Source organism: Neolamprologus brichardi, chromosome 14, assembly GCF_056152115.1.
Source record: "Neolamprologus brichardi isolate AB-2024 chromosome 14, ASM5615211v1, whole genome shotgun sequence".
Classification (NCBI taxonomy): Eukaryota; Metazoa; Chordata; class Actinopteri; order Cichliformes; family Cichlidae; genus Neolamprologus; species Neolamprologus brichardi.
The window spans coordinates 14,487,814-14,631,992 of NC_142117.1; the positions used below are offsets into that span (position 1 = coordinate 14,487,814).

The following is a 144,179-nucleotide window of genomic DNA, read 5'->3' on the forward strand; positions in this document are numbered from 1 at the left end:
TCCCTATTCTGGTATTTTAAAGAGTACTTAGCAGAAATATTAAGCAACCTAACTAATAGGGCTCTAAAACTCCCAGCAAAAAAAATAAAATAAAATAGGGAACCACCCCCCACCCTCCACCTTGTGATGCTTAATCGACGTAATCAACTTTAATTTGATGCAGTGTGAAAAAAATGCACAGAAATCAATTATTTTTCAAGAAAAATTAAATAGATTCAACATCTTTCCTCAACAGACTTGCAGACTGCACAGATGGTACCTTCCCAAAGGAAAAAGTACCATAGCTTACTAGGGTATATTAGACTTAACAGTTACTATATACAGTAATGAACTTCTATGCATTTTACATCAGATTAAAACTTTGGGTGTAAGATTCAGATAATCATTTATTAAAAGCTAGACATTTTAAATGAGAATAAGAAAGAAAAGTATGTCTTTGTGCCCCCTTTTCCTTGTTCATGCCCTATCGGCCCCCCTGGCTAAACTTTGCTAGATCCGCCCCTGCACAGTTACCAGCCGTCAGCTACGTAGAAAAGGATCCTGGTGTAGAAAGTAATATTAAATAAATTCTAACAACAGCTTATCAAGCTTAAACGTGCTGCTGTTGTTTACCCGCTGGTTTCCTTTTTCTGGCGCGAAGTGGGCCAAAGACAAAAAAGAGACATGGACTCGCGACAGAAAAGCTGATCAGCTGATCATTAATCAGTTTCACGATTGAAGTAGCAGCAGAAGAGGGAGGGAGAGAGAATAAGAGGCAGTCGCTCCATATATCGGTTGTTAAGCTTAACGCGGGAATGCTTTACAAACATTCAGAGATGAACTTACACACTTGCTTTACTTCTCTCTGGGATAACTTCCTCAGAGATGAAATGCTGGTTTGGTAGCGAGGCTACAAATACACACAGCCGCTCTATCACGCTCTATCACGTGACCACACTGCTCCGACGTGCTATGGTTATGAGCCGAGTTACGCCGTGTCGTATGTTTTGTGAGGTGGTTTTTTTGATATTTAATGGATCGGATTACATTTTTTATTTCTCTCCGATATCCGATCCAGTAATTTACGTCAGTATCGGACCGATACTGATACGGATCGGTCCATCTCTGGTCACAACAGCATTTGTTTTCATTCAAAGGCTTTACGGCTTTAATACCTGGTGGGCTGGTCTCAAAATGCCTGGGCCAGTCCCAGTCCAGTCCTGGGCACGACATGCAGTGAATTAATCTGAGAAGGTGCATTAAAAAATAAATGGCCGGGCCAGCGGTGCACATCGCAAATTAGCTTGCATAGACACATTTGTTTTTCCGCTCCTTAATGATGGTTCAACTTGTAATTGGCTAAAAATCACTGAGAGGGACATTGCTAGCTGGCAGTTATTTCAAGCAATGTTGAAATTTCCACATTCCAACATTTCAAATGCTTCAGGAGCTGTCCGCTCAGCGCAGCATCAGCACCACGGAAATACACGGATACATCCGTAGACTCGAGACAGAATTCACTATGCGTTTTCGGGACCTTCAGGTGTATGGACCAATGTTTTCTTTTCTGATCAAACGAGAAAGCTTTAATGAGCAGCTGGATTTGTCTCGCATTAACTGGCTGGACACAGATGACATCGAAATGCAGCTGATTGAACTGAAAAGCTCGACTCTGTGGGGGTCAAAGTTTGCAGAACTACGAACGCAGCTGGAATCCACAGCTGTGCGTGTTCATGGAGCTTGCATTTTCACCTGCTGGACATCACTACCTGACAAGTTTAACTGTTTTCAGAACATTGCAGAGGCCTTATTGACAGTTAGCTCTACATATCTGTGTGAGCAGATTTTCTCTTACACGAGTGTCCTCAGGTAGCCGTCTGAATGCTGGACACTCGGAGACCTGTGTCTCTGAGTGGGAGACCAGAGATCACATTAACGTGTATCTCTGTATTAACAAACATGCCATATTGGCCCAGTTTATTTTTCTTATCATTGCTGTGAGGAGACAATAAATAGCATTTGGATTTTCTGTTGTACAGTACATTTGCTGTTATGGAGTTCTTGTTATGAATAAAAAAATGTCTTTTTTTGTTTCAAAATAGCTGAAAACTATTCGCTGATAGCTGCCAACATCTGCGAACAAATATAATTATATAAAGTCTATATAGTTCTATATAGTGTGTAACTGTTAATATAGAGCGTTATTAAATTTATTGCTAATGCAATCATATGGCACATTGACTTCTGATGAAATTTTAGATGGCACTTATCATCAGAAAGGTTGCCTACCCCTGGACTAGAGCAATGACATCATCATTGAGTTTGTCAGTGTTGTAAGGAGTAAGCAGTGTAAAGAATACACTAATAGGTAATTAAGTAGAGTCACCTCCAAATGTGGTGCCCTGATAGCTAATAAAAATCCACAATAAGACACAATAAAATAAAGAGGTGGTTAAAAAAAATAAAACTATGCCACAGAGTCCACAGAGTCAGTTAAATGTAGTTGTAGTGGTAAGCTGTTCCACAGCTTTGGTGCCACAGACCAACAGAGGTTCTGTCCCTCTTAGTCTTTAGTCGTGTACAAGGAACAACTAACAAAAACAGCTTTCTTGGTGTATAAGAAAGTAAATACAAGAATTTAAAATTGAATCCTAAATCTGTTGGGAGTACCTGTTAAGAGTACAAAATTGAACTGATGAGAACTCACTTGCTAGCAGGCAAACAGCCTGGAAAACAGGCAGATGAGTGATCTGCCTCTGTGCTCTGGAATCTATTGGAAAAGTGACGATTGGATAATGAACAATGGGTATGGAAAGTGTTTCTGGCCTTACGGCTCAAAAAACAACAACAAAAACAAAAACACATAAATGACAAGTTTGGACACAGATTATAGGTTTCCATTCAGAGATATTGAAGAGGAAGAATTTGATTATGAAAAGGACTGTCAAGGTGGTTATTTTGCCACACACGCTGAGAAAACGAACTTCAAAACGTTTAACTATGCAGAGCACAACATGCATGACCCTGAAAGTAACATTGACCCAGATACCCACTTCTACAATAACACCAATAATACTTGTGAGTACTATACAGATGACCAATTCAATATGAATATTAAAATGGCAAATGCATTGTCGGTCATACATTTCAATAGTAGAAGCCTGTATAAAAAATTTTCTAAAATTACAGAATGTTTAAGTAAGTTAAAAAAGTTTAATATAATTGCAATATCAGAAACATGGCTCGATAATGAGAAAGTTAGTGAAATGGGACTGGAAGGATACAAATTATTTACAATGAACAGGGTGAATAAAAAAGGAGGCGGTGTTGCCTTATATGTAGATAAAGTTTTGAAATGTAGTCTGATTGAATGTATGTCAAGCACCATAGATAACGTATTGGAATGTGTCACTATTGAAATCCATGTTGAAAAAGCTAACAATATAATTATAAGTTGCATCTATAGGACACCAGGTTCATGCCTTGAGACATTCAATGAAAAACTTGCTGCTATGTTTAGCAACCTAAATGATAAAAAAGTGCAAATAATTTGTGGTGATTTTAATATAGATTTGCTAAACCCAAATGGACATCAGAACAAACAACAGATTTCATAAATACAATGTATAGTAACTCCCTTTTCCCTGTAATTATAAAACCAAGTAGAATAACAATTGATACAGCTACATTGATAGATAATATATTCACAAATAAAATTGACCATGAAATAGTAGGTGGACTTCTTATAACTGATATAAGCGATCATCTTCCTGTTTTTGCAATTTTTCAAAATTATTTTGGGATTAAAACTAAACAAAAGAATCAAATATTTGATATGATACGACTTAGAACAACAAGAGCCATTGCTGCCCTCCAGGTGGACTTAAAGGAACACAATTGGAATGAGGTTTTTGCAAATGAAGATTCAAATAGTGCATATGATGCATTCTTATCAACTGTAATTTCACTATATGAAAAACATTGTCCTTTAATGAAAATCACTAGAAAGCATCACAGATCAAATAAGCCATGGATCACAAAGGGGATAGAAGATGCATGTAAAAAGAAAAATAATCTATATAAGAGATTCATAAAACAGAGGACAAAAGATGCTGAAATAAAGTACAAGTTATATAAAAATAGATTAGTAAATATTATAAGAACAAGTAAGAAAGAATATTACCACAAATTATTGGAGCAAAGTAGAAGTAACACACAAGAAACATGGAGGATATTAAATAGTATAATCAAAAAGGGCTCAAAAAATAAGAATTATCCAGATTATTTTAAAAAAGATAAAGATATTGTGCTTGATAAAACTAAAGACATTGCAAATGAATTTAATGATTTCTTTGTAAATGTTGGCTTTAATTTAGCAAAAGAAATTCCAGAGTCAAGAAATAATAACGACCTAAATAAACATATTACTCAGAATGTGTCCTCCATGTTTATTGGTGCTGTAACTCATAGAGAAATAATTAACATTGTGAAGACATTTAAAAATAAAAAGTCCACTGACTGTTTTGGTATTGACATGATATTAGTTAAAAGTATTATAGAATATATAGTGCAACCTTTCGCATACATTTGTAATCTGTCCTTTCAAACTGGTATATTTCCCTCACAAATGAAAATAGCAAAAGTTATTCCAATCCATAAAAACGGAGAGAGAAGTCAGTTTACCAATTATAGGCCAATATCACTGCTCCCACAGTTCTCAAAAATTTTAGAAAAGTTATTTGTTAATAGACTTGATAAATATATTGAGAAGCATAATCTCCTAAGTGATAACCAATATGGCTTTAGAGTGAAAAGGTCCACTTCGATGGCAGTGATGGAACTTGTAGAAGGGATATCTAATGCTATAGATAATAAGGAATATACTGTTGGTGCTTTTATAGACTTAAAAAAGGCGTTTGATACGATTGATCATTCTATATTAATGAATAAACTAGAGAGATATGGCATAAGAGGGTTAGCATACAAGTGGATGAAAAGTTACCTGGATGACAGATATCAATATGTCGAATTCAATAATGTAAAATCTAAGCAGTTGAAGGTAACTTGTGGTGTTCCTCAGGGCTCTGTGCTGGGCCCTAAATTATTTATATTATACATAAATGACATATGTAGCATTTCCAAACTGTTAAAATGTGTATTGTTTGCTGATGATACCACTCTGTATTGCTCAGGTAAAAACCTAGAACAGCTTCTGACTACAGCGGAAAAGGAGTTAAATATATTAAAAAACTGGTTTGATGTAAATAAGTTATCATTAAATTTAAAGAAAACAAAATTGATTATTTTTGGCACTAGACAAATGAAAAATGTATCTAAAATCAGGGTTAATGGAATTGAAATTGAAAGAGTGTACGAAAATAAATTTCTTGGAGTGATAATTGATGATAAGCTGAGTTGGAAGTCTCATATAAACCATGTGAAAACAAAAATGTCAAAAACCATTGCTATTCTCTATAAAACAAAGCATGTCCTGAACAAAAAATCATTATACACACTCTATTGTACTCTGTTGCTTCCATATATGACTTACTGTCTGGAGATATGGGGTAATGCATATAAAACGAACACTCTTCCTATTTTCAAGTTGCAAAAAAGAGCTATAAGAATTATAAACCAATCAAACTATATAGAACCAACTAACATTTTGTTTATTAATCTGAATACCCTGAAATTTTATGATTTAGTTGAATATAAAATGGCACAGATAATGTATAAAGCACAAAATAACTTGCTTTGCCCCAGTACTCAGAAGCTGTTCAAAGTCAGAGAGAGTCAATATGACTTAAGGGGAACAGATTTCTTTAAAAAAAAACAAGATAAGGACAAATATAAAGCAGAGATGTGTTTCTGTTAGAGGAGTTAACCTGTGGAATAGTTATGACAGTGATTTAAAAAGGTGTAGTTCATTTTCCTTGTTTAAAAATAGGTTTAAAAATAGAGTATTAGAAAAATATATATATCAAGAATGAAAAGAGCAAAGAAAAACAAAAAACAAAAAAACCTCTTGATTCTTTTGCTTTGATGTAGTTACTTACTAAGGTGGAAAGTTTTTTGTTTTTTTGTTTTTTCTTGTTTGTTTGTTTGTTTGTTTTGTTTTGTTTTATTATTTGCTTCGAGCCCTGTGTACAGGAGCTGCATGCTAAAAGATCTTTTGTTAAAAGGGTTGGCGTAATAAGCAAATGCTTCAGCCAATACCTTTTGATTAGCCTTGTCTCATGCTTTCTTGCTTTGTGGTAGATCTTTGTTCTGTCTTCACTGAGATATTTGAATGCTAATCAATAAAAAACATATCATATCATATATCATAAAAACATTAAAGATCTTGCTTGATGAACTTACGCCTAAATTTCACGTGTGAATTTGCTGAACTTGTGCGATCAGTGCATGAAAACTCCATACGGTTCCTCGTCTGCCATTGTTTCACTGCATAACACAGCACCATGTGAACACCTAGCAGCCATGGTTAGCAAGTACAATACAAAAGAAAACATCGAAGGAATACTGAAATAAAAATGTATAAATAAGCTAGATAAGAAATGGCACATTGTGCACATGAAAAAATACAAAAATTTATCCTCATGAAAAAGTAAATAAAAAAAAAAGATGTAACACACCAGTTACAGGAGTTTTTACATTTCAGCAACAGTCCATATGGTGTCATGTAATATATGTAACAGACAGTTTTTGGTATATGAAAGTGTTCCAGTTCTTCTGTTGATTATTATGCTCCTGGGAATGAGTTGAGTCATTGTATTAGAACAGCAAAATCAAATCAAATGAAGACTATAACAGCACACATTAAACAGAGAAAACATATTAGTCTGAGTGGTATATTATTTCGGTCAATTAATTTTAACTGGAATTTATTGTTGGTGAGAATACCTAATTATGCCATATCTGAAACTTTATTACTGTGTTTATAATATTGAGACCTTGAGTGTTTTATTGTGTCCTGAGAAAACAGGTTGGTTGCGAAATATCAACAGCAAAATGTACAAGCACACACGTTCATATCTACACACGCACACAAGGTCTTGGTCGTCAGATATGCTGTACAGGTTTCCTTTCTAGACCCACAAGCAAACAAAAAGAAACACAGGTATACATGAACCCCATATATAACTTGGTTGGTTGGCAGCTCTCAATGTTGAGTGCCTAGTTTTAAAGTGACTGGATCGATACAGGGGAGTGAATTGCCAATTTCAGTTTGTTCTATTGAAATTGGCTGGCAGTGCATTCTTGAGGGAGAGCACCAGATATTGGCAGTGACAGAGTGGAATTGGATTTGTAAGGAGAGAAAGACCAAGAGGGAGCATAATGATCAACAGAAGAACTTTCATCCCCCAGCATGTACTACATGCAAGCTAAATATGCTCTTATGTATTTGCTGGACAGTTAAATTATGGCGACAGGGATAGAAGCCTCTCCTGCTTGAATGATTACACACAGAATGGCTCATTGCATTGTTTATTACCATCGAGCTCTATGTTGGAAGACTACTGTGCCACTACGTGATAAATACCTCATGTTCTTCCTCACTATTCTGCTTTGCAGTGGTATAGAATAAATGTATTACTAAAGTATAACATGAAATGGCATAGATTATGTCTTGGATGTCACGATTGGGATGAGCTAAATCAACCAGCACTCGATCATGGAATAACTTTTCTGGGTCTCATGAATACGAGACCAGGGAAACTTCATAGTCATGAAATTATGTGGAAAGGAAGCCCCCTGTCAAAATTGGGACTGCATCTTAACAAGGAAAATCATGAAACTCATCAACAAGGAGTGCATCATACAACTCCTTAGGATAATACTTAGGAAGTCCTTTTATAATGCCAAGATAAAAATGAGCAATGCTGGCAACATGTAGCTCTCTTATTTCAAGTAGAGCTCTGTAGTATGTTGACATACTTCACTAATTCTCATCCTCGAATGTAAATATCCACTTGCAGCCAGCTGTGGGGGGTTCTCCAAATTGAGTTATTGGATTTGTTGACCCTTTATTTGCTAAACTGATATAACCTGAGAGTAATGTCCTCACATTTACACAAACAATTATTTACCAATAAATTAAAAAACTTTACACTTTACAACATGTTCTAAAAGTTCCTAAAAAGTTTCTTCTTCCTGGTATAAAAATTCAGTTTTCTACTACGAACTGAGTGAATTTGAATCTGTACATGTGTTGACATCTTACGTAAACCATTGAAAATTCACAGTAATCTTTAGTTAAACTATAACCATACAAGCATAAACATGCAGACACACCCATACAGACTCCGTGACTGTGCTAAATGAATGATTTTAACACCCAGATGAGGGGATTTTGGGTTTCACTTCTTCTCTCAAACAGTAGATGGTTTTCAGGCACACGTACACAGCAGAGACAGAGCCCTGCACACACACAACCATTCATGGAACAGTAAAGGGGGCTGAGCCTCCTTGTCCATGTGCAACACTTCCACATCCTGTGGATTGAAAAGCTGTTATCTCTCTTGAACGGGGCGCACTTTGCCCCAACCTCCAAAGAGAGCCAAGGTAAGATTACAGAGGCAGACAGTTTCAGTCAAAAACTAATAACAATACCTTACAGTGTATATTACAGTCTTTTGATTGTACTGCATGAATTATGATTTTGCTGAATAATGATATATAAACAGAAAAAACAATTTTACATTCAAAGATCTTTCTTGTTATGACTGCATACCTACAAGAAGCTGATGTTCAGTGGGAATTTTCTTCATTTTTTAACATTTTGTAGATTGTAGGCGCTTAAATTATATAATTATACTCACATTAATGTGGACAAAGAAAGACTGCATTAATGATTATGTTGGTTATATGAAGCTCTTTGCCAGTGGCATAAAAGCATAGTGTAAACTATACTGTGGTTCCATTGAACAGATGTCTTATGAGGTTTCTTTGATGCTGATTCTTTTTTTGTTGTTGTTACGATGCACATCACATACACAATTTTTATGCTAGTCTTAAACTTAATTACAGGTAGCTAACTGCCTCCTGGTCTGTCATTGAGTTTAATAAAAGTTCTATTTAAATATAATATTTTAAAGTGGCTGTACTCAGGGAACCTCAAAAGTGCAGCTGTAAAACAGTGTTAGTGTCAGGATTTCTGTGTGTTGGAATATTTAGTGAAACCTACTTTTAGGTATTCAGTGGAAGCCAAAAGTAGGAGTAGAGAGCCTAAAGAATTTGTACTTTAAACATACACTATGTTTGTGTATTTTTTTTCTCTGTGCCTTACATTGCATGTTTGCAGGTGCTTTTCAGTGTTTCTCTATGATGTGCAGCTGATTGCTAACACACAGGGGCATGCAGACATTTGGCTCTCTGTCTCTCTCTACGCCCTCACCTGCTCTTCACAGCACATTAAACAGGATAGCTATAAGCTTCTCACACACCCAAACAGACACATAGCCACACACACACACATCCAGATATTCACCTTGTTTTTGTCTACAAGAGTAGACTATACTGGAGTGAAGCCTAATTGCTTGAGCTGTATGTTGGGTGCCTTTGCAAAGAGTAGGCTAAGCCTGTTGGACATCTTTCCTTTCCAGATTCTCTTTTTCAGTCTCACTCCACTCTCCTTCTCGCTTATGGTTTTATTTTACTGAATTTAATACCTATCCGACCTTTGTTAGACTTTTTGCCAAAAATCCAAGGTTAATGGAAGGAAAATGCATGTGTGTGTTAAATATGTTTTTATTTATTTTTATTTTTTGCACGTCTGTGAGTGTGCCTCCTGCCAATGGGCATCATTAAGCAGCTAAAGGTTTTTGTACCTCTGAGACCTTGCCTGTAGTAAACTTGCTATCATTAACGAGTGTTAATGATGCTGCCCTTTGTAATCACTGTGTACGTATGAATATTTTGTTTTTGTGCATTTTTTTCTCTGTTAGATGGCGAAAAAACACTTCTCTAAGTTGGAGGTGATGTTAATGGTGATGTTTATGATTATGACTGTGATATCAATCGCATTCATAGTTCTGTTTGCCACGGGACAATCTGGTGTGAAAGAAGGTAGGTGGACCACAGAGAAATACACATCTAAGTTTTAAGCAACATAAAATCACTTCCTCCTTTACTTTTCTTTTGCTCACATGATTATCATTTCTAAACCAGAGAATAATCTGCACACTAATGTCAGTTTGTAAAATTACAAGGTTTACCCTTTATAATTGTGACTTAGTTGCATTGTTCTTTTCTCAGAAATTACAGATACATTTGTGCCAACATGTCCCAGCATGCCTCTGGGTGAGAGAGTAGATTGCTTCCCTGATTCTGGAGCATCACAGGTAAACTAATTTCCTAAAGTGTAAAGTGTGTGTATGGGGATTTTGTTTATTTATTAATTTATGAATAATTAAAAAAATAAATATTATTTACACAATTTGCTATTGTGACAAAAAGCACTTCTAATAGCAACAGTAATGACACTACAAATAATTATATTGGCAACAATACTCTTAACAGGAGAAATGTCAGGAACGTGGCTGTTGTTGGAGTCCACGGGATGAGAGTAATGTTCCCTGGTGTTTCTTCCCAACCAACTATGGATATACTGTGGAATCACAGGAGACACCAAATTCCTATGGTAAAACCTTAAACCCCCTCTGTATTCTTTAATTCAGAGTCATGTGCTCACTAACTGATAAAAATATGCACATAAATAGAAAGAAGTCTGTATGTGCTTGGACTCAGTAGAATATTCAAAAACAATCATGTTATGCCCAGCCTAAGATTTGTATGCGTTGGGAATTGAACCAACACATAAAAATGAAAGCATTCCTTTTTTTTCCGGCACTGATCTGCACTAGTGATGGGATTTCCGGCTCTTTTTAGAGATCCGGCTCTTTCGGTTCGGCTCACTAAAAAGAGCCGGCTCTTTTGGCTCCGAACCGGCTCTTCAGGTTGTTTTGTTGCTTTAATTAATTTATTATCAACAATAATATTAAATTATGCACAAAAGGAATTACTAACGTAAAAAAGTGTTTTTATTTATATATGTTTATATATAAATATATGCTGTGGCCCCTAGAGACAAAACACGTACAAACTCCAAAACACATTTCTAGCATGAACTGAACTTACAAAGCAGAGCTACTAGATCACTTAAATTACACAATTGAAAGCATGTGTGTATTGTTTGTGTATTTATACACAGGCACTCATATATATTCAAATAATTTAAAAACAATGTTCATTTACCTGTTACTACCACACGCCAAATCCGGTCGTTGGTACTTGCTGGCTTGTGTAGCCACTAGGTAACAAAAGCTCAACACTGCGCCTGCATTCTGGAGCACTTCTGTTGACTTTTGTACGTGTTTTGAGTTTTTATGTGCTTCTGAGTTTTTACGTGCTTCGGAGTTTGTACGTGTTTTTACATGTTTTGGAGTTTTTACGTGTTTTTACGTGTTTTGGAGTTTGTACGTGCTTCAGGGTTTGTACGTGCTTCAGAGTTCGTATGTGATTTGAAGTTTGTATGTGCTTTGTCTGTAGGGGCCACCGTAAATATACTTTTATTTATTCACTCCACAAAAAATGTAATAAATAAATCATATAATTCAAAAATCAACTATTCACATTTCAACTTTTAACTATTTAAATTTTCAGCTTTTTCCTTTTACAAATTTAAAGTGAAACAACACAAAACACTGCAAACCACAACACAATTAAATATAAATTAAAATATGAAAACAAAAATAACATGCATATTCTCTGTCATATGGGACCGCATGAATAAACTTTCTGAATCCTTTATCATCTGCAACTGAAAATAGTTGTGGATGATTACTATACCTTTCTAATGTGACATTGTTGTCCCTGGCTTTCTTTTTCTCCCTCCTGCTCTGTTCCTGTGCTACTGAGTGTAACTACCGCCCCTCCCCCCTCTGCCCAGCGTAAAGCACAAGGCTCGCATGCTGAGTGAAGCAGAAAAAAAGTGCGAGAGAGAGCTTGAGACAAAGAAAAAAAAACAAAAAAAACCCCACGTGACGGCTCGCGATAAGGAGCCGGCTCGCGTCGTTCACATCAAAGAGCCGGCTCTAAGAGCCATTTTGTTCGCGAACGACCCATCACTAATCTGCACTCTTGGTGGCGCTGTCACTTGGTGTTCGCTTGCTCTGCGGTAGAGTATCACTTCCTGTTCCTGCTCAAACACAGTGGTGTTTCTGAGTAGCTTATTTGCTTAGCAATTTAATTAACAACTTTTAAATACATTCTTTTTTCAGAGTATAATCTTCACGTGCTTCATCCGAAGCACACTTTCTGTGTACTCACTACCTAATTTATAGCCAGAGTATTCACTCACTGTCTCTGTACTGTTTCGCTAGCTTAGCTTAGCTCGTAGCCGACTCGTTAGCACCATGGCTACTTCACCTGTCCCTCCTGCACTTTCTTGCTCATTGTGTCAGATGTTTAGTTACTCCTCAGCCTCCTTTAGCAGTAATGATATCTGTAACAAATGTAGCTTATTTGCAGCTCTGGAGGCCAGGATTACTGAATTGGAGACTCGGCTTCGCACCCTTCATTCACCCGTAGCTAGCCAGGCCCCTGTAGCTGGTGCAGCCGAAGATAGCGTAGGCCCCGCTAGCTGTTCCCTGGCAGACCCCAAGCAGCTGGGGAAAGAAGGCGGCTGGGTGACGGTGAGGAGGAAGCATAGTCCTAAACAGAAGCCCCAGGTACACCACCAACCTGTTCATGTGTCTAACCGTTTTTCCCCACTCGTCGACACACCCACCGAGGATCAAACTCTGGTAATTGGTGATTCTGTTCTCAGACATGTGAAGTTAGAGACACCGGCAATCATAGTCAATTGTCTTCCAGGGGCCAGAGCAGGCGACATTGAAGGAAATTTAAAACTGCTGGCTAAGGGTTACGCCAATCGGAGGTCACTAAAATCAATATTGAATCAGTGTGCAACTTTGCCAAAAAATGTCGGACTCTGTAGTTTTCTCTGGTCCCCTCCCCAATCAGACCAGGGGTGACATGTTTAGCCGCATGTTCTCCTTAAATTGCTGGCTGTCTGAGTGGTGTCCCAGAAATGATGTGGGCTTCATAGATAATTGGCAAACCTTCTGGAGGAAACCTGGTCTTGTTAGGAGAGACGGCATCCATCCCACTTTGGATGGAGCAGCTCTCATTTCTAGAAATATGGACAAATTTATTAAACCCCCCAAAATATGACTATCCAGAGTTGGGACCTGGAAGCAGAGTTGCAGTCTTACACGCCTCTCTGCAGCTTCTCTCCTCCTGCTACCCCCCCCGCCCCAAAAAAAGAAAAAAAACCCATCTCCATAGAGACTGTGTCAGCTTCCAAAAAGACAAAAAACAAACTAAAAACCAGCAACAAACAACTTAAACATAAACAATTATAAAGAAAGAACAATACAGTATCCACATCTGAACCAAAGAGTAAAACAGTGAAATGTGGATTATTAAATATTAGGACTCTCTCCTCCAAGTCTCTGTTAGTACATGACTTAATAATTGATCAACAAATTGATTTACTCTGCCTTACAGAAACCTGGTTGCAGCAGGATGATTATGTTAGTTTAAATGAATCAACACCCCCGAGTCATTCTAACTACCAGAAGTCTCGAAGCACAGGTCGAGGGGGCGGTGTGGCAGCAATTTTTCACACCAGTCTATTAATTAATGAAAGACTAAGACAGACTTTTAATTCATTTGAAAGCCTGATGCTTAACATTGTCCACCCCAGCTGTGAAACTCAGAAACCAGTCTTACTTGTTATCATCTATCGTCCACCTGGGCCTTACACAGAGTTTCTGTCTGATTTCTCAGACTTTATATCTAATTTAGTTCTGAGCTCAGATAAAATAATTATTGTGGGTGATTTTAACATCCATGTTGATGCTAAAAATGACAGCCTCAACATGGCATTTAATATGTTGTTAGACTCAATTGGTTTCTCTCAAAATGTAAAAGAACCCACCCACCACTTTAATCACACTCTAGATCTTGTTTTAACATATGGCATAGAAACTGAACATTTAACAGTGTTTCCTGAAAACCCTCTCCTGTCTGATCATTTTCTGATAACATTTACATTTACAATAATTGATTACACAGCAGTGGAGAGTAGACTTTATCAAAGTAGATGTCTTTCTGAAAGCGCTGTAACTAAGTTTAAGAATATAATCCACCCACTGTTATCATCTTCAATGCCCTGTACCAACACAGAGCAGAGCAGCTATCTGAATGCTACCCCAACAGAGGTCGATTATCTTGTTAATAATTCCACTTCCTCACTACGTACGACTCTGGATACTTTAGCTCCAGTGAAAACTAAGGTCTCTAATCAGAAGTACCTGACTCCGTGGTATAATTCTCAAACACGTACCCTAAAGCAGATGACTCGTAATCTGGAGAGGAAATGGCGTGTCACAAAATTAGAGGATCATCATTTAGCCTGGAGAAATAGTTTGTTGCTTTATAAGAATGCCCTCCGCAAAGCCAGAACATCTTACTATTCATCACTGATTGAAGAAAATAAGAACAACCCCAGGTTTCTCTTCAGCACTGTAGCCAGGCTGACAAAAAGTCAGAGCTCTTTTGAGCCAACCATCCCTCTAAAGTTAACTAGTAATGACTTCATGAACTTCTTAACAAATAAAATTGTAATCATTAGAGAAAAAATTACCAATAATCATCCCACAGATGTAATATTATCTACAGCTACTCTTAGTACCATTGATGTTAAGTTAGACTCTTTTTCTCCAATTGATCTTTCTGAGTTAACTTCAATAATTACTTCCTCCAAACCATCAACGTGTCTTTTAGACCCCATTCCTACAAAACTGCTCAAAGAAGTCCTGCCATTAATTAATTCTTCGATCTTAAATATGATCAACCTATCTCTAATAATCGGCTATGTACCACAGGCCTTCAAGGTGGCTGCAGTTAAACCTTTACTCAAAAAGCCATCTCTAGACCCAGCAGTCTTAGCTAATTATAGGCCAATCTCCAACCTTCCTTTCATATCAAAAATCCTTGAAAGAGTAGTTGTCAAACAGCTAACAGATCATCTGCAGAGGAATGGTTTATTTGAAGAGTTTCAGTCAGGTTTCAGAGTTCATCACAGCACAGAAACAGCTTTAGTGACAAATGATCTTCTTATGGCCTCTTATGGCCTCTGACAGTGGACTCATCTCTGTGCTTGTCCTGCTAGACCTTAGTGCAGCATTCAATACTGTTGACCATAATATCCTATTAGAGCGATTAGAACATGCTGTAGGTATTACAGGTACTGCACTGCAGTGGTTTGTATCATATCTATCTAATAGACTCCAATTTGTGCATGTAAATGGAGAGTCCTCTTCACACATTGAGGTTAATTATGGAGTTCCACACGGTTCAGTGCTAGGACCAATTCTGTTTACATTATACATGCTTCCCTTAGGCAGCATCATTAGAAGACATAGCATACATTTTCACTGCTATGCAGATGACACCCAGCTCTATCTGTCCATGAAGCCAGATAACACACACCAATTAGTTAAACTGCAGGAATGTCTTAAAGACATAAAGACCTGGATGGCCGCTAACTTTCTGCTTCTTAATTCAGATAAAACTGAGGTTATTGTACTCGGCGCTGAAAAGCTTAGAAATATGGTATCTAACCAGATTCTTACTCTGGATGGCATTGCCTTGGCCTCCAGTAACACTGTGAGGAACCTTGGAGTCATTTTTGACCAGGATATGTCCTTCAACTCACATATTAAACAAATATGTAAGACTGCGTTCTTCCATTTGCGCAACATCTCTAAAATTAGAAATATCCTGTCTCAGAGTGAAGCTGAAAATCTAGTTCATGCATTTATTACTTCCAGGCTGGACTACTGCAATTCATTATTATCAGGATGTCCAAAAAACTCACTGAAAAGCCTTCAGCTAATCCAAAATGCTGCAGCAAGAGTACTGACAGGGACTAGAAAGAGAGAGCATATTTCTCCTGTTTTGGCTTCCCTTCATTGGCTTCCTGTTAAATCCAGAATTGAATTCAAAATCCTGCTCCTCACATACAAGGTCTTAAATAATCAGGCCCCATCTTATCTTAATGACCTTGTAGTACCATATCACCCTATTAGAGCACTTCGCTCTCGCTCTGCAGGCCTACTTGTTGTTCCTAGAGTATTTAAAAGTAGAATGGGAGGGAGAGCCTTCAGTTTTCAGGCCCCTCTTCTGTGGAACCAGCTTCCAGTTTGGATTCGGGAGACAGACACTATCTCTACTTTTAAGATTAGGCTTAAAACTTTCCTTTTTGCTAAAGCATATAGTTAGGGCTGGACCAGGTGACCCTGAATCCTCCCTTAGTTATGCTGCAATAGACGTAGGCTGCTGGGGGATTCCCATGATGCATTGAGTTTTTCCTTTCCAGACACCTTTCTCACTCACTATGCATTAATAGACTTCTCTGCATTGAATCATATCTGTTATCAACCTCTGTCTCTCTTCCACAACATGTCTTTTATCCTGTCTTCCTTCTCTCACCCCAACCGGTCGCAGCAGATGGCCGCCCCTCCCTGAGCCTGGTTCTGCCGGAGGTTTCTTCCTGTTAAAAGGGAGTTTTTCCTTCCCACTGTCGCCAAAGTGCTTGCTCATAGGGGGTCATATGATTGTTGGGTTTTTCTCTGTATCTATGAAGCGCCTTGAGGCGACTTTTGTTGTGATTTGGCGCTATATAAATAAAATTGAATTGAATTGAATTTTTATCCATATCTAATTTAAAATGTCATCAAACATTTTGACATCCATTTGGCAAAGGTATTGCTTAAGGATACTATGCAAATTAGTACAACAGAGCCAACTAAGTACTCTGTAACCTTTTATCATGGAGGTAAAAGAAGTTGGCAATACATATTGTTTAAATAAAGTCCAGTCTAAGTTCACTTGAGGATTTTAATGTGGTGCTACACCTGAATTGAACGACTGACCCTGACAAATGTTTGCTCACACAGTTTCTCTTTATAATAAAATATAACAAAACTGAATTGTTGTTTGTTTTCATTTTTAAACTTATGTTTCTTATGTAACTGATTTCTACATTATGTAAATATTTTGTATTATGTGGATGACATATTAAACTTCTTGCCATCTTACTGTCATCTGTTTATTTTTGCAGCTATAAAGGCAAAACTGACAAGAATGGAATCTCCATCTCTATTTGGTCAACACATAAAAGAACTGGCAATTGACGCAGAAATGCAGACAAAGAATCGACTCAGATTTAAGGTGAACATTGACACCATTCTGGCTTTATATTCTTGTACATGTTTGCAGAGCCAGATTTTACAGCAAAGTAAGAAATTATGAGATACACTATTCATTTCAGAAGCAGTTTAATCAAAGTATCTTTAATATAAAAGATCGTGGCTCAAGAGTTGGCAGTTCATCTTGTAATCGGAAGGTTGCCGGTTCGAGCCCCGGCTTGGACAGTCTCGGTTGTTGTGTCCTTGGGCAAGACACTTCACCCGTTGCCTACTGGTGGTGGTCAGAGGGCCCGGTGGCGCCAGTGTCCGGCAGCCTCACCTCTGTCAGTGCGCCCCAGGGCAGCTGTGGCTACAATGAAGTTTGCCATCACCAGTGTGTGAATGTGTGTGTGAATGGGTGGATGACTGAATGTAGTGTAAAGTGCTTTGGGGTCCTTAGGGACTAAGTAAAGTGCTATACAAATACAGGCCATTTACCATTTACCATAAAAGCTGTTGAGAAAGAAGAATAGAAATATACACATCTGAGTATAACTGAGACAGCGAGAGTTCTGTCTCACTGCCTAAAATGACTGTTTCCTTTCCCTCAGATTTATGATCCCAACAATAAGAGGTTTGAAGTCCCCCATGAGCACATCTTCAACCCTACACCATCCAGTCCCATCAACAACACACTGCAGATCACACAGAAACCCTTTGGCCTTACTGTACGCAGAGAGGAGAACCAAAATGTTGTGTAAGTACTCATTGTGTGTATATACCATGTATATTTGCTGTTTCAGATTGGATATACAAAAGATATCAGACTATGCAAACTGTGTGTATTCATTAAAAAACACGATTTACATAGAGGTAATTGTTATTATAATTTCTTATGTACTTTATACATTTTTATATACTATGGTTGCGCTAGTAAAGAGGGATAAGGGCATTTCTGAGTTAAAGCATGTATAGTAGCAGGGGATTGCGTAGTGTGGAGGAGATTTTTCATAATAATGCTAAGATGCCATGGTACTGAAATTTTAATATAAGATAAATTGAGTTATTAAATATTTATTTAGAATTACAATTATTACTTATCAGAACTGTCCCCTTAGAGATTTGACACTGGAAATTCGGAACCACAGGTTATGTGTATCACTTGAAGCAGATGTGTAAGAAAGCCACAAAGTTGGTCTCAGCAGCACACCAACTCACTGTCATGCAAAACTGGCAGGTGACACCATTCTATGTTACAAGACAGTTTCTCAAACAATAAGTCATTATTTTCGTGTTGATTCAGTGCATGCTTTGTTGGCCCTGTGTGACATTGCAGTGACAAACTCCTCCACAGAACACACAAACACAGATAAATAGAGCAAAACAACAATTGCATACATTAGTGCTAATGGTGTTTTGTACATCATTATTGGCTTTTATGGTGCATGACAAATTTCCCTACTAGGTAAATGTGGATTTATTTACAGGAAAAGTGAAAGCCAAAGCAACATTTGAAAATGTTTAATTTATAGTAGGGGTGCAAATTGTGTGGATGTCATCGATATAGGTATCACTGCGGCTTATCAGTCTTCCTGGATGTAACGATAAGGAAATTTACAACCAGGCGCCAGTCAATGCGCTCTTTGTGCAGTTGTTTGATAAAAAACTAATTATTATTATCATTGGTGGGGAAAGGTTAAAAGGAGGTTTTTATCATTTCATTCAATGTAGGAAAATATATTTATTTTTGATGAATTCCATTGGTATAAAAAATAGCTTGTAGACAGAGGTCCACAGTTATTTCATGAAAAAAATAGGAGGTCCATTTTTTTCTGATTCAAACTCTTTACAGTGTACGGGGATTTCTTTGGTTGATTGCAAATGTTCAATACTTAGAATAATCTCCGTTCTCTAAAATACTGATAATGATAGTTTACACTCCTGTAGTTGATCTTTGCTCTTGGCAGAAAGTGGTGAAACAAAAGTTACACTGCCAATAGAGAATTCATATTGCTCAGACATGCCAACACATTTCAAAATGACAAAACATGTACAACAGTCATTTTATCTAATCCTTTGCTTTTAGTGTTTTGTCTTTTATTGGCTTTCTTTCATTGTTGAGTTATGGTTCTATAAGAAAAAAAAGAGTCAGTTAATTATTTTCTTCAACACTCTTTACTTACAAAAAAGAAATAATGAAAGACAATTAAAGTTAAAGTCACAGTTACATAAAATGAAAGCTGTTGGTTTGACCTGCTTATAAAAATTGCATTTATCTTTCTCAACACTGCACACAACTTTTAGTCACAAGCCTTTAAAAGGATTTTCAAGATAAATTTTAAAATAAGCAGATGAAGATTATTTGTGATTTAGCAACCAAACTGATCCTTTTTGGCACTGTGGGTGAAGCATAGCTACAGAGACTACCATTGTGGGATTTTTAAGCACATGGAATGTTTACCAAGATCTAAATTGTTATAATGTAATTATAGTTTGATAAGAACATGAGAATAAGCAGGCCATGAACTGTAAAAAGTCCATAAAATACAGTGATAACAATATTTACATATTTACTTTTAAATCATAAAAATTGCAGCAGGTTACCACAGGTATTTATTATGGCATTAAATTCCACCCAGATCTGTTATTTATTTACTATATAGATAAATGGACAATGTTGCTCATAATCATTCTATTAAGCCTGTGTGCCTGTCATGTGAAAATGATCTTTTTGAACAGAATTAGGGTTAAGATGTTAAATGAAGATGTTAAAGGAAAATACTATCATATATTTACTGCATTTAAAACCTTTACTTGTAATATCTGACAGCTGCAGGCTCGGTCTTTCAGTAACCAGTGTATGTCTTGTTTTGAAGACTACAGAAATGCTACCCAAAGGGCTTATTAGAGCTCAATGGGATGGCCTGTCTACTCGCTGTTTTTTTTTTTCTGCAACTCAATTTGTCAAAATGTCTCTGCTCCAGAAGCTCCAGAAGCTAGACGAGGCTAGACTCTGTGTGGGCAGGACTGGGGAGAGGGTTGGTAAAATTTTAGTTAATGGTTGTCTTGATACAACACATTTTATTTCGCCTGTTTTTGGTTGTGTAGTGAAGGTGTTGTGTGGCCCTTGAGTGGTTAGCTTGTGTTTTGCGGGCCGTTTTGAGTTTCATGGCCACTTTTGATATTGCTGGATTTATGGCAAAGCCGTCGCTTGCCCTGCTGGATGTTTGTAGGAAGAGGGATCTGCATGAGGTGGCAGCATATTACGGGATCAGTGTCTCCACTGGTCTACGCAAAGCGGAGCTGAAGGCCGCTCTGGTGTCTGGGCTGTTGGAGAAGGGGGTGGTTGTAATGCAAGAACCCCCGAGCACACCCAGTCCGGCTGGACCAAGTACAGCGCCTCATGTTCCAAGCCAGGTCATAGAACCGCCAGTGTCTGCACCTGTGGGCCAATGACACTCCCCCATTTTGATCCGCACTCCACCCAGTCATCGGAGGGTTCTAAGCAGGATGCTAGGCTCAAAGTCCGTCTGGCTCGTCTCCAACTGGAAAAGGAGGAGCGTGAGAGAGAGTTCCAGCTGAAAAAGGAGTTAGAGCTTAGGCGTTTGGAGGCGGAGCTGGCTAGTGCTAGGGAGGTCGAGCTGAAGAAGGTGGAGGTGGAGACTAAAGTCAAGCTGCGACAGCTGGAACTCCAGCAGGCCTCCTCCCCATCTGTGGCAGCCTCGCTGTCACAGACAGAGGTACAGTTTGATGTAGGCAGGAATAGTCATCTGGTCCCTGTGTTTCGTGACACTGAGGTGGAGGTTTACTTTGAATCATTTGAACGGATAGTGACAGCCTTGCTTTGGCCGCGGGATGTGTGGGCCATCCTGCTGCAGTGAAAGCTGGTGGGCAAGGCACAGGAAGTTTGTTCCTCGTTGTCCGCTGAGTGCAGTTTGGATTATGACAAACTGAAAAGTGCTATCCTGTTAGCCTACGAACTAGTCCCCGAGGCTTATAGGCAGCGATTTCGGGGGTTGAAAAAGGTGCAGCGTCAATCCTTCCTGGATTTTGCGAGGGAAAAGAGTGTCCTCTTTGACCGATGGTGACCTAGTTTCGGTACGGGAGTTAATTCTCATTAAGGAATTTAAAAACTGCATCTCCGAGCGGATGGCAGTACATCTGAGCGAACAGAAGGTCTCCACGTTGCAGCAGGCCGCGACACTGGCTGACGAGTTTGCACTCGTCCATAAAGCCAGTGTCGCTAAGCATGAGCGACGCGACACCCTAGCGAAGGCTAGCGGTGCTAGTGGTGAGCAAGACACAAGGGGAGAGGTACCTGTGCCTCGTCCCAGGTCAGACCAGAAATGTTTTTACTGTTTTAAATCTGGCCATTTAATAGCGGACTGCGAGGCCTACAGGCGAAGACAGCCAGCCTCAACACCAAGTAAGCCAATAGGGATGGGGCTGGTTAAAATCACTTCTCCTGTTAACAGACCCCTTAGCACTGAGACTCCTAATGAATGTTTTAAACCCTTCATTTTTAAAGGAGCGGTGTCGCTCTCTGGTGAGCCTGAAGATGAGCGTACTGTGACCATCTTACATGACACAGGTGGCTCACAGTCCCTCATACTGGCCAGTGCACTTGCCTTTGATGAAAAGACTGCCAGTGGCACTGACGTTATTGTGAAGTGGTAAGTGGTTGACTAGTCAGAGTCAGTGGTTGGCTCTATTTTGGAAAAGGATGTGATGCCCTCCGAGGAGGAGGCGGGTCCTGATGCCAAGGAACTGGCTCAAGAGGTAGCTGAGCCTGCTCCTGAACCTGCAGCTCCCCCTCTCCTCATGCAGGAGGCCCTTATGATTGCTCAGAAAGAGGACCCGTCATTAGCCAAATGTTTTGCCACCGTAGATGAGAGTGATAGTCCGACAGGAGACAGGAAGCAGACGTTTTTGGTTTGTGATGGATTGTTAATCCGCAGGTGGACCTCAAAGCCAGGGGAGGACTGGAGTGTAGTCCAACAGATAGTGGTCCCGGCTAGTTTGTGTCAGCATGTGCTACAATTAGCCCATGGTCATTCATGGTCAGGACATTTGGGGATAAATAAAACGTATGACCATATTCTGCAGCCCTTCTTCTGGCCGGCAATGAAGGCAGATGTTGCAAGGTATTGTAATACCTGTCACTGGGTTTCGGGCAGGTTTGCCCGGTAGAGGCAAAAGTCGAGGCTGTCCTCAGCTACCCGGCCCCAGCAACTAGGCAGGAGCTAAAGCGGTTCCTGGGCATGAGTGGATACTATTGCTGTTTTTGTAAGAACTTTGCGGTAGTTGTGGCCCCTTTGACAAAGCTATGTAGCCCCAAAATCCCTTATGAGTGGTCAGGGGAATGCCAGCATGCATTTGAGTCTGCAAAATCTCTCCTTTGCAGCGCCCCGGTTCTGGCAGCCCCCAACTTCTCTCAGCTTTTCAAACTGGAAGTTGACGCCAGTGCCACCGGAGCTGGTGTGGTGCTGTTACAGGATGACACAGAGGGTGTGTGTCACCCAGTCTGCTACTATTCTGTAAAGTTCAAGCGCCATCAGCTAAACTATTCCACCATAGAAAAAGACGCTCTAGCGCTGCTGATGGCCTTGCAGCACTTCACTGTGTATGTGGGCTCTAGCCCCTTTCCAGTAACGGTGTATACAGATCACAATCCCCTTACATTCCTCCAACGTATGTACAACCACAACCAGCGACTAATGCGCTGGGCATTGCTGGTGCAGGATTATGATTTGGTTATCCAACACAAGAAAAGGACTGAGAATCTGGTGGCTGATGCACTCTCGCGCAGCGCATAGTGATGCGTTTGCTCTGTGTTTTGTATAGTGTGAATGTAATGGGGGGGGGGGGGGGGGGGGGCATGGTGTTGTCCTCTCCTCCTCCTTCTTTCTTGCCCCTCCCCTTATCTCTCTCTGCCCCTGCCTTCTCCTTTAGAGCACACCTGCTGCTCATCTGCCCTCGTTTACCACCAATTACCCTCCAGAGGTGATATAGGCTGGAGGAGAGCAGTGAGTCTGGTCCAGGTGTGGAAAAGGCCTGCTGTGTGTGTGTGTGTGTGTGTGTGTGTGTGTGTGTGTGTGTGTGTGTGTGAGTGTGTGTGTGTGAGAGAGAGAGTGTGAGTGAGAGAGAGAGAGAGAGAGAGAGAGAGAGAGAGAGAGAGTGTGTGAGAGAGTGTGTGAGAGAGTGTGTGAGAGAGTGTGTGTGACCAGCCCCACCGTGCGTGGCTTTTTGTGAGTAACTCAACTGGGCAGTGGTTTTGCTTAAATGACGGCCTCCATTTCTTGGTTTGGCCTGTCTGGTTATTGGTAAAAGCAGCGTTGCTGTCTTTTTCTATTGAAGCCTTATAGTTGTTTTCTTAGTTGAAGCGGTCACCATCTCTTTGGGTTGGCCTGTCTGATTTGTCATTAAAGCAGCATTGCTGTCTCTTTCTGTTGTTACTGCTTATATGATTATTGGGTTAATTAATTATAATAAAGATTTATTTTGTGTTAAACACCTCTGCCTGGCATCCTTCCTCATTTCAACCCGGATCCAACTGTTACTGTCCCCCTCCCTCTTCGCCTAGCTTTCATGTGGGGACGTAACAGTCTCTGTCTCATTCCCACTCTCTTCTTGCTCCATCTCATGCTCATTTTCTTTATTTTTGTGTCTCACACATATTCGCTCTTATCTGCTCTCAGTGTGTCTCTTCACTTCCTACTTAACTTCACTTTTTTTCTGGTTTGACATTCAGGTTTGACACTAGAATGGCTCCAATTGTGTTTGAAGACCAGTACATACAGCTGTCTGCTAAGCTCCCATCGCATAATATTTATGGCCTGGGGGAGCATGTCCATAGGCAATATCGCCATGACACAAACTGGAGAACCTGGCCAATTTTCACAAGAGATGCTTTTCCTAATGGGGTAAAGACACCGAGCACACACACACACACACACACACACGCACACACACACACACACACACACACACACACACACACACACGCACACACACACACACACACACAAACACACACACAAACACAAAGAGACATATGTGCTTAAAATAAGGCCTGCTCAAATCAGGCCTGCTTAGTTGTGCGTGTGTGGCATGTTTACATGTGTGTCTTACATGTGCATTTGCCTTTGCAAAAGGCTTATAATTGAATGCCTTGTAAGCTGATTATGCCGTGTAGGCACCCCCTCAGTTTCAGTAAGTCTCCCACATGGTGGTCTCACAAGACACCAATGCCCTATATTCATTTGTCTCCTCCTTTCTTCTCTACAGGGAACACATAACCTCTATGGACACTATCCCTTTTTCCTCTGTCTGGAAGATAATAGTGGGAAGTCATTTGGGGTCTTTCTCCTGAACAGCAATGCTATGGGTAAAGTTACGCTAACACAAATGCAAGAACACTTGTTGGTACTTGGATAAAAGCAAATACACATGGGTTTGAGCATGCAAACAAATGCACGCATACACATAAAAAAACATTTGAGCAGCACTGTGTTTAAAAACTACAGAATGTATGTGCACAAGCACTCTCATACATACTGCCAAAAAAGTACAAACATACCGTATGTTTACACTGATACATGTAACATCGGGACAAGAAAATCATCTCTAAATGGTTCAAGGGCATATGAACCACCAGTTAATCCTCATCCCCCAACACAAAAGGAGCTACTGTTGCATCAATCAAAGAATTGTGCTGACAAATCAAAGAGAATATTTCATGACTGTTTTATTCTGAGAAGGAGATGACTGAAAGCATTAGTGATTCCCACTGACATGTTTCTGTCGCTTATGCTTACAGTTGCTTCATGTAAGTTTTTTTTTTTAATATATTGATTTCCATAGGAATTGACTGATACGTCTTCCTTATACAATTGTGTTTAGGTCTAAAGTAATAATTCTCTGAAGAATTAAAACAACAAAAAAGTTGTTTTATCAAAACAGAGGACCGGTCGTACACAATGGTTTACAATCAATTTGGGGTTGTAATTTATTTTTAAACATAATACTGATACGTTTTGTCTCTTTGTTTTCACCAGATGTGACACTGCAGCCCGCCCCAGCTGTGACCTACAGGACAATTGGAGGGGTGCTTGACTTCTACATTTTCTTTGGTGACACACCAGAACAAGTGGTGCATGAATTCCTCAAGGTGACTTTCTAAATTCAGAAATATGTCTGGCAGGTTTTCTGGTTAATACTGTTGGGTGAGGTGGGTTTTGTGTTGCCTTGACGTGGTAATTGCATTAAAAGTATTTCCAATCGTGCTATTCAGCTCATTGGCAAGCCTGTCATTCCTGCCTACTGGTCACTGGGATTCCAGCTTTCTCGGTGGAACTATGGCAACCTCAGTATAGTCAAGGAAACAGTGGAGAGGAACCGTGCTGTGGATCTTCCATATGTAAGATTCTGTCTGCTTGGTTTTTATTCCTTATTTGTCTTTCATAACATGCATATTTTAGAAAAAACATTTTCTTCAGACTATCTAAAATTGCTGTCAGAGCTACTGCCGCCCCCATAAACATCTGTGATTTTGTCCTTATAATATTTTGATAAAATGTTGACTTTGCTTACATATTTTACCTCCATTATATCACAATATCATGCATTGTATGTAATAAATGTAGGGTCCATTTACATACCACTGTTACTGACCATGTGGTCATGATGAACATTCTAGAAATGGAAAACATGTGACTTGGTGTCACTAACATCACCTGGCCTTTTACTTCTTCCTAGTTCTTTGTTTCTTCTTAGAAAACATGCATTTTAAAACTCAAGAGTGTGAAATGTAGTGGCAATGCGTGGTTTTTATAGAGAGGGATTCCTTTGACTACTACCACAATTGTAAAGCTTTCAGAGGTCGGGGAATGTGGGGAATCAATACTTCACCTTGTGCACCCCTTGTTAAATTTGAAGCACTCATGCACCACTGTGTGGTTCCGGAGGCAAGAGCCTTAACCACTACACTATCTGTGGAGACGTGATACGAAGGTGGAAACAGGAATTCGGCAGACAGACAGAATGATAGGGATGGCCTTTAGCTTACACAGGGTAATCCAGCTTTCTGTCAAATAATGGCGAGTCTGCTGGGCTATATAGGTTCAATCCGGGGATCACTATTTTTCATACGTCACTGAATGTTAGTGGTGATCAAAGATCAATCGATCAACTTCCTTTCATTATCTCATTCACGCTGAACTGAATGCTAAAACGACTCCAGTGCCTATTCCTTTCTGAGACATTTGGTAAATATCAATTCTAGTTGACATTTTCTTTGGAATGAGCCCTACTGCTTATCTTTGTCGAGCCATGAGAGGTAACTGCTAAGAGTCTTTTCGATACCGAGTCTTTTGCAATGCTGTACATTTTTGTCTTTAATTACTAAGGTAGACTCCTATCCATGTTCTTTATGTGTCCCAATAAAACATTTTAACTCTATCACAACTCAGCAGTGATGGCAACAGTCGAGGATGTCATTTGAACTCTGTTTTATCTGACGTTCAAATGCAAACAAATTTCCAACCCATCTCAATATTTCACTCTTATAATCTCCAATCTCTTTTTTCATATCCAAAGACATTAGGATGCAGCTGCTTTCTCTCCGGCTGTACTCAGGGACATGTTTGATAACCATTAGATAGACCACAGAGGGTATTATCACATTCTCCCTAATATGTCTGGAGCTGATTACCATTAGAGGAAGGATCTGGCAGAGCCTTCCAAACCATCTGCTCCATCGATATGAAGTAGATTTTGGCAGGCAACAGACAGAGAGCAAGCATAAAGTCACACCCTGGCAAAAAAGGACGACTGTGTTAACATTGCTATTGTCGTCCCAAGGTTTAGCAGCACATTACCAAAGTTGTTTGCACTCACATTAGGTCTCCAAAAGTCCATCGGAGGTCTTTCTGTTAGTAAGACTCTATGCAAATGTTCAATATTTCTTTTGCTAGCTATGTTAAGATGAAAATATACAGTGTGAAAGACACATTTAAGTAATGCTGAAAATGATGATTCTTTTTAGCAGATGTGCCAAAATTAAGCACAAAAAGAAATGAGTGGGTACATTTAGGAGGCATTATGAGAAATTGGAATCTATTACACTGCAATCCAAGATGCAAATTTAATTTTAATAAATAGAAGCCATGCCAAAAGTTTTGTATTTCAAAAGAAGCTTTGAATATCTAATGCCCATTTCTAAAACTCATTTGAAATTAACTCACAAGGGTTAATGCATATAGAAAAGCTTTTTTTGAAACACAAAGATTTTGGCTATGCTAGCCTATATAATTTCTGAAGTAAAAAATGCATGCACATCACATACCAATGCAGCATTTTTCTTTACCCTATGCAGGACATTCAATATACTGACATAGATTACATGGAAGATAAAAAGGATTTCACCTATGACAAGGTGAGGTTTGCAGAACTTCCACAGTTTGCTGAATACCTCCATGAGAAGGGGCAGAAATATATCCTCATCCTGGTAAGAAATACTTTGCTGTTCACAAAATAATTTGTGTAATGGACATGTTAACAAATATTACTACATGAACTTATTCTTGTATTACAAGCAATTTTGTGATGTGAGTTCTGTATATAATGTGTGATGATACAATAATACAGTACACAATCTTTGTAACATCAGATACAACAAATAACAATTCAAACTCATGCCAATGGTGCTGTGTAATTTTTATGTATTTACTGATTTGTTTTCAACTTATATTATTATGACAGGATCCAGCAATAGCCACCAGTAAGAGGGTTGGGGATGCTCCGTACGAGTCCTATGACCGTGGAACTGCAAAAAATGCTTGGGTCACTGAATCAGATGGAGTGACTCCTCTAATAGGAGAGGTGAGCCACATTTGTGCACAAACCTAATTTAAATAATTACATGCACACAACAAACAAGAGGAAACTCACTTAAAAAGAAAATTACTTAATTAACTTTGAAACTTCAACTGTGCTTTCAATCAAAATTAAACACAGGAATGAATGGGAACTATTTTCAAACAGTTTAGAGTCCGCTACTTTTAAGGCTTATGAAATTAGAGGTTATTAGCATATTCTTTCAGTTATCAAATTTGGCTTTTTAAGCTAAAGCCTTTCAAACCTTTCAGCTGCTTAACCCAAAACATAAAAAAGCACAACAGATTTTGATTAAATCAGACAGTCAAACAGTTTGGCTGGCATCCAAATGACTCATCATAGTCTGTTATTTATTTAACCTTGGGGGACTCATAAAGGGTTAACTAACAATAAAGTTAACAAAACTATGTGAACTATAACTATATAAACTTTTATTTTACTATATAAACTTTTATGAACAATTTAAAACAGTTGTAAAAATTAAAGGACTTTATGCAGCCATGTGAAAAACTAAATATAAGCACCGGTAGATATACCAGTAGGATTGTGTGTGGTATGGTTCCCACTATATAGATTCAGTCTGGTTTAATTCCTGTAAGGCACGCAATGATGCAAAATAATCGATACCTCCCCAAGAGGTTATGAATCTTTTTTGAAAATGTAAGCAGTACAAATATCTTTACTTCATCTATAGTTTGTAGCTCTGTTGACTAGTAGCTCCTTCCTGCTACTTATCCTCTTAATTTCTATTGAAGCAATAATAGCACGCATAGCTCTTTACAGGACTGCATATATTACTGACACAATCTGATATTTGATGCAAGGTCACAGCTTTGTTCTCGTGGAAAATAATTTTCCATAGAACAATCATAGAACATAAATATATTCATTGAGAGATCCTTTTCCCCCGCTGAGAACATTTTTTAAAAACGAGAGTGGAAGTGCGGAGTAAAATGTCTTGCTCAGTACTTTCTTTAGTGTTGCTTTTGATTATGCACATAGCGAGACCCTGCCCCACTGTTAATAGTTTTTTCATCCTGTTTATAACAGGTCAAACATATGCATTGATTCTGCATTAGTGCTTAATCTTAAAAAGTTCTGCATCACCACATCACACATTAGCCATGGGTCTGTGCGTGTGTGTGTGTAGGCCTGTGTGTGAATGTGTAATGGCGAGAAAGACAGAGAAAGGTAGAAAGAAAAGACCCATAGTCCCTGCGTTCATTTATGTGCATCCAGCTGTGTGGGTTAAAAAAACTTTTTTGTAATTTGTGGTTTGTTTCTGCACACAAGTGTGGCCATACTTGTGCAGTTTATTTACATATGCAGTTCTATGTATTCTCATTGTGAACATTCAAGTGTCTCTGCCAACAACCTCTGCTGTTGCTGCCTCTGTAATCAGGTAGGCACTGAAACAGACCTGCTATATATTCTGCTTTTAAAATAGATAATAATTGCTGAGAAATATGTAGATAAAAGCTTTTCCTGGTGGCACCAATGTTGGAGTGCCTGTGTAAAATCATAGCAGGACCTCATTCAAACAATTGGACATTTCTGTTCATACCACAAAAGTAAAGATAGATGAGAGTTAAAATAAAGGGCAGTGGGGAGAGCTAAAAGAAACCTATGTGGATTTAAAGGAAGGTTTAACTGTTGACAGAAACATGCACAGAGAAAGGGGTATGTGCAGACAGACAGAGAAACACAAATAATGGATTAGATGAAAATGTAAAGGGAAACAGACTGGCTGTCTTACTGTGGCATGGTGACAGAGACATGCACAGGAAGCAAAGAGACAGAAGAGACAAAATAGATAGGTTATCAGATACAGACAAAAAAGGAGGGGGTAGATGATATGCGAGGTAGAAAGAGACTTTGGAAAGAAGGTAGGCAGAGGGACTGAAAGGGGTAGAAGAGAAGAGAGACAGGTGGATAACAACTTCGAGAGACAGACTGACAGACAAAAGACCATAAAAACTGTGAAAGAAACAGTGAGATATGCAGCTACAAATGACAGCACTTTACTTATCCTGTTGTCAGTATTAGTACGCAGCTGGAGATGACAAAATCTGGTCTTGAAGGAAGGAAGGGCTCAAAAAAAGATGCAAGGGAAAGCATCTGCAAGGGACTATCAATAAGCTTTGACCTTGGATTTCTGACCATCTGCCAAAAACATCTGCCTATAAATCTTTGTGTTTGTGTGTGTGTGTGTGTGTGTGTGTGTGTGTGTGTGTGTGTGTGTGTGTGTGTGTGTGTGTGTGTGTGTGTGTGTGTGTGTGTGTGGGTGTGTCTGTGTGCGTGTCTGCAAGCACATGAGCGTACATAAGTATGATTCATGTCTTTGCTGAAAACTAGGTTGTAAAGTTATTGCCCATGGAAGTAAAGGTAAAAGATAGCTAGAGTGGAGCAACCTTGAGATTTAATATCTAGTGTGCTCTTCAAGAGTGTTCACATACAGAAATAAAGCCACATACACATACACAAACATACACACACAAACGCACAAAAACTCTGCCTTTCTCAGTGGATTAATCATTTTTCTCAATACATGTCATTAAGGACGACTTCTAACACACAGTCACGTCTGGAGATTTCTATTGCATTATCGATTTCTCCTCTCCTTTCTACTCTTCCTTAACTCATTTGTCTCTTTATCTCTTTTCTCCTTAGCCATCTCTCTCTTTCATCAATCCCTCTTCTCCTGTATTTCGTCTGTCCTCTATTTTCTGGCATTGCCACTTCCCTAAACTGGTCCTGCAACATCTACATAGGAACATTTATATTTTTCTTGCAGAGCTCATAATTTTGACTGATCGTGCCCTGTTATGTTGATTGGTGATGTTGTGTTATGTTGATATAGATTATTTTGCAGACTAAATTGCTGCTTTGTTTCAGCCATGTTTCACATCCATATATGTTAAGTGCATAAAAAATGAGCACATAAATAAAAAAAAATTGTACTTACACCTACACAGAACTGACACAAAACTGTGAGTGATACTAATGTAGACTAGTCAAGGGTTTTTTTTTCTCACATTCTCTCCCTCAAAGGTGTGGCCAGGAGAGGCTGTATTTCCAGATTACACCAGCCAAGCCTGCATAGATTGGTGGGTGGATGAGTATGAGCGATTCTACAGGGAGGTCAAACATGATGCACTGTGGATTGTAAGTCAGTTTTGAATACAGAAAACAGAGGTATGAATAGTTGTGTCCTGACCGAAAATTGTCAAAATGGCCAAGGGCCAAGAAAGAGCATTAATAACAAGAATTTTGTTAGCTTAACAAACATGGAAAAAAATTACTTCATAACCGTCTTTAAACGAAACAAAAGTCCTCTCACTGAAATCTACTGTATGTCCTTGCAGGACATGAATGAGGTCTCTAATTTCAAGCAAGGATCAGCAAAGGGCTGTGCTTCAAACAACCTCAACTACCCTCCATTCATTCCAAGTAAGAGATGTTGTTTTTTATCTTCTGAGCCATGATCATACTAATCATTTGACGCACTTAGCTGTTCTTATAGCTGTAAATTGTGGCTTTTAGTAAAAAAAAAAAAGAAATCCAGAAAAAGCTGGGCAGTCATTTAAAATATAACTCAAGAAAATGCAAACGGAATATTATCCTACTAAAATACCAAAGAAGAGGCCCTGAACTATAGAAATTATATTTCAAGAAAGAGTAGAAAATAATTTACTATGGCAACTAAACTCTGCAGTTATAATTAATTATAATATTTTTTAATTAGTAATCTATTATTAGTATTATTATTATTAATTAAGTTAATTATTTATTTATGTTGTGGCTACCTAATTGAAAATGGGCACATGTCAGTAAAAGATGCAGGTTTTAATGATTTTCATTTTTTCCCCATTTTCTGCCTTTTCTGTGAAAACTAGTCATACTGGTATACATTTAATACAAAGAAACAAAGGATACCATAGAAATGCAGGTCATCGCCCAAATATTGTACACAACTTGATAAATTAGCTACACTAGCACACATAATAATAGAAAAGCCCTTTATTGTCATCGTACATGCACAGTGTATCCTAGATGGTTTTCTAGAAAACTCATCTAGAATCGTAGATCCCTTAAAAAGAATTTTGAAAATGACTCTTCTGCCATGTCTTTTATTCTGACTGTGTCCCAGATAGGATGATCATAACTGGAAAAGGCACGCTCCCCTGATGCCATCCTTGTTATTGCCCTCCTCCTTAGTCATCTTCCTGCATTGCTCTCTTTTCTGTCATTTCCTCATTGCTCTGACATCCTATAGGAGTATACATCAATGTCTATCTCAATCTTTCTGTCCTTTTACTTCATCGCAACACCATCACTGTTTTTTCGTATTCTCTTCATGCCTCCTCACCCCTTGTTCCAGCTCTTCACTCCTTTATCTTTTCTCTCCCTCAGACATTCTCGACAACTTGATGTACAGTAAGACTCTGTGTATGGATGCCAAGCAGTCTTGGGGAAACCATTATGATGTCCACAGTCTGTACGGCTACTCTATGGTGCTGGCTAGTGAAAAGTGAGTACATCAATAATCAATGACAGGAAGAGTTCAGGTTGTGCTACGAAGGCCAACTTTCTGCCACCCATTCAGTATATTGAGACTCTGGGAAACTCAAAATACACTGTGAAAATAATGTAATATACATAATTTTCTAAATCAAGAGTTGTAGAATCAGATGTTACTGACCCATTGTGCTAAAGTCCAGAGCAGTTGACTTGACTTCAATGTGTTAAATCCGAAAACTTGTTTTAATGAGTCTAGCTTCCAGTGTGTTTGAATGAATTTCTCATTGGAGTCTGGCGCTGAAACAGTTTAATGGCCCATTATGTGCACAAACTTAGAAAGGAGTATTAAATATATTGTCGGTGCTGGCAATCTGTTGAGGAGGGATAAAGAAGTGCTTCACCATACGCAGGTTTATTATTATTAATGTTTTATACTTGCTAACCAGTTAGCATTGGTCCATCTTATTTCCTTATCTGAATGCTGTTGAAGAGCTCCAATTCCATTGTCTTGAACTACAGTAGTCCTTGTTCTCAGCATGAGCCATTTTTTGGCCTACTGCAATTTCTTATTACAGTGGCCTCTGAGCCCATTGCTGATCCTCCAGAGAGCAGAACAAGGCCTACCATCACTACCTGCAGTCCAACGCAATGCAGTGGGAGTTCTTCTTAGAGACAAGATACTCAGCAGACAGAAAAACACTGGGGAAAATAAAATAAAGTTCCCTAGCCAGCCAGCATTTAAAGAACCAAGAGACTAGGAATGGGTACCGGTTCTGACATAAACTGTAGTAACCAGAGCGAAAAGCAGCGCACATTTCGGTGCTTTATTTCGGTGCTTTTTTTTCCTGAGATGTCATACACTTTGGATACCAGCCAATCATTTTACCTTTGCGAGCGTAGTAGGCGGGCCCAGGTGCGTACGTTCTTTTAGAGCAGAGCTACAGATTAAAAATGCCCGAGGTGAAGCGGTCGAAAGTCTGGCTGTACTTCACAAGGATGCAAACTCAGCAGCCTGCAACAAGTGCTTTAAGGTGATACTGTTCAAAGGAGGTAACACCTCGAATCTGATGAAACACCTGGCGACATATAGCGTTTTTTTTTAAAAGCCGAGAACTGCACCTTATTTGATAGCTTGCTGCGAGACCTCACATCGAGCACATCTACTGCGGGTATGGTGCCTGTTATTGGTCCCGGAGATAGCAACATCCCCCAAAAACCCGAAGAGTAGAGTCTTGGCCCCTAGCCCTGCCAGTGTAGCAGAAATGATGACGGATGATGATGGCAGCAGCGTTCTTCTCTGCGCGAGTAGCTTAATGTTGTTCGTGTGTAATTTAAGTTGAGTAGGCTAACCACGTTATTACATTAATGCACGTAAGGTGAACTAGCAAACACCAAGCACTTCTTCCAGCCAAGAGTGATACCATAAATCCCCTATAGCTGCAGAAAAGGCTAACATTGTTATCTTTGTACAAAAAAACAGCTGAACATAAGAGGTTTTTGGACAAAGTTTGTGTTCTTCATTCTTTAATCACCGGTTCAGCACAGTTTAAGCACCGGCACTGTTTCAAAAGTACCGGTTTGGTACTGGTATCGGACAAAACCTAAACGATACCCATCCCTACAAGAGACATGATTCAAAGTTACAGTTTGACAGGTTGGTTTAATACAATTTGTAGACCTAAGACAGCACTGTGGATCCAGAATATTGGTGAAGGAAACTGTTGCTGCTGATCTGTATCAGAAACCTAGATGTCAAATTTTCCTAACAATGCAGCCAGTAATATAAAGTAATATAAAACTGTAATATTCTTCTGCTAGTGTATCCTGACTCATCAGTGCATAAGCTTTAAGAGCTAATTTGAATGCCAATAAAAATCATTAACAAAAAATCTCATAAAACCATTTTGCAGCCTTGCACGTGATGCATTTTCCTCAGTGTGGCAAATGTTTTATAACTTTTATTTAATGTTTAAACTCTGCTCATGTCAATTCTCCGAAGTTACATCACTACCCCCGTAACAACATTTACACTCGAAAGAAACAATCTGCCTATATATGGTAACACACACATACACAGACACAGCCCACTCAAGACCATGAAATACAAGCTCCCTGAAGTAAGCTTGCTGACTCACTGTTTTGGTATTAAAGCTAGCTCATCATTCTTTTGTCAGCTTTCCTACTCATTTATTTTCTTCTTTCTTAGTCTACTAATTAAAATGTATTACTGGCAGGAGACACATTTTGTAAACATCATCAGGGCTTTATATTGTTGTGGAGATTGATAATGCTTCGATTTTGTTTGAATAAAATATTAATGTGTAGTGGTAAATCAATTCTGGCTACACTTCCTTGCGTTATCTATCTTTCTCTCTGATCATTTGTGTTTGTGCATATGCATGTGATATCTGTTTCTCCCTTGTGCTCTCTCTGACTCTCTTTTTTGTCCCATTGTCCTTTTATCTTAATGACCCTGTATCATCTGCTTGTCTTCTTGTTGAATTCTCTGCCACAGAGCTCTGCAGCGTGTTTTTGGAGCAAACCGTACCCTGTTGCTGACCCGCTCCTCCTTTCCAGGTGTGGGAAAATATTCAGGTCACTGGCTGGGAGACAATGGTGCCAACTGGAATGACATAAAATGGGCTATCCCTGGCATGCTAGAGTTTGGCCTCTTTGGAATACCCTATGTGAGTAGCAAACATTCAGAGAAGGTCATGTAATGGTCATATCATTTTTAAAATAGCTAAAATCATTTGATAAGACAAATAAATATGACCATTCAAGTTTTTATTTTCACTTCAGCAAAGCATTGAAGAATGAAAACATATTGTGTATATGTATACATATACATATATATATATCATTTGTACTCTACAGAAAGCTCCAGAACCAGTCTTAGAACTTAATCTGTTTGTTAGCATGTGTTTCTGGCATTTGGATGGTTCTCTCTTTTGAGAGAAGATTTAGTTGTCATTGGGATGTATGCTCTGACATAATTTCAAACAGCAGACAAGAAGAAGTGTGTCTTGAATAAGATCCATTAAAATGTCTGCACCAACAGCAGTTTTCTTTCCTGGAACAACACCACGTTCAGAAAACACACTCCTAGCCAGTAACCGAGTGGACCTTGTACTTGCTTGTGTGTATCGCTAGTGTGCAGGTTTCAAACAGCAGTAAGAAAACGACAGGGAGTCCAGTGCACATGCAAACACACACATGCACACGCCTCCAGCTGTGCACAGCAGGTAGTCATATATACATGCCAACTCCTCCTGCTGGGACTGTGTCAAGCAGATTTTGGGTTCCTCAGTAGACACACGCTCACACGAACGCAGAGAGAAAGACGGAGAGAAAGCAGGAGAAATAGGATTTGGATCGATTCCCTCCCATTGAGGCTGTTGTAAAATGTGGCCGGTAGTAAACAATAGAAAGCAAACAGTCTCTGCAGACTGGCCTTTGACTGAAGTCTCTTTCTTGGACTCCATGAAAGCAATTAATGTAAATAAAGATTACAACCCACATCTACTGTTTGCCAGTAAATCCTCACTAAATGGAGCCAACATGAAGAGAGGCATTTTAGAAGATAAATATAACGGCAGTTATCACACTGGTGCTACAAAAGATTTGTTAACCTTACAGTTGGACCATTTTTTAACCAGGCCATAATGAAACATTAGTAATCTAGAGATCTTTTGTTTTCAAGTTCAAGTTTTCTCAGAGTTTGTCAAATGCTATTCCAGTTAGATTTTTGAGATATAATAATATTAGGATGTTGTTAGAATTGAACCTGTAGGTTCTGGCTAAGTGTCATTGTAAATGTTTTTCAGATTGGAGCTGACATCTGTGGTTTCTTTGATGACTCCACTGAGGAGTTGTGTCGTCGCTGGATGCAGGTCGGGGCTTTCTACCCCTTCAGTCGGAACCACAACGCTGAGGGGTACAAGGTACTCCCAGATTTATTAGATTAGATTGTCAATCTATATATTACAACTTTGCTGTTTGGTGTAAAGTACTGCAGGGTATACACATCATCCCATAACATTGTATAGGTGCTATGAAATCCGAGCAGTTAAAAACTTTTTGTAGCCGTGGAGATTATCACCTCACTGGTGCAAGTACAGCTGAATCTGTGTTTAACACTGAGGATGCAAGCTGCTGAAAAACACAACATTTGAGTCTGAAATAAAATATTACTCACAATCTCAATGGTGCAATGAAATTTAAAGGAATTGATATTGATATACATAAAGTTATTGTAATATGGTGGATTCTCCACATCAGACTGGCTTTCTTAACTTTCTGACTGGAGAATCGCTCTTCAAGAAGAGAGTCAGTATTCATTTTCAGTGACAATGATTTTCAACAGGTGGTAATATTAAAAGAGTAAAAATTATGTTTATATTTAACAAGCAGGCTAAAACGTTAAATGTCACAGGTCAGATCAGTGGCTTAATGTCACTGAGAAACACAGGGAAGGCGCCTGCTGAGCCTAGAAGAGTGCTTATATTGCCACTGAGCTATTTATATAGATGAACACAAATGGCTTATGGGAAAAATCATTCTACACTATTGAATCGCGTGAAAACTGATGCTCCCACAACATTTTCCGTTTGGGGTAGGGGTTGGTGATAGTACTTGCTTGAAGACAGGGACACGATGATGATGAATCTGATGTACAATTTCCACTAAACAAGACAGCTAAAGTGTGACCTTTGCTTTGCCCTAATCATGGCGCTCATCACATCCCATACAGATAGTCCAAACACACACACAGACACAAATGAGTTTTCATCAGACTGTCAGAGTTGCTGGAGGCATAAATGATTAGCCAGATGAGAGGACCACGGCCTGTAAGCAGCTAATCACCCTCACACTTACCACACTTACCACTGTCATCAAATTAACATCATACCTCTATTTCTTTCTCTCACTTTTTCATTTATTTTTTTCTTTTGCTCTTTGTCTTTATAAACTGTACTTTTAGATTGCTCCAATGTAAAGGTAATTTTGTGGTTATTCATTATGAATAAGGTTAATGTGTATTTGCTCATGGTAATTTTCCACTTTCTCATCCCTCCATATTACTGCTTTATCGTCACTCACTTCCTCTAATTTCAGTGATTTTCTTTCCATCTCTTGCTCAAACATATTCACAAATGGACAAATATGTGTTTTATTTTCTCTATTATTTCTTGTTCATTAACCCCATCCCTTTACTCCATCTTTCTATCCCCAGCCTCAGGATCCAGCTGTATATGGTGCTGACTCAGCACTGGTCCGGAGTTCCAAACATTACCTGAACATACGTTATACACTTCTGCCTTACCTCTACACGCTATTCTACAAAGCCCACACTGCAGGAGAGACTGTTGTACGTCCTGTTCTGCATGAGTAAGTCCCATCTACTATTGAGTTAAGTCATTATGCTACCAATTCAAACAGAGACACAAACAAACTGCAGTTGCTTCAACTCACTTGTGGACATACCTCACAAATTCCTATTCCTAACCACCAAAACCTTAAATCTTCCAAAAGTATTTCTCATGTACTTCATACTGTGTATTGCTGGAGACCTCAGTAAGTGCAGTGCTAAATCGGGGCGTCCTGAGGAGTGGTTGTCTTTTCATCTCAGCTAGGTCACTTTGGCATCATCTGACAGATCACAGATGATGTTACACTGCTGTGACCTCCTAATGACCAGATAACACAACATAGTTGATAAATCAACCTCCAACGATGGTGACATCTACAATTGTTGATGTCCCTGTGATTCCTGTGACGGTGGGCACTGTGCTAGTTGCATACAAGCAAAGTAATTTAATCAACAATAGGGCATTTGTCTTGGTCACTACCATCATTCTGATGCCACAGAGGAGTGTGACATTATCATCTGCAAGGTTGATGTCACAGTACCTCTGAAGGTGTTATCTAGGAGCAAAGAGAAGACTAGCATCATGTTGTTTGGATAACTCCCTGGTTATCCAAACAACCTGATGCTACTATACCGTAACTCTGTCCACAAATACAAATACTTGATTTCCTTTTTTTTCTAAAGAAAGAAAATGAGCAATTTTACATAGTGAAAAGCTCTGTTCCAAGTGCCTGAAAGCTGGTAGCTGAAACCTGGCAACCCTGGCCTATAAACTAAAAAGTGATGTCACTGGCAATGAATGAAAGGACAACATGCCAACAGAAACTAAGACCTTGGCAAGACAGCAATTCCAAATCGAGTGAATACACTCCTGTTTGAGTGGTTTTATTTTTAAAAGCACAAGAAAAATTAAATGTTTTGGCAATCAGACAACTAGCAAACCACATGATAAACAGATCGCGAGAAGCACGAGGACCGTGTTGCAGTACAACTGTTTATCGCTTTCACCATTCAAAAAGACACCAAGGGCATTAACAAAACATAATGGTATCCAAGTGACAAGTTGCAAAGTATATGCACGACTCTACGAGCTACTTGTAGAGTTCAACAGCAAGAAACCGACTGGAGATTAGCAGCCACACAGCTTAAATGAGCCAGCCAGGGTAAAACATGGAAAATGTGATCTAGTAAGACATGAACTAATAAATTAGAAAACTCAAAGGGTGAACATTAATTTAATGTTAATATAAAGTTTAGAATTGTAACAAAGCATAGACATCCTAAAACTTTTCTAAAAAAAAAATACTGGAAAATAAAATGTACAGACTGTAGTTTAATTACATTTTGGCTGGACACAGCATAATGACGATGCCTAATTTAATATATATTCTTCCTTGCCCAAGGTTCTATTCTGACAGTGAAACCTGGACAGTAGATCGCCAGTTCCTCTGGGGAAAATACCTGCTCATCACACCTGTATTGGATCCAGTAAGTTAAAACACAGAGAGAGAGACATATCAGAAACAGAATAGATATACATATGAAGATACTTTGGTCAAAATGACATCATACACATTACTTAAAGAAATGTACATAGAAAATGGAGAAACATGTCTTGCAGCTGAACAGCTACTCACTCACACAGTCACACACACGCACACAGCGTGACCTCCACTGGGAAAACATGACATGGGATTTTCTTTGTTGCCCTCCCCTACTCTCATCCCTCTTTCTTCTCTCTTCCATATCCTCCCTCTTTTCTCTGAGCTCTAATGAGAGCACTGACCTCATTACGAGCAGATTAGAAGTGTAGATAGAGTGTGTACTCTTGTGTTTGTTTCAGTGTGTGTGTGTGTCTGTGCGCTTGGGTTTTGGTGTGTGTGTGTGTGTGCATGCGTGCAGCTGCCTGCATATGTAAATGTGTGTGCCTGTAGGCACATATGTATGTGTGCATATGCAGTGATTGCGGTCATGTCAAAGTGGCCTGAATAATAAGCAATTTAGTGCGGCCTCTCGTGAATTACAGAATAGTGGAAAGCGAATTGGATTCATTGTCGGGCTGAGGATGAAGTAACTTCAATCAGTGTAATTGTGAAAAAGTTTCTAATACAAGAAGTGTGTGTGTGTGTGTGTGTGTGTGTGGGGGGGGGTGCTTTGTGATGCTTTAGAGTTTACGTCTTACAGAGTATAGGGAAAGGAAAGGAAGAAGCATGAGGCAACTGTGCAGGATGTTATTTTTGTGAACCAAGACAAATGCACCTATTTGGGATGCCTTCACAGCCAGAGACACAATTCAACTGCTGTTGTGCAGTTGGAAACAGGATAGGATAAAAAGACATCCATTATCAGTGGGTGTGTTGGGGCATCAATTATGACTCACTGCTCATTTCCCTTCTCTTTAAAAGCAATGTGCTTTCCATCAAAGTGCCCTGATAATTGAACAGAGAGAAATGTTTAGAAGTCCTCCAAGGAGGGGAAAATATGACCTTGCTTGTGATGGTGAAGACATGCCCTTGAATAAATTTACAGTAGGTAAAGTTATTCAGGAGTTGGATTAAACATTTGCTTTACAATGTTGTCTTTGTCTGTAGGTGGCATTGGGAAGAACTGCAGGCTTACTTTGGGTAAATAGGGTCATCTTCCAGAGCCTGACCTATAGAGGTCACGCGTTTAAACGTGCACTCTATACACAAACGTATTTGCTTATCTGGCTTCACACGTATATGAATTTGAGTGATGTCGCATCTTAATCCATAGGGTTTAATATGATGTCGGCCCACCCTTTGCAGCTATAACAGCTTCAACTCTTCTGGGGTGGCTTTCCACAAGGTTTGAGAGCTTACCATTATTCCAGAAGAGCATTTGGGAGGTCGCACACTGATTTTGGAGGCCTGGTTCACAGTCTGTGCTCTAATTCATCCTATTAGGTTGAGGTCAGGACTCTGTGGAGACCAGTCAAGATCTTCAACACGAAACCTGCTCATCTATGTCTTTATGGACCTTGCTTTGTGCAATGGTGAGCAGTCATGTTGGCACAACGCAGTTAGACAAGTATTGGTCTCTGACAACCACCAAATCCAGACTCAGAAGTGTGACTCGTTACTCCAGAGAACACTTCTCAATGCGCCCTAGTCCAGTGGCAGCATGCTTTACACCACAGCATCTGATATGTTGCATGGCGCTTGGTGATATAAGGCTTGGCTGTAGCTGCTCAGCCATGGAAATCCATTCCATGAAGCTCTCTACACACTGTTCTATAACAGATAATCTGAAGGCCACATGAAGTCTGGAGGTCAGTAGCGATTTACTCTACAGAAAGTTGGCAACCTCTGCACACTGTGCACCTCAGCATCTGTGATTCTACATGGCCTACCGCTTCATGGTTGAATTGCTGTAGTTCCCATTTGGTTCCACTTTGTTTTAAATCCATTAACAGTTGACTGTGTAATATTTCATAGTGAGTGAAATTTCACTACAGGACTTGCTGTACAAGTGGCATCCTTTTACAGTACACTGGATTTTACTTCTTAGAGCAACCCATCGTTTCACAAATATTTGTAGAGTTAGTCAGCATGCATAGGTGGCCACTTGTGGCCATGGAGGGGATTGGAGCACCTGAATTCAGTCATTTGGATGTGTAAGTGAAAACATTTGGCAATATAGTGTATGATCCTGACCAGTCTGCATAGTTATTTATGCATACGTGGACGTTAAAACTTTTGTACTATCATTTATGTAAGGTTATGACTTTTACTTAACAAAAGGGTCTAAATTCTCGTTTCACCATTTTGGAAAACAATGCCATGCAAATAATGTTCAGGTACAGAGCCCAGCACCTAACGGATGTCCCTGTTTCTGTCTGTTTAGACAAAAACAGTAAATTTTCTTTTACCGTGAAAATTGTTTTCATGTGATTAATCAGCTTAAGAAGGGTCATATTGCAGTGTCGTCGAAGTGTTTTTGTCCTCTTGTATGCAATTTCAAAAGGATTTGGGTGGCAAGATGCTCACTATATGTGACGGCTGTGTCATGCTCTGAAGGACAATATAAAGAGATATCATCAAGGGTCAAACGATGATCTTTAACAACCCTTGATATTCTACACTCACCTTTTTAACTATTCTCTACTATACTCTATCTGTTCTTTATTTATTCCTTTGTCTACTTGCCTATCCATTTCTCTAATGATGCTTTCTCCATCATGCAGATCAATCAATGCTTTAACCTTGATCTCTGTGATAAACTGAAGAGATCTCCTGCACTCTATCTCTGTCATCCCCTCTGGTCTTCATCCATACTTCTACTCTCATTTCTCCCTTTTTCTTTTCAGCTCATCCTTTCATCAAACGTTGGCTCCCTCGTCTCATCTGCATTCTCTTAATCAGCTGCTGTCTACTCACCCTTGTGATCCCATTTCATTTCATCCCACTTCTCTTTCACTCTGTGTCTCATACTCTCCCTCTCTTTCTCTCTCTCTCTCTGCCGCTCTCATTTAATTCAGCTGCCATCTGATCATTCTGCCAGTATGAATCTTTGGCTCACCTGATCAAATCTTACCTTATAGCTAGCTGAGATTCAGTGCTCCAAATAAGGATACAGGCTTCGTGCTGTTTCCCTATCAAACGCAGTTAGCAGCCATGCTAAGTCCTGCAGTCCCTTCCCGTTAGTCAGTGGTGTGAGTGATAGGAGCCGCGAGCAAATCCGACACCAGAAAACGAGGTATAGGGGGAGCATCCATTTCCCCAGGCTGTCATCCCACAGGCTGTGCAGCAGTTGTGACTGGTGATTTACGTCAAAGTGTGAATCTGTGGCCCTTAAGGGGGTGTTAAGTCATTTAATTTGGTTAGCAGGCCATTATTTTTATATATTTGATCATATTTTAGTCTTTCTTCTTTTACCATGTCCTGTTTTTTTCTTTTACTTCTCAAATTTAATAATTTGGTGTTATTTGTCATTGTTTAAATATGCCTCGCCACTCCTCCTGAATCCCCTATTTCATGTTCCTAATGCAGACCTTAACAGTCCACAAAAAGGACAGTGTGAGAGAGACAGAGAGAGAGAGAGGAGGTGAGAGAGTAATTGGAAGGGAGATGCGTTTGCCATCAGTGCCCATGACAGGCCTTGGCCTGTGCAGTTGTCACACTGTATTTCACAATATAGAATTTTTTTGCGAAGGACCTGTAGTTTGCGCTTTCTTTAGCTGTGCCCCCTGTGAATGTCTCTCTCTCTCTCCCTCTGTTCTGCACTGTCACAAAGAACAGGGAAGTGACAATGCTATCAAAGGCTTGGTGCTCGTCTATTGATTGCCCCCGTCTGTCCACCACCTTAAGCCATCAAAGGCTGTCACCTATCAGTTGTTGCTTGATGCCGTCTTTCCCATCGTCTCTTACATCATAGTATTGTAGACTGAAATGTCACAAGGCCAGTGTGGAAACTTTGTATTGGATGATAGGCAATTTAAGAACATGTTTCCTTGATGGGGACATTTTATCTTCATTTTTACAATTAAGTTACAGTTATATATAGCAGAAAGGGCTATCCTCACTTTCTTCGAGGCGCTTTCTCTGGATATATATGCAAATAGATAGTCATGCAAGTGTTGTGTTCTTGTGTTTTTGTAGGGTGTGGATAAGGTGTCGGCATATCTACCTGATGCTCGGTGGTACGACTATGAGACGGTAAGGATATTTTTTCCTCACTGGAAGTGTTTCCTCTAAAGTAGCACAACTATCTGTTAGATGTATGGGTCTGTAACTGTATTTGTAAAGTAGCACAACTAGTGCCTTTAATGGAGTTGTATACATTAATTTACACACTTGCAGAAACCACAATTCTTTAAATTCTTGCTGAAATGTTCACTTTACTTAATAGCAAAGGTAACTACGAGGTTGTCCAAGTTAAGTGCACATTCATAAATTGCACTCTTTTTATGGTTTGATGGTCATAAAACTGTGTTTAACCCACAATGCAGGAAAGCTGGGTTTTAACTTCAGACATCACAGTACAGGCAGTTTTTAAATCCCATTTAGGGAAGCAAAATAATAAAATATCTTCAATATAATACACTCTCAATCAAAAACAGCTTCCTTAAAAATCTCATTGAGCTGAGTTAACATAATAAGCCTTGTAATAAAAATAAATCAGATAGATTGGGGGGGGGCTTATCACTATCATGCTACATTTGTCACAAAAACATGTAAAACACAACCTGTCACATGAAAGTTGATGCCTCAAGTTGTTGTTTGAGACTGAGAGACTAAAGCGATAAGACAGAGTAGGAATGAGGACAAAGAGCGAGAGAGGGGAGAAGGAAGAAAAGAGAGAGACTATCTCCCTGACAGAGAGATAAAAGAGGTGTTAAGTTCCTTTGGGACCTTATTTAGCCGTCACAGTGGCGATGTAAAGCGCCCACTGATCAGATGAACGATTAGATTGGCTGTCTTACTGCCGGCCCCTTGTCCTGGTTGGTCCCCTGTGATTATCTGGGTAGGAGGATAGAAGGGTGGGGGAGCAATGATGTAGTGAAAATGACCATGAAAAACAAGTTACAGAGCAAAGAAATACTGGAGAAACACTCGAATGAGAACAAAACAGATGGGATGGGAGTTGAATGAAAAGAAAGGGGAAAGGATGGGTAGCGCAATTACACAGAGACAGAGGAAAGCATAAACAATAGAGAGGATGAGAAAGAGGCAACAGAAATGAAAATTACAGTATGCAGAAAAGAGGAAGATTGCAAGACTAAGAGGAGGAAGAGAAGAGAGGGCTAGAGAAGACCTCCTTAAGGCAGACAGTGAGGGGGAGAAAAGATCTGAAATTGCTTATAGATGCTCCACTAACTCTAGCCCACACACACGCCCATATTGTACTGCGTAAAATGACACACACGCACACACAAAAACAGACACATGCACACCCGGACACACCCTCACATAGAGCTCAGTGGGAATGGAGGAAACAGGATAAAAAAAAAAGAATTAGAGCATCACAAGAGAGAAAACAGGACACGGTGAAGGAAGTAAGTAAAAAGGAGAAAAGGAAGAGATGGGGATTTTTTTTGTTAAATAGTTTTAGGCTGCTCTGAGGATTTAGTCCTCGGGGGATCAAACAGCTGAGCTCTAACTGGACCAGAGATGAAGGGAGGGACACGTTTAAAGAGAAAGAGACAGAGAGAAATGTGAAGTTTATCATTATAATATTTTGAAAGCCAGTTTAACATCCAGATTTCATAAAGCCTGTTGTCAAGGGTGAGACAGGAGAACACCCTCACAAAAGGCCCAGTGTTAGTTTGTTTCCAAATCAGATGTCTTTTGCAAATTACAGGGTGGTCACTTCACAATTGTTGCATGTGTTTACATACTCATTTGTGAGTACACCCCCCCCCCCCCCCCCCCCCCCCCCCCGCTTATGAGACTAGAGTTTGATTAACAATTACTGATGATTACTAACTGATTTAAAAGATCAGTGAACTCTGATTAAATACGATGAAGTAAAAAGCAATTAAAATTACATACCCTACATATGTATGGTATAAAAATAATTATATTTTTCAATAAAAAGGAAAAACAGTCTGCATCGCATAGATTCTTTTGCCCACAAGAGGGAATTCAGTTAAATTAATATTTTATTCTGCTATCCTTCTGATCAGATGGAACAAGTGGCAGACCGCAAAAGGCATGTTGAAATGTACCTACCAGCAGAGAAGCTTGGATTACACATCAGGGGTGGAGCAATCCTCCCAACACAGAAGCCTAATGTCACCACAACATACAGGTACACACACAGACACACACACACACACAGATTATCACAAACATGGACATAATGGCAAACGTTGTATTCTTACATTTGGTGCATTTGTTTTATTCATGTGAACGCTATTTGTAATTTTATGTGTGTTTATGTATATTTAACTAGTCGGCGTAATCCCATGGGTTTGATCATTGCTCTTGATGACCATGACAGCGCAGCTGGAGAGCTATTTTGGGATGACGGGGATTCCCGAGGTATTGTCTCCTTTTTTTTTTTTGTCTGTTTGCTAGTATGTTGTGTAATGCTATTACCACTGACTGGATTCTGGATACATTTTTTTTCATCAAATGAAAGTTCTTATCTTTTTGAGAACAAAAAAGGATATTAGCCAGTGTGACTCTTAAATCACTTTCAGTTAGCTCACACGTATTAACAAGCTGAAGCTGTTACACTTTGCTGTGTAACTATGCATCATTTGTGTTCAAGTGCTGTGACAAAGATAAAGCTCTGCGTGTGCTTCTCTTTACAGACACAGTTAAGAATAGCAACTACATCCACTACAAGTTCACTGTTACCCAGGTAACTTTCCCTCACAAGTTCATACATCTTTTTTTTTTCAAATTGAGCCAACATATTTCTTTCAATCTGATCTTAAGTCCAAAGTTCAAAACCACCCAAGAATGTTGACTTTTTCATTCCACTTTACCACTCATGGTTGACCAATGTTGGGATGCTAAAGTATTGCTGGATCAAACTCTTATGCTTTAAACAGGACTAAATTGCATGTTTAATGTATACATGACGCTACATTACATTACTCTGGGGTGGATGGCACTAAACTTATTGTGTGTTTGCAATTTGCAAATCTGGGATAATTTTTAGAAGGTCAAATTATGTGATTGTGTCATAGTCATAGTCTGCTGTCTTGTAGGGAACACTGACGATGCAGGTGACCAACAATGGTTACAATGACCCAAACAACCTTAAGTTTGACAACATTATTATCCTTGGGGTACCTACTGTTCCTGTCTCTGTGACTCATGTTGATGCTACAAACACTACTACAATATTAGATAACAACAATATAGACTACGATGGAGCCAAGAAGGTAAATACAAGCATGTTTCTAGACATAATTATGCAAAAAAAAGAAGCAACCTTTATTGTTTTTTTCTTGTTTGTGTTTGTCACACAGTCTTTATTTATAACACACATGAATGTAGATTTTGTCAGACTATAGGTGATCTGCAGCAGCAGAAGCCATTTTTTGAGTAAAAAAATCAAATATATGAATAGTAAAAAGAAAATCTCTAATCTAATGTCCACGAACAAGCAAGATATATGACAGATATATTTAGTGAGTAGTTAATGGAAACAATCAATATCAATATTATCAATCAATGAATTAATATAATAATGAGAAAGCACAGACTCTAGTATTGCATGACTGATGCAGAACGGAGGACTTCTACAGCAGCCACACTTCTGTCATTTGTTTCAGTTTGACCAGGAATGAAACCATTATTGTTCACTTCAAGGTTAGCCTCTAAGTGTAACAAATGATAACAATTTACATTGGGTGAAAATCATAAAAAAAAAAAGAGTGAAAATGAACAACTAAGAGCAATGATTCTACAATAAGTGCCCAGGGTTAGGAGCAAAAGGCAAGAGTCTGTAAAGTGTCGAGAGACTCTTTAAGCAGTACTTTTTAGATTTGTTGTGTGTGTGTGTGTGTGTGTGTGTGTGTGTGTGTGTGTGTGTGTGTGTGTGTGTGTAAGTAACTGCATGTACATACACTATCAAGTATATGTGGCTGTGGCAGTGTTTGTGTAAATCCTTGAGGTCTCCTTGGTCATGGGCACAACCTTACATTTATCACAAGACACTGAGTTGTAATAATTTCCTGCGGGTTAAAGGCATCTGTGTTGTTAAACCTAAATTCTGGTTTGTCATGTTCATCAGTCTCCTTTTGCCTAGTCTGACCAATGAACATAGCTCACAGCTGCTAAAGATCATTAGTTTCATACACACTAAAATATAAATCAATATTAAACAAGTCAGCCTGGAAGCTAAAATGTGTTTTATTTGATTACTTTATTTGATTTTTAAACATTTCATTCTTACTGTATGTTAGGGATGTTCTTGGTGACTAACTTGTTAGTGATGTAAAGAAGAGAAAAAAATAGACATAATAGACAAAAAATAGAAAAAAAAAGTGTGGACACTTTGGCTAACCTTAGCAGTGCTAGCAGCAGTGATGCTGTCCACATCCCGATGTGTCATAAAGATGATACAGTCACATCGCCAGGCAGATCTGGGCTTTGTTCTCAATGGCTTCTGTAATCCCTGCACAAACACTTAAAATGTATCCAATCCACAGGTGCTCACCCTGCAGAACCTTGACTTGATCTTGGGGGAGACCTATGTGGTAGAGTGGAAAGTACTACGTATTAACTGTCATCCAGAGGACAATGCAGATCAGGCTAAGTGCGAGGCCAGAGGCTGTATCTGGGATGTAAGTAGCCTACTGAATTTCTCATGTTGTAGGCTAACATACACATATCATTTTATTTTTCTGCCAAATAGTTGGAATTCTGTGTTAAAGGTAAATGATGAAAAGTGCAAATGCTTTCATTATATGACAAATACTACTATGCAGACCAGCCAAAATCCAAATCAAGCATATTTGGATAAACATTTTGCTTTCAAAACTGCAGTAAATGAGCATCATCAGTGCCCAAACACTTACACTTACCCAGCTTCTTTGAAACCAGTTGCTGGCATCAAATTCAAAGTTGGCACATATTAGAAATGCAATGACAATATCTCAGTTTGAACATTTGATTTGTTGCCTTCCTAACAATTGACACTTAAATATAGCCTTTTGGTGATTTGATGGTGTCAGTCTTGAAACTTTATTTCATAGTGCTCCGTTATGTTTTCTTTTTTCCCTACATAGCCAATTGCCATTGAAGGTGCCCCAAATTGCATCTATCCAGAAGACTATGGTTACAATGTCACATCATTAAGGGAAAGTAATGAGGGGATGACAATTGATATCATTCGGAACACAAAGTACAGGAGCAGTGGTCGTCCACAGTCCCGTGATATTGACACACTCCGTGTTGACATTAAATATCACAGCAGTGACATGCTGCAATTCAAGGTGTGTGCCTATTTATTTATTTTGTTCATGTAGTGGGGCAATAATTGATTCATGAGTGATGTGCATAAATTGATGCAATAACAATTCCTCCACATGCAGATCTATGACCCAAATGATGATCGCTATGAGGTACCAGTGGAGTTGTCGGTTCCTACAACTCCTGAGACTGAAGAGAGCAATAGGCTTTACAGGGTCGCTATTGTCCAGTACCCATTCGGCATCCAGATTATTAGGAATAGCACTGGGACTATAATGTGAGTATCCAAAAGTTTTAGGTATGTTGAGGCTTTTCTTTAATGGAATTTTTTTTTCATGTGTTAAAATGTGTTTTCAACACTTGTATTTATTTGTTAAATAAAGCATAAATAGATAAAGCATAGATAGATAGATCGATATTCTCAGTTTTTCTTAAATAATACTAAATTGTCCCACCAAGTAATAAAGTCAAAAATAGGTTAAAATTTCCATTTCAACTATTTCAACTAGAAACTCTTTTATCCTAAAAGATGAAAGTAACAATGCTGAGTCAAACCCTCTGGTGCAGTTACGCAGTCACATGAGATATGCTCAGGAAAGTTTCTCAGTCCATCAGTGCCTGAAGTTGTTTCCGCTTGTTCAGCATTCATGATGATGTCACATGAAGCAGCACAGGTTTGGAGTCTATTCAAAGAATATCTCAAAGCAAGGGTGACATTATTTTGTAGTTAAACCTCCAATGTTTTTTTTGGAACTGTCAGCTGAAATTTTACTAAATAAAATTTATGTTGAGGGGGTGCCTGCAGTTCCCCATGGGTCTTTATGCCTATTTATTTAAACATAATGTGAATTACTACCTTTGACTACTCCTTACCACAACCACCACACGCCTTCTCTTTTCTTTCTCTTGTCTCTCATTGGTTTAATTCCCTGTCTTTTCTTCTAGTTGGGATTCATCTGTGCCAGGTTTTACCTTCTCAGACATGTTCATCCAAGTGACAACTAGACTGCCATCTCAGTATGTTTATGGTTTTGGGGAAACAGAGCATAAAACTTATAAGCACGATCTAAACTATCATACCTGGGGTATGTTCTCCAAGGACCAGCCTCCTGGTGTAAGTATACCATAAACACATAATGTTTGTTTTATTGTTTCATTGAAACCATTTTTATGCTTGCTATGACATATGTAAAAGTTATGCAGTGAGTATCTTTAACCTCCTAAGACCCCAACTCTTCCACGTCATGCATTTTTAATTTCTCTTTGATATTTGGGCATATTGGGGAGCGATGAATGTAAAAACAAAGAATTACCAGATTTATTTTTACCTTATTTTTGTTTTTAAGAAAAATAAGAGCCACATATGAGGATATTCGATCAAAATTTTGATAGAACAATAGCAGTATAATGTCCTCGTAAGTGGATATCAGGCCCTTGTAGAGCAAAATTGAGTATTTTGGTCTAAATAACCCAAAATGTGATGTCCACATATGTGGATGCCAGGTCCTAGGAGGTTATATGACTTGTAGAAATTGTGAAGAGTAAACCACTTTCTAGACTATGTAAAGTTCTCTCTTTTTCTTATTAATGATATTTGTGTTTCCATTGACATGACCTTTTGTCATCAGGTTTGTCATCACAATTTCAAGTTCAGATAGGATATAGTTCACATCACCATTATCAAGGGTAATTGCTGAGCTTTTAAGATTACACCACAGGGTTCAGATAACTGTTATGGGGCTTCTTGGAGAGGAAGAAAATTAAAGTTGGGGAGGAGGCCAAATAATTTAAAGATGGATAATGAAACACTTAAAATAATAGCTGAATCCTTGGTATATCAGAGTTAAAATATACTGTGGAGAGGGCATCTCCAGTCATTAAGCATGTAGAAATCCAGAACATTTGAAAGAAATGTTTTGTAAGGCACCTGAAAAACTGGTTAACCCAAATGTTGCTTTATTTTGAAGAGTGTCCATGATTGAACTATTAGAGTCCATGTAAATGTTTCCAAAATGAAAATCCGTGTCTGCACATTTGTTATGACAGAGTAGTCGAGAGAGACCACAAGGCTTAGGTCATTAGATAATTCACTATCTTTCTCCTTCTTAAGCCACAGCCATCACACTATGTACCAGGGCCATAAGGACACACTCACACTTATCAAGAAGAGGCACACATCTAAACACAAGTGACACAAAGGCAGAGCAGGTCCTCAGTGACACTGTATTACAATTCAACAACTTCTTATGTACCAGAAGTGTAAGAGGCTGATAGAGTGTAACGTGCCCATGAGTCTCAGGATAGTGACATCTGAAAGTGGCAGATTCCCTGTCCCCCACCACCTTTCTGTCTGTCTTTGCCATGTCTGACTAGTTCTATTCTAATCTAATCACTGAAGACAAGAGAACCTCTTGGATTTTTACTAAAGGAACACTAACTTGGCATTGAATAGTATGGTAGCAAACAAGCTACAGTCTTCTCATAATTAACTGGCTCCTTTACTTAGCATGCAAACTTTATATTTAAAACTTTTATTAGGTGCACGTTAATTTACATAGAAGATAGCTGTAGGAATATGTTTCTCTTACTCTCTCTGGGGAAAACTTCAGAATACAGAGAGTGCTGGGAGCAAGCCCATTATAGCTGGGTTGCTGTCATATCCATAAATAAAATTAGAAATGTACTGTCAGGTGAAAAGAAATGTGCTAAAAAAAACAAAGTTGTGCACAACTCAGCATTAGCACAAACCACACAGGGAAATTCCTTAACCAGCATTCACCCATTTCACACTGTGAACTTGATACTTACTTTTTTTGTCTCTCTCCTACAGTACAAGATGAATTGCTATGGAGTCCATCCCTTCTATATGGGTCTTGAGAATACAGCTGATGCTCACGGTGTGCTGCTGCTAAACAGCAATGCTATGGGTGAGAGAAGCACACACACACGCACAGAGTCCCACAGAACTTACGCACGAACACTATTGCCAGGTCATGCGTATACACCAGATTTAAGTGCATCCATTCACTTTCACATGTACACACAATCATGCTCAATTATGTATGCAAGTAAGCATTTAATAATTAATGATTTATTGCATCTTATAAGTTTTGAGAACAATTGCTTTGATATTTGCATAATGTAGTAAGCGCATCGCTGCCTCTGTTTATTGTATTCATCCCATGAAACACAAATGGACATGCATCACACAAACTGTCCTCACATTTCTCATGAGGATAGTTATGCCTTCTGTGACATCGTGCTTGTAACCTATTGGATTATTAGACTAAATATTGTAGTCTAAATGTCTTCACTAAAAGTTTTTGTCGGCATTACGGTACACTGCTATTTATGCTAGTACACACTGTACCAAAATGAAATAAAATGTTTCGTTTGTTACTTTTGCATCTTCTCCCTCCTTTCTTGAAAGCATGCTTTAAACACTAAAATATATAGTGGAAACACACACACACATACACACACCTAGGCTTCATGTAAATTTCTAAGTAACAAAAATCTCTTTTGTGCTTTGTTTGTAGATGTGACTTTACTGCCTGGTCCAGCTTTAACCTACCGAACTCTGGGAGGCATCCTGGATTTCTACGTGGTCATGGGTCCGACGCCTGAGATGGTGGTGCAGGAGTACACTCAAGTAAGTCTTCTTGGACTTGTGGTTTGTTTGTGCCTGTGTGCGCCTGTGTGTTTTGTGTCTGGCCCTGGGCCGCTGTTGATGGACTGCAGCAGCTGTGACTTCTTCGCTTCATTGCGCTCTCTCATTTAGCCAATCTAAACACACATATGCACACACACACACACACAGTGATACACACACACAGACACAAATAGTCAAACAAACACTTTATGGACACTGTCCCGTTTTCTTGCAAAACAACTTTTGCCTGTGCTTAACTGTTTTGGTTTCCTTGTTTGCTTTCTTCTGAACAGTTGATTGGACGACCTGTTCTACCTGCCTATTGGTCCCTTGGGTTCCAGCTCTGTCGCTATGGTTACAGAAATGACAAGGAAATAGAAACGCTATACACAGAAATGAAGACAGCTGGTATCCCCTATGTAAGTTCCTGGTGAAAGATTTTTTTTGAGATGTCTGAAATCACCATAAGAACAGCACCAAACCAGCAAACTAAATGCAGTTCAGAAAATATCATTCAAAGAAAGTTCGCATGAGTATAGTCGTATATTTGTTTATATTAAACACAAGACTTTTTTTGACTTTTTAAAAATTTTTTATTTAACATAACATGTGAGAAACAGAAAAAGTATGTTCGTAAGATCCTTCCAAAGGAAGCAAGATAGGTTGACACGTAGAATCTTCCTCAGGAAATAAATTATGAAAATAATCTTATTATACACCAAAAAACATACAAAATAATAACAAAAAAGCGGAAGAAGGAGAATAAATTAAGAAAGATATTTAAAAAACTGATCTGTTCCAGATGTCAACTAAACAGTAGGCAAAATACCTACATCACTTGAATACTGGTAGCACTGTGGGTTTGCTACACCATAGTATCATTTTACCTCATTTTGGTCCCCTTACATACACTGATGTGGTTCTGTAATTTGGATTTATTGGTAAATAGAACTTCTTTCCAATTATCCACAGTGCAATTTCAGTATGATTTAGTCCATCTTGGGTGTTTGACCTTTTTTCTCTCTTGAGAAATGGTTGGAGATTGCTACTTATCCTCTGAGACCATTACTAGACCGCGTTCGTTTGACAGTAGCGCTGCTGATTGAATTTATCTAGCAAATCCTTTATCTGTGGTGAAGATGCTTTTTTTGTTTCTTATAGAAAAAACCTGCCTAATGCTTTGGATCCAAGTGATCCTGTTTCTTCAAAGAGTGCTTTGCCCCTTTCTCTACAGTCAAACTATTATGTTCTGACAATATTTGACAATATATTTTGAAATCTAAGACAATCCCATATTTATTTATTTAGATTGGTAAACAATAATTGTACGTTTCTTAACTTCTTTCTCTGATAAATTAAAAAATTCACCTGCCAACCAAACACCTCTTTCTGAGCAAGTGAAACAACTTAAGGAACCTTTCTGCAGGACACAATGCTTATACTCCCTATAAAACATGTGGCTCAATTACATAGCAGTATATTTGTCTGCTTTTGTCTGATTTCATTCAGTCAGTGCAACTGCACAAGGAATTATTTCATTGGTTTCATCTGGACAAATGCAACCTGAAAGCTTATCCATTGTAGGTTGTATAGTGCAGAGCCATACACTCAGTGGAATAGACAGAACTAAACCCAACACAGTATCTAGCTATGTTTTTGCAGTATAATGATTGTATATGACCTGTAACTGAATTACATGAAATTGGGTTTTCGGGAGAAGAAAAATGGAGACGTGGACTTTGTGGATTACACTGGGTACATCCAGTTTAACCTAATCAAATGTGACCTATAATTTTATTTGAAATTCAATCAATTGTATGTTTCACAGCCTCTAGACATTTCCAGTTTGTACTACACATTTCCTCACAGTGAAAACTGAAGTGCATATTAGGGTAACATTTTGGCCAAAGATGTCCTATGAGGAAACAGGCCAGAACCGAATCCTCTTCATTATGCAGAACAGAACACAAGACTTTCCATCAATAATCAAGTGATCCCCAGAATATGCTTTCACAAAGCCCTAACCTGCAAGAAGCTGACACCAACCAAAAAGATTCCTGCATCATTAGGTGGAATGAAGGATTGCAGAAAATTCAGATACTTAAAAATGCTACACATCAGCTAGCTTTATACACGAGCCAGCTTTAATCTTCCACAGACATTTTAGGCAACCAAAGCAGATCAAGTGTTATTTTCATTGTAAGAAATGAGACCCAGAAACAAATAAAACTCTCACGTCCCCTACATCCCATGTGTAGCATGCATTATAAGATTAGCACAGCCGATTTGACATATTTATCCGCTACAGCCCAGCATATGACACCTGTGTATGAAAAGTTATCAGTTGTTATTATCATTATTTATTCATTATAATTATTATCATTTGTTTCCAAAGTGTTTTAGCTGTTTAGAGGTTTAGTAAGAAATGTGTTTTTAAAAACAGCTTTAATTTAAACGTAATTGCATCTACTAACTCTGTACACAAAAATGAACATGCAACAAAATGTTAGTCTAAAATTTAATTTAAGCTTCAATTGGCATCTTTTGCAGGATGTGCAGTATGCAGACATTGACTACATGGAGCGTCAGCTTAACTTTGTCCTGGACAAAGACTTTCAAGGACTGCCTGCCCTGGTTGATAGCATGAGAGACGAGGGCATGAGATTCATCTTCATTCTGGTAATGAGATATTGAGATCTTTACATTGAAGTAATGCTTAATCATTAGCAACCACAAGGCAGATGTAAATACAATAAAAAAAATTGATTGACTCTAATGTCAAATGTAGTGTAATTTCCATTTTATAAAGGATACATGTTACTGAAAATCTGCATTCTCTCATGTACTGAATACACAAGACTTGTGCATTTCCAATTCCAGGATCCCGCCATCTCAGGTAATGAGACCCAGCCCTATCCAGCTTTTGAGAGAGGGATAGCAGCAGATGTTTTCATCAAATGGCCCCAAACCATCAGTGATGACATTGTGTGGGGGAAGGTAAGAAGGAATGACTGTTCACAAAAGGTTAAACAATATATACTTCAGTATTTGCTGTGTTGAAAAAGAGAGATTTTGCATGTTGTGTAGCAATCATTTGTGCTATCATTATTATTATTATATTTATATTATAACTGTTACAGGTGTGGCCTGATTATCCCAATGTCACTGTAGATGAAAGTCTGGACTGGGATACTCAAGTAGAGGTACAATATTTTCCGTACTCCATATATATGTGTGTGTATATATATATGTATGTGTATGTGTGTATATATACATATATGTATGTGTATGTGTGTATATGTGTATATATATATATATATATATATATATATATATATATATATATATGTATATATGTATATGTATATATGTGAGTGTGTATATATGTAAGCGGCATGTAAGGGGTTAATCACAGGCCCTGAGTGCCCGCCCCCAGGCCCCCAGGCCCCGGCTGCAGCTCAGAGCTGAGAGAAGGGCAGGCGAGACAAGTCAGCCGTGTGGAACTATTTCAAAGTGAACGAAGACGCAAAAACAAAGGCGGACTGCAAATTGTGCTCAGCGAAATTGTCCAGAGGAGGCTCAAAAGGTAGCGCATTTAACACAAGTAATTTAATCAAGCACCAAAATCCCAACACGACAACGAGTACAAAGAGTTTACCCACGCTTCTTTACCCATGCTTATTAGCACAGAGGAGCATAGCTGATGCTATAGCAGTGGGACAGAAAATAGTTGGGCATTTTAAACATTCCGCCTTAGCCTACTCCCGCCTCGAGGACATTCAGGGACAGCTCAACCAGCCAATAAAGAGACTGCAGCAGGAAGTACAGACGCGCTGGAACAGCACGTATTACATGCTCCAGTCCCTCATTGAGCAAAAACGAGTGCTGGGCGTGTATGTGTCCGAGCATGAACTCCCTGACTATCTCACCGCTCACCAATGGGCTCTTATGGAGACGACTGTTGCCATCCTCGCCCCCTTTGAGGAACTAACTAAAAAAGTGAGCAGCTACGACGCACTAGCCTCTGATGTCATCCCAGCTGTGACTGTGCTAGTGAGACTTCTAAACAGAGAAACAGACGAACAAATTAAAAATTTAATTTTGTTTTTTATAATTATTTATTCTGTAATATGTTGCATACAACATGCTTTTTTTGTTAAATTATAGGACTAAAGCTGTAACCTGTAAATTTAAATCATGTTTTTATTAAGTACTCGGTATCGGTATCGGCGAGTACTGAAATGCAAGTACTCGTACTTGTACTCGCTTCCAAAAAAGTGGTATCAGTGCATCCCTAATATGTGTGTGTCTATATATATGTGTGTGTGTATATATATGTGTGTGTGTATGTGTGTATATATATATGTGTGTGTATATGTGTGTATATATATATATATATGTGTGTGTGTGTATATATATGTATGTGTATGTGTGTATATATATGTGTGTGTGTATATGTGTGTGTATATGTGTGTATATATATATATATGTGTGTGTATATGTGTGTATATATATGTATATGTATGTGTAGAGAGACAGAGAGAGAGACATTAATCATTAGTGGGCTCTTTCAGTTTTCATAATTTCATTTTCTTCTAATCTCCAGCTCTATAGGTCATTCACCGCATTTCCAGACTTTTTCCGGAACCAAACGGCAGATTGGTGGCACACAGAAATTAAAGATTTCTATGAGAATACCATGAAGTTTGATGGTATTTGGATCGTGAGTGTCCTGAAATAGAAAATCCAATAAAGGCACCTTGTTTCTGTTTACCACTGATTCTACCTGATTTTCTTTTCAGTTCCATCATCTATACTTTATGTTTTTTTGAAGGACATGAATGAGCCTGCAAGTTTTGTCCATGGCACAGTTGGAGGAAAGTGTCTTGGTGATCCAGTTCTGGAAAATCCACCATATATGCCACGTAAGACAGACTACTGTATTTGTTTACCATGAGAAATAATTAGGTTATTTAACAATATCAACATAAGCAGAATAAATAAAAAAATATATTCTTACTTAAATATATTCACACGTGTGTGTGTGTGTGTGTACGCACGTGTGTGTGTGTATGCGCGTGTGTGCGTGTGTGTGTGTGCATTTTGCAGCCTTGGAGTCAAAACATCTTGGTTTAAACCATAAGACTCTGTGTATGAACAGTGAACAGATACTCAGTGATGGAAGAAGAGTCAGACACTATGATGTCCATAGCCTCTACGGCTGGTCCCACTCCAAGCCTACCTATGAGTAAGTATATATGCATTCGTATGTGTGCCGAATGTGCCTGTTTGTGTGTGTGGTTTTATGTGAATGTTATATATGTGCTTTTGTGTATTGCTGTTTTCTTTCCTGCCAGCTTCAGTAGCTGCTATACGGTATTGTTTTATATATAACAAGTGCATTTTTCGCCTACAAAAACACAGTTCTTTTCATTTTATTTTAACATGAAAGCATAAGCTATCCATGTAACTCAACAAATATGAGAGCTGCTCAGGTTTTATGACATAATAATCACAACATCCAGGCCATTTCACCCGAGAAATGTAAATCATCCCAAAGAAATGCTGATGTTGATGATGAATCTAAATCAGAAACCCAGACATGGAAGGTAAAACACTGATATCTTAAAGCTAGAAAAGTATTTAAAAAGATACTACTAATTTACATATAAATACATATTAGCCACCCAGCTTAATCATTTCCAGCGATTAAGAACCCTGGAATATACTTTCTATGCGTTTGGTTCACGAGCGACTTTTTGTCTTTAATATATTATCACCCCCTGTTGGTAATGCAGCTTCTGCAGAGGCAAAGTGTGAAATCGACATGATGAATTGGTGTTTCTATGACACGTTTTGTGATATTGGGTTGTTTATTTCCATATCCATTTATTTCCAAATTTCTGTGTCCTTCTTCTTTCGACAGTGCCCTTCTGGATGTGACAGGTAAAAGAGGCATAGTGGTCACCAGGTCCACCTACCCCTCTAGTGGAAAATGGGTTGGACATTGGCTTGGAGACAACAATTCTAGTTGGGATCAGCTTTACAAATCCATTATAGGTACATACAGATATACATTTTAATGTTTTTCTTTAAGATAAAACTTGTTATTCATAATTAATGGTATTCAACAATAATTATTTGGGTCTTTTTTACTTAGAGAAAAAAGTGACAAAAAACCCAAAACAAAAGAAAAAATACAAATCCACAACTTTCCATATTCCTTTCTTCTACAGGTATGATGGAGTTCAGTCTGTTTGGCATCTCTTACGTAAGTATCATCATCTGTCCCGCTTTTGACAAGATGTAATCTTATTGAGCGATCTTGCCCTCGCTAAATAGATTACAGTAGCTTGAATTATGTTATTTTGTTTGCTTGACCCATTTGATCAGAGGACATCGTGAAATACAACGCGAAGCATGCAACTAGAAGCCCCACCTCAATAAAATTCCCATGTATTACTCCGTCATGACATGTTATTAAATTAGCAGTCCTGAGTGAATCTTACATTTTATATTGTTGTCCTGGCTCTCTCTGTCTTTACTCGTTTGCTTCTTTCTTTTTGTGCCTCCTCTCCCCTCGCATATTGTCTTTCTGTCTTTTCTCCCTTCTGTTCGTCCAATAATAGTTAAAAACTGACACCTTATTGATTCTTAATTGAAGAATCATTTGCATGTGTCCAGCCCAGCTGCAAGGTTATACGATAGAAAGACATCTCAGAAACACAATGACTGCAAAATAAATAAACTAAAATACCATGACCCCAGTTCCTGTAGATCAGAAGTTGTTCTTTGTAGATACACCTGCTCTTTGATACACATGTTTCTTCTTTCTGTCTATCTCCATCTCCTCACACACACATTGATAAACTCAGACTCTTTGTCTCTTTCAGACCGGGGCAGACATATGTGGGTTCTTTAATCCAGCTGAATATGAGATGTGTCTTCGTTGGTCACACCTGGGTGCCTTCTATCCATACTCACGCAACCACAATGGCAAGGGTAACCCGGTGAGTGAGTTAAAAAGAAACTTTTGTAGACTCAAGAGAATATATAAAAAACGTTTATATATATATGGACTTGGTGTCTTTCTTACGGAAGAGGATTAGGGTCACAGAAAAATAAAAGTGTGTACGTCTTTCTTTTTCTTCTTTTCCAGAATTCTGAGAAAAAAAGTCAGAATTCTGACTTTTTTCTCAGAATTCTGGAAAAGAAGAAAAAGAAAGACGTACCCACTTTTATTTTTCGGAAGGCGCCCTAATCCTCTTCCGTACTTTCTTCCTCACAGTCTTTGTTTTTTTTTAATCATACATACAGGAACAATTTTTTTTAAACTACTGAATAAAAGCACATAAAATGTCCTTAAACACACTTCAGAAGATACAGCATCGGCTACTTATATGAGTATATAAGAGCAAAAACAAGATTCAATGTCACCAGTGCAGTGTATATGTAAAATATAATGTTGTTGTAATGATTTAAATATACATTATTACATTTTTGTTCAACTTTTAAACTGCATTTGTAAAAATTAAATATCAATCATCTGGGGGGAAAAATCCCAGCAATTCCACGAAAACTGTGACATTGTATATTCCAAAAGTAGTCATGTTTTTATATTCATGAAATCTTGTAATTTGCATTCGCCTAAGATTAAACTTCACAACATTCAGCTCCAAATGTTGGATGAAGGGTATATGAGCTGCTTCTTCTGGCCTTAATTGACACCAAGCAAGGTGCTCACTACATCTGAATTCTCCTATAGCCAGCATGTGTTTGTGTACTGAAAATATGGGGTCAAATTCTACTGATATATTACGAACACATACCAGCTTTTGTGCAAAATAAGTTACTTCCTATTTCCTTTGCCATCTCTTTCTTAATCTCTGTTTGACATACGTGCACACCCACACAAACACACAGAAGGATAGACCTGTTCGGCGGTGTTGTGTTGGTGGCATTCATTCAAGCGCTGACCTTTAAAAGCGTTGGAACACATCTGAGAAATCCAATAACGCCCGTCCGGAGATCGATCCCACCAGGCGAAATTTCTCTGCACTACAGTCTGCAATACTAGACAGGACACAGTTGTGTATGTATATGTGGGCGTGTGTTTGTGTGTGTGTGGGTCAGTGCCTGTGCTTTTTAACAACATGGAGTGGGGATATAATTGAATTCTCAAGGTGATCTGGGCACCACTGCACACCACCTAACCTCCACACACACATGCACGCCATGATACCAATCGTTTAATAATGGGTTGCAAATGGATGTTTAAACATGGGTAAAACTGGCAGAAAAAAAAAGTACTCACACGGCAGGAGAGGGTAGCTCAAAATGACAATTTCAGAGGAAGCTGTAAAGTCAGAGAGAGAAAAAGTCAGAGGTATTAGGAGAGAACTGATGAGCATGCACACTGTGTATTTATAGCAACCTGGAGAAAAAAAACACAAAAAAACAGAAGACCTGTCAGGGAAAATACTGACATGCAAAAAAAAAAAGAGAAGGAAGAGAAAGCAAGACAAACTACGGATAAATCAGTGGTGATGTACACAAGATGACAATTGAGTAAGTTAAATGGCCTTGATACAGGCTAGTAATAATGATGTGAGAGGTGTGAAAAGATAAAAAAAAAAAAAAGAAACTATTTACCACTTTTGAAGCACAAATCTGAAAAGGAATGTATTGAATGAGAGTAAAATGTGGCTTTTATCTAGCACAGCCAGATAAAAGCCATGCAATCATCAGGCAGTTAGTGACTGCAACATCTAGTCTGCTTAACAAGCCATTTGACAACGAAGTATGTAACAGCACAAACCAGACTGGAGGGTATCCAAGGTCAGAAACAGGGGAGACAGAAAGAGAGAGGAGAGTTTTTGCAGAGTCATTCCCAGAGCTCCGTCACGCCTAGTGTCTCTTTGCCCTCAGACAACTTTCAGTGTTGACCTCTAGATAATTTTCACCGCACTAGCAATATACTGCCGTGTCTACAGTGATATCAGAACAAAATTAATTAAACAAGAGACATTCTCGACCAAGCCTTGCTTCAGCAGGGCAGTTATATTGGAGTCATGTATATTGTTATTCACCCAAAGGGACATATTACTCTTCATCTAAATATATTTTCTTTTTCTGATATGAGCTATGCAAAACAGAAACTCAGATGTTTATTAGATAAGGTGAGGGGGTAGATTTGAGACAGATAAAATGAAAAGAATGACCATATACTGAGGAGGATATAAGAATGGGTGCAGCCAAACAGATAGCATCTTTATATTCCTTGAAGGAGTGCATGTCTTGCCTTTTTCCTTTTGCATTTTGCCACTATAAATTATATGAATTCATAACATATGGACCCCACTTTTCTTGCACATCTCCATCAATCCCATCTCTCGCTTTCTATGAATGAAAATTCTACCTTGAAGGTTTTGCAGAAAGTGGTATAACTGTCAGGACATGTAATATATGTGTGGTGTGATGTTAGAATGTATGAAACAAGTTTGGGGATATTTTTATGTTGGTTATTGTAATTCTTATGTGCTTTTGTTTAAAATTGTTTGACCTTTTTTTTTTTTTTTTTTTACAAATTGTGTTTCAGTATTGGCATCCCCTAAATTCATTATCAGAGAGTTTGGGGTGCTTTAGGTACAAGTGTAAGAACTTTAGAAAAAGATGACTGAACCATATTTTTGAAATTGTTCCACCTTGCATCCTAGAGCCTTCTTCAGTTCTACAACCAAAAGGTGGAGAGTCCCAGGTATTTAAACCAAAACTAGGGTTTAAATATCTAGGACTGCTATTTGGTAACTGTTAACCTGAATATATTGTGATGATGTTTAGACAGATTAACACGTGCTGATAAGCTTCTAAAGTACTTAGAGTAATATAATGTATACACACACATACACAGCACACTGTAACAGAGAGCAGGAAAACAGCATAAGAATCACCAACCAAATTAAGTTTCTGTATCTTTTTGAGTCTTCCAGTGCATGACCCAGACACACAGCCATATAAGCTTCTAGTTAATCCAGATAGCAAAAATCCACACAACTGTGAAACACTGTAGCCAGTGATTGATGGGGTGCTGTGTCTCTTTGTCAATGTTTGCCAGTGGTTAACAACTCATTGCTGTACTAGATCAATAGGCTAATTCAACACGCATTTGTGTTTTTTAATTTCTTTCAAAAGGCGACGCATATCGACTTGCTAAGCGCAAAAACAATATCTTTGTCTGTTTGCTGTAGACAAACATAGACACAGTTACATTTAAGAAAATGGAAAAAAAAAAATCCGATCAGATCCAACTTGATCCTAAATGTTTATTAAAACAGGGAAATAAAGGCCTTGAAAATTTGGTAAATGGTGATTGGTGTATTCATTCATGTGCTGTTAGGTTCTGTATTTAGTTACCACTGTCCAACAGTTTTTTTAAAATACAAATTTTGTTAATATCATGTTTAATGGTTTGTTTTTTTTTCTTTTAGAGGCAAGATCCTGTTTCTTGGGATGCGGCATTCGCCACTGCAACCCGGGATGTTCTGAACATCCGTTACACCCTCCTGCCCTATCTGTACACTCTGATGTTTGAGGCACATACGAAAGGAAGCACAGTGATCAGACCACTTTTACACGAGTAAGTGTAAACCGACAAAACACAAGGCTCTTATCTTATATTTTTGGGGTGATTTAGCATTACATTTAGTCACTTTATCAAATAATTGAGTTATTACCAGCATGGATCTTTCATCCTGATCACTGGCAAGATGACCTGATTTTATACTACACTGCTTCTCATTAGAGAGCAGTGTGCAACGTAACATGAAGAAGTTTCTGAATTTAACAAAAGGAAACTTTCTCTTTAGTGTACAACATGTTTTCAACCCCAGTATCTTTTAATGACCAATAACACAAGTTATATCATGTTTCTAAAAGAAGGCTTTCACAATTGGCTACAAATGCTAAGTTAAATGGGAGATAAAACTGACTTTAACTGAATGTCCATGAATTTTGTAGTGAGGTAATGTTGCTTTGAGAAATGGGCTCTTGAGAATAACTTGAACTGGTAAGAAAATTAGAGTTGTATTTCTTGCCACAACAGCTGCCTTTAAAAAACCCTCTGAACAAGGCAATGTGACTGTGTAGTGTAGAGGCCAAGCATAGATGACTGTGGCTGCACTTGGCAGCTCCCAAATGTGAATGTGTGAAATTGTTTGAAGAAGAAGACATATTTATTCTTTTTAAGAGACTCTTATAAAGTCACAGATGGTATTTAAGGACCTGGCACGGTGAGTCTGCAGGGTTAATTGGCTTGCATCTGCAAACCGTTGAATTCTGAATGAGTACTTGAATAGTCATCTGGGTTGAGGATGCATAAGAGAGCAGTGGTAACATTTCTTTCAGTCATGTTTAATGGCCTCTGTGGTTGTATGTTGTAGGTTTGTGGATGATAAAACTACATGGGAAATCTACAGACAGTTCCTGTGGGGACCTGCCCTGCTCATCAGCCCTGCGCTGGACCCAGTATGGCGCAACATGTGCACATGTTTTGTATTGTTTTTATTTTTATAGCTTTAAGGTTGGCTCTGATTTTCTTTAACTGATTTTTTGACAGGGAGTCACAACTGTAAGAGGATATATTCCTAAAGACCGCTGGTATGACTTTCACACTGTAAGTACTTGTTCGTAACAACAGTAAAGTATTTGATGTCAAAGTTCTTGCAGAATGCTGTGAACTAAAAGGTGCCTCTGTTTTACTGACTTAACAATTTTAACAGGCTAAAAAAAAATACAACAAACATTCACCTGACAGTATTAAATGAAGGAAATACAGTATGACAACACCATCACGGAGCTACAGCTTAGCCACTACAGGGAGCACCTTAATAACAAAAACCTACTCTGTGGGGCTAAGGGAGTCCCATCTGTTAAACAGCGTTACAACCCCTTGTCACTATGCGCACATACTAACACATTTCCACATATGCTAGTCTGTGATTTTAGTCTCTACCCTACCGATGTAAAGGACCTGTTGAATTAAATTAATCAAAGATAATAACCTGTAGTATTTCTAGTACTTTAATAGTATGTAATTATTTCTTTCATCAGGCCAAAGATGTTGGAGTGCGTGGCACAATGGTTGACATGCCAACACCCATGAATCATATTAACCTTCACGTCAGAGGAGGATATATCTTACCCTGGCAGAAACCAGAGAACACTACATATTACAGGTAAGTGAGCATACATTATGACTGATACATCTTGAGAGTTTGCAGCTACAGGTCAGCATCCTGTGTGTAGTATGACTTGTGTGTGCACGCGTGTGTGTGTGGGGGGCTTAGTGCCTGTGCAGAAATGCAGAATGGAGCACATATCACTTGTGTGTTTGAATGAGAATGAAAGAGAGAGAGACAGTCAGAGGGCAATGACTGTTCCAGCAGGAAAGAGGTCAGATGGATCCCCTCAGCAGGAATATATTTGTTCCCAGCAGCAGGTATAAATAGACATTGTCCTCTATTACAACAAATCTATTACAACCCTTTCTGCCCCTTTTGTTTTAGTCGGAAGAATCCTTTAGGACTGATCGTTGCCCTGAGTGACGCTGGAACTGCCAAGGGATCATTCTTCTGGGATGATGGTGAAGGAATAGGTAAGCAAAAGGTTACTTTTGAACACGTACACCTACCAAAACAGCAAATACTGTATGTGTTCATGGAGTCATTATTCATAGTAAAATGACTCACTAGAATTCAATTTTTTTCTCTCTCTTGTTTCCTTTTGTTTTTTGAGGAGTTACCATTAATAATAGCCATAAATAAGAGTTAGCATAAGAAATGCAATCACCAGACTAGCAGTTTTTTTCTAGGCATTAATGGCTTCACTGTGTAGTGAGCCTGTGGCAGGTCTGAAGTGGACCCAAATGCAGAAACATGGAATGGATGGAAAAATAAACTTTATTAGCAGCTTTTTTTTAGCAAATAAAGCTGCTAAACTTTATTTAGCAGCTTTATTTGCTAGAAAAATCATTCATAGTATAACTTACAGAAAACAAATTAAAAATCTAGAACATAAAACTATGAACAAAATACTGGGAAACTAGAAGCACGGAAAAACCAAACCAGAAACACAGGGAGACTTACAACACATGAGGGGGTACGATACGACAAAGGAAAACACAGGGCCTAAATATACAAGGGACTAATGCAGGAATGAGAAACAGGAGGGGAATACAGCCAGGACTAATAAGACATAAGGAGACAACAGGGTGCAAAGGTAGATACACTGACATAGGACATGGGACCGTCAAAATAAAACAGGAAATGACATGAACATTTAACCAGGACACAAAACACAACACCAGGAACACAAGGCAGGCACAGAGACTAAAAATCACAGAGGTGCTAAAGAATAACTAAGGAACACGAAATACAAACGACTAAACCACAAAAAGCCCACAAAATCCCAGAACATAGAATGAACAAAACTTGAAAACAGACACCTGACTCCAGACCATGACATTCACATGAATATCATGGTACAGGAAGAGCAGTAGAACATTTTAGGTATTTGTATCACTGTTTTTTATTTATGGGTTTAAATCACCTATTTCAAAGACTGATATCAATACCACAAAAGACAGAAGTGGATCAACGGCCAGTACTTGATGCTTTTTAGTGGACGAAAGCTGCTAAGTTGGTGTGCAAACAAAAAAGATCAAGCTTGTCGACGTTGTATGATAAGAATAACAGCCTTGTTGTTTAAATTAAAAGATGTGCACTGATTAATGAAAGAGACAGAACATTTTGGAAAATTAGAAAATCAGAATCCACTAATGGCTTTTCATCCCAGTGTGTGTTAAACTCCTGCGCAGTTAGTTATTCAGTGAAAGTAATTCTGCTACTTTCACTGAATATGAAATTCAGTATGGATTTTATCAGAAAGACACACTGAGCTACAACACGTCTATCTCTACTTCCTCGCTTGTTCTCAGACATGCATATTTACACATACACGAACAGAATCAGTCTCAGAAGTGCTTCTGTGAGAAGATGCACTCGTCTGTGCACGGTCTGTTTGTGTTGGGACAAAGGAGAGAAAGGCAGATAGTAAGCAAGTGAGGAATGCATAGAAGGGGAGTGACAGAAACCATTACAGTAATTCCCTGTGTCGCAGCCTAGAGATATGCTCTCCATCACTCCTCTTTTATCTGGTCCCTTGCTTCTCTCTTCTGCGTCTCCCTGTCTGTCTGCCATGTAGCCTTCCTATGTCTTGCTTGCTTGCTTTGCCTCTCAGCGTATCACTTTCTTACCTGTACTATCTACTTTTCTGCTTGTTTCGGCTTCCGCATTTTTAGTTTTACCTCAGAGGTTTAGCTATTCTCTCCGCTGTCTGTCAGGTCGGTCCAGCTGCAGCACTCATTGTGCTACTCTGTCATTCACTGGTGTTCTCTCGTGTATTCAACTGGTTTTACTTTCAAGCATTAATACCACCTATGTATATTTAAGTGGCATAGCCAACTGTTTATTTTACTTAATTATTGGGTTTTCTAAGGTGATTATTTACTTGTCCTTTAAGTAATATTAATATGAACTTAAACCTTGATCAACACAAATTATTATGCATCCCTTATTTGTCACTCCGTCACTCATTGCATAGTCACATACTCCTTTGCATACCCTCCATGCCTCTGCTCTGAATGTAATTCACTCCTGTTTCTCTCCTCAGACACAGTGGGGAACAAAAGATATCTTCATGTCACATTTTCAGTGGAGTCGGTGAGTTCAATGGCCAAATACAAGCCATACTTCTTTTTTTCCCCCATTATCATCATTATTACTATTAATGCAGCAAGACAAGCAGATCAGCTGATACCTTCGCATTTAAAAAGGCTGTGGTGGTGTATGTGGCTGTGGTCAACGTAATTTTGATCAGGTGCAAGGCTTTTGTTGTGCATGAAGCCTCATTAGAATTCTGTGGCCTAAAATTAACATGCTTAGACAGAAGAGCCTGAAGTTGAGTGGATATGTTAATGCAGATGTCGGTGTGTTTCTGGCATTACAAATGATTTAATAATCCTGCCTTTTTAAGGCAACCTCTAATTAGAACAAAACATTTTTTAGGGATTTATGTGGAAAGAAACAAACTAACTAACAGAAACAAACAAAAAAAAATCCCAAATAATCAGACAAATAGTTCCCAAAGGTATTATGACAAACCTATTATCTACCTTGTATAAAACCTCTAACCAGTAAGTACACTGTCTCTAGCCTCACAAATCAGAATTATGATGAAATGCAAACCTTCTGACTCACAACTCAATCCAGTTTTGAAGTGCATTTTAAACAGGTTTTCTGACTCTCTATCAGCTCTCATGTTTCTTGAGACTTTCTGTTTTAAAGTCTATATGCTGATAAACATGAACAGCTATATGCTTTCTGTTTGATTTCCTCTTGCTGTTTTGGGGAAATCAGAAAGAAACATGCAATACTCCAGAAAGGTCACATACATTCATACAGTCCTTTAGTTTATACACTTTAAATACTTTGTCTACCTAAAGTCCAGGATCAACCAGGATCATGTCTTTGAAGTTAGGAAGGATAACAGAGTAAAGTCATGCAGGCGCAGGAAGAGCATGTAAGGACTTATTCCTTGAATTTTGGTCTGAGACAACAGTGCCAACCCTGGCAACACCATGCCACCATGCATAAACAACTCTCAAGCTTATTGAGTGAAGTGGATGAACGAGTTTTGTCCACTGACATTAACACATTCTTAAATCAAAACAAAACCCTAAAGGATGTGTTATCTATAAGGAACAAGATAGTAAAGGATTCACTTGTGATTCTGATGAAGTTTTACAAAATTGAATTCAAATTTGGCACCAGCAACAGAGTTGCCTCATTGGTGTCTTTTGGGGTAAATTTTAAAATATTGCTACTATGTAAGGATCATATCCTTCTGCAAGAGGTATTCAGTTAGTTGAAAAAAAGAAAGAAAGGTGGCCTATGTGTTATGGCAAAGTTTGTTTGGTAACAACTTGATAGCAGTTCAGGTCGAACATGTTAAAAACTCCCAAATAGCTAGGACCAGTGGGAATAACCCAGCCACATTTGCCTCTTTGCCAGGCAAAGACCCAAAGGCACACATTAATACACACATCTAAACCCAAACACACACATATATGCAAAACCCTACAGTATACACTTAAAGCTACCGTGGCCAAACATCTGTGGCTGTCCTCTGCCTACAATCAGGCTCAATTCAAAGCAATTTCACACAGCGATAAAACAGGCACTGCCTGACAGCTAAAGAGGGAGAGAGAGGAAGTGTGTGTGTGTGTGTGCACGTATTTTGTGTGTGCGCACATGCGTATGTAAGTGACTGTGGGGATGTATGTATGTGCGAACAGGCAGATGTGAGAAGATGAGGATAAGTTGAGCAATGAGGCCAGAAGCAGCCTGGCAGATTAGCAGATCGCATGCCATTTTGGATGTCTATCTGAATGTAGATGTGTATGTGTGTGTATGTATGTGTGTGTATTCGTATATGTGTGTTCGCTTAGCTCTGTATGAGTGTTGGACCTCAGTACAGCTAAAAGGAATCAGAGTAAACAACATTACCTGTTGGATATAAAACTATAGGACTAAAAATAGAACTATATAAGGAAGAGATTGAAATAGTAAATCTCACTCACTAAAAAGATGAAGCAAAAAATAAACAATAATGCATTACTGGGTAAACTTCATGACTCAGCTTAAACATTTTTCCAGCAAAGTGAATATGAAGTTCATGATTGTTGTTATCTGTCCTGTCATGCAATTCCTATAACAATGCATGTATTCCTATAACACAACAAAATGACATTTTGTTTTGTACATATACATATATATGATTACCCTTAACGCCTCCTCTTTGTCTTCATCACTTTCAATTTTAGAGCACCTTGACCAATGATGTGGGAACATCTGGCCTGGATGCTGCAGATTATTTGAAGCTGGGTGTGGTGAGGATTTGGGGCGTGGGAACTGAGGTCACAGAGGTTACCATAACTTTAAATGACGGCCCTCAGCCACTAACCCCACAGCACAACCTTGAATCACAGGTCAGTACATTTCTGGAACCACAATTGTGGTTAATGCCAATGTCTAAATATTGTGTATATCTACATTAAAATAAAATTAATCAAGTATTATTCATTAAACTACAGTTGCATATAGGAAATGGTCTATCACCACAAAAGCTCCTAACATAAATTAAATGTTGAAATTAATGTTGTGATGTTCAAAAATGAGCGTTGGTGCTCTGTAGGCAAGCCAGAGGTTCATGGTCAATAAAGTTCAACCATAGAAGGAGGGTGTGTACCAAAACATGACATGAAACACAGATTTTCTAAAGCCTTAAGATACTCAAAATAAAAGTATAAATGATACCAGTAAAGTTCTCAGAATCCAAATACCCAAATTGTAAATAAGAAAGAAGAGTTTAGGTCATGTGTAAAGATCTAAAGCTGTTTTGCAGTGCTACATTGGTTTGAGGTGGGAAATGAAAAAAAGGAATTAATAGTCCAAGAGGATAGCATGTATTCCCTCTCCTCATTTGGTTTATGATAAAATATTCCTGTCAAGGTTGTGTACTGTACTCAGTGCACTTATCAGAAGCATGGAAATGATAGCTACTGCAGCTCCATAAATAATGGTAGATGAAAAAGCTTTACATTTATACTGTTCTTGAGAAGATGGACAGGGAGAAGCCAGACGAGAGGGCAAGAATTGCAGATGAAGAAAGTCAGAATGACAGAGGACTCAGTGTTTGTGTGTGTTGGGGATGCAAGGATGGGTTACGAATACTGAAAAGACAGAAAGATGGTTCATCTGTAGAAAGAAGGGAAGGACAGGCAGTACTGGTGGAGAGAGGGAGAATGCATCACTGTAACTAGATGGAGGGAAAAAATAGAGGTGAAAGAGATAAACGTGAAGAATGAAGGATGTGTGGGGGGTGGGGGAGAAAAAGGGCAGCGAGGAACAAGAGAAACGGAATGAGGATGACACAGTATGTGCATGGTAATAAGTAGTTTTTCAGCATGAGACAATCCATTTATCTTCTTAAGTATTGTCTGATGGGGTAACAACTTGAAAGAAATAGTAAGCAGCTGGTGCTGTGTCAGTTAAATACAGTGAGGTGGGAGAGCTATTTCTGTCTGGCACAGGACGAGATGTTTCATCCTGAAGACGGATAGGCCTGCTCTTACTGTCATGCACAAAACACATGTCTCAGTGTCAGCTTGTTTAACTTTACTGGAAAGATGTGCTGTGTATATATCAGAAAAACTGAATTATTAGCCTTTAGATCAGATCCAATTTATAGAACAGAACAGAAGGCAAGTGCTGTACATTCAACTCTTAAGTCCTGGATGATGTTTATTTAAAAAATAGTAAACGTGAGCCACCAATGAAGAAGTAAAACTGATGTCTCCTCTTGCTTTTACAGGAGCTGACCATAGATATTACTGATCTGAATGTGAATGTGCATCAGACTTTTCTGTTAACATGGAAGACCAAGGCTTGAGTGCAGTATTTGTGTTCACTTGTAAAAAAAAAAAAAGAGATCTTAAAATAAGGGTTTATTAATTTAAACAAAGATGTGAAGAATACATATTGTTTTTGAACATGAAATGTGAAACCTCAGTGCCTCCCATCAACCTATAAAACCGAATAATGTTTTCCTTTTTACCGTTACACTGTGCCTTTAAAACAAATGTTTGATTTACTCTAAATAACTTCAGAACTTTATTGTCATTCAATATCCCAAAATGTGTGATACCGTAGAAAAAATAATGACTGCCAATCATGTCTATGGTAGGAATATTTTTTCTTGCAATCATGTATGCATGCTGATTACTTTTAAGAAAATGAGAATAAGGTAATGTTAGGAACTGCAACTGCAATAAACTCTGTGCATCATATGCATGTCTGTTCCTGCAAATAAGATATGAATAAATCAGTGAATTAAATACTGTGTTTGGTCTTCTTCTCCAGTTATGTGTCTCTGTTTTCATATTGGTCTTTTAATCCAGTTAATAATCCAGTTAAGAGAAAGTTATAATGACCCATATAATCAAACCTTCACAAAATCTTAGGAATGATGATTTTGATAGGTGCAAATGTGACGCATCATTGATGTTTTGTAGGTACTAAGAATTTAGTAATAGTAAATTAAGTTTCATTAACTCCAGTTTGTACTTTGCGCTTGTGTTATTGCCATTTAGTGCTGTGCTTTTGCCACTTGTATTTTTCACAGTAGATATGCGCAGACTTGTGCATGTATGGGTGTTTGTGTGGGTGTGCCAGCATCTATTTATAGCTCTCACCTGCAGCAAGCTGTCTACCTGTGCTTTGTCTCATCCCATTATTTTCCCATATAATGATACAGCCATCCATTATTCAGCCTGCAGTAAACCTAATGATGTCAATTTAGCCATGGGCACCTCAAATTGATTTCCACTCTAATCGCCACTCCACGGGAAGCAATGTGTTTGGGGGTTGCTGTAGAACGTTGTGTTTATGCGCTCATGTCCAAAAAGTTTAGAACTGTGATGAATCATTCTAAGCCCTGCATTCAGGTTAGCTATTGTTTTGAAAAGAGAATTTTTACACTTTGACTGTGAAAACATCCTTACCTTCAGTGCCTCTGGGACTAATTGAGCTGATGATCTGAAGAGGCATTCTTCCTGGATTCATACTGAAGTCATTACTGGTGTAAGAAAAAGAGATAAAGACTCTAGACTGTGAATGAGTTTGAAGTTTTGTATTCTTCACATTCCTGGTGGTTACTGGTTCCTTTTTTTACACATATATATTTTCTCTCTTATTTTGTCAAAGAAAGAAAGTTAATAATGAATTACCCCTGACACTACCATGTTTTGAATTTGTTGTGAATGAGACTTAAATGCTTTCTTTCTGTCAAACATTTGTAAAAATTGACAACAGCATTGGCTCAGATTTTTCTTTTCATCATTTCTGCTTTCCTGTAATTTCCAGTTCAGTTTTGTTCTCATCATTCTGGTCAAATCTCTTGCCCGTCTTCTGTGAATCAATCAACCTCCAGTTCCACATGGATGTAGCCCAAACTACATGTTTTGGGAGGGCGACTGGTTTGCAATTAGTTGGCCACCAAAGTTTTCTGCTCTGTACCACACAGAGGCTTGTCGAATCAGAGTAGGTTAGAAAGATTTGGGGTTTTCTTGCTCAATGTTAAAATTTCTAATGCTCAGAAAAAATCACTGCTCTTGCTTTTCTTTTGTTTTAATATAATCCCCGTAGTCAACCCATGTCAAGTACGGGTCTACTCAATACTTTAAAGAAGTGTTCCTTAGGCTTGAACGTCTCTCTCTGGGCCTGACCCACTAGATAAACACGGCAGGTTTCCTGTTCTCAAATATGTCATCATCCCTCTGGCCCAATCATTTTTACCCATCTTCTGTGAGCCAATCAGCCTCTGTTCTGTGCTCTTTAAATCTCAGTGCTCAGTGCTGTATTTATGCAAGATACAATATACTCCAATAAAATCCTATTAGAATGTTCCAGATTCCTGAAATTTGAAAAAAAAGGGGAAAATCTGATATAAATTCAAAATACCTAAATTTATCTTTTAAAAAAGCTATTGAAAGAGAGCTGTAACATAAGAAAATGTGCATAATCACGTTCATTTATTCCTCATTGTTGGAGATAGTTGATACAGCTAACCACGACCCTGCTATCAGAGCAGTTAGTTATTAAGGTAACTGCCAACCAAGATTAGGCTTAAGGGTCCTAAAAATTATAGTTTGCCTGTGATAAATAGTTGGATTACATTCACATTCAGACTAAAGTCAGTAAGTCTGACAATATTAGATGCCCTTCAGAGAAAGTTTAGGTAATACTGCCAAAACAGCAGCTTACACCACCAACAGAAAACTTCAGGATATCTTTGACAACTCACCTGAATATCACTGCCATCAGTCATAAGCAGTGTTGGGTAAGTTACTTTAAAATAGTAACTTAGTTACATTACTAGTTACTTCTATCAAAAGTAACTCAGTTACTTCAAGTTACTCGTTACTTTCAAAGTAACTAGTTACTAGGGAAAGTAACTTTGGTTTTACTCAGAATTCTCTTGTTAATGTGTTGCTTCCACAGGTTTGCCAGTCTTCTAGCTTGCTTACTTGCCACAAGTGCACTGTGCCACCTACCAATAGAAAGGAAAAGATAATGTGCATATTTCCACAAGAGAAATCCCACACCCGGACCATCATTGACTGCTGCCATGATTCTAGCCTACGTCACAGCATCATGTGCGCCTTTTACATCCAACACAAAAACTGCAGTCGTGGTACTTTTGATTGTACTCAGAACTCGGAAATTCTGCCTTCTGAATAGGAAGATGTAGGTAACACCAGACTGCAGATGAGCTGCATACAGGGCTGGACTGGGACAAAAAATCGGCCCGGGCATTTTGACTAGAGACTGGCCCACCATTATAGGAAAAATCATAAAGCCTTTGAATGAAAACAAACACTGTTGTGACAGTGATGTACACTGTTTTGATGGTATATTTGCATCAATCTATGAATCGTTTGTTCGCAAGATTCAGATAATTATTTTTTAAAAGCTAGACATTTTAAATTAGAATAAGAAAGAAAAGTATTTCTTTGTGCCCACCTTTCCCTGTTAATGCCCTACCTGGCCCCCCTGGCAAAACTTTGCTAGATCCGCACCTGCACAATTACCAGCTGTCAGCTACCTAAAAAAGGATCCTGGGGTTATCTGTCTCTCAGAAACAGTTCATAACTTCCCTTCAACTCATTCATGTCACCTAAAAGGTAAACCTGTTTCTCCATCACCTGCTCAGCTCTGATGATTCAGTAAGGACATCTCCTGGTTTCATCTTCATGTTTCCCTCTCACCAGATAACCAAACCGACATCATGACCAGCAGCTTAACAGCTGTGGCTCCAGCAAACATCAGCTGATACTAGAAATTAATATTAAATAAATTCTAACAACAGCTGATCAAGCTTAAACGTGCTGCTGTTGTTTAGTGTGACATCCGCTGGTTTCCTCTTTCTGGCGCAAAGTGGGCGATAAACAAACAAGAGAGCCGATCAGCTGATCATTGATCAGTTTTCATGATTGAAGTAGAAACGGGAGAGGGAGGGGGAGAATGAAAGAAGAAGAGGCAGCTGTGCAGCAAACACAGAATAACTGCAGCTTTGTGCCCTTTTCATTGTAGCTGAATTACGGGACAAACTGTTCCTTTTCACCTCAATAAGAAACGCGTAATATTTTCTCTGAATACCAGACGGGACGATTGGCAACTCTAATAACTTATGAACAAAATAAAGTTCAACATCATTAACTTCATAGCACCCACCCAGCTGTATAGAAACTCCGTCATGCTAGCTAGTACGCAGTACTCAGCACAACGAAAATAAACTCCACCTAAACTTGGTTTATATCTGACCCAGATAGACTGCAGGTCATAACTTCTTACCTGAAGTTCAGTTCACACTTGGACCGGCGGCCGCCTCGGGTCTCTTTTCCTTCTACGTCCCCTTTCCCTCATCCACCTGCTGGCTCCACCACTTGCTAATGTTACAGAATCTGTGGAAGCTCCGCGATAGCCACCACACGAAGTAACGAGTAACGACCCTATCTAAATCCTAGTAACGACTAACGCGTTCCTGGTTTTGGCATAATAACTAGTTACCGTGCTCGTTACCATAATAGTAACGTAGTTACTGTAACGCGTTACTTAATAACGCGTTAGTCCCAACACTGGTCATAAGTGAGCTTCACTGACTTATTGACCCGTACTGGAGTCCTTTCATAAATTTCTACATCTTCCTCTGGAGTAAATAGACAACGAATACTTCAGACACCCACCATTTTGAGAGCTGAGGTAAACAGTGGACTGACAAGCTACACTTACTACAGATGAAAAGTTGGAAGTGACTCAGATAAAAACACTAAATATTTATTCGACACCTATCTGGGATTTTTGTTGTTGTTGTTGTTGTTTTGTTTTTTTTATCCCTGAGTTATTTCTATATAAATATGATGTGTAAAAAGTGTTTTTCTTATTTTATACACAAACAGTAAAAGAAACTTGCTGGCTGTCTATGGGTGTATAGCAGGGGTCTCCAACTCTGGGCCTCGAGGGCCGGTGTCCTGCAGTTTTTAGATGTGTTCTTGATCCAACACAGCCGATTCAAATGGCTAAATTACCTCCTCAGCATGTCTTGAAGTTCTGCAGAGGCCTGGTAATGAACTAATCTTTTGATTCAGGTGTGTTGACCCAGGGTGAGATCTAAAACCTGCAGGACACCAGCCCTTGAGGCCTGGAGTTGGAGACCCCTGGTGTATAGAGTACAGAGGGCTAAATGTCAAGCAGATGTTAGGTAAACAAAAAACTAGAGCTTATAGAATATATGTATTTTATGAACCACGAGGATTTAAATTTAAGGATTTAGAAATTTTTAAAAAATCTACATACAAAAAATAAAATAATTCAAATGCACTGCAATAAAAATTAATCTTTACAATATATACAAAAAATATATACATAATTTTACATATATTTTTAACAAAAAACATAAATAGCATTCTCCATCAGTGTTCAAATAATTCAACTCTAGTTCCAGATTGTCAACACATGATTTTCGCATGATTTTGTGTTCATTTCTTTCAAAAAAAAACCCTAAATTAATGAGGCCCAACGCTTCTTATGGATAGTTGTCTTTTTCTCTGACTTTCTAAAAGAGAAGCCATCTTAGCAGAAAGCATGCCTTCAAGTAAGTTGCAGTAGCAGTAATGTGTCTTTGTTCCCGGGGTGAATGACAGATACAACAGAGGCACAGATGGGTGATGGGGGTGGGGAGATGAAACAACATAAAAGACAGAGAGAAAGCACTGTGGCAAAATCAAAGTCTGTCAAATGTGAAAGGCGCGTGGGTGCGTACACGTGTGCTATTAACATGTTAGCAAATGGTGTGAATTATATATTTCATATCTTTATGCATATGCCATATTTGAACTATTAAGAGCTCGGCAAAATCACCTGTGAGGTGTTACAAAACCAGTAATAATGAAAGTCAAATCCATGAGCACATTTCTGTGACAGTCACATCAGAAAAACAGCAAGGTGCGTAAAATGTCACCTGTCACAATAAATTCATATGCTAATTTTTCAGGACAAGCTGAACCTTGAAAATATGCATCATTTTAAAATTAGAAATAGTTCATCTCTCATGGATTCGTAACGCCTTCCCCCCACAATCATATACACAGGCCTTAAAATGCAAATATAGAATATAGACTTGACCTTGTCTCCCTTTCTTTCTTTCTTTCGTTCTTTTTCTCCCACATGGTTTTTTCTGTCATATTTTCATCTCATGAAGACAAATAGTTTAGAGACAATGAAGCACAACCCTACTGAACCAGATCCTTACAGCCAGGCTCACCATTTGACACACACAAGCACTCTCACTTACACACAAACACATAAAAATGTCACCTGTTTGACATGAGTAGTTTCACCCCTCACATTCGCTGATCTGTTGCTCATTTAGGGAAGTCATCTGCCCAGTGAGAGCTAACAGTGCAACTTTTATAGGCGCATGAATGGTTCCTGACCCTGTCTGAAACACGCAAGGAAATGCTTTCACAAAACCTTCTGTTGTAAATAAATAAATAAGAGGGGGAAAAACACAAAAAACCAATTCTGGATAGACTCGGTACAAAAACTGAAAAGGGAATGGGGAGGTGAGTTTTAAGGTTGGGATGCAGGGGGTTGTGAAAACATTAAAAACTAATAAACATAATGAAAAAAATAAGTAATTTATGGTATTTGTTAGTGTAACATAGCTTGATTTTTATGCATGTTCTACTAATAATCTATTATTGAGAAATATCTGGCTAAAATGCCATTTTTGTCTGTGATAAAAACTTTTAAGCTGGCAGTTTTAAAACTGAATGAAGAACCTGCATCACTTTTTTTCCCACTTGTTCCAATTCGCTGATCATTTGAATGTAGTTACAAGTCACATTAAGAATATTGATATTTCACATGGACAGCCTGCTAGCAAGTTGTTGCAGCACTTCTAACACGATTGTCTGTATAAACCAAGTGCAACCAAATAAGAAACAAGAAGAGCTGCGTATTAAATATAGCTAATGCTTCCTTTGATGTTGTGCAGACACAAAGTAAACATGTTTGTTTTCTTGCTAGAACTGATTTGATTCCATTCACTGATTCTGATTGGCTTGTCAGGGCAAAAATGAGCTGTCCCATTATATGGCACTGAAAGAGATTATGTTGAAGACAGACAAAAAAACAAGACTGAAGGCTGAAACCTGTTTATATTTGCTGAAAAACCTGGTAGAAAATGTAATTCAGAGGCGTTAGCATTTCTTTTGTACTGGAATGTGAATTGTTTCGTTTTAGACCTACAAACAACATGGCCTGTAAGTCGCACTGAGCTGCAGACTGGAAAATCTGCTACAAAGCTACAACTTTTGAATTGGTTGTGACATTCATGGTATCCATAATGCTCTTCTGACATGTTTTTCCTCTGTTGAATCAGCATGTCAAACTTTGTATTTATTGTGAAACCATCTCCGACATGGATAGCCATTGAATTCCAGACAATGAATCCTTATGACTTTAAGCCTTTCTTAGATTCTGTCTTAGATTTTTTTCCATTCTTAGCCATAGAATTTAGCAACTAATGACATGCATATCATTTCAGTAAACATGGAGTTAACACTATAGCATCAGCCAACATCTCAAAATAATATTAATTCTGTAGCTGAATATTGTACATCGTAAATGAGGAAAAATTATATTATGCTGGATTTTCCAAAAGTCACAATAAAATGTTGATTTAAACATATGTGTGACTAACTTTAATCAGTAAAGATAAAAATTTGATCCATAACAGTTTTTTTTTTCCAACATAAAAACGAGGATTAATTTAAAAACATGACTGAGGGGACCTTTTCCTTCAACAGGGACATTTAAAGATGAAGGATACAAACTGTGGAGAGCACTAGACAGCCATTTTGTTTTATATAAATAATAAATGTCATTAAAGCACATCTGTCGACACTTGTTCGCTTCCCCTTCAGGTATCATGGCAATCATAATTGCACCATTACCATCATCATCTTGATCACTATTGTCATTATTATTAACATGTCTCATTCAAGAGAAAAAGCCCACTCCACTACCAAAAGACAAAGGACACTTTTCTTTAAGTGTGGAATTTAATTAGGCATGAAACTAAGTATTAATATTATGTTGAATAAAATCTGTGCATTATATAGTACTGTGTCACACCATTGCTATAAAAACATGTTGGGAAATATTGAATAATTTCTAGACAATGTTTTTTTTTACTCCTCCTTGTGTGTCTGTTTGCTTAGAAAGAACCTACTGATCAGTGGTGCACAAAGATCACTTTAAACCTAAGGTGGACACAAGAGTTCACTGTGTTAAGCTGAGAGAAACTAGAAGGTTAATTATGAGTCAGTGCAAACTGGAACAAAAATATTTCTCTCTTTTACTGGATAGAGCACTGAGAAGAAGAAAAAAAAACATTTATTTCTGCAGATAGTGGATTAAGCACCAAAGGATGGCCACATGCATGCAAATTTATAAATCACATCAAATGGCACAACCGTACACCCACACACTTACACACTCATATAAACATCCCTTACAAATCAAATCAAAACAAGGCAAACACAGAGGGGGAACCATTTTTTGAACTAGCCAAACCATCCATGCAGAAAATGATTTAAATATCCTCATGACTGCATCACTTCCGGTTCAACAGAGCTAGTCAAATGCCTCTGGTGGCCAAGTAATTCAGTGCAGTAAAGTGTGCACAAAAGCCTGCAAATTATCCAACTTGCATGATCACCAACAAACTCAAAGTGCAAGTTAAGATCACATGGTAGTGTATTCAAAGAAACAAAAGAAAAAAACCCTCAATTGCCCTCAACACATGGATATCATTCTATTTATTTATTTAGCAGCGCTTACGTAGCCATCGGCTAATAAAATAAGGACACCACAAAAGATGACCAATGAATGAATAAATATTCCATGTTCAAAATATACACTGTCAAGGCAGTGAAAAGTCTCCTCTAAGCTTATTCAGTTTATTCTGGGCACTGCCATAGAGACGCAAGGACTGAAGAATGTAACTCTAGCTTCATTGTGGATTGCGATCACCAGATTAAGGACACATACGTGAGTTATCCGCATACTTCACACACTTGTGTTGGCAGAGTTAATGAATGTTTGTGGGAGAGACATGTTACATTCTCAGCACAAGAAGATGAATATAGCAAAAGATGGCAGTCATGCATGGTAGTAATTGCAAAGCTAAAAACAGGGATGTGTTTTTTTAGATAGTTTACGAGTAAATGTTGCCATGACAACACGGATTGCCTGATTGACATTTAGAAAGGACATACTGGGATTACGCTCCTCTTTGTGTGTGTGTGTGTGTGTGTGTGTGTGTGTGTGTGTGTGTGTGCGTTTGCATTTCAAAGCATCTGATTCTTTCAAATTTCAAGAAATCCAGAGCATTTCCATTCCTTAAAAAGCATACTTTTTTTGTAAATGTGATGCTTTTTGCATATAGCTGATGACAGCAAACTTAAAGAGTTCCTGAGAAGAAGAGATTACCATCACAGAACAATACAGCGGATGATGACAAATTGAGAGTGATCACTAAAAGTGGATAGGGGAAGATGAGAAAGGAGAGTAGAACACAAGAGAGGGATGATGAGAGATGGAGAGCACTGACATGGTGAGGGATCAGGTCAGGAAGAATAAAGGATGGTGGATGATAGTCATGGAAATACAGAGTAGAAGGGATAGATGGTAGGAAACAGAGAGGGGGTGTCCTCTTGGTAGAATAGTTCTGATTGAGGTCAGTTTTCCTACCAGATGAGATACCACTTTAATCACCCTCTGCCTGTCTCATCACCATTGAGGGGATGGCCTCATCAGGGAAAGAAGAAAGACACTGCTTAGAGACAGAAAGAGAGACAGACAGAGAGAACAAGACATATCAAGAGAAAGATAAATTACAAACGGAGAAAAACATACAAAACATGAGTGAGATATGGAGAATAAGAGACTAGGGGCTGATTTCCAGAGAGAGAAGGGAAGTAAAAGAAAGAAAACATATACTGCATGAGTTACAATGCGAAAGTTGTTTCCAAAAGTTGAACTTACATTTAGTAGCTATTCATTAAATCTCTCAATATGAGGTTCAAAGAGATGTCGATGCAAGTGAATGAGGCCATTATTAAGCTGAAAAACCAAACAGGAGCAGTCTGGTACATAAAAGGCCCTGCACAGATCCAGAAAAAAGAAGGAAAAAAACACTCTTTGGACAGATAAAACCTAGATGAACTTGCTCTAGAAGGATGGGAAAATAAACACTGGAGAATGACAGGAACATGAGTTGTTCTTTTCATTTTCATACCACATGATCTGAGGCATGATGGGCGATCGTGGCTCAAGAGTTGGGAGTTCGCCTTGTAATCGGAAGGTTGCCGGTTCGAGCCCCGGCTTGGACAGTCTCGGTCGTTGTGTCCTTGGGCAAGACACTTCACCCGTTGCCTACTGGTGGTGGTCAGAGGGCCCGGTGGCGCCAGTGTCCGGCAGCCTCACCTCTGTCAGTGCGCCCCAGGGTGGCTGTGGCTACAATGTAGCTTGCCATCACCAGTGTGTGAATGGGTGGATGACTGGATATGTAAAGCGCTTTGGGGTCCTTAGGGACTAGTAAAGCACTAAATAAATATACAGGCCAGGCCATTTACAGGCCATGATGGAGTATATTTTATGACATTGGCATGTACTGGTATCATTGGTGTTTACTGATGATGTGTTTGCTGATAGAAGCAGTGGGATGAATTTTGAAGTGTACAGGGCTGTACTCTCTGCTCAGATTTAGCCAAAAATCTGTAAATCGGATTGAAAAGCACATCTCAGTGCACATGGACACTGATCTAAAGCATATTGCCTGAATTATACCAGAGTCAAACCTCTCTTTATTGCTTTAATTTAGATAGCTGGTCTGCAGTGTTGGCACATGGCATTGAAGAAAACAATGGAATGAATCAATCACGTCCCTAAATTTAATTTAGCACTTTCAGATAGATATCTACAGTAAGAACTTTTCCCTAGTGTTGTGTAGACCATTATGATAAAATGGTCAAGATAAAGAGAATTTTCAGGAAATATTGGTAAATGTTCAGTTTCTATGCCATATGTCAAGACAAGATTGAGGGTGCCTTGACCGTTTTTGTTGTTGTTTTTTTTCTCTTTTCCCCTGTCTTGGCCAAGTTTTGAGGATTGATTAGAAATGTGAATGGGTTGGTGGTGTGTTGAGGGCTGCTTTGGATTATTATCCTCACAGTCACCCAGCTAGCTTGGCTTCCAGGCTGCTTGGGGAGTTTTGCTGAGTTTTGAGACCCACGAGCTATGTCTATGTTTTAATAGTTTAGATAGAACTTAAATCAAGCTAGCAGACCTGAAAAGTTTGATGAATGAAAGCTATACCTACAATTTGCAAGTGATTAAACAGAATCAGTGCTTTGATAAGGCATAGTTTATAATATAAAATTGATTGCTATGTAAGAGACTGCAAGTTATCAAGCTAGAGAGATCAGCTAGCAGAACACGACTCTTTGTTACAACAGACAGAACAGGAACAGGAAGTGATACAGTAGCACATGAGAGCCAGCACCAAGTGGGAGAACCACCAAGTCTCACAGCCAGGCAGAATAATCAGCCTGTATGGAGACGAAGATAAAAATAAAAAAAACAGGCAAACAGAGAGAGATCAGAGAAAAAGATGAATAGATAGGATTCTGGTTTCAGCACGAGGTTTCCCATCTGTCTGTAGCCAGAGTGACACCTGCTCAGCTTTGATTCAAAACTGCACACTGAGCTTTAACAGAAGGCACACATCATGAACAAAAAGAGCAGCGTGCACATATGTTTGTTCTCACATATGCCAACAAAAAAACTGAAAATCAGAGTTCACAAGGTCCTCAAAGATACAAAATTCTGAGAAAGCATAAAATATGGAAACTATAAGAGAACAACACGTTTTCTTGGTGAGGCTCTAATGCTATGGAAAGTAGAAACTTTAGAAACTATTGGGTAACTAGTAGTCTATGAATTATTTCCTTCCTTACTTAAAATGATGTAATGATTCCACCCAGCCTGTGGAAAGGGTTCGGAAGGACAAAACATGTTTACAATCACAGGAGTCTTTCTTACACAATCACCCTCAAGGCAGAGAAATATATCACATTTGTTGAATAAATGAGGACTGATGGAAAACCTCTTTGCAATTCTCTTCATTTACAGCTTGTTTGGAATCAGCTTTCCTTTGGTATTAAGGGGATGATTATCCTAAACTCTTGGGTGGAAAAAAAAACGTCAGGAAATGAGATCATCATGCCTGCTTATACACAAAAGACATGCATCCCTTAGTTTAGACATCATAAAGAAGTACTTGTCAAGCAGAGGACTGTTCTACTTACAACTTGTTACACACATTTGCTTGGTCTGATCATCTCTTAGTTTCAATTGCTCTTCAGTAAGATTTATGCAATAAAAAAGGGATTCGAATAATCTGCACCATGTAACTTTTTGTTATGATTCTGGCAGTACAATCATATGAAAAAGACAGTTTTAAATGGACTCTGCACCTTTAAGAACACCCTTACTGCTTCCACAAGAATTAAGAGTCAAACAGCTAAAAGCTGACTGAAATTGGCTCATGGAACAGTAATTTTTTTTATGCACACCAAAAGATCTATAACACAATGGCTGATAAAGAACATGATGGCTGATAAAGAACATGATGGCTGATAAAGAAAAGAAGTTGTTGCAATGACCCAGGTCCAGACCTCAACCCAATTCAGTTTCTCTGGCAAGACCTTAAAAGAGCTACGCCTGTAAGGCGAGAGACTGATTTCTGAAAACACTTACCTACCTACGCTCTCACTCACATTCCTTGGCAAGTTTATTGGATATTGCTACAATATCCTACCTCATTATATATACCTCTGGTTGTTTGTAATAAATATTCTAAACTTATCATCTGTCTCTGGGTTTGCAACTGAGTCCATAAAACAGTAAATGGTGATTTTCTTTTTTCTTTTTTCTCTTTTCTTTCTTTTTTTTTTACACACAGGCAGGTTTTGTGTCAGTGACAGGGCCAGCAGAAAACATTTGGCTAGGGACCTACGGTGCCTTTTTAAGCAACCGGGGGACTCCTTGTGAAGTCTGGCAAGCTACCCTGCATGTTAAAAAATTATGCTAAAGGGTTACCTGGTGTGTTAAAATGTGACGGTAATAGGTCCTGACCAAGTGTCATTGGAAATGAGACAGCTCTCCTTTAAAAAAAAGACCAAAACCAACAATGTGTTAACCTGTCTCTCTTCCACTTATCTGTGGCTCTTACTCCCAAGCCTATAAATTCTCACTGAAAAACATGCTTTAACTTTCAGTAAAGGCTAAGTTATTAAGTTAAGTTAGGTCCCGTATCCGTTAAAAATAGTAGATTTTAATGTTTCCAGTCATGTGTTTCATGCATTAGGGAGTAAATGTTAAATGGAATGGTGCTAGAAAACTAGTTCATGCATTTATTACTTCTAGGCTGGGATACTTACTTGTTGTTCCTACAGTATTTAAAAGTAGAATGGGAGGCAGAGCCTTCCGTTTTCAGGCACCTCTTCTGTGGAACCAGCTTCCAGTTTGAATTCGGGAAACAGACACTATCTCTACCTTTTTTTTTGCTAAAGCATATAGTTAGGGCTGGATCAGGTGACCCTGAATCTTCCCTTAGTTATGCTGCGATAGGTGTAGGCTGGTGGGGGACGATGCATTGAGCATTTCTTCCTCAGTCACCTTTCTCACTCACTATGTGTTATACAAGTCTCAATCACACATTAATACAGTGCTTAGGCACTTTCCAACCTATCCGAACACATGGATAAACTAGGTGGAACTTGCCTGATACGTAGGAACATAGACTGGGTGTGTCAGAGTTCAATCCACTATGTTTCCAACTAGAAGAAAGCCCACTCTGCTACTGGAATCACAGTCACCCTATAGTGAGTATAAAGTCAGTTTATGAAGAATTGTGGCCAAATGTTTTCACAGAGTTTGTTTTTTCATGCATTTTGATGCTTCAGTTTTCATTTTGATTAATTTTTACACAATTCTATGATATAGTAAAAACAATGACAAAGGGCCAAACACACACAAACAAAGTAAAAATGAGGTACAACTGCAAGGAACAAATCCACATGATGTTTTGACAGCTCATATTTGTTAGAATAATCCTTACTGTACTTAAGGTATCACTAGTAGAACTTTGCTTTTACTCAGTGGGCTTTAAAGGATATCTCCGTAAGTTAACGGATGACCACATGCATATCAATAACTTGATGAGTATGGAAAATGCTGTGTTTCTCTATATGACCGTTCATTCTGATTTAGAGTTTTTTCTTAGAGTATACAACTTCATAAACCACTGAATGTCAAATATTTGTTTTAGTTTGATCCTAAAATCTCAAGGAAATATGTGTACCTTTTAAGTGAAATCAGTGCTATCAAAGAAATGGGAATATATGTACACAGGTGTGTGTAGTGTGTGTAGTGTGAGCACGCTCAAGCTGTATACATGTATACAGCTTGAGAGTGACCCTGGTTTAATGCTTGTGTCTGATGTCATCCCAGAGATATATTGGTTTGGGAGTAATCTAAGCCTCAACACATTAAGGGAGTGTAGCTTCACTGAAGGATTACTCTGCACAGCAGGAGCCTGCCTTTAAATGTGTTAGCATAATGCTGGAGACAGCTAGGAGTAGAGGAAGGAGGCAGACAAAGGATAAATAGAGCGAGAGACAGTTTGTGAAAAGGAATAGAAAATCAGGCAGGAACCCTACTGAACTGAAAGAAATGCATCTTGTTACATGAAGAAGGTTCACAAAATGTAATAAAGCCAGTTGTAATCTTGTCCATATATAGAACAAGATTGTTATTGTAATATAGTGTAATACACAAAGTAGACATTTTGGGTGATTATTGCATGAGCCTTCTTGAGAAATACTGTCCAGCTTTAGCCTATAATTGTCTCACAATTAACCTAAGTAGAAAATTACATGGTGTGTTGCAATCTTGCTCTCTTTTAACTCTTCTGCACCTTCATTACTAAACTTTTGCAGTCATTATTTTTTGACTGGCGAGTACAAGTATTCGTTCAGTTTATTGTGCTTGAAAAATTATTGTATTGGGAAAAATCTGAATGTTTTAAGATGGTTTTAACTGAAGCTGAATAACCATTGATAAGCATTTTGGAAACTTATTTCACCACTATCTACAGTATACATAGCATTTATAAAATATCACAGCATTATGGCACTGTGGTGTTTGAATCACCACAGTGCCATAATGTGTATTTTGTGTCTTTGGCTGACAATTTAGCATATCTGTTATATTTACATTAAAGCCTATTTTACTTTATTTATGTGTCTGGCATTCATATGACTCATCATGCTTTCACCATCTGCCCAACATTTTTGATGTCTGCTTGCACAAATTAAGCTGGAAAATCCGGTGAACCCAGTTAGTGCTTTAGACTCGAGGAATGTCTATTGCTATATAAAGAATAAATTCGTTTTAGGGTAAAAAACTAACAAAAAAAACTTATGACAAAGGGTTTTATATAATTGCTGATATCAAAGAAATTTTGAACATATATTACTGCACATTAAGATGGACAGGCTTCTGAATGTATGAATATGTCTTATTTGGATGAACCAGATAGGGTAAAATTCACTGGCAACAAGGTGGCAAGTGTCCGTGTACATTAAGCATGAAGAATCACAGTGGATGTGACACATGTAATCTTATTTGAAATTTGGCCATGCATGCACCCGTGGTATATGCGAGAGAAAGCCTAATGTGTGAGTGTTACTGTGCGTGGGAAGCAATGGTAAACAGCTAAAGCAAATGCCAGTTTAGATTATGCAGGAATAAGAGATGAAAATATAAAATTGCATGTGATGGAATTTGTGCTTAACATGCATGTTTAGATGGATACATGTAATACGAAGAGCATCCATGTTGAAAAATGTATATGAGCTGCTTTGTTGAAAATACAGCATAGATATAAACAGGGTATGTGGACAGTGATGTTGACAATAAAGACGTTAGTCAAATATCTATCTATTCATATATGTACATATATATATATATATATATATATATATATATATATATATATATACGTATATGTATATATGCTTTTTTTTACTTTTTAAAAAGTATACACACACACACACACATATATATATATATATATATATATATATATATATATATATATATATATATATATATTAGGGGTGCAACGATACACAAAATTCACGGTTCAGTTCGATTCGATACTTTGGTGTCACGGTTCGATATTTTTTTCGATACAAAAAAAATGTTCATGTCTTTTTAATTTGTCATTTATTAAAATTATAAATATATATATTACTATTACTACTATTATATATGTATAACTCAAAACTACAGTTTTTAAATTTAATGTTGCTGAAACAACAAAGTAATAAAAAAAAAATTGATTTCTCAAACTGATTGCTTTCGGTTCAATCCGAACCGAAAGCACTGTATCGAACGGTTCAATATCGATACAATTATTGTTGCACCCCTAATATATATATATGTATATATATATATATATGTATATATATATATATATATATATATATATATATATATATATATATACTTTTTTACTTCTAGCTAGTTCACTGTACATTTTATAAGCTACTCTCACTATTGATTTTTTTCCTTTTAGAAGGACCTTCTGTCATCCAAACAGTCCCCAGTCATTCTAAAGTAAATTAATTAATGCATACTAATAGAGAATCACAGACATATTATTTTTAAATGGGAAGGAAAAAACAATACTAAGAAGTGCTTTATAGTTTGAAAATGTGCCATAAAGCAGGGAACATCTGAATAGACGTTTTTTCTAATAATTCAGCTCTGTAGAAAGTTTGAAGGGCATGATTCATAGAGAAGGCTGCTTTATTACAGAGTCTGTTATATTAACTAGAAATGTGTGTGTAACAGCTGACCTGTGGGATGTAGGATGCAGCTCTTTCTAATAACACATTCAGTGTGTCATGTGCATAAATGTGCACACTGGTCTTTTTTCCTGATAGTCAAAAGAAAGAATATGCATTTTGTTTGTTGCCCACTTTAAGATTTAGTCATTATTCTATCACAGCAAGTCACAATAATACCTGTGTTTTAACACTGCAAACCATTTTAACCAACTAACTTAACTAACTTTATTACATTCATAGCATATGTGTGTCTTACACTGGGCAACAGTTATTTGCTTTCCTCTGACACTCCACATATGACTTCGCCCTACTGTATCAGAGTACCAGTACTGCTGAGGCCCTGCTGCAAATATTTACATCCAACTTTGGGAGATCAAGTTACATTATATGTTTGTTATTCCAAATAAGTCATCACTCATAGTGACAACTATGCATGATTATGTTTGCTGTTACATTATACATGATGCTCTCAAAATGTTGCTCTCTGAAAGGGAAATTCCTACAGTTATATGAATGTGCCCATGCTTTCAGTCGCAAAACTGACAACGTTCTACTTTGGTGAATACTGACAGTATTCCTTTTTTTTTTGGCAAAAAACAGCTTATGCTGAAAGACAGAACACCCTGTTAGAATAAGTGTCTCTTAAAATAAACCAAAAGTTATTTCGTATCATTAGCATTTCAGTGGGTGTTTTTGTCCGCACTTAATGGGAGACCATTCAAACAGCTCTCTTGGTTCCCATAGTTGGGACCATGATTTTCAAACATCAGCACAAATATGTGTGTGTCATGGTAAATAAACTGAATGTTTTCTCTTGAAAAAATTTCTGCGTTTGGGTCCACTTCATACCCACCCGCCTTGACAGTATGGTGTCATTTTTCACATGTCTGGTCCTCTTTGACGTAATCATGGACAGAAAACCTTTTTAGCATAATCAAAATGATTGTTTAAAATAATTTATTTTCCTGAACTGTAGGACAGTTACAGTGAGCGATTGTTGCTTTTTTACTCACAATGTGCTGATAGTGTTAGTGCAGCTGTCTCTTTAATAGTTCTGATACCTGGTGACATCACAGGAAGTAGTAAGGTTTAGTGAAGTTTGCACATGGCCAAGGAGACTGCCATGAATTCACATGCATCTGCCCTCAATCCTTCGTCTTTTGGAGCATCGTCTGTATGTATATTGTTTATTTGATACTTATCTGTAGTTCTGTGGTTGTATTTTGTGACATGAGGGAAGTTTACTGTGTAACTTTGATACGTTGTTGAAGCCACATGTTTAGAGTACGGCTAATGCTTATTCTTGCAGCTAAAGTGCTACGCTACGTTAATTTAGATTATTGTAGACTTGTAGGTACAGTGTATATGTAAGATTTAAAGAATATACTGTAATTGTAATTGTGTTATGTTTGTTTCAGTTTCACACTTTCTACATCATTAAACCTGTGGACAAAGAGTAATGGTCTTCAGAGTCTTGATGGAAGAAAAGTGTTGAACCTTGCTGCCGGTTCCTCTTCTGTGCAGTGTGAAGAGGGAAAGACAGTACACAGAAATTTTGCAATTCATTTTAAGATTATTAACAACACAGAAAAAAAGTGTTACACAGACAACTGGACATCTTTTCATTTTTGTTTTCTTTATTGTTTTGTGAGTGAAAATGTTATATCTTTTGCAAACTGAAGGTGGAGAAAAAAAACTTTACGGCATCAGGCTGATTTAAAATTAATTCCTGGATTATTTTACAAAAATCAATGGAATGATTATAACTATAACTATGATTATAACTATAGTCAAGTTAGACTATAGTTAGACAATCAGTTAAAGCAGACCAAGCCATGAGAGCATTTATGTTACCACTTACTGACAGGAATACTTATGAGCCTCTGACACAAGATCCAGGTAATGGTTACAGTAAAGAGGTAGCAGATTGTCTAAAGCATTTAGAATGTGACAACAGCATTGACAAGAGTTCATAGTACAGATTATACTTTGTGAAGGCTTCATCAAATATATATTGTTGACCTAAGCTCTTTAAATAGGAAATACTTTGAATTATATATATCTCAGTATTATCAGTTCTACAACATCTCCAAGTTTCTGGCTTTGGTCCACAATCCAATGGCAGAGGTAGCAAAAGTACAGGCATTCTGTACTTTAGTAGATGTACAGATTTGTGTTAAAAATACATTAGTAAACACAGAAGAACTGATTCAGTTTCTTTACTTAAAAGGGAAAAGTCTCTGAAATTTACTGAAAGTAAAATGTAACTCCTTCAAGGACAATTCTATCATTTATTTTTATGCACACACCACTGGACATTTTGTTATATTAATATAGTACAAAAAATAATATTAGGATGTGAGAATAGGGGTGGGCAAAATAAACGATATACGATAGAAACGATATAAATTTGGCCAACAATAGAGATTTTGACTATACCGCTCTATCGCGATAGTGCATGTTGATGATGTCATCAAGCTGCGCCTGTTTTGGTCGAAAGCATCGCAGCGGCGACAACCATTATCATTTGCAAATTATGCTGACAGTCATAGCAAAGAGATGAAGCACTTTTGAAATATGGGGAAAGCCCAAAACTGCGCTTCCTCCACTTCCGTAACATTGATTCATTAATGTTGAATTCTCTCGCAGCTGTTCTATTCCCATGTTGTTGCAGTATATTAATAACTAACCTCGTATTGTTCTCCTGACTGACGTTTGCCCCGTGTATAGCATCCTGCTATACGATTGCATTTGTCCCTAACCACCAGAATCCCTCACGTTAACTTTTAATGAGTGGAAAAAAAGTTGGCGTTCATCCTCCGGTTTCACTGTGCTAATGTTATGCTAACATAGCTGTGTCGCTAGCAATCACGTAGCACAACATTATATACCAGATAGTCCAACTTCAGTAACCCTACAAACGCCACTGCTGTTTAGTTTTCTGTCTTCATTTATGTTGGAAGTGGTAGCAGAGCTGTACGTTTTAATTAGTTTCAAAAATCTCTCAGTCAGAACATGGTATGAAATGTTTAGGTGTAAACTAGCGAGCTAACTTTCTGTTAACTTCTAACTCCGTTAAATTTAATAAATTCTGTTTTCATGGACGCATTGTTACACCTGATAAAGCAGCAACGCTGATGATTTTATTAAAGATGAAATAATTTAGACTGTTTTTAACTCTTAGTGCTTGTTTGACTTTGGGACCTGAAGGGGATGGAGTTTTGGACCCAGATTACTCGCAAAGCTCCTCACTACGGCAGCCGTAATGCTCTGACAATCCATCAAGCAGTGCGGCTTACCAAAGTTGTACTAAAACATTTTTTAACAGATTTCTGCACGCCAAAAGTAAGTAAGCACAACCAGAATTCATACATAAGACACACTCTTGATTTTTGAGAAAATTAAAGGATTTTAAGTGTGCCTTATAGTGTGGAAAATACATTATACAGAAGAAAAGAATATATCGCGATATATATTGTTACCGCACATGCTTCAAATTATATCGCAATATGAATTTTAGGCCATATCACCCAGCCCTATGTGAGAATACAAATGTTAATTGAATCTAAATTCAAATTCTAATAAATCTACTTCATTTGAATATGTTATTTATGACACAAGCAGTACAAGCATTTAAAAAAGCATATATACGTTCTGATGCCTACATGGTGACTTGGCACCTAAACAGAAAAATGAAAACAGTCAAGTGAGATTCAGAAAGTGGAGGAACACTAAGATCTGTTGTGGTGGCTCAGCATAGGGAAAATTTCCATTTCCTACACTAATATTATACTGTGCATAATACAATATACCATTAGTAATACTATTATAGCATAATGATTGAATTAAAAGAATGAATGAATCTAAGTCTCATCAAGTTAAATGTAAATTAATCTCCGCTACACTTGATGTAACCTAAGACTGACCACAACAGCCACTGTGTAGCAGTCCAACGCAGAGCTGACCTGTTTATCCTGCACAAAGTTACCCAGAAATGTAATCTGAATAACACAAAATTAGTATACCTAGCTTGTTTTCCAAAATGAAAATGCATGATTTGTCAAAAAACATCATATACTAATCCAATATGTGATTACAAATTATGACATTGCGTGTAATCTTTAAATCTGCAGTTTATCAAGCTTCACTGAGCAGTCCTTACCTTTAAATATAATCTCTCTTCTTCCTCCCCTCTCCTGTCTTTTCTTCCAAATTTCTCCATCTCTCAGTGAAGTTAGCTCTCTTTCTTTTCTCTCAACAGCTGGACCTTTAGCTAGTAACATACCAACTGCACATTAATAATTTGTGTGTTTACTGATGTTTGTTGAGCTGAATATTTTAGACATGGCATCTATTTGTCGAGTAAAAATGTTACTCCTTTTTCACTCATTCCTTTTCTGTAGAGCTAGCATGTCCGTATGCTGTATGGACATCTGCAGAACAAGTATTCTGGCCTATGTTTACCGCACGTACAAATGCCATAAATGATACCACTGAACCTAAAGTCTGTTTTAAAATGTAGAAGAGTAATAAGAGTAGAAAGTACATTTGCGTTAAAATGTAGCGAGTAAAAATCAAAAGATGTCAGAAGAAAAATAACTCAAGTAAACTATGGATACCTAAGAATTCTACTTAAGTACAGTAACAACTTATTTGTACTTAGTTATTTCCCGCCTCTTCCCGTTGGTAGTTAGCACAAAACATCACATGCATAACACACTGGATTTTGTGGAAAAGGTGAGAGACGATGTCACACAGAAACAACATTACCAGTGAATTTGTGGCTGTCACATAATTATGTTACATCTCTCTTCAAGTGTTCCACGTACTGAAGCACTGGAAGTAGTTACAAAGAATTACAGGATGACCCCACCCTTAGCAACAGCAGGTGTTACTGACCAAGTGTGTCCTTTCACTCTAAATATTTCACATATAAGGGGCAGTACTAGAGACAGAAACATGGGTACACAATCGTTTTCCCAGTCGCCCATTCTAACTTGTGCATAGAGAAAGTGGAAAAGAGGGTTGTCATATTCTATGCTAAAACACCACTGATCGATTGGTTCAGGTATGTGGATGTGTAGGGTTTTTTATGAGAGAGAAGACAAATATGCTCAAATTATGAGTTTTCACAATCTATTATTAAACGGTTAGAATTTTAAATTTGTTTCACATTGCACCATGGACCTCCTCTCTGTGGCTCAGAGACAAAAGGCTGCTGCACCCAGGCAGTAAACACTTTTTTATTGCATGTCTCAAAAACATAATGTTAACACAGTGGGTTGAAACAGCTTAGGGTGGCCTTAGGTCTGATGTTGGCTCACATTTCTTCTCCTGCAACTTTCTGGGCATCTCCTTATTTGGAGACGCCACTTCACCCATCACCATAGCAACCACCTCTTGCCCACCGATCAGACTTGCATAAAGAGGTTGGAGAAAGAGAGCTTCTCCAACCTCAGAAATTTATGACCATGTTTACCTTCTGGTGCCTTCAATAGTGAGACAGACCCTTCCCCTCAAATTCCTTAGAGAAGGGGGCTCGTCTCTGTTTATGTCTGTTAGTATTTGAGTATAGGAATCTCCTTCTAATACTACTCTACAATGCTTAACTTTGTGCAGTAAAGTATAAAACACAAATATGTGTGCTAATTATGAGTTATTAGCCTTAAAGATAAAAATTAATCCCAACAGATGATACCTGGGTGATTATCAAACCTCAGGATGTACCATAATTCATCAATCCCATTAATTCAGTACACAAACACACTGGGAGGGAAGATATGAAAAATGACATGCTAAGATTCTGAGACAGTGAAATTATCATCAGGAATGAGGGGCATTTGAAAGTTGATGTATACTGTGATATATAAACTAACGAAGGTCAGATCAGTGTTTAAGGTTTGGCTTTCATCATCCAGTGGAGCCCAAATTAGCTGTCATAAGGATACTGCAACACAGAGCAAACACCATCCATACAGACACAACGGCCAACAAAGCAGGGGAACATTATATCAAAGAGGCCCTGAGTAAATGCAGTTATCCCACCTGACAATTTCTCAAGCAGAGAAGAATGCTCCAGGTTATCCAAAAAAGAAGTAGGACAATTCATGTTTAAGCAAAAACCACTAGTGATTCCATATTTGTCAAGAATACTGGAACAGCTGATATGCATATTTTCATCAAACATAGCTTTCAAACCCTAAAACACAAAATTGGTCCACCTGAAGGATCGTTGGGTGTCCACAGTTAAGTGCTAGGAAAATTGCCATGAATTATACATCGGGGAAACCAAAAAACAATTGGCTGAGTTGATGGCACAGAACACAAAAGAGCAACCTCAGAGGCCAGGGCTCTGCAATCTATTTGTACCTACAGGCCAGTGGCCACTCTCAGTGATAGCAATGTACACATCCTGGACAGGGAGCATCTCACAATGCTGTGATTGCAGCCATTTCCCAATTCTGTGCGAATAGTGCTCATGGCCATCGACTAATGGTATGACAATTTGTATATCAATGACCATGAAACTAATCTTGTGGCTCATTGTTATGCGCTGGTGCTGGGTGTGATCGTCATGCAACTGTACTGTTAATAAGGTTGGGGGAATCTGTAGTCAGTTGAGACTGAATGAGTCACTAGGATTTAAAGCTTCTCCCACAAAAAGTGCTGGGATCGAACAGAAGTTAGCAGATTTAATTGGCTACACCTACCTGTGTTAGCACACTTGTCAATCAAATCAGCCATCTAAATTTAAGGCTTACTAGTATTACCCCATTAATGTGCTTACACACACACACACACACACACACACACACACACACACACACACATATATATATATATATATATATATATATATATATATATATATATATATATATATATATATATATATATATATACAGTGGGGCAAAAAAGTATTTAGTCAGCCACCGATTGTGCAAGTTCCCCCACTTAAAATGATGACAGAGGTCAGTAATTTGCACCAGAGGTACACTTCAACTGTGAGAGACAGAATGTGAAAAAATAATCCATGAATTCACATGGTAGGATTTGTAAAGAATTTATTCGTAAATCAGGGTGGAAAATAAGTATTTGGTCAATAACAAAAATACAACTCAATACTTTGTAACATAACCTTTGTTGGCAATAACAGAGGTCAAACGTTTACTATAGGTCTTTACCAGGTTTGCACACACAGTAGCTGGTATTTTGGCCCATTCCTCCATGCAGATCTTCTCAAGAGCAGTGATGTTTTGGGGCTGTCGCCGAGCAACACGGACTTTCAACTCCCACCACAGATTTTCTATGGGGTTGAGGTCTGGAGACTGGCTAGGCCACTCCAGGACTTTCAAATGCTTCTTACGGAGCCACTCCTTTGTTGCCCGGGCGGTGTGTTTTGGATCATTGTCATGTTGGAACACCCAGCCTCGTTTCATCTTCAAAGTTCTCACTGATGGAAGAAGGTTTTGGCTCAAAATCTCACGATACTTGGCCCCATTCATTCTGTCCTTAACACGGATCAGTCGTCCTGTCCCCTTGGCAGAAAAACAGCCCCATAGCATGATGTTTCCACCCCCATGCGTCACAGTAGGTATGGTGTTCTTGGGATGCAACTCAGTATTCTTCTTCCTCCAAACACGACGAGTTGAGTTTATACCAAAAAGTTCTACTTTGGTTTCATCTGACCACATGACATTCTCCCAATCCTCTGCTGTATCATCCATGTGCTCTCTGGCAAACTTCAGATGGGCCTGGACATGCACTGGCTTCAGCAGCGGAACACGTCTGGCACTGCGGGATTTGATTCCCTGCCGTTGTAGTGTGTTACTGATGGTGACCTTTGTTACTTTGGTCCCAGCTCTCTGCAGGTCATTCACCAGGTCCCCCCGTGTGGTTCTGGGATCTTTGCTCACCGTTCTCATGATCATTTTGACCCCACGGGATGAGATCTTGCGTGGAGCCCCAGATCGAGGGAGATTATCAGTGGTCTTGTATGTCTTCCATTTTCTGATGATTGCTCCCACAGTTGATTTTTTCACACCAAGCTGCTTGCCTATTGTAGATTCACTCTTCCCAGTCTGGTGCAGGTCTACAATTCTTTTCCTGGTGTCCTTCGAAAGCTCTTTGGTCTTGGCCATGGCGGAGTTTGGAGTCTGACTGGTTGAGGCTGTGGACAGGTGTCTTTTATACAGATGATGAGGTCAAACAGGTGCCATTCATACAGGTAACGAGTGGAGGACAGAAAAGCTTCTTACAGAAGACGTTACAGGTCTGTGAGAGCCAGGGATTGTCCTTGTTTGAGGTGACCAAATACTTATTTTCCACCCTGATTTACGAATAAATTCTTTACAAATCCTACCATGTGAATTCATGGATTTTTTTTTCACATTCTGTCTCTCACAGTTGAAGTGTACCTCTGGTGCAAATTACTGACCTCTGTCATCATTTTAAGTGGGGGAACTTGCACAATCGGTGGCTGACTAAATACTTTTTTGCCCCACTGTATATATATACTACTGTAAGATTGGGTGTTTAAATTTGGGAGTCACTAAGGGCTAATTTTCTTTTGGAAGCAGCCATCAGAAGAAATGGAGTTTTTAACAGTTCACTGTCATTTATTTAAAGTCATTTTGAGATTCTTATTTTTTTTAATCCCTTGCCTGACTTAAAGGGAATGACAGTTTATTATCAATTGTAGGATAAAGTTCTCACACAAGGATGCACCTGCCCACAAGCTGAGTGAGAGCTGTCCAAGGTCCTGAAAGTTAAGCTCCTTTCTTGGCATTGGCTGCATAATGAAGCTGCCGCTGGCCATGGTGCTAAAGTGGCTAGGTGTTCTGGTGCTCTTGTGTTTGTTTAGTGTGTGTACTTTGCAGCTTTTGTAACAAGTATGTGGCATTCCAGTGAATCAGGTCCCAACTACATCGGATTTAGCACTGCCAATCCCAAACAGCTTCTCTCTCAAAGAGACTAAGAATAGAAAAAGAATAATCTCTCTGAAAGTAGGACTTTCCAGACATTTTCAAGCAGCAAATTGTGGAGCTAAAACATCCACAAAAATCTCCCATCTTCTTCTTTATACACACTTTGTCAGTGGCCCTTGAAGAATTGGAGTTCACCCTTTGCCTGGTTAAAAGCCGCGTAAGCCTAATGATGACAGGCATCTGGGGAAGAGAGATAAAGACAAGATGTCCTCAGACTTCATGACCCTAAGAATTTCTTTCCTTTCATATGCCCTCTCTAATCACTACAGTTCCACTCAATCATCTTGTATAGGCATCACTCAGATCTTTGACAATAAATCTGGATAAATGGCAGGCTTGGCCTGTCCATTCATTTTCCTTTGGTATCCTATAGACATCTTCAGCTAGTGGAGAGAGGAAACAAAATAAAAGATTCACATCTGAATAATGCAATAGCCTAGTGGGAGTTAGGAAGAAACAGTGTGGAGAGAAGTGGGAGGCAGATAGAGAAATGATTGACAGAGGGAGGAGAAAGATAAAAACAAAGAAAGAAGAGTAAGAGTTGAAAACAGGGTTGCAGGAAAGGGGGCTGGAAATAGATATAAGAGGGAATGTAAAAGAGGAATGAGGGGATATATAGGAGACAGTCGAAAACCAGGATCACAGAATTGAAAATGCTGCGTAAAGATGCAAGACAAATCAAAGAAATAAGAGCAGAATGAGAAAGCAAGACCAATAGTGGAAGTGGGAAACAGAAAGAATTTGGGAGACAACAACTCTGTGCCACTTTTGGAAAAAAGAACTGCAGAGCAGAGAAAGAACAGAGTGCAGTGCTATTCTCTTCCCCGACTATGTTGTCTTCTTTCATCATCGTAGCGTATTGTCATTCTTGATGTGCCTTCCTTTTTTGTGGTTGTGCAATTGTTTGTGGCTTTTCAATCACACCTGTTTCAATACCTTGCTCTCCTGTAACATTCCTTACCTCTTGGGATGTCTTTGACCTTTCTCACTCCACGTTTCTCCTCTGTTTCTATGACCGTCTTCTTATCCTGCATCCCTGTATTGCTAATCATTTGTTGCACTGTTTTGTTTGCCAACTACTGCAGTGGCACCTAATATGACAAACCTATCAATGAAGCATGTTGTCGGATCAGGGTTTGATTAATGCATTTCTGTGTCAGACAGTTTCTTATTATCTGTGCCTTTCTATTTTTTGTGACTCCTACTCTATTGCCTGTTGTGTTTCATATGTCATATATGAATAATAAAAGCAAACTCATTGTCTGATAATTCATATGGCCTACTGAAGCCTACTTAAAAAAAGGAAAGAAATTAAGAAATTGTAACCTTACCTTGAGGAAGCTTTAAAAAATGATTTCAGTGGCATTTCCACATTTACCATATATAATACACAGTAGACATCTGCCTTCTATGGAGGCATCCTTAATGCTAAATCATATCTACAACCTTTGGAGCAACATGTGCTGCCATCCCCATGATGGATTCTTTAAAGGAAAAATCCTGCTCATTTCAACAACACAAAGTTAATCAAATCAGCTGTTCTACTTATGACACTACATATGACAGGACGACACTGTACTACAAAAGTCCAGGTGCTACAATAGTCTCATTGCAGCCAAATATGCCATTATGTCAGTTTGCATTAGCTGATTTAAGTTATTCTCTGTTAGGTTGCAGTTGTTAAATGTTGTCATTGTTTTACTTAAATTTGTAAACCGTGCCTTAAACTGCATGGTTAGATATTCTTCTGTTCCTCCCCTACACATCTATGATGCTGGAGGAGGTAATTAGCTGTAGCTGTTTAACTGCAGACACATTCCATGTGAGATTCTGGTTCCCTTATCTTGTGAAGGATGTCCACTCCCAGCCATTTCGGGGCTCGCCTATGCTTGCATATGGTGAATCATTAAAGTTAAGCCATATACGGGTAATACGGGAAATGTGTGTGGCAGGAAGTCATGTACACACACACACATGACATGGCTGGTTACGACCAGCCTCCCTTGCTAGTAAGTAAAACCCAGTTACGTTGTTGTCTTGCTTCCTTCATGGGTGATAAGGCTCTGAAGTAGCGGGCCTACTGAAGTGCAGACCCAACATTCTCTCTAGGTGTGCAGGACTCCATTAACTTTAAACTTCATTTATTTATTTTTTAAATTTACGGGATACCACTGAACAATTTTGAAAAGTCTGACAGTCTCTTTTTCTTTCAGTCCTGTTTTGTGTTATCATTCACTAAATTAAGAGTTTAAAATGTTTGAAGTGTTGATTTTTATGCTAAAATATGATAAAAAGAAAGATGGGAAACAACCGGGGGGATGTCGAGTGAGGGGACATCTCACTGAATAATGCAATAATAGACACCATGGGCTTCTCGTTATCATTACCTATTTATTTATTTTCTCAGAAGAACAGTACATCCACTCCTCCTCTCAAGCAATTACTTTTAATTGGATAACCTTTTCGTTTGCTGAAGAGCACTATTTTTAACTTAGAAAGCACAAGGTGTTGAAGCGCCATGCTTTCCCTTAGGAATAGTGACTACATAGAAGGGTAGAATAAGGTGGAGAAAGTCTGTTAATATGGAAAGGAGATGCAAAAAACTGGGAGGGAGACAGGAAGAAGCACACACATCAAAAAGATTGAGATGCCTTGTTTAGGACGATTTCACATAGAAGGAAAAGTAAAATAGACTTTTGAAGGAAAGCAATAACAAATAGATCTTACCTCTTAATACATATGGACATGCTGAATTAATTATATATGAAGTATATATGTATAGGGGACTTTGTTTCCTTGACAAAAAAGGAACCAAATGGGAATCTGGAGTCTGACAGAGTATTTATTAGTAGTAAGTCTTAATTAGGATTTGTCACATGTATGGTATGGGTTTTCTTACGTTTGATTCTTTCTCTCTTTTCTATCTGTCTCCTCTCTTGTTTTCTTTTTCTCAGATGGAGATTGTCTCCGTGGTTACCCTAACTGTGGGCGGAGCCCTTCAGTTCGCTGGCTCCAGCCATCACACCTGTTGCCAATTTCCTCATTAACCACGTTGTTTAAGGACTAGACTGAGCAGCTTTGCTCCATGCATTTATTGTTGCTCTATTGGTGGTAATCAGGGCTTCTTGCTTTTTGAGCCTGTACTTACCTTTTCTAATCCTGTTTTCTGGCCTACTCCCAGTGAAACTTTCTATTTAGAGATAGCTGGATCTCTCCAAAAAACATGCAAAATTACCATAAGGAAGTAAGACTTTCACACATGTAACTACTTACTTGACTCCTAACCTGGACTCCTTCCTCAATAGGGAAAAACTGTAAAACTAAAAAACATCTATCTATCTAAAATACAGTTAAAGTTCAAAATCTATATGCATTCTTCACATTTGTCTGGTGGGCTGCATTTGAGTCTTTGCCAGGCTGATTCTGGCCCCTGGGCCTTATGTTTGACACCCCTACACTAACCTGCATTCCCCTTTCTGGATATTTCCATCACCAATCCAGGCTCACTACCCTGTTGTTTGAACCCACAACTGAGATTCCACTCAAAAATTCTTTAAATATTTTAAAAATCAGTAAGTTGTCATCTGTCTCCAGATCTGCTATTTGAAGCTTGTCAGTATTTGATGTTTAGTAGTTATGACTGCTGTCAATGTAATATTTATAGAGTAATTTTGAGCTTCAACTAACTTTGTACTGTCACGTGTAAGGTTCAGTTGAATTCACTTTTATATTAATTGTATGTAAATCAGAGCAGCAGTCACCTCAAGGAGCTTTATCTAGTAAGACAAAGACCCTACAATAATACTGAGAAAATTCCAACAATCAGATGGCCCTCTTTGAGCACGTACTTTCGTTAAACTCCCTTTTAGCGCAAAAAAGCCTCTGGCAGAACTAAACTCATGGAGGGGTAAACTCATAGTTTAGTGTGAGGGGAGTAAGACAAGACAAAAGACAAGATGTGGCTAAGAGCCAGAGATTACTAATAATTAATGATTAAATGCAGTGAAAACAGAAAAAACAAATTTGCTATAGTAGATTCTACATGTCAGACTAAAAAATGATTCTCATTTGATAAGGGACTTCCCGTGGAGAGGTCATCTGTGGTTCATCTCTCCTCTTTTACTGGGACTTGCAAGAGAGTTGCAAGACAGTGGAGGAAGCAATCCTTGAACACTAGATCAGGTGACTGACTTGACCATGAAAGAATATCCTTGAGAAACACTCCAGTTGCTTTTGCAGTTTGTTTTATGTTATTATCCATTTGTGCCTCAATCTAAACAGAGCGTACAGCCCTGTACATTTCAGAATTAATTCAGCTGCTTTGATCGGTAGTCACAACATCAATAAACCCTAAAGACCTAAAGATCTATTGGCAGCCTTACCAGAACATTAGCTCTGTTTAACAGATTGCATGGTATCCTTCGGATTATAAACCATTCCTGGCCTTCTCTATATTTTGATCAAATATTGGAATGATGAGAATCTTAGTTTCAAGAGACTAAAGATTTTATTTTTTCTTGAATGTAGGTCCTGACAATGACAAGCTTTATCAAATATTCTTGACTTGGCTAAATGCTGTGAAGGGATTTTTCTTAACCTAGGAAAGATATTTACTTATATCTATTTTAATTGGGTTTGGTGGTCTTCCACAGTAGTCCCACTGCATTTTTTTTAATGTTTCAATTTTTTGTGTTGGCCACTATTATATATTTTGCTATCATGTTTATCCCTCTCTCAGATTTATTTTGTTTTTCTTCAGAATAATGATCATTTCTTTGGACCTCATACAGAGAGTTCCAAAGAACAGCTACCAAAAAGTAATAATGACAGAACAGGCCTCACTTGACAATGAATCTGCTTTTCAGGATGTCAGTTTTACTTTTTGGTCCCTGAATGATTTTAACTGAATTAAAGGTGGAAATGTGATGGTAGATCACATCTTGATTGTTTGGTTGAAAATCCATATTGGTCATGTACAGAAGCAACATAAATTTTATCATAATGGAAAATTTTTAATTTGACAATTACATAGACTTTTTTTCTTTCTCATGTCACTACATGAGAGTAATCATATTATTGTTAAACCAAAACAAATTTCAAATAAATAAATACATACATAAATAATAAATACATCTCTCCCAGTTAAGATTACAAATCGCTTCCTATGTAGATGCACATCTACAGTGAAAAAGTGTTTGCCCCCTGCCTGATTTGCTATTTTTTGTGGTTTTGTTATACAAATGCAGTTTTTTAAATGCAGGTGTTTATTATTAAGTGGGGAAATAATCCAAACCTTCCTGGCCCTGTGTGAAAAAGGGCGATCTTGATGATCCCCAAGACTTTTGGGAGAATACTCTGTGGGCTGATGAGACAAAAACTGAACGTTTTGGAAGGTGTCTGTCCCATTACATCTGGCATAAAACTAACACAGCGCTTCAGATAAGGAACATCATACCAACGATAAGATATGATAAAATTGTTTTTCACACCAGTGCATGTTTGTTTAGCATGAAATGTCATGTTGCCTTTCATAATGTTTGATTAAAGATAACAGCATCATTATAGACTTCCCTGATTTCTATTGTGCTCATCAAGCCACTCACTCAGGTTCACAGAAAGACAATGAAAGAGAGTCTTCAGGTACGCAATTAAATGTCAGCATCACTTCTTAGTTTAAACAATAAAATTGTGTATACTTGGAAGGTTACACACAATAAACAGGGAACGGGGATGTATATGGAAATGCTACAAAATATGTTTGTTCAGATGTGGCTCATCATCACTGGGTGTTTGTTTGTTTGTTTGGTTGTTTGGTTGGTGGTTGTTTTGTAATGTTTTGTTTCATTTTTGTTTTTTTTTATCATGGCTTATGGCCCAATTTCAAAACTGTCCCAACCGTTTTAGACAAGTTACTTTCATCAAATTCAAAATGAGCTAATATTTTTCATGAAACAATAAAATGTAGCATTTGAAAACCAATTTTTGTTCTCTGGGTTTCAAATCAGAATGAATTCAGAGTACTTTAAATTGTTGTTTTTACTCAGGTTTTTTCATTTTATGTATTCCTTAATACAGCACTTGGCTTCACTAGCATGTCTCTATATTCTACTGTGAATGAAATATGGGTTTGTCAGATTTGCAAATCATTGCAGTCTTTTGTTATTTGCATTTTACACTGTCTCCTGACTATCTTAGCATTGAATTTGTAAAATAAAACAAAAATAAATTACACTGCCTTCTCAGTTACCTGGGAATTGCCCATAATGTAACAAATCTGTATGTTACAAAGCATCTTTTTCATGTGAGATCACTTTTTTAAAAAAATTGAGATCAATTTGTTTTTTGACTGTGTGCCATGTTGTATGTGGATTAAAGACTTCCTGTCTGATCACTCCCAGTGGGTGAGAGTAAGCTGCTACATCTCCTCAGTCCTCAGTCTCAGCACTGGCTCCCCACAGAGCTGTGTGCTGAGCCCCCTACTCTTCACCCTCTACACCCACAGCTGCACCACTGCTCACTCCAGCAACAGTGTCATCTAATTTGCCAATAACATCACCATAGTGGGGCTCACCTCAGGGGGCGATGAGTCTGCTTATCAGGATGAGGTGGAGCAGTTTTTCTGGGTGATGCAGGGATAACAACCTGATCCTTAAGATCCCCAATACCAAGGAGCTGATTATTGACTACAGGAGGAAGAAAACAGACTTTCACCTTTTCATCAGTGGTGACCAGTGTTGGGTAAGTTACTTTAAAATAGTAACTTAGTTACATTACTAGTTACTTCTATCAAAAGTAACTCAGTTACTTCAAGTTACTCGTTACTTTCAAAGTAACTAGTTACTAGGGAAAGTAACTTTGGTTTTACTCAGAATTCTCTTGTTAATGTGTTGCTTCCATAACTTTGCCAGTCTTCTAGCTTGCTTACTTGCCACAAGTGCACTGAGCCACCTACCAATAGAAAGGAAAAGATAATGTGCATATTTCCACGAGAGAAATCCCACGCCTGGACCGTCATTGACCGCTGCCATGATTCTAGCCTACGTCACAGCGTCATGTGCGCTTTTTACATCCAACACAAAAACTGCAGTCGTGGTGCTTTGATTGTACTCAGAACTCGGAAATTCTGCCTTCTAAATAGGAAGATGTAGGTAACACCAGACTGCAGATGAGCTGCATACAGGGCTGGACGGGGACAAAAAATCGGCCTGGGCATTTTGACTAGAGACCGGCCCACCATTATAGGAAAAATCATAAAGCCTTTGAATGAAAACAAACGCTGTTGTGACAGTGATGTACACTGTCTTGATGGTATATATGCATCAATCTATCAATTGTTTGTTGTAAGTTTCAGATAATTATTTTTTAAAAGCTAGACATTTTAAATGAGAATAAGAAAGAAAAGTATTTCCTTGTGCCCACCTCTCCCTGTTAATGCCCTACCTGGCCCCCCTGGCAAAACTTTGCTAGATCCGCACCTGCACAGTTACCAGCTGTCAGCTACCTAAAAAAGGATCCTGGGGTTATCTGTCTCTCAGAAACAGTTCATAACTTCCCTTCAACTCATTCATGTCACCTAAAGGTAAACCTGTTTCTCCATCACCTGTTCAGCTCTGATGATTCAGTAAGGACATCTCCTGGTTTCATGTTTCCCTCTCACCAGATAAACAAACCGACATCATGACCAGCAGCTTTTTTGCAGCTGTGGCTCCAGCAAACATCAGCTGATACTAGAAATTAATATTAAATAAATTCTAACAACTGCTGATCAAGCTTAAACGTGCTGCTGTTGTTTAACGCGACATTGGCTGGTTTCCTGTTTCTGGCGCAAAGTGGGCGATAAACAAGCAAGAGAGCCGATCAGCTGATCATTGATCAGTTTTCATGATTGAAGTAGAAACGGGAGAGGGAGGGGAAGAATGAAAGAAGAAGAGTCAGCTGTGCAGCAAAGACACAGAATAACTCCAGCTTTGTGTCTTTTTCATTGTAGCTGAATTACGGGACAAACTGTTCCTTTTCACCTCAATAAGAAACGCGTAATATTTTCTCTGAATACCAGACGGGACAGTTGGCAACTCTAATAACTTATGAACAAAATAAAGTTCAACATCATTAGCTTCATAGCACCCACCCAGCTGTATAGAAACTCCGTCATGCTAGCTAGTACGCAGTACGGAAAAAGTCAGAATAACGAAAATAAACTCCACCTAAACTTGGTTTATATCTGACCCAGATGGACTGCAGGTCACAACTTCTTACCTGAAGTTCAGTTCACACTTGGACCGGCGGCCGCCTCGGGTCTCTTTTCCTTTTGCGTCCCCTTTCCCTCCTCCACTTGCTGCCTCCACCACTTGCTAATGTTACAGAATCTGTGGAAGCTCCGCGATAGCCACCACACGAAGTAACGAGTAACGACCCTATCTAAATCCCAGTAACGACTAACGCGTTCCTGATTTTGGCATAATAACTAGTTACCGTGCTCGTTACCACAATAATAACGTAGTTACTGTAACGCGTTACTTAATAACGCGTTAGTCCCAACACTGGTGGTGACTGTGTGGGAACTTCCGGGTCCTGAACACACATGAGGACCTGGCCTTGGATTTAAAAACAGCAGCACTGGTAAAGAAGGCACAGCAGCATCTTTGTTTCCTGAGGGTTCTCAGGGAGAACTACCTCACCCAAAAGCTGCTTGTGTCCTTCTATCACTGCTCCTTAGAGAGCACATTGACATACTGCATCTGTGTCTGGTTTGCCAGCTGCACACAAGCAGAGAGGAAAGCACTCCAGAGCATTGTTACCACCACCCAGAAGATCACTGGATGCCCTCTTCCACCCCTGGAAGATCTTTACATTTCCCGCTGCCTCAAAAAAGCCCAGAGCATCCCGAAAGATCCATCTCACCACAGACACTTTCTGTTTCAACTGCTGCCCTCAGGCAGATGTTTCAGGACATTTAAAACAAGGACAAACAGATAAAAAAATAGCTTTTATCCAAAAACAAAAACTGTACTAAATGCTGTTAGAACTGTGCAGTTTTGTTCAGGGAATGAATCATGGAGTGAATGCCTATTAACCTATTGCCTGTTGCCTCATTTATTATATTGTATACCTGTACATATCATGATGGTTTAATAAGCACACATTTTTCTGAACAGTTTTTCTAACAATCTTTGATTTAATTTGATCATGTTCATATCATAGTTATTTTAGTAAAAACACTGATACCTAGCTGATGCCTTAAGGCAGGCTGGTGAAGCAGTATGTTAAAATTCCAGTGGATCCCGCCTCATCAGTTCTCAAGGTTGTTGTCTTTGGTCGATCAATTAATAGCAAAGTCCTAGGTAGAATTTCACTGCTGACAGTTTTCCTAGTCAAAATGTTTATTAGCTTTTGTCTTGGCGTTTGCATACATGCTAATGACTACATGGGTGTTTCTGTTCATATGTCCATCAACCCATTTTTTATAAGCAATATATTAATTCAATTCAATTCAATTTTATTTATATAGCGCCAAATCACAACAAAAGTCGCCTCAAGGCGCTTCATAGAGAAAAACCCAACAATCATATGACCCCCTATGAGCAAGCACTTTGGCAACAGTGGGAAGGAAAAACTCCCTTTTAACAGGAAGAAACCTCCGGCAGAACCAGGCTCAGGGAGGGGCAGCCATGTGCTGCGACCGGTTGGGGTGAGAGAAGGAAGACAGGATAAAAGACATGCTGTGGAAGAGAGACAGAGGTTAATAACAGATATGATTCAATACAGAGAGGTCTGTTAATACATAGTGAGCGAGAAAGGTGACTGGAAAGGAAAAACTCAATGCATCATGGGAATCCCCCGGCAGCCTACATCTATTGCAGCATAACTAAGGGAGGATTCAGGGTCACCTGGTCCAGCCCTAACTATATGCTTTAGCAAAAAGGAAAGTTTTAAGCCTAATCTTAAAAGTAGAGATAGTGTCTGTCTCCCGAATCCAAACTGGAAGCTGGTTCCACAGAAGAGGGGCCTGAAAACTGAAGGCTCTCCCTCCCATTCTACTTTTAAATACTCTAGGAACAACAAGTAGGCCTGCAGAGCGGGAGCGAAGTGCTCTAATAGGGTGATATGGTACTACAAGGTCATTAAGATAAGATGGGGCCTGAATATTTAAGACCTTGTATGTGAGGAGCAGGATTTTGAATTCAATTCTGGATTTAACAGGAAGCCAATGAAGGGAAGCCAAAACAGGAGAAATATGCTCTCTCTTTCTAGTCCCTGTCAGTACTCTTGCTGCAGCATTTTGGATTAGCTGAAGGCTTTTCAGTGAGTTTTTTGGACATCCTGATAATAATGAATTGCAGTAGTCCAGCCTGGAAGTAATAAATGCATGAACTAGTTTTTCAGCGTCACTCTGAGACAGGATATTTCTAATTTTAGAGATGTTGCGCAAATGGAAGAACGCAGTCTTACATATTTGTTTAATATGTGCGTTGAAGGACATATCCTGGTCAAAAATGACTCCAAGGTTCCTCACAGTGTTACTGGAGGCCAAGGTAATGCCATCCAGAGTAAGAATCTGGTTAGATACCGTATTTCTAAGCTTTTCAGCGCCGAGTACAATGACCTCAGTTTTATCTGAGTTAAGAAGCAGAAAGTTAGTGGCCATCCAAGTCTTTATGTCTTTAAGACATTCCTGCAGTTTAACTAATTGGTGTGTGTTATCTGGCTTCATGGACAGATAGAGCTGGGTGTCATCTGCATAGCAATGAAAATGTATGCTATGTCTTCTAATGATGCTGCCTAGGGGAAGCATGTATAATGTAAACAGAATTGGTCCTAGCACTGAACCCTGTGGAACTCCATAATTAACCTCAGTGTGTGAAGAGGACTCTCCATTTACATGCACAAATTGGAGTCTATTAGATAGATATGATACAAACCACTGCAGTGCAATACCTGTAATACCTACAGCATGTTCTAATCGCTCTAATAGGATATTATGGTCAACAGTATCGAATGCTGCACTAAGGTCAAGAAGGACAAGCACAGAGATGAGTCCACTGTCAGAGGCCATAAGAAGATCATTAGTAACCTTCACTAAAGCTGTTTCTGTGCTGTGATGAACTCTGAAACCTGACTGAAACTCTTCAAATAAACCATTCCTCTGCAGATGATCTGTTAGCTGTTTGACAACTACTCTTTCAAGGATTTTTGATATGAAAGGAAGGTTGGAGATTGGCCTATAATTAGCTAAGACTGCTGGGTCTAGAGATGGCTTTTTGAGTAAAGGTTTAACTGCAGCCACCTTGAAGGCCTGTGGTACATAGCCGATTATTAGAGATAGGTTGATCATATATAAGATCGAAGAATTAATCAATGGCAGGACTTCTTTGAGCAGTTTTGTAGGAATGGGGTCTAAAAGACACGTTGATGGTTTGGAGGAAGTAATTATTGAAGTTAACTCAGAAAGATCGATTGGAGAAAAAGAGTCTAACTTAACATCAATGGTACTAAGAGTAGCTGTAGATAATATTACATCTGTGGGATGATTATTGGTAATTTTTTCTCTAATGATAAAAATTTTATTTGTGAAGAAGTTCATGAAGTCATCACTAGTTAACGTTAAAGGGATGGTTGGCTCAAAAGAGCTCTGACTTTTTGTCAGCCTGGCTACAGTGCTGAAGAGAAACCTGGGGTTGTTCTTATTTTCTTCAATCAGTGATGAGTAGTAAGCTGTTCTGGCTTTGTGGAGGGCTTTCTTATAAAGCAACAAACTATTTCTCCAGGCTAAATGATGATCCTCTAAATTTGTGACACGCCATTTCCTCTCCAGATTACGAGTCATCTGCTTTAGGGTACGTGTTTGAGAATTATACCACGGGGTCAGGTACTTCTGATTAGAGACCTTAGTTTTCACTGGAGCTACAGTATCCAGAGTCGTACGTAGTGAGGAGGTGAAATTATTAACAAGATAATCGACCTCTGTTGGGGTAGCGTTCAGATAGCTGCTCTGCTCTGTGTTGGTACAGGGCATTGACGATGATAACAGTGGCTGGATTATATTCTTAAACTTAGTTACAGCGCTTTCAGAAAGACATCTACTTTGATAAAGTCCACTCTCCACTGCTGCGTAATCAAGTATTGTAAATGTAAATGTTATCAGAAAATGATCAGACAGGAGAGGGTTTTCAGGAAACACTGTTAAGTGTTCAGTTTCTATGCCATATGTTAAAACAAGATCTAGAGTTTTAGTTAGATATTACTTGTCTGGATTGAGGAAATGTATTTAAATCTGGCAGAAAATTGTCCTTGAATCTGAGATAGAAGTCATTAGATATTGATGGCCAAGGTCAATGACCTTAAGTGATGACTTCAGCTCTGTGATATTCTTGCTAACGTGATATCTCCAACACTGCATGCAGCTTCTGTGTGAATTAAAAACTAATTTCTAGTCACTGTGACATTATTGTAAAAGCAATATGGTTTGTGTTCGCATGTTTATTTGTTTATTTAGCCTCAAAAAGAACCAATTTAATTTTAGTGGTCAAACATAAGGGTGCTAGAGACTTTGCAATAAGTCAAGAATAACTCAAGGATTTACATACTAATTAAGTCATGAAGCATGGTTAAAGGTCACCAGTCATGTTCACTGGAACCTGTTACATGCACTATGTGGTGGAGGCATATAACTAATGTTGCAGTTCCATTTGATTTTGTTTTAACTGCACAAAACTGTATTTAATTTGCATTTACTATTTACTGTGATGCATATATGCTTATCTATTGAGTCCATGCTGAACTGAACACATGGATCATCAAAACAATGGTAAAGTGACATGAAATACAGTGGACAAGCATTTACAAGTTTTATGACTGGTAGGAAACAAGAAATATATGGTGGATTTCATGCTTGTTAATTAATCTGTTTATTTCTTTAAAGTTTTCTTTTTTTCCCAGACAAGACAAGTTGCTTTTGTGAGGAGCTGCTTTATTTTTAACATGGTGGTCACACAGCAAATATCTTATAGTGATGTGTCAGTCGCGAACGAAACGGCCGACTCTTTAAAGTGAACTTTTTTTTCTTTCTCTTTCCGCTTTACTCCGCACGCCAGCCTTGTGCTTGCGCTGAGCAGAGGGGGAGGGGCGGTAGTTACACTCGCAGTAGCACAGGAACAGAGCGGGAGGGAAAGAGAGAGAAAGAGAGCCAGGGACAACAACGTCACATTAGAAAGGTATAGTAATCATCCACAACTATTTTCATTTGCGGATGATAAAAGATTACATTTTATACAGTTTATTCATGCAGGCCTATATGACAGAGAATGTGCATCTTCTTTTTGTTTTCATATTTTAATTTATATTTAATTGCGTTGTGGTTTGCAGTGTTTTGTGTTGTTTCACTTTAAATTTGTTTAAAAGGAAAACGCTGAAAATTTAAATAGTTAAAAGTTGAAATGTAATTTTTTTTTTGTATTATATGATTTATTTATTAAATTTTATGTGATTTTTTATTTTATAAATAAAAGTATATTTACAGTGGCCCCTAGAGACAAAGCACGTACGAACTCCGAAGCACGTACAAACACCAAAACTCAACAGAAGTGCTCCAGGATGCTAGGGGCATCCTGGAGCACTTCTGGAGCAATAAATATACCAACAATACACATATGCTTTCAATTGTATAATTTAAGTGATCTAGGTAGTTCTGTCTTGGAAGTTAAGTTGATGCTAGAAATGTGCCTTGGAATTTGTACGTGCTTTGTCTCTAGGGGCCACCGTATATATGTATATATAAACATATATATATAAAACCACATTTTTTTACATTAGTAATTCCTTTTGTGCATAATTTTAAATTGTTTTTACTAATTAATTAATTAAAGCAACAAAACAACCTGAAAAGCCGGTTGGGAGCCGAAAGAGCCGGCTCTTTTTAGTGAGCCGAGCCGAAAGAGCTGGTTCTCTAAAAAGAGCCGGAAATCCCATCACTAATATCTTAACTCTGACAATATGCTGATGTGCTAACAAAGCAGTTATATAAATCATTTTTGTAGTGGACAACGTTGTATCAAATTGATAACTAAAGAACCCTTAAGTTTGACTAAAGAGGAAATTTCTTTGCTTCACTTGCATTCAGTTTCATGAACAGTATTTGTAAATTATCTGTGGTAGTTGCACAGGAATATATTTGCAGTTGTGCATAAGTGCATTACAAAGCAAGCCCCCACAAGTTGTAAAATACCAATCACATAGTTAAATATCTTGAGGTCATGGCACTCATCTGGTTGTCCATTTATTAGCCTCAGGGAGGCATTGCTACTTATCAAGATGTATTAGTTAATTGCTTGGTTTTAAATCTTCTGTTCTTTTGCTTTCTTTGACCTTATTCCCTACAGGCTAACCGAGGATATACTAGGCTAAGACCTGATCAGAGAAATATGTGTTTATCCTGAACAGATGTGTAGATGCACTATAGCAGAATATGATACCATAAATACAATATTATTCCCTATTTGTAGTATGTGGTTGTATGATGTGGGACCCCATCATACAACCCATACATAACACTTTTATCATAATCAGAACACTACTATCATGATCACGTTTTAAAACGCACTGCATTTGTGCATTTTGAGCTCTTCTCATGGCTTTGTCTTTGGCACACTGTTGTACCTACGTAATATTGTGCATGAACTGATTATCAAGTGTTTATATAGTTGGTAAATTATAATCTGGAGCTACAACAAGATGTATAATATATTCGTTTAATTTGAAGAGTATTAAAATACTGTCATAATTTTATTTCTACTAAACAGGCTCACATAGCAATAAGTATCATGGCCACTACATAATGGTTTCTCTAGACCTCTGTGTTCTTTCTCCCAAACAGGTTCAGATAACAAAACTTTTCCATAGCTAATATAACATAATGGGGTCACTGGTCTTCTCCTGTTGAGTTTCAGCAAGGCTAGATCGCATAAAAGGACTTGACCTCTCTTTAGATAACAACTTATGTTGTAATCAACCAATAGAAGCCTATTCAAACATATGGAAGCTACCAGAATGGCAAATATGAACTTATCTCTCGTCAGTTTTCTTCATTAAAAGCACATGAGTACAAAGCTGAAAATGAGTTTGTCTGGTGTGTGTATAAAGATTCTTTTATGTGCCTCAGTTCTTGACAGGCTGGCTTCCTAGGTTTAGCCAAGCTGTACTTTTTTGGCTTTTTTCCAGTAATCTTCTCAAACAGCAAAACTGCATGCCATTGAATCAGACATACTATTTACTTTTCTGGACTATGATGGTGAATTATGATATGAAAATTACCCCATCACCGTTTCCACTGTTTCCAAAAAGTCTGGCTTAAGCAATAAAAAAAACTTTGCTGAAAACCTGGCAACATCTCTAAACAGGCACGTTTCTGAGAGTTCATCTTATACCCTCGACTCTAGGGAATGATTTGATCTAAAATTAGGCTCTCAGCCTAGTCAAATCAATCCTACTTTTTTTAAAAGTAAAACTCATCTTAACTGAGCCTAACATATGCCACCTGTCAGTAATACAAATACTGTGCTAATGATGCTAAATGGCCTGAAGCCAAAAAAGTAAACAAATATTAGCAGATCCATGTGTTCATAGACCTAGAATTTTCATACTAAAACACTATCAAAAACTTAAATTATTCCTTTTTGCAGCAAGGCATCACCAACCAACTCTACTAAACCAAAAGAAAAGAGGGTTTTTTGTTTGTTTGTTTTCTAAATGAAGTACAGTTCTCTTTACTTGCAAAGTACTCAAGTACTTTCAGTGATACTACCCGAGTCATACTTAAGACATAAACTGTTGATAAAAATATAAATAAAATGTATTCAGACCTGTGATTTTAGTTTTGGCATCTAAAATATTTGAATGTTTAACACTGTTGCTTTTTAAAATATGTTTAAGATAGGGTGTTAATCTTTTACATCATCACTGCATTGTTGCCAGATGTTAATGTAAGGTTATTGTAACTGATATAATCTACGTAAATTTAAAACACTAAATTTATCGAAAGATTTTTGGAATTCTTTTAAGCGATAGGAAAATATAGGTATATTATTTAAAAACAAGCAAGAAAAGGAAGGGAAAGGAAAGGAGAGAAAAACTTTTTGTAATAAATCACTGGCACACCATTCATCAATGAACAGATAAAATTAAGACATAACTTATCATGCATGCATAAATAGTGTTGATATAGGTATCAGATGAATGTGTGTGAAAGTAGATGTGTGTTTAATTAGATTCTTTAAGGCAGTTATGTTTTATAAAGGTTGTGCACCTGACTTCTTAAATGCATTATCTTCAACTAAGTCAGCAAAGCAGGTCACAGTGACATACTGCATGGTTGCATCCCCCCCTTTTCTTTTTCAAAATAATGTTCAATTTCAATATGAAAGGTCAGGGTAAACACTTACACAAAGCATTGCTAATTAATGTGAACTGAAAATGTAGTGCATTAGAAAGATTAAGCTGAATAGAGATTAGATGTGTGCAAAACACTGTGCTTGTGTTTGTGCGTGCATGGATGTATGTATGTAGGTGTGCTTTTAGTGGGAGAGGGATTTTATTTCTGTAGTAAGTGATTGCTTAGTTGTGCAACTCTATAAGTGTCAGTGTGTTTATCCATTTGGGTGTCCATGCCTGTGTGTTTGCATGTAATTGGCCAAATTTGGTTTGCGCATTTCAGCTCAGGGGAGGTAAGTTATTGGACTGACCTCTGTAGTGTGACAACAGTAGAGTCTGAGGCAGTCCAAAGGCCTGAACATCGGTAGCCACTGATGACCAAAGCACATTAAAGATTAAAGCAGTCGCTCATAACAAAGTCATTGATATTTGGTTTGTGCATTGCTAGTTCCATTGAGGTTTATGGGGGTGCTGAATTGTTTGCTTATGGTCATGTTTGAGTGTGTGTCTTACTATTGTGTGATGTGTTATGTGTATGGAAATATGTAAGTGTAGCTGAATTCATAGTACCCACATTGAAAACCTCTTATGAAATTACTGTCATGTGTGAGTCTGTCTGTGCATTTATTTAATATTTTTATTTTAACTTTGATTTTGCAGGACATTTGTGTACTAGGTATTGTTGTATGCTTTCAAAATAAGCTCTTAATATTTGTCAAAGTTTGGTGAGAGTGTTTGTTTTGTTCTTTTTCTTTCATTTTTATGATGAAAGTTTGAAGGCTGTGTCTGTATGATTGTGGATCATGAAGACGAGAATTTTGACAAACGGCACCCCTTTGTTAACTTGGAATTTGTCCCCTTGTCAACTTGTCAAGCGCATCTTCACAGTTACTCGCGGCCTTTGTTAAAATTGAATCCAAAAGCTCATTTTGTGTATGAATGTGTGTTTTGTTAGCCAAGATGTGTGAGAGTTTCTGTATTGTAAGCAAAATCTCTATGTGAGCAAGATATCAAACTCAAAGAAGTAAAACTAGAAAAGACCAAGTTTGCTGTGAGTAAAATATGAAAAGAAGGTAAAAGTCAAGATAAAATCTTTTTTTAAAAAAAAACCTACTTGACGATACATAAACAGTTATGGCCACTTTTTTAGGGATACTTATTTGGCTCCGCATTAATACAAATGTCAAACCAGTCAATCACCTGACAGCATGTCAATACGTCTATGTATGCAAATGTGGTCAAGATGAAGTTCAAACCAAGCATATGAATGGGGAAGGAAGGTGATTTTAGTGAGTATGGCATTGTTTTTGTGCCAGAGGGGCTGGTCTGATCTTCTGTTCTACTTGGATTTTCTACTACTACCAGACATCCGGGGGTTTGAGACTTCTGCACAGTATCTTAGATGTTCCTAGGATTACACTTTTCTGGACAGGGAGCTCTGATGTTATGCCTGAAATCTATTGGAGCAACTCTTCCAGTCTCGGGGTTACAGCTCCTAATGCTTCTGTTCTCACTAGAACCAATTTGAACTCCCCAGGATTGCTATATCTATCACAACTGTGGTCTTCTGCTCCTTGTCAGCCATAACTATGTCTGCACGAGGATGTTCCAGATTATTTCAGCCACTTGTTTGTGACTCTCATTGTATGCAGTCCAGGCTTGCATCTTACATACTGCTACTTTTTGGATAGTCTCCGGGGCACCTTTGCACAGATGTAACTTGGTTCCTTCTGGCCTGTGTTGCAACCAGTCAGCCACACTTATCCAGTCCAAATGATATGCCAATGTCATTGTTATAGATACTGGTGAAATGGATAAGTGAAATTATCTCTCGCACACTCCTGGCATATAGCTTGATGTCATCTAGGACAGCGGTCCCCAACCTTTTTTGCGCCACGGACCGGTTTATGCCCGACAATATTTTCACGGACTGGCCTTTAAGGTGTTGCGGATAAATACAACAAAAATAAAACTAGTACCGGTACCGAAAAAAAGATTTATTCATAACACACGTGAAAAGACCCGGGAAAACCAAGTTAACGATAAAAACGATAACAAAATAACGCTGAAAACCGATAAAAACCCTGAAAACCATACATTTCACACCTGAGCCTCAACTCTCGCGGCCTAGTACCAAACAACTCAGGGACCGGTACTGGTCCGAGGCCCAGGGGTTGGGGACCGCTGATCTAGGAGATAGGCGATGGTCACTCTACTTCTGAATTTATATCCTTATCTGCTACAATTATTAAGCTGGCTTAGGGGCTTTAGACATGTGCAGAACAACAGCAGGGATAATGCATCACTTTGGTATATTCCACACGATGGTGATTTTTGCCTTGGAGTTGGCGTTCACTGTGATCTTTCACAGTCCCATTGGTTCCTGATGAATGTTATTAGTATACTGTGAATTTTGGAAAGTGCCAAGCTCTCCATGCGTTCATGTGTGCATTTAAGTAGGCGTCCTTGTAGTCAATCCAACCGAGGCTCAGTTTGGTCTCCTGGTCTGGTGCTTTAGTCTTCTGGTATTACTTTCTGGGTTATATTCATGTATTGACTCATGTGCGTATACAGCTTCGTCGCTGCCATGGGTGAGATGAGCTTATACAGACACACAGACATACATACACATATCTAAATATTAAAAAACTAAAAATGATGGGGCTTTTTTTATCCTTAATGAATATCAGTAAAGGTCAACTGGTATGAGAATGTAAGAGATAGACAAAAACTTATTTCAAGAAACTATAAATTTAATTGAAAATTGGATCCCATTCATCAGGTTTAAATTTGTTGCTTCATTGATCTGACAGTACTTTTGACCTTAGTTAAGTTATGTTTGTCTGAAATACAATCACACAAATGATTTTATCAATGAATTATCCTGGGAGAAGTGTAAAAGAAAAAAACGTTATCTGCTTGGAGAGGCCAGTTTTGATTGGTTTCATGTACCATTCATATTAGAACTAGGCAGTTGAGCATGCTCATGTGTTTTTCTCAGTCTTTTTGTGTGCAACAGAGCATGAGAGAGAGGAACATGCAGGCAGAAAAACTGACTCAGAGGATTGATTTCTGTATGAATGCAGAGGATTGATTTGCGTGCTTGTCTTTAAAATGGCTTTGTGTAAAGTGTTTTGGCAAATCCATATCAAATCCATATCAAATCCATATCAGAGACCAAGATATTCCAGACTTAATTGTGCCTTATGTGTGGTCAGGTGTTTAAGATGTGTGTGTTTGTTTGGGCACTGAACTTCCTTTGGTCTCATTAGCCACCTGTCCTGACTAGACCCATTTTCAGCTTTGCCTTTCTCTTTCTTTGCTTCTCTCCCTCCACACTCCTTTCTGAGCCCCTGATTGCAGGATTAAACATACACGCACACACAATGCACACACACATGCACACATGAAACAAACAAAAACAAAAAAAACAACTGATAGCACACACAAAGTCTCCAGAGTTCTATGCCAACAGACCTGTAACCGTCGGCAACTGCTCTTGTTTACGCTGGAGATGAATGTGACAGATCGTAGCTCAACTTGCCTAAATAGTTCCCCATACCCCCAGACAGGTGGTGTGCATATATTTGTGGTGTGTGTGTGTGTGTGTGTGTGTGTGTGTGTGGGTATGAGGGTAGAAGGTGGTTGTGGAGCATGTGTGGTGGCAAATATGTTTCAGCGATCCAGTGGCAGGTGGCACCATTTCATTTGTTTGTTTTTGCTCCCTCTATGCTCACCTCTATTCCCACTTGTTAATTGTCATCTCTCATTTCAGCTCCTTTTTGACTTCCCCTTGCCTCTTTCCCTTCTTCCGCTGTTCCTTCTATCCGAGGAGGTGCTTTCCTTAATTTAAAAACAAAAATTGAGCTATGCAATTTTTAGAAAGCTCCAGAAGCCAATGTGTTTTTCTGGCACATGTTTAGAATTAATTTTGAACAAAAATGTAAAGCTGGCCTCAATCCAGTCAATTTAATTGCTTAAAATTTCACAGGTGCTCATATGCAGGGGACGCCAGCGTTCATTTAGAGTCCAGTGAGAAAAGTAGAACATGTTTTTATTTCCTCGAGCCAATAAAAAATTTACCAAGGAGGGAAGCAAATGTGGAAAAATATGTAAATGCCCAATCTTTCCCTGTTGCTAAAAGAAATGCTGGTTGGAAAATACAGCCTAGTAAAACAACAAAACAAACAAAACCAGAAAAGAACCAATCTGTGGAGGATGTGGGAAAAAAAGATGGCAAGATGTGAAATGAAGGAGAAAGCTGTGTTTAACAACTGATCAATATGTTTGACTGGGGAAGGACCACCATAGACTTAACCTTGCTAAAGGAAAAAGTTAAAGTAAAATTTTCTGAGTCAAAGCTAATAGATCTCCAAGGAATTAGAACACTTTAAATGGAAAGGAAATGCAGCCTTAAAAGTCATAATTGCCTTCTCTTTTCATAGACAGATAACATTTTAGCCTTTAGTTGTTCTGCCCCAGAATGCACTTCCACCAGATCTCCAGACCACTCACTCTCTCACCACTTTTAAATCACGTCTCAAAAGCCATCTATTCAGAATTGCATACACCTGATCTGTCTTAGTCCATTTTTACCTTGCTCAGCTTTTATACTTTTATGCTTGTGGTTTTTCTTGTTTGTTTTTTTACCCTATGTCTAAATTTTATTTTGCCATGTTTAGATTTTATTGCTGCTATTGTTCTTATGTTATTGTACGGTGACCTTGAGGGTCTTAAAGGCGCCTATAAATAACATGTATTATTATTATTATTTTTAGACTACCATAGACTGTATCACCCTGTGAAACTTTGTTTTTGTCTTGTTCTTTTTGTTTAATTTGAGCATCCAGCAAATGGAAAAAATGGACCAAACCATGGAAAACCATATGTGTGAATTAACAATGGAAATTAGAATAGCTATTAGAGAATGATTCAATGTAATGTAATTGTTTTCAGAGAGATACAGACACATCTCTCACATTTTTTTTTTTTAAATCGTATTACGTTGATCATCCTTGCACTGTTTCTTCCATGTATTTACATGTGTTTCCTGAGAGAAACACATGTAAAACCCATACTGCACTGATTTGCAAAACTGCAAGTAAAAGGCTTTGCCTGTGTTTTTTACTAGCCTACTCAACACTTTTCCTTGTCTGTGACCTGCTAATTTGTTTTTGCTAGTTTGTGTTTATCATTATAGAAATTAAATGACTGGGTCTCTTTATAAATGTATGCATGGTTAGTAGAAGATGAACTTTTTTATTCCCAACAGCACTTTTACTCATCATTTTAAATTGCTCTGCTTCATAAATATGGCCCTTGGCCTGACTACATTGGAAAAACAAAACTTATTTATATAGGCCTAGCACAAAGAGTAAAGAAATTTGTGTTTGTTTGTCAATTATTTCTTTTTTGTAACAATGCTTTTAAGCAATAAATCTTAAACCATTGGAAAACATGTTTATCCACCTTAAATTGCTCCACATTTGTAAGAAAAATGCATTTGTGGGATGAGAAATAAAACGGGGCAAACAAAGGCCTAGAAAAAGTAAGTGGTACTAAAAAGAAACAGCTGAAGAAATTAGGTTAATTGGGAAAAGGTCAGAAACACGATGGGGTATAACAAGCGCATCTTAGAGAGTTTGAGTTTCTCAGAAGTAAAGATGAGCAGAGGTTCACCGGTGTGTAAAACACTGCATATGCAAATTGTGGAACAATTTCAGAATAAAATGTTAACGAGGCTCAATGTTAAATTGCAAAGAATGCCTCCTCATCCACAGTGTATAATATCATTAAATGGTTCAGAGACTTTGGAGAGGGTATTTTTTAAATTTTTTTCAGGGAAGAGAAGGGATTTTTTCGTTAAGACGACGTTAAACCTTAAAGTGCAGCTATTACAGCATCGTGGCTGCATAGTAGAGTGCAGGTAATGACATGCCTGCAGTCCAGACCATTCACCAATTAAAATCTATTGGTGCATCAAGAAACAAAAAAAATGCAACAATGAAGAAGAGTGTGGAAAGCTAAAACTCTATGTGAGACAAGCTCCAAAGGTTACGCAGTGCTACACCAAATTCATTTTTTTCTTTTTTCTATGCAATTTCTACAACTTTACTGGGAGCAGATACAAATATCTAAAGGAAAAAATATATATTCATCTGAAATACACTGAGAAAAAAAATCAAATAATTTTTTTATTCAAAACCTTGGATACTTTAAAATCGTTATTGTATCATTATTTCAGAGTCACATATACAAAATAGAATAACATTCTATAAATAAACATAACAAAAAATATAAGACTTTTATCAGGAAGGTTTTGATATATTTAGTATTTATTATATTTAAAATATTTCACTGGGGGTAATCTCATCTGTTTCTGTGCCAGTATATCAAAGAGACATTGGCATTACAAAGATCAAGTAAAAGTTTGTATGTTTACGCGCAAGTTTCGGTTTGTATGTGTGTGCAAGGTTGTTTTCCTAGTTGTCAGTCCCAGATTCTCTGCATCTATTCTACCTATGAAATATTTACACCAATTACAATGAGACCTCATCAAGAATTTACAGAAAAACCTTCAGATATCCGAGACTACTAGCAGCTGCAATAAATGAATAAGTATAGTATTACCAAATCATCATTTTTGAACCATAAATAATGGAGGGGTTTTTATTATTATTTTATATTAAAAACTGCTGGAAAATGTTGAAAAAAATTGATTCTCAATATGTGTCAAGAAAAAAGCCTACACAGCTTAGGAATAAATCTGACAGCTCCAGACCCCCTACAAGTGTTCTTAAAAGCATAGTGCTATGTGCTTACCATTCATAATATGTAGCACACAATGAATTCAACATTTTTGCTACAGTCATGTAAAAAAGTGGATCTCATAGAGCAATATTTTGGACATATTTAGATAAGGATACACACTATTTCTTACTTAAAATGAGAAATAGTGCATTGCTGATAAAAGTGACAATGTGCATAGAAAGTTTATACTCCCATATCTATACATTTAAGGGTTATCAGCCAGTAAACAGAAAAACTGTCTTATTTAAATCACTGAGATCTCAGATCTACTGTTTTATTTGCTATCAATGTGTGATGTTTCATCATGCTAAGAACTAAAAAATGTGTTTAAAGCCTTATGAACAAGGTTATTGCAAGTTATTTAAAATGAATCACTTTCCTCTCATCCTTCCTCTTTTGGCTCTTCCCATTAGGGACCACAACAGTGTGTAATCTACCTCCATTTTACCCTGTCCCTAGTATCCTATTCTGTCACACCACCCCTCTCCATGACCTCCTTCACTACATCCGTGAATCTTTTTTGTGGTCTTCCTCTTTTCCTTCTCTCTGGTAGCTCCACCTTCACCTTCACTAACTGCCCTCAATTTGTTTTCCTTTCTTTCTCACTTTGTACATTCATCAGTTCCTCAACGTACTCCTTCCATCTTCTCAACACACTCTCCTACCCTGTTGATATATTTCCATCTCTATCCTTGATAACTCTAACCTGCTGCACATCCTTTCCAGCAAGATCCCACTGTCTAGCTAATCAATTCAAGTCCTGCCCTCTTTCCTAAATGGTCAGCTTTGCATAAGCTTTTGCCTTCACCTTTGCCACCTCTCTCTTTCTTTCTTCATCTCAACAATCTCTTCTTTTGAATACATTTCTGTACTTTCTACATTCTTGCTTCCTGCTTCCTAAATTCTGCATCCTATCAAAATTCTATAAACTATGTTAGCTCAGTGTTCTGTTCAAGTAAATGAAGTTTAACTTCATGGGTTGGCACTGTTGGTCATGTTTTGTTTCACATGACTTTATTTAAACAGTATTATTTTAGCCACTGAGAGATGGTTGTTGTAACAAGACCTCTGTCAGGCTCTGTCAACCTCAAAGCTGACATCAGTACTCTAGTCCAATATTCTTCTTGCCCACCTTCTCTGACCCAATCAGCCTCCACTCTGCATGGTATAAATCTGTGCTCACTGTGCTTCTTCCCTTCAGACATTCTCATTCTTGCAACCCACCTCTTCCTTCTCCGCTCCACCTCACAGATACCTCAGTTAGTGCTCCATCCAAGCTTCAGATTTCATCTTCACCACTATGAGTGTCCAGACTCCAGAGGGCCTGTCCTAAATCGTACTACTGCTATATGTATATATATATATATATATATATATATATATATATATATATATATATATATATATATATATGGGAAAGTTAGGAAAATGAGCATGAGAGCTGAAAATCTAATAAATTCCGATTGAAAAAAAAGTGCCAGTTTGCAAAAGCAGATTCAGGGACTTGTTTCGTGGCTAGACTGAAGAAAAACATGCTCTTTGCCAATAGGTTTTGTTTGACTACTCAGAGAAGGGAAGAGAAGTCAGTTTTCTATATGCCCTCTGGCAAAATGGTACAAATTACAAAAAACAACGACAGCAGTGGCGTCTTTTAAACTTGGAAGCAAAACTAGGCGGTAGACAAATATATATATATATATATATATATATATATATATATATATATATATATATATATTTCAAAGATAAGGTCAAAAATTTTAAATAGGAAATTTGGGTGAAGCAACAAACAGAGATAGATGTACAAAAGAGAGAGAGAAAGGATATAACGAGACAGAGAGAGTGCGCGGATAAAAGGAAGAAGAAGAGAGAGAAAAGGAGAAAGAAGTGAGTGACAGAAAAGACTGGCAGCATAGTATGAAGAGTGAGGAGTTTAAGTGACAGCAGACCTGTAAAGCAATTCCTTTTTTAAATATAGAACAAGGTGACTTGTTATAAGCACTTGAGGTTTCTAGTTATTGTAACAGAGTTCACTGAGGCTTGCTTCCCATCTCAGCTATTTAGCTATTACAGCGATCTAAGCACTTTTACTTTGCTTTACTGTACTACACATCCCACATAGTATGTGTACTAACACACACTGTGGCAGACAAACATCCTTCACATGCTCAAATGCTGCCTCAATCTTTGACACATAGCTGCACCTCAGCCAGGCAATGAGCTTTTCTATGTGTCCATTTGCACTGAACATTTATGACAGATGGAAGACACTTTGAAGAGCTTTTGGCCATTACACTTCCCAAAGGAGCAACTACCTGAAACGACAAATCACTCCTCTGTTCATTTCTCCTCCTCCCCCTTTTTCTTTCATTCTCCACAGGCTCCTGCCACAGCAGGGAAGAGATTTAACACAACACACCGCTGTAAATGACAACAACGTCAGACACATGAGACGAACAAACTGGAGGAAGGGTGGATGGGAAGACAGAACTGCAAAGAGGATTTAGATATATTGGCAGATGAGACAGAAAAAGCAAAACATACAGGAGCGAGGAAGAGCTCAAGCCAGAGATATGTGCAATGGGTAGGAATTATGAAAGATGTAAGACTGAGCACAGCTTGGCACAAGTTGCAAAAAAAACAGTGGAGAGAGGAGCTTGGAGGAATCTATTATCATTATTTTTATTATTATTATTATTATTATTATGTAAATTTGGACGTTTCACAAGAAAAAAAAAATCCATCGGTTTACAATAGGCAAATCAAGGCAGAGTCTTCTTGAGCCAGGTGATTCTTAAAGACTATGTGTGTGTGAGAGTATAATGATGTGAGAGCATGTGACAGAGAGAAGGCAATGGTTGAGAGGTGAAGATGGCCAAAGTGACAGAGACAGATAGAGATTTCAAAAGGCTACCGTTTCTTATCAGCAAAGGTCACTCAAGCAATTACGTGACACATTGATTTATATCCCCTGAGGCAAACACTCCCGCAAAAGCAAGCACAACACGCAAACACATGCATGCGTGCACACACACACACACAAAGAACATAACATACACACACACAAACACAGTATCAATTTGCTGCCTACTTCTAATTATTATTGTTTTATGTGGAAGTCTTGTGGTTTGCTGAGATCATTAAGGTCTTAGCCACTGGTATGAGGCTGTTTCAAGTTTCTCCACTAGTGCCAGTGCAGTTCAACAAGCTATTACAGTCATTAAAAATAAACATCTCTCAGTCAGTCCTAATAACTATAGGCAAATCTTGGACCCCATGACAAGTATGTATTCTTTTTTTAAAAACGGGAAAGTGGCATTCACACAAAAGTGTACATGTAGTCTCTGTTCAATAATTCTTGTGAAAGACGTGAGTGTAGACTTAGGAGTGAACATGCAATAGCTAAACACTAGTTTAGATGGTGGCACAGCGGTTAGAATGGTTTCCCCACATCATGGGTTCAAATCCACCATGTTGCAGGGCCTTACTGCATGGAGTTTGTATGTTCTCCCCATGTTCCTCCTTTACTCCCGAGTTAGTGGCGTTAAGGTTAATTGGTGATTCTAAATTGTACATAGGCGTGAATGTGAGTAAGAAGAGTTGTCACTCTGTGTTGGCCCTGGAACGGGCTTGCAACCTGTCTGGGGTGTATGCCCCCCACCACCACCACCACACACTAACACACCACACATGATCCTGAATTGGAAAAGTGGAAGAGAAATGATAGTTGGAGCCAGCTTACCCTCACATATCAAGTAATATAATACAATAATGGTATGATGATATAATAATTACATAATTTCAAAAAATATAAACTAATGAGCAAAATGCTTCATCAAATAGTAGTCTTGAATTCGTCGAGATTCGAGACTGCATGTTTGTAGCCTTTACCCTGTGCCAGAGATTGGGCAAAGCCACTTCTTGGTTAATTAAAATGCTACCAGAACCATATGTCAGTTTGTCTCTAATAGTATTAATTGTGACAGGGTAGCCTATTAAAATGCTGTACAGGCATTTAGCGATCTTAGTTCATGGTCCAGTTGCCATCATGCCTGAACTCTGATTTAACTCCACAGCCAGACCAGACATGTCCCTCTCAACTTTCACACACCAACTGTAATTAATAATCACATTTATTATAATTAAATAAAGCTAGTATTTTTTAAATTCTATTCTGCTTATTATACACCTAGATGAGTGACTCAGGACAACTGCTGGCCAGATTTAAGTGATCCTTCATCGTCGAGATGAAGGATTGCTGTTTTTTGGTCTAAACAGGTCTGAATTTGAGGGAAGTCTATCAAAGAAAAGTCGTAAAATGTTGCATCTGATTATTTAAATTCAGTTAGTAAGGCTTGGAAAAGTTTAAAACACATCCTCAAATTATTGCTTCAAAATGCCAAGTCCAATCCTTGTCATCCTGCACCATCAGGTCCATATGGCATCACAGGACAAAAATTCCAAATACTATCTTCTCCCAGATTTAATCAAGCAGTTTTCACATTTCTCTGCTGCCCTCCCAAGGGTAAAATGTGTGTACTCACTAGGAGGCAAAATAATTCTGCGCTGCCACTTTGAACAAAAGTAGCCTCTTATACAAATCTGCAAATAAACACACTCTAAAATGCACAGTAAAAACACATGCATTACTACATTTAAACAAATATTTGCCAAGTACAGAAATTCCTTGCATCTTGCTAATCTTACCTCCTGCTTTGACTACAGAAGAGATCAAAAATACAGCCAGGCTGGTGTATTATATGTTTGAAGTCCTGATTATGTGGCTATGAATATGTGGATGCATATCCAGCCAAAAGTTTTAATAAATATTGGTATTACCTGCTGTGAGCCTCAGTTTCCCAGGGCATTTATCCTTGGATCAAATGCATAAATAGCACAAGGGAGACTTTAGACATACATGTATATTCACCAAAAACAAAATACCACCACATTTGTAGGTGAATGTAACATCATATGGAAATGTCCATGTACCACAGAGAACCAACACACATACACGCACACGAGCATGTATCTGCACACTTCAGGTGACAGTGACAGAGCTTTAGAATGGATTTAATTGACTTGTGGAGAGGGCACTTTACTTTGAACTGATTCATTAGTCAAAAACAATGGACAATTAATTGAATTTAAGCTCCAAATGCAAATAGGTGAAAAAGCATTAACTGTCCATACTAAGCCTGCTCCTGCATGCACTCATTCGCAAAAGCTCAAAAAGATCTCTCAGTAATGTACTAAATAGATGTAGTCACGCTAAAAGGAGAGTTTTTTTTAACTAGAGCACAATAAAATACAAAAAATATCTCAGAAAAGATGCAAGCATAAAGCAACAGAATTCAATACACTGTATACAAGTAAGTTGACCATAGAAGAAGAGAAGAGTGTGCACAACTTTGAGCAATATCCCTCCAATGTTAGATCATACACAGTTGTATCACCTTAAGTATATGTATAGATATCATGGCTACTGTACACTGTTTTGTTTTGTTGATTTTAAAATATTTTTTATTAATATTCATAGTGAGCTCATACCCACATAGCAAGCAGGTGTGGCCCAGATCTGGTATCAAGCTGGGACTGCTGGTTGACTTCTGGGTGGCTGCACACAACTTACACATGGCCCACATACCGCAAAGAATGACGGCCCTTTGGTGGCCCAGACCAGGTTTGCTAGAGGTAATCCACACATGGGCCAGCACAGGACCACCAGTGTGTCTGCAACTGGCCTTGTGCTGGCCCATGTTTAACCCAAGTTATCAGGAAATGATCAGACAGGAGAGGGTTTTCAGGAAACACTGTTAAATGTTCAGTTTCTATGCCGTATGTTAAAACAAGAACTAGAGTGTGATTAAAGTGGTGGGTGGGTTCTTTTACATTTTGAGAGAAGCCAATTGAGTCTAATAACAGATTAAATGCCATGTTGAGGCTGTCATTTTTAGCATCTACATGGATGTTAAAATCACCCAAAATAATTATTTTATCTGAGCTCAGAACTAAATCAGATAAAAAGTCTGAGAAATCAGAGAGAAACTCTGTGTAAGGCCCAGGTGGACGATAGATGATAACAAGTAAGACTGGTTTCTGAGTTTTACAGCTGGGGTGGACAATGTTAAGCATCAGGCTTTCAAATGAATTAAAAGTCTGTCTTGGTCTTTCGTTAATTAATAGGCTGGTGTGAAAAATTGCTGCCACACCGCCCCCTTGGCCTGCGCTTCGAGGTTTCTGGTAGTTATAATTCGGGGGTGTTGATTCATTTAAACTAACATAATCATCTGGCTGCAACCAGGTTTCTGTAAGGCAGAGTAAATCGATTTGTTGATCAATTATTAAGTCATGTACTAACAGAGACTTGGAGGAGAGAGACCTAATATTTAATAATCCACATTTCACTGTTTTACTCTTTGGTTCAGATGTGGATACTGTATTGTTCTTTCTTTGTGATTTTGTATGTTTGTTGCTGGTTTTTAGTTTGTTTTTTGTCTTTTTGGGAGCTGACACAGTCTCTATGAAGATGGGGTTTTTTTTTTGTTTTGGGGGGGGGGGGGGGGGGTAGCAGGAGGAGAGAAGCTGCAGAGAGGCGTGTAAGACTGCAACTCTGCTTCCTGGTCCCAACTCTGGATAGTCATGTTTTGGGGGGTTTAATAAATTTGTCCATATTTCTAGAAATGAGAGCTGCTCCATCCAAAGTGGGATGGATGCCGTCTCTCCTAACAAGACCAGGTTTCCTCCAGAAGGTTTGCCAATTATCTATGAAGCCCACATTGTTTCTGGGACACCACTCAGACAGCCAGCAATTTAAGGAGAACATGCGGCTAAACATGTCACCCCTGGTCTGATTGGGGAGGGGACCAGAGAAAACAGTCCCACATTGTTTTGGCAAAGTTGCACACCGATTCAATATTGATCTTAGTGACCTCCGATTGGCGTAACTGGGTTTCATTACTGCCGACGTAATTTATGATTTTACTGTATGTACATTTACCCTTAGCCAGCAGTTTTAAATTTCCCTCAATGTCGCCTGCTCTGGCCCCTGGAAGACAATTGACTATGGTTGCCGGTGTCTCTAGCTTACCAGAGTTTGAACTCCGGTGGGTGTGGGGAAAAACAGTTAGACACATGAACAGGTTGGTGGTGTACCTGGGGCTTCTGTTTAGGACTATGCTTCCTCCTCACTGTCACCCAGCCGCCCTCTTTCCCCAGCTGCTTGGGGTCTGCCGGGGAACAGCTAGCAGGGCCTATGCTATCTTCGGCTGCACCAGCTACAGGGGCCTGGCTAGCTACGGGTGAATGAAGGGTGCGAAGTAGTGATGTGCGATACCACTGATTTCCTTTCCTTTCCGATACCAAGTAATATTCAGGGTGGTATCGACGATACTGATCCGATACTTTGTACAAAAACTTATTTTATTTATTGTATCTCAAATTATAGCACCATAATGATGTTCTTATCACTTAATAATGCAGAGTTCATCATATAGAAATAAAAAAACTGAAGTTGTGCGCTATTTGAACACCTTGCCTGCCTGCAGCACTAAAGGACTCCGTGAGAGACGTCTGTCTCGCCCTAGCAGCACCTGTCCCTCTCCTCCTCTTCATTTCGCCTCAATATGCTCGTCATATTCTGTGATATGATTTTCTCTGAGGTGTTTGACAAAGTTAGTATTGTTGCCACAACCATACATGCCAACCCTCCCGATTTTTCCGGGAGAATACCGAATTTCAGTGCCCCTCCCGAAAATCTCCTGGAGCCACAATTCTTCAGAATTTCTCACGATTTTCCACCCCGATAACAAAATTGAAAAACCATATCGCAGAATTCATAGCACGGCACAGTCAATTCCAGTCTCCAACAATGACGGCAGCTACTTAGTTTTAATATTACTCTTATTTCTCTTTCTGGGTCGCAAAAAAACTTTTAACATATTTTCAGGTGAGAATGTAGCTGTGTAAACTTCAAATATCTGAGCCGACTGACAAATCGTCTTCAAACCCCGCAGTCTTTCACTACTCGGGTTAAACATGATATATAAGTCACTTTGATAACTGAGAGGCTGAGATTAAAGTTATTAGATTAGATTAAATTAAATTTAACTTTATTAATCCCTCGGGAGGGTTCCTCCGGGGTTTTCACACAGCTGAATAAACGTTAAACAGAAAACTAATTAAACAAAGTGTGAGATGGTCGAGAGTTTACGCCAGCGCCCGGTTATATTTTAGATAGCAAGGAGCAGACGGCAGAGTTTCACTCCGCCGAGGGAGCTCATGACGTACTACCCGGCTTTCTTTACATCACGTCCTCAGGTGGAAGCAGCCTCTGAATTTGGACATCCCCGCTGTTTCCGGGCCGGCCAATAATAACGGTGACATTTCACGTATTTTATCCGATAAATAAATGCTGTAAAATGTATTTAACCCCCCCCCCCCCCCCCCCCCCCAAAAAAAAAACAAAAAAAACAAAAAAAACAAAAAACAAAAACCCAGCCCTCTTGAATGTCTCCCCAATTCTGAGGTGTCAAGGTTGGCAAGTATGACAACAACACCTCACTTTTTTGCCACATGTATCGCAAACCACGTCTCAGCTGTTTGTGGAGGTAAAATACGTCCACACAATTACGCTCAGCCATTGTTGTGAGTGCGCACGCCAAGGGGCTGCGAGACATTTATACAGCCGCATTTCGCACATGACTATGAAATGCCGAAGAGGAAGTAGTTCCTTTGAATGCAGACAATCCGAATGTTATAGTTTCTTTCCACTGTGTTCCTGTTAGTGATAAACTACAAATTTACCCTAAATTACTAAAATATTGATATTTTAATGTGAGAATCGATTCTAGAACATAAATGACTGGTATCGGAGGAATCGATATTTCAGGATCGATCCGCACATCACTAGTGCGAAGCTGAGTCTCCAATTCATTAATCCTGGCCTCCAGAGCTGCAAATAAGCTACATTTGTTACAAGTATCATTACTGCTAAAGGAGGCCGAGGAGTAACTAAACATCTGACACAATGAGCAGGAAAGTGCAGGAGGGACAGGTGAGGTAGCCATGGTGCTAACGAGTTGGCCACAAGCTAAGCTAAGCTAGCGAAATAGTACAGACACAGTGAGTGACTACTTTGGCTATAAATTAGGTAGTGAGTACACAGAAAGTGTGCTCTGGATGAAGCAGGTGAAGATTATACTATCAAAAAACAATGTATTTAAAAGTTTTTAATTAAATTGCTAAGCAGATAAGCTACTCAAAAACACCACTGTGTATGAGGAAGTGATACTCTAACGCAGAGCGACCGAACAACAAGTGACAGCGCCTGTAGTAACATGCAATATGTGCACATGCTGTATACATCAATTCAACCACTATGTAATTGATTTAAAACTGATTTAAAATGAAGTGTTTAAAATGTATCTAAAACAAACAAACTAAAATGTTTTCCTGTTTTGCGTTCCATCACTTGCAGGTTTTCTGTCTACAAATTAATTTCCGCTGCAGGTCAAAGAAACACATCAAATCACTCCATAACAAATTGGAAATTTGTTCTGTAAAATTACGGTTTGCCATCTCATCTTGGTGGGTTTCCTTACATTCCAAAGCTCCACCCACACATATCATATAATATCTCTTGAATGGAATTATTATTTAAAATAACATGTAAGTTAGAATGGCTGGTACCAGTACATGCCCATGCCCAAAAAAAAAAAATACCCGTTCACAGAAAATCAAAATGCAAAGAAGATATAGCTCTGCACATAGACTTAGTAGATAATATTGTCTCACAGATAGTATGCCTTTTGCTGCTGATTTAAGCACCAGGAAAACATTTGATTGTCTTCCAAGAAATATCATCTTGCCATGTGTGTGTGTCGGTTCTTTCAGTTCAGCAAGAAGTAATGACTAATAACATCATTTTGCAGCAATATGCATTCAAATGCAATTTGAAATATGAGAAAGAAAGAAATTATATTTGATGTATTAATCATAACGAAGAATGAACTAAATAAAGGCAGAGGAAGGCCTTGAATCACAATGCATGAGGACCTCATTCGTTTTATTTACCCAGCTGTAATTTTCATTGTGCTGTTTGTTTATGGACATTTCATTGATGGTTGTAATTAATTTTGAGGCCATGCATCAAATAAGGGATCGCTGTCAATAAAACCAAATCAATGTTCACTTAGGTATAAATTTGAAGGAGTTTATTGAAAAGCACTGACACATACAGATGTGTACTTGTGCATACTGCAAAATTAAACGGCCTAATAAATAAATGAAAGTTTTGAAGTACTGGGCATATTACAGGCACACACTGTTTGAGACATTAATAGTCTTTAAATATTTACAACTTCTTTAGGAGTCCTTACAGAAATCTGTGTAAAGCAGCAATATTCTACAAAGCTGTCAGTGAACACTCCACTTTTATTTTGAAAAGCATAACTTTGACTTTAAGACACTGCGTTTGACATTAAGTTTTCATGTTTATTTCAGTTATTTTTTGAAGGCAGCCAGGCAGGATTAGTTTTGGAACCAGTTTATTTTATAAGCAAATTTGGGTTGAATCTGTGCCAATGTCAAATAGCTTATTCTGCTACTTACTCTTGTTTGGTGTTGTTTCTTTGATTGGAAGATGAAGTCTGAAGAAATAAGACATACTGGTAATTTAACAATTTATTTATTTAACAAAGGGCCTCGGTAGCATTTGGAAGAACCATACACAGCCAGGCCTGGCACCTCCTCCTCCTCATGCTGATAACCAGCTCGGTCACACACTGCTGTGGGATGACATCTCCTTCTTCAACCAGCATTTGTCACAAGTAAGCTAATGTGGTTGCTATGGATTTAAATTGACAGCAATCTACAGGAGGAAAGGAAATTAGGATTCAAATGTAAATATATATACATCAAGAAATTTATCCCATTTCTGCCACCAAACACTGTTTGATAAATTCCCCATTAGACAGCAGCTTGCTGTTTTTTGGAGTTTTGTGAGAAATCACAATACAACTGTGTTGCTTTTATTTTGATGGTAACAGCTGTTTGTTTCCTTTTGCATACCTGCATGTGTTCAAGCAAATGCAACTTCACTAAACATGTTTGAACTAATGTTCATGAAAGATGTAAGTTGGTTAACCCTAAAAGAATGCCAGCTCACAGTAATAAAAGAAAGAGTCATGCAAAGTGTGAGAGACATAGATTTCTAAGTATTCTTATTGAATCCAGGTGAAGCCATGGGCTCAGTTTGAAGAGAGTTGATTGTTGTGTTTAAAGATTACAGTTTGAACTGAAAAATACACGAACTGATGTATTATTTATTACTAGTATATTTTTTAAACTATATTATTAAATGCTTTATATTTAAAAGAAAAGAATTATAGAACATTTTTATCATGTAAAAAAATAAAAATGTTATATTATTAGGAAATACTTTCCAGCAAACAATGCAACAGAATAAAGGTATAGCAGTGATTGTGTTTATTACAGCTGCCAGTCATCACTACAATTACTAGCAATAGGGAACTGCCTGCACACACCATGACACACACACACACACACACACACTGTGACACGCTCATAATCAGTCATGTGTAATTATGGTTTAGAAGAAAATATCGAGCAGTCGGTAACGTGTCTGCATTCTGAGAGTCACAGTATGACAGAATAATAACCATCATTAAGGTATAAAGACAGAGGCTTGTACTTGTACTAACAAATCTCACTTCCTTTACCCATCATTAACTAACTGTTTGGGTGTGTATGTAAATGTGCATATTTGTATGTGCAGTCCATGTTTTATTGCATATAAATTTCAATGTAAGCCTGCAAGTAGCAAGTAACACATTTTAAACCACTATTTCCAATAGACAGACTTAAAAACATAGGGATATAATTTCGCTTTCATTTAAAGGCTTTGCTGAAGTCTTTTCATGAAGTACAATATTAAGCTATGTTCATGTTGAGTTTCCTGATAATACACATATGAGATGCCAAACATAGCATCCAACTATAAGTGGTTTACTTGAGCCTACCTAGGATTCATAAGTTGTGACCAGACTTCTTAACACAAGACAATAATTTAGATAGACTCAATGGATATAGAGGTGTTAGATAGTGGAGCTATTGTAACAGTCATTTCATGTAGGTGTGTTTAAGGTGTCAAGTGTGCCAGTCTCTGATGGCATAGGTACATGATAGGTTTGTAGCTTGAACCTATTCGCTGGAACGTTGAAGACAATATAATTACACAGCAAAGCAAGACACGAAGTAGGCAAAGTTCTTCATGTTTCTCGTGCACGGGAGAGAACCGGACAAACGCCGTTCCTTCGCTTGACCCCAGTTGCTCTCGTCCGCTCCCCCGTAACACTGCTCTTTTATTGAGGTTACATGAATATGCATAGGTTCATTAACATATGACGTCTATATACAAACAAAGAGTACCTTGCCTGTGCGTTGTGTAAGTATGTGTGTGTGTGTGTGTGTGTGGGGTCAGAGTGTGACACCATAAATGACTTCCCTAAACCTGCTGGTCTGGAAGTCCAGCAGTTCATCTAAACAAAAGGCACTTAGACTAAAACAGATATAGCCACGTTTATCCTACCGTAAAACAATAAGAGAAGGTACGACCTCTCCCATGCTCCCAGAGTGTGGGTGTGGATGCCAGAACACTCTGGAATGCGCACAAAGCCTTTGCAGACTATTAAGGATCACACATCCTATCACTACACAATCGATTATACATCTCTACCAATCTAAAACTAATTATAAAACTCTAAGCGTAGATAAGTAGATATTTCTAAGCATAAATGACAATCAACATTACAAAACCTAACAGTACACATGTACATATAGTCTGGGAGAACTTTCAGAAATTCAACATCAACACTAAACAGATGAAGTCTTAGCATGCATATATACTCATCTCATAAATACATGTTTTATTCACAATACAACATGGAAATCATATCCAATGTTTAAGCTGAGAAAATGTACAATTTTAATGTTTTTGATGGTGATCATCTCTGCTGCTGTATTTCTGTACTATTTCTTACAAATTTTTCTTTTGATAAAAGTTGTTCTTGGGCTAGTCTGCCTCTTCTTCACAGCATGGTGCTCTCTGGCTGTATCTTGTTAAACATATCATCCACCACCAATCACACCACTTTCTTTCAAGTCAATTTTTTAAACCCCTTTTAATTCATAATTTAACCTCTATGATATTTAACAAGAACGGGTGAGTTGAGTGCGGCTTAATGCCAGTTTGTTGGCCTTTTGGCTAACAACAAGCTTACGAACTACTTGTGAAGGTGTGATCAATCAGGTAATTCCTCACATATTGATAGATACAGTCAGAAAATCTCTGAACTTTATGTCAGATTAGCTGAAATAAGTGGTCAATAACGTATATAACAATAAAGTATTAAATAAGCAATTTTTTTTGAAGACAATGACAATTACTTTATTGTTGTGACGAATTGACAGTCTGGAATAGTTTACAAGAGAGATGTAGCCATAAGCAGACTGGAGAGCACACAACTTATGCTAGTCCAATGAATAAAAGTGGATATGTGCACACACTGGACCAGAAAAGCATATTAATAAGTTATTTGAAAACAAGAACATTGAAATCACAACAACAATGCAGCAGCCTGTTACACCCAGTGTTGGGTGTAATGCGTTACTAAGTAACGTGTTACTGTAATTAAATTACTTTTCCACTGAAAAAGTCGAGTAACTAAATACTGTTAATTTTTAGGTATTTTAATTACAGTTACTTACAATGCACTTGCGTTACATTGTAAAATAATTAAACTCGCTGAATATCATTATTTAATTTCAATAATTTGTCTTCTAAACGTGGAAGTTAACTCTGCCGCTTTAACATCGCTGTAGTGCAGGTGCACGTCATTTCGCGCCACTTTGCTGCATAGTCGGCTGAAGCGTGTGGCTGTTTTATGAAATGGACATATTCCCGTCTCTTCACCTTTCTGAAACAAGCAGACAAGAACATTACAGTGATATGTAAGCTATATCCTGGGGATAAAAAACTACCCGTCGCTGTTAATAGCACGAGTAATCTACTGAAGCGCCTGACACGAGAGCATAGACGAACACTTCTGAGCGATTCTTGTTCATCATCCATGGATAACACCGCGGCAACTCCTGCTAATCAGGCAAAACGTGATTTTACTTCAGTAGCACAGAAAGCGTCTGAAGGTGAGCTTAAAAAATGATTGCAGCCTATATTGTGGAAGAGATGCTACCGCTGCGTACTGTAGAGTCTCCGTCTTTAAAAAAATGTATTTATTATTTAAAGAGTTTAATTTCTATTGTTTGTCCACTCAAGGTTTATAGGGATTTTAAGAAGTATTTAGTTAAATTACTTATTGAGTAATTAAGTTATTTTTCTGACACAGTAATTAGATAAGTATTTCAAATACAATATTGACTAAGTAATTAGTAATTAATTACTTTTTTAAAGTAACTTACCCAACACTGGTTACACCTAATGCAAAAAGTCAGGAAGACAAAGCTCGCAAAAATAGTGGGGTTTGTGAAGGTAAAGCACAAGACTCAACTACTCAGACAGTCAAAGAACCTGAAGTTTTTCTAAATAAACAGCTAAACAATGTAAACAAAGATAACTCAAAGACTTGGATAAATACAAATAAGGAACCGTAACATCTTGTGTTAACATCATGGAAATGTAAATGTGAAATCTGTCCACTTAAAGGAATATATGATTTAGGATTATTGTAATCAGTTTGAAAATTGTATCTCATGTAACAAGGAAATTCATGTTGCCAGAGTCAAAAATCTATTGAATTGACATGTATTACAAGGTTGTTTGAAATAAAAGAGCTACAGTATGAAGTTAATGGGAAAGTAATGTTCCAAAAAGCCCGGGGCAATGCAAACATCATACAGGATGTTTCTGCCAAAGGGCTAAAACTGTGGAGAAATTGTGACAAGGAATTATGACTAAGTCTTTTTTTTTAAATTGCGCTTATATATTTGTACTTAACTGATTATTTTTTACATAATTTTTTTATGTGGTGAAATATAGTTAAGAATGGTATTTGTAATAAGCATTTAAGTTTTTGGCTACACCATTTTAGTCCTGAATTTGTGTTCTCCCCATTTAATTAAATCATTTTTGTCAATATTGTGATAACATTGTGTTGGCTGATGTTTTCAAAAAACTGTAAACAATGACCAAAATTTAAAAACAGCAAAAAATATATAAAAAATAAAAATCGTATCACTGTCATTCTCTAATTACTAAAAATATTGTGTTATTTTTTCCCCCACACTGAAATATGATTAAAAATAAATGCATAAGATTAGGTATGTAATGATGCACACGATCAGACACTTTTCTGTGCATGCCACTTATTTGGTTATCTCTGCACATTTGTATGGGGATGTGTATGCAGTGGATATTTGTGAGTGTGAGTTTCCCTTTGTTGGACATGAAGGGTAATTGCAGCTTTTGTTGACTGTTGGAGGCAGGTGGTGAGCCATCTGGTGATGGCAGGTAAGAGAGAGGGATGGGGGGGCTCTGGGGATACAGGAGTGCTGAATGGTGGAAGAAGGGAGATATGCACCCCTCTATCAATCACACATGGATGCACAGCAGGTACAGGGGCAATGGGAGGGATAGGAGGATGGGGTGAGGACAGAGTAGAGAATGGGGGATATAAATAAAAGAGGTGTTTAGTTACTTTGAGCACTGTTTGATCAGTATATGTAGGCATGCTTGTGTGACAAAAAGAAAAAACATGTAACAAAAATGTAAAAGAAGCGACAACATGAAAAAAAAACCCCCAACAACAACAGAAAAGAGAAGCGCACACACTATACTGGTAAAATCAAAGGAAACATACTGTAACTACACTTCTGTCACTAATATTTTGTAGAGTTGTAGCAGATATTTGTTAAAGCATTCAATTTTGTTAGCTAGAAACTTATGCCAATAAAAATTAAATTATACTGCATGCTGTCAAGGTTACATTCTTTGTCCTGAGTAGGTGCAAAGGCCTTAACCCTTGCTGTGACACCTACATAACATCCCTCATTAAAAGGAAGTCTAATATTCACGACATAAAATGAGGGTTTTCGACCATGACTGATGGAAACTGTCTGTGACCGTGGCAATCAGGAAAACAAACTTTAAAAGATGTGTTAAAACCTTATTTCAACCAAAACCATGACATTTTTGTAAACCTAACCCAGTTTTTAATGCCTAAACTTTATCCAGTAGCAACACAGTTTTAATCAACAACTATAGCATTTTATTTTTCTTAATTAGAAAAAGAAAATTAAAGTGAATGAATTGTGTTATATGATAAGTTGTTTAAAGAAGTGGACCAATTTCATTGCCAATACATTATAGAAGAAGCTATTAACAGCATTTGGTACAATTAAATGGTGAGACATGGAGACAAGACGTGGAGACATAAGCAACAAGTGATACATACCACTGTAGCATTACCTCCACATGCACTTGCCCTGTTACAGTTTCCCAGTACTCATTTAACTTTGTGTAAATGGTTTTGTGAGCCATGTTTTTGTTCTCTGCCATGCACTCTCTGCACAATTTATATGAGCTTATTCTTTATATAAGTATTGTTACCTAACTATGGCAACAACATTTTAAGCATTAAAATGCAGTTTATGAGTTTTACTTGCACCTAATTTATGGTTATTTTAAAGCTACAGACCTTTTTTTAAATTGACTCCTTGCAATGCAACTGAACATATATGGGTAAATACTGTTCACAATCACCTATCCTACACAATGATCAGTTTAACACAACTTTGGGCAGCCGTTTGATTGAGATCTCTGAAATAGCTTTATACATTTCAAATGTTCTGTAACAGGTACAAACAGGTACATGTGCTTTTCAATATCTGTATGTGTGTGGGAATGTGCTGTAGAGTCATGTTACTGTCACACTACTTCAGGAATAAGGCTTCTTTCATCTGACTAAGCTAACCCAATTAATGCATTTAATTGCAGGACAGGAAACTGCTTCCAACTGTGAGGAACTGTGAGAGCAAGTAAAACTAGTGTTTAAATAGAATATAATTAGCCATTGATCTCAGACTACTATGAAATATGCATGCAAGACACTGAGCACATGAAAGCTTAAGTTTGCAGATACTAGCTGTTATTTTGATTTTATTTTTTTAAAGAATTTGTTCTGTAGTTATTTGTACAATTAGATCCAAAATGAGGAAAAGCTCAGTTGATATTTTGATTTTTTTGTGAAAATTGGTATATATTGCTTGTGGGGATAGGTTAATTGGAAAATCCAAATTGCCATTAGGTGTGAATGTGAGTGCGAATGGTTGTCTGTCCCTGTGTGTTGGCCCTGCGACAGACTGGCGTCCTGTCCAGGGTGTACCCCGCCTCTCGCCCTATGACAGCTGGGATAGGCTCCAGCGCCCCCCGCGACCCTGAAAAGGATAAGCGGAAGCGAATGGATGGATGGATGGATGGAATTTGTTCTGTAGTTATTTGTACAATTAGATCCAAAATGAGGAAAAGCTCAGTTGATATTTTGATTTTTTTGTGAAAATTGGTATATATTGTATGTACATATGGATATGTGTCTTTTGGAGTTGTCAGAACACTAGAATTTCCAACTCGATTCCAAACTTAAAGCCGTTTTTGATGCCACAGGGAAGATTTTGACCTCATTTTGAAACAACAGAAATAATGCGGAATCTCATAAAAATTAACATTTTAATTTTCAACTAAATGCATTTTGAATTAGATTTAACAAAATAAGTATGATATAAGATTAAATTTAGAGATTTTATTAATTTAGTAAATTATTTAGATTTTTATTTTTTTTGCAAATCATGAAGGTAAAATATATTTTAGAACCTACAATTAAATCAAGGGTACAAAAAACAACACAATATCTAACATCAAATTATTGTAGAAGATACCACCATGAAGTACTTACAAATGAACTTTGGATAAGGCATGGTATTAGTTGTGCTAAACTAAAGAGGATATTTTTAAAAAGTGGTAATTGTGAAAGATTGAACAGGCCTTCATTTTAAAGTTGATCACACACATAGGTACAGCAAAATAAGAAACACGTTTTAATAAACTGTTGTAAAGGAAGAAAAGTTCATGTTTTTCACCTCAAATCTGAAACATCTCTGATGTGGCTGCTCCGTTCTAGCTTTCACTTTTTCGAATAGAATAGCTCTTTATTGTTATTGTTAGAAAAACAATGAAAGGCAGTTTGGCATCTCTCCATGTGTGTGAAGTACACGATGGCATAGGTGTTTACACAATAACACAGACAAATTTACATTTACACAAGAAAGATATGTACAAGTTATACATACACCTGCATACATACAGATAAACCAATGTATACATACACGCACATATATACATATATGCATGCGTACATACGCACTCATATTTCCACATACACGCTTACATATATATATATACACACACATACATGCCATCTGACGAGCAGGTGGATTGTGAGATTTTTATTTGCTCAGATTAGTTCTCCACACTGGACTCCCTGTGCAGTTCAGCTATGGTTTCCCCGCTCCTTTGCACAGCCAGGAACCCACCCATAATCCACTCGAAAATGTGTCCGACATCCACTCTGCCACAGGTCAATCTTCCATGCATGACCCATTCAACCTGCAATAATTTTTCATCTTTCATCTAACTGCAGTATACCAGCCACTACATTAATGATAACAGCTGGCTAATGTGGCTATCGGGTATCTGATAAAAGTTATATCCCTAATGTTAACATGTGGACCAGAAAGATTAACATTTCTGATAACTATTTAATACTTCGGTTTTGGAACAGGAGCTTTACTAACCTCTTGAAATTCCTTGAAAAAAATTCCTTCTAAAATGTTCAGTGTTATGAATCTTAACTACTTGAGCTGTTGGTGAGAAGAGGAGCTGTGTGTCTGAGTGTGCAGAGGTGCTGTGTGAACTTATGTGTGAACTGGAGGAGGCAAAGATGACACTGCTTGGTATGAATACTGCTTCAAATGAAAATCTTAAATTGATATCAAATTGATCATTTTTTTGACAACCCCTATGTGCATCCATGTATAAGAATCTTATTTTATAGGTATCTCAACACTGTGCTTTTCTAAAGCAGGGTCATCTTAAATGGATTTAAAGTGTGTACATTGTAAGAGCCTTCAAAATCCCACATAAAATGAATGTCATTTTCCAAATTGAGTGAGGTGTCACCAGTGAGGCATGTGTTGACACCAGAGATTATTTCTGGCTTTATGCAAATGCAGCCTTGAGATGTTTGGGTATTAGTGGTATTTTACTCCTCCTGAACTTTGCATAGCATGTCTTTGATTGGCAGGACATTTATGAATAAATATGCATACAAATTGTGTCTTTGAACTGATAGACAGGTGATGTAGAGGGAGGGGACAGGTGGATAAATTGAATGCGGGGAAGGAAATAAAGAAATGAAGAATGCTATTAATGCAACTGCCATTGAAGTTTGCAGTACAACACTTACAAGTTGTGGATATATTGTTGCACTGTCAATTTAACATTGGTTTATATTAACAAGCAGTTTTTTCATAGTTTATGTAACATATATTTTCAGGCTTTAATTGCCTGAAATCGCCACACATGCATCAAGTATATCCAAGTCTTTGAAAAGTTAAGTTAATAAATTCTGTAGCTTTGATCTGTCATGTGGTATCTGTATAACAGACAGCTCCCATATGTATAGCCTGAAAGTTATATACTTGTAGCTTCAATACAGCGGTCCCATGGTACAGATGAGAAAGACAAGACAAGCCCTATGGAAAAAGCTTTGACACAATCATCATTAACCAGCTGGTCTGCTGCATGAATGCCTCTACATACATATCTGCCTTCCCCTTTTGTCTTCCACTCAGTCATGGAGCTTAGCTGTTTATACAGTATGTATAAGACATTTATAAGAAAACAATGCATACGTAAAAATTTGGATTCAGTATTTTCATTTTTGCAGGTTTTAAATGTGCTGTATGTTGGGGGTGGGGCTGGGGCTGGGGGGCTGTAAACCTTTAATGCAGTTCATTTCAATATTTCGTCAATGGAGAAGATGTCTTTATTCAAAGAAATATCCTCTGAACCAACAGTGAATGAGGGTCTGGTGTGACATTAATGGTTTCCAGGGTTTTTATTAGTTTTTAGCACATTTTTTTTATTGTTTTTATCATCAACTCGGTTTCCCTGGATCTTTTCCTATCTGTTATGAATAAATCTTATTTTTTTGGTACCATTACTGGCTTTATTTTGTTGTATTTATCCATGACACCTTAAAGGCCAATCCGTGAAAATATTGTCGGACAAAAAACAGTGGCGCAAAAAAGGTTGGGGACCGCTGGCTTAGAGTACTAATAAGGATGAACCAGATAATCTTCCACAGCACACCTGATCTTTTCTCACGGCACACCTATGTGCCGCGGCACAGTGGTTGGAAAACACTGGGTTAGAGTACCTTTAGACTCAAGCTCCCAGCATTTATGTGGTTAAAATGAAATATTTTTGTACTGACCAGAGATAACCAACTGTTTACAACTGTACGGTCTGTGAATGGAAATGTATGTAATGACTACCAGGTAGGATGTACTTTCTGCTGCAGCTTGGGAGACTGCAAGTTTACTTTGGAGTTTTGATTTAATTCTTAAACAACGTAGAGTTTTAAACCTGTGAAAATGAAATTAAACTTGAAAATTGGTTTGTAACATGTACTTACTGCAAGGCACACACACTAACATATAACCACATTCAGTCCAAAAGAAGAGAAATAGAATGAATTGGGGTTGATGGTGGCAGCCTGTGTATATGTAGCTGTCACACAGTGTTAGTGTTAGCACTGGGGTCAAGCGTAGCCAGAATGAGCTCTGACTTCCTCTGAGTTAACACCAGCTCATTAGTCAAGTAGAGCAGGGCAGTCACACCTCAACACACACACTAATTCCCTCTGTCTCTTTCTCTTCCCTCGTTCCCTGTCTGTTTTCTTTAGTCTACTTGTTGGTCTGTCTCTCTCTTACTCTCTCTCTCTCTCTCTCCCTTGCTGTCACTCTCTGTCTCTCTCTTACCAAGTGGAAGTAATGCACTAAGTACTTAGAATTACTTAAATGAGATGGAAACTGAAAGGACCAGAATTATATGAGTACTCATACAGCACTTAATGTCCATTTAACTCATTCCGTGTCTTTCAGAAAAAGCCTTGAGCTATGCAACGGCCCAAATGGGTATTATTTGTATACCATCATTTAGCACTTTTTTTTGCCAGCATGATGCATTTATCCTTGGTTGCTATAAACAATTAATTACTGCAAACAACTTGTAATCATCACAGGTCATAAACTAATGTTTGGCTGTTCCAATTTCTTTAAATATGGGTAAGAAATCCAATTTCTTAAAGCAAATTATAGCCTTGTTATTAACTTTAAAAACACGGACCCTTTGTGATTATCAGAGCTCTATCATTATGCGTCCATAATGTACCTTCATCTACATGAAGGAGAATTTGTAGCTTAGCTTTTCTTAGTTTTTTTCTTTTGCTTGAATATCACATGATTTCTTGCCTTCGTTGCTTCATGTCTCACATTCATATTCACTTATACTTATCCTACCCTGTCTTCTTTCTCTCCTATATCTATTTGCTCTCTCTCTTGCTGTGTCTTTCTGTCTTTCTCTCCTACATTTTTCTCTCCAACTTTCTATCCATCTTCTCACCCAGTGACTTTGCTCATGCTAATCCCAACAGGTAGTTAATTATAGACTGCAGTCTAATGGCATGGAGTAATTATAGAACCCCAATGAGAATTCACTGGTCACCCTTACCTTCTCTCTCTACCTCTATAAAATATCTATATTCTTGTTTTCCCCTTATTGCCATAGAAATCTTGTAAAACTAGATTTACTCAAGCAGGAAAAAACATTTAGGAGACTCATCTCTTGCAGCAGCTCGAATTAAAGGGGAACAAACATGTACACAAATGTTTACAAGATGCATTTTCTCATATTCGTCCTCCCTAACAGGGCACGTATGCAAAAATAGCTTGTCACCTTTTCTGTCTAGAAATTCCTAATATAACTATTCCTAATATAACTGGCACATCCATAAGATGAGTTAGAAAAGACATAATTTTGGTACAGATTAAAAGAAACTGATCTTTCAAGTCACTGGGTCATTACAACCTTTGAGGCTTTACCAAATGGAGATGTCTGCATTTAAGAAAGAAAGTAACATTTCTTTGAAACTTTTCGGCAGTATTCTGTATTCCTCCATGATTTCCCCAATGATACATATTGTGTTCAGTGTCTACCCCATCAAGAGGAATGAGGTGTGAATCACTGTCCTGGGACTGTACTACCAGTGCCAACATGGTAATGTCACAGATAATCCTTCAGGATGTACTGATGTGTTCAATAACAATTGAATTTCACCAGACTATACAATAAGTGGAAATCCTTTCAGCTAATAGTATTACAAAAAAGGTCACTAGGCCCTGAAGAAATGTTGATATATTATTTCTTTGAGGACAGTTAATACTGCTGTGAAATTCACTGAAGCAGCAAGAGCATGGTCCCGAACAAAGTGCTGGTTTAAATATAATTCAAATGTATAATGTAATAGAATAGAATATTAATATTAATATGTAACATCCTAAAGATTTGGGATATAATCAAATATCAAGTTAGGAATAATGTGGACTTGACGATTACGATTATATAGTATCTTCTCGAGCTGGATTCTGCAACTGAGAATTTATGGTTTGGATGTACTTCTGTCACTGCTAAAGCTAATGGCATATGGCACTATATTCATGTTTCCTGTGGCATCATAACCACAATAATGAAGCAAAATATAACACAAAAAAGTGTAACTTGGAAAGGTTCAGTGTTAACAGCTTCTTTACAGTTGTGATAATTTGTCATTTTCATGAGATCACTTTTGATGCTTATTTTTAGGTGTTTATTTGTAGGTAGACATAGTATGCGACCCCAGCTCAGCTGCTCCAGTCTTTTAGCAGACAGCAAATGACCAATCCAGGCATATTCTTGGTAAAAGTATGTTTAAGTTTGCCATAGACTTCTTTTAAGCATGTGAAAGCTTTGTCTTATTTTCAGAGGAAGAAAAATCCTTTTCACGTAATTCACCTGTTATACTCATAAGAAGTTCAGAATGGTTTTGTTTTTGAATAAATAGTTAGAACAACAATGTTGCATGAACCCAGTTCTGTAAAGGTTTTTATAACGTGACATCTGCAGACACATTTACACAAAGTTTGATTTTGCCCATACTGTATGTCTGACTTTACACTAAGCTGTTAGTTTGGATAATGATACGCCCAGGGGAACTTGGAGCCAATGCCAACAGGTGGATGATAGGTTTCAGGTTGATGAAATATTAAGTGAGCATCAGCAATTCAACAGTGTTTTTAATAATGAATGGCAGAGCGGGAGCAATAAATTCATGTCAAAGCCTTAAAATGGACTGTAGGATATATTAGTATTTTGAGTCAACATTATATTGTGTGAATACAGCAACCCACCTTAAGTTGATAGCTACCTAATTTACATTAGAATGCAAAAACAATCAAATATATAATTTATTCCAACAGCAGGGTATTATAAACAACATTGAGAACGCTATAAGCTATAAAGTTATCCTTTAATAAACAGCAGCACTGATTTTTGTCTCCAAGTGTACTGTAAATACTAGAGATGGACCGATCCGATATTACGTATCGGTATCGGTCCAATACTGACGTAAATTACTGGATCAGATATCGGAGAGAAATAAAAAATGTAATCCGATCCATTAAATATCAAAAAAGCACCTCACAAAACTTGCGACACGGCGTAACTCGCCTCATAACCATCGCAGCAGTATGCGTCACGTGATAGAGCGACTGTGTGTATTTGTAGCCTCGCTACCAAACCAGCATTTCATCTCCAATGAAGTTATCCCAGAGAGAAGTAAAGCAAATGTGTAAGTTCATCTCTGAATGTTTGTAAAGCATTACCACGTTAAGCTTAACAACCGATATATGGAGCGACTGCCTCTTATTCTCTCTCCCTCCCTCTTCTGCTGCTACCGTCTCCTTCTTTT

At 38.1% G+C, this 144,179-nt stretch overlaps 1 protein-coding gene across 1 annotated transcript; it reads left to right on the top strand.

Annotated features, from left to right (window-relative positions):
• The first annotated feature begins 8,529 nt into the window (after positions 1–8,529).
• si (sucrase-isomaltase) lies at positions 8,530–71,587 on the top strand. The gene is made up of 48 exons (XM_087851497.1): positions 8,530–8,544; positions 9,927–10,047; positions 10,237–10,322; positions 10,501–10,621; positions 17,174–17,283; positions 17,852–17,997; positions 23,992–24,163; positions 24,528–24,627; positions 25,298–25,410; positions 25,534–25,659; positions 27,616–27,747; positions 28,002–28,121; positions 31,188–31,301; positions 31,502–31,586; positions 32,550–32,667; positions 35,173–35,344; positions 36,485–36,601; positions 37,894–38,048; positions 39,432–39,516; positions 43,650–43,706; positions 45,677–45,801; positions 45,946–46,034; positions 46,310–46,359; positions 46,712–46,888; positions 48,161–48,295; positions 48,740–48,946; positions 49,046–49,200; positions 49,869–50,037; positions 51,754–51,850; positions 52,463–52,575; positions 52,869–52,994; positions 55,126–55,254; positions 55,456–55,572; positions 55,716–55,778; positions 57,182–57,298; positions 57,410–57,500; positions 57,685–57,823; positions 58,502–58,635; positions 58,812–58,846; positions 59,469–59,585; positions 63,063–63,211; positions 64,014–64,098; positions 64,190–64,246; positions 64,684–64,808; positions 65,139–65,227; positions 67,303–67,352; positions 69,515–69,679; positions 71,065–71,587. The coding sequence occupies exons 2-48, from the start codon at positions 9,927–9,929 to the stop codon at positions 71,140–71,142; spliced, it is 5,433 nt and encodes a 1,810-aa protein (XP_087707623.1). The 5' UTR covers positions 8,530–8,544; the 3' UTR covers positions 71,143–71,587.
• The last annotated feature ends 72,592 nt before the right edge of the window (positions 71,588–144,179 follow it).

What these genes read in the sequence shown, in the direction of transcription:
- si (XM_087851497.1), top strand. Translation starts at nt 9,927, where the DNA reads ATGGCGAAAAAACACTTCTCTAAGTTGGAGGTGATGTTAATGGTGATG. An exon ending in TGAGATTCATCTTCATTCTG is followed by an intron (nt 55,255 to 55,455) that starts GTAATGAGATAT and finishes TTCCAATTCCAG; the next exon opens with GATCCCGCCATCTCAGGTAA. An exon ending in GCTGGTATGACTTTCACACT is followed by an intron (nt 64,247 to 64,683) that starts GTAAGTACTTGT and finishes TTCTTTCATCAG; the next exon opens with GCCAAAGATGTTGGAGTGCG.